The sequence below is a fragment of the Misgurnus anguillicaudatus genome, chromosome 19 (genome assembly GCF_027580225.2).
Source record: "Misgurnus anguillicaudatus chromosome 19, ASM2758022v2, whole genome shotgun sequence".
Classification (NCBI taxonomy): domain Eukaryota; kingdom Metazoa; phylum Chordata; class Actinopteri; order Cypriniformes; family Cobitidae; genus Misgurnus; species Misgurnus anguillicaudatus.
Window position 1 is genome coordinate 1,921,581 of NC_073355.2, and position 101,917 is coordinate 2,023,497.

The 101,917-nt window shown below is 38.6% G+C and overlaps 3 protein-coding genes across 5 annotated transcripts; all 3 read left to right on the forward strand.

Annotated features, from left to right (window-relative positions):
• Positions 1-714: 714 nt before the first annotated feature.
• On the forward strand, positions 715-44,683 carry tex2 (testis expressed 2). 3 transcript variants are annotated; one of them, XM_055183388.2, is made up of 12 exons: positions 715-952; positions 11,703-13,290; positions 18,839-19,039; positions 21,674-21,992; positions 23,587-23,792; positions 24,265-24,402; positions 24,498-24,597; positions 31,934-32,054; positions 32,537-32,647; positions 32,735-32,944; positions 40,343-40,463; positions 41,049-44,683. In XM_055183388.2, the coding sequence occupies exons 2-12, from the start codon at positions 11,728-11,730 to the stop codon at positions 41,175-41,177; spliced, it is 3,219 nt and encodes a 1,072-aa protein (XP_055039363.2). In that variant the 5' UTR covers positions 715-952; positions 11,703-11,727; the 3' UTR covers positions 41,178-44,683. The 3 variants fall into 3 exon arrangements, with proteins under 3 accessions (XP_055039363.2, XP_055039378.2, XP_055039371.2); XM_055183403.2 differs by having other exon boundaries at positions 716-952; positions 32,543-32,647; XM_055183396.2 differs by having other exon boundaries at positions 718-874.
• Positions 44,684-47,317: 2,634 nt separating this feature from the next.
• Positions 47,318-74,689, forward strand: LOC141350950 (serine/threonine-protein kinase/endoribonuclease IRE1-like). The gene is made up of 6 exons (XM_073856799.1): positions 47,318-47,560; positions 56,403-56,523; positions 69,089-69,122; positions 69,475-69,547; positions 69,772-69,844; positions 74,531-74,689. The coding sequence occupies exons 1-6, from the start codon at positions 47,480-47,482 to the stop codon at positions 74,656-74,658; spliced, it is 510 nt and encodes a 169-aa protein (XP_073712900.1). The 5' UTR covers positions 47,318-47,479; the 3' UTR covers positions 74,659-74,689.
• Positions 74,690-75,067: 378 nt separating this feature from the next.
• On the forward strand, positions 75,068-92,051 carry LOC129427141 (serine/threonine-protein kinase/endoribonuclease IRE1). The gene is made up of 16 exons (XM_055183419.2): positions 75,068-75,223; positions 75,558-75,819; positions 76,273-76,351; positions 76,736-76,901; positions 77,186-77,301; positions 78,061-78,249; positions 80,789-81,032; positions 81,766-81,856; positions 81,940-82,129; positions 83,758-83,857; positions 87,630-87,829; positions 87,994-88,141; positions 88,234-88,361; positions 88,612-88,735; positions 88,889-88,956; positions 90,397-92,051. Exons 1-16 carry the CDS (start codon positions 75,085-75,087, stop codon positions 90,742-90,744), a joined length of 2,592 nt encoding a protein of 863 aa, XP_055039394.2. The 5' UTR covers positions 75,068-75,084; the 3' UTR covers positions 90,745-92,051.
• Positions 92,052-101,917: the final 9,866 nt, after the last annotated feature.

Sequence of the window (101,917 nt, forward strand, 5' to 3'; positions counted from 1 at the left end):
ACTAATAGATTAACAAGAATTCGCAGCTGTCGTTTTACAGACTGCCAAAAAACACCGAAAGGAGAAGTAAATTGATCGTTCATGCCAACGTCCACAGACCACAGTTGGGTTGATAAGTTGCTAGGGTCACTATCAAGCAGAGGTTTTAAGTATTTTCTCAAGTATTTGTATTTTATCCGTGTTTTCTTTGGAAAAAATACATTCCAAAGCATATTATCATAATTTTTACTCTCTTATATTTCATAAATACAAGTTTTTGTTTAATTTAACATTTACTCAAGTAAAAATACACAATTTTATGTAATTAGGTATTAAATACATTTATTATGCAATATAAAGAATAGCCTACTATGATTCTATGCTTAAGAGTAAGTAATTAAGTAAAATTTTTCCCAAGACAAACATCATAAGCACAGATGCTTGGAAAATGTAACTAATGTAAGTATTGTCCACTTCTGCTATCAAGTCCAACTAAATTTAAGCTGATAAAAGTCAGTTTTACTGGCGTTTTTCGCAGCAGCCGCTATGATAACCAGCCATTTTGTTGAATCATTTGCCACTCAACAGGGCGAGTTCCTGTGTGGTCAGGTGGAAAAGTGACTTCAATGCATAACCTCTATATTAAAATACTTCTTTCATCCAGAGGAGGGCGCCACGCCTCTGCCAGCTGTGTCACCCGTTTCACCAAAACAAACACACGCCCTTCGCGCAAGACGCTTTAATCGATCTCAGCGCCTATGATTGGACTAGCGTGTGATTGCTCTGGTCTGTGGAATGTGTGTGTGTGTCATTTTTACAGTTTCTTCCCAGCTCTGTTTCCCTGTTGTTGTGCTATTGTCGCTGGATTATAAGCACGCGACGATCAGATTCGCAGGTTCGTGTGATATATATCCTACTAGAGAAAAGTACGTGTGGTTTTGTGAGGAGCAGAGGACAATGGAAATGTCTACTGGTAAGATAACGCTTAAGCCAATCTTCATCATCATCATCATCATCTTGTGTCGTTGCTATGAGCCGCATCCCTGTCTCGAGACAGACAAGTATCATAGCAACCGTATATCTTATGTGTCTGATGATGTTTTATATCATCTGAACGCCATTTTTACACTGATGACCGGAAATAATAGGTTGCGGACTGTGACGGGCAGATTACATTTAACGTACTGTGAATATCAGAAGCTAAATCAGTGATACTTTGCACAAACTCTAAATCATGATTCGATTCCGTTTTATACAAAATTTTTTTAAATGCCATGTCATTGCAATGGCACTAAACAGGAGATCACATGATTAAACGGCTTAACGCAAATATTTCTTTCTACTGGTCGGGCCAGTGCTTCAGGTTTTTAAAAAATGGCAAAAATTTATCTGGCCCCACCAAAAAAGAAAACAATTCTGTGTCACACATTTATAATAATAATTCAGAAGTCAAATATAACTGTATAAACATACATTTTATTCATCGGTTGTTACGACAAGTGGCAATTTTAAATGGAAACTCTTAATTATGAAATTTCACAATACTCTCATCAGGGACAATAGTTTCAGATATATCAGGAAATGGAGCACAGGAATGGAGATCTCATATTAAATTAATCGTGTTAGGAAGATAATAAACCAATATTAATAAAGCAGTGTTATTAAAAACTCTGTCAGGGATATGGTCTCAGATATATCAGCATTAAACTGCACAAAAACTGAGAATTCATATTAAAGGAATCTTGTTGCAAGAAAATTAACTAACCCTTACTAAAACTGTGTTATCAAATAGAACATTTTAAACAGTGTTGTTTGGATAGCCAATGGTCTAGATCAGTGCTTCCCAATTCCAGTCCTCAGCCCCCCCTCCCAGAATATTTTAGATGTCTCCTTATATGAAACACCTGATTTCACTCATCAGGCTCCTTAATTAACACACTAACGAGCTGATAAACTGAATCAGGTGTTTTTATATATGGAGACATCTAAGGCTATGTTTACACGTGGGCGGCTATTTTCATAAACGGACATTTCAACCTCTCCCGGTTTCAAAAATAATATCGTGCACACATGTCAGTTTTCAGAAAAGTGTTTATTTACACGTACCCGTGCATATATGCCATCCAGAGAAGCTCAAGCCCACGTAAGCCAATCACCGGCCACGCTGTTGGTGACGTGAACTGGTTCTTCATGTTGGAGTGAGGAGTTGTTGCAGTAGGTGATCGATGACGTCAAAGTACTGCGAGAGCGAGTTGAGGAATCACGCGTAGAGGTCTACTTTCGAATCGCTCTCGCGGTACTTTGACATCATCCGTCTGTCGGTTCTTGCAGCGCCGCATGAAGTCAAACACGTGTAAAATTGCTGACCTCCGAGCACTCGTCTCTGCTCCTCGACATAATGGAGCAGCTGTATTTGCAAATACAAACAAATGAAACGAGTTTGCACGAACATAAATGTGATATTGGAAGCATTCAGAGTAGCAGTCACATGTAAACATGGGTCACACTTTTGACGTAGGTGCGAGCTCTGGCGCATCCTCTGTGACGTTGCCTGCTTAAACATCCATTTGTCTCAGTTTACATGCAACCAAAGATTTTCAAGATCTCCACTCTGGCCGGAGTTTTTAGAAACAATCGGTTTCAGAGGCGAGTTCTCCGTTTGCGTGTAAACGAGGGGCACAAAGGTAAAAGGTAAATCTCTCATTTTTTAAAAATAAACAGAGCCTAAAATGTTTTAGATTTCTCCATAAGGGGGGCCATGGGGGGGATGACTGGAAATGAGAACCACTGGTCTAGATCAGTGTTTCACAATCCTGGTCCTCGAGGCCCCCCTCTCAGAAAGTTTTAGATGTCTCCTTATTTAACACACCTGATTTAACTCATGAGCTTGTTAGGGAGACATGTTTACCATTTTGGAAGGAGGCTGATAAGTTGAACCAGGTGTTTTAAATAAGGAGACATCTAAAACTTTTTGGGAGGGGGTGCTCAAGGAACAAGATTGGGGTAGCACTGGTCTAGATCAAAAGATCAGAAATATTGTCTCTATTCTAAAGCGATACCCTCTGAGAGGGCCACCTTTCAGCTATCTTTTTGCCATTAAAACCATCCAACTCAGGTCCTTTAGTACCAACAAAGAAAATTTTGAGTAGCGATGTTCATAATGACCGGTTAACCTTTAACCGAAGCTAAGTATTTATGATAGATTAATGCTATCAGTTTAAGAAATATAAGTTGTTTAACACACAGTGTGTGTTGACACATGCCTACAGACATTTCGCCACTTTGCTATCCTTAATTTGTTTATGTTCTGTAAATGAGGCTAATCACAAAAAGAAAGAAGAGACGCCAACAAAACTGTGTCCTGCTTAAGAATTGGCCACTGTGTTAGATGAATCAGAGATAGTAAACCTCTGGACTGATCGCATGCTCTTTGATAATGAAATGTTGCGTGAAAATTTGATAATGTATGAATCCTGGTTCTATTGTTGACCTTTTGCTGTTGTTTGCACGTTCAAATGAAATAAAATGTTTGTATTGTTTTTACCGAGTCACAGACCGTCAACTGTACTTTTACATTGGAACTACTAGATAATAGTTCTGAAGGCTGCAGCCGCTGGAGGTCGCATTTCTAAGCTGTGCATCATAATTCTTCTTGTTTTTATTTTATTTAATATGGACATAGCAATAACATTGGACGAACCAGATGCATTGTTTAAAGTGTTATAGCACATGTGCTAATTTTCAACACCTGTCCATAGGAGGCTTTTACAACAAAAAAAAAACTAAAACCAAATTGTATACTAAACAAGCACAATACACATGAGAACAACTTTGGCCCGATTTAAGCCACTGTTTGAGCTGTCTGATAAAGATGTTGATATTGTTCTGCAGTTTAAATCCAGTGGGGAGAGAGTTCCATAGTGTAGCCCCTCTGAAGGAGAAGCTAGACTGTCCAAAAGATGTTCTTAGCTTCGGGAGCACGCAATCGCCACTAGCTGAGTCTCTGGTGGAGGGTCTAAGAGAACCCTGACGCCTATCCATGAGGCTCGAAAACAGTGGTGACACACAATTGTTCAAACATTTAAAAGTCAATTTCAAAACACTATCATTTACAAACTTTTCTGAACCAATGTTGTTGCATCGTCACTTTCTCCGTCGCCACCAGGATTTTCCACAATGTCGTTTATCCTCTCTTTTTTTTGTGAAAATTGTCGCTCCAAATGACTGTGTTTAGGCCTGCCGCCTAGTTATACGTCATGCGAGTGACACCGGAACGCCGCAAATGAGATGAGAGAGGAGAGAAACGATCGGGTCTTATTGGTGAATGAATAGGGTTTGGTGGTTTTACACTGTATGAGTGTGTGCAAGTTTGACTGATATTACAGCATCTTGGATTGAAATTTAAATACGTGAACCCAGCAGCTGAATACAGGGAAATACTGTATATGCAAGTGAATCACCATTATTTTGAATGAAGATCGCATTTACAGTTAAGGTCAAAAGCCCCCCTTATGAAATTAGACAAAACTTTTGATTTCTCCATGGAAATGACCATTAACAAGTGTATTTGTGGATTTGTTTCCAAAATAACAAAGACAAAATATCCACCAAGTTTGATTAGGATATTTAATTGAAATAGTGAGTTGAAACAAGAAAGGGCAGAAAAGAAACATCCAAAATTATTAGCCCCCTGTTTAATAGTCAATAGTGTACCCTTTCTGAGCCACAACTGACAACCCTTTTAGAGTAGTTCTTTACTAGGTTGGAACAGGTCTCTTGAGGGATTTTAGCCCATTCTTCCATTGCAAATTGCTCTAGCTGGTCTAAATTACGTGGTTTCCGAGTATGGACATTCACATTGAGCACTCGCCACAGATTCTCAGTAGGATTGAGGTCTGGGCTCTGTGCGGGCCACTTCAGGACCTTGGTTTTGGTATCCTTCAGGAACTGTTGGACCAATTTTGATGTATGCTTTGGGTCATTGTCTTGTTGAAAGACCCAGCAAAGACCCAAGGCTAGACTACATATTATCCCTCAAAATGTCAACATAATTTTCTTTTTTCATGATGCTATGCACCCGAACAAGACTCCCTGTGCCTGAGGCAGCAAAACACCCCCACAGCATGATGCTCCCACCACCATGTTTAACTGTGGAAACTGTGTTCTTAGGGTTGAAGGCCTCCCCTTTTCTTCGCCAAACATAGGCAACATCCAAGTGCCCAAACCGTTCCAGTTTAGTCTCATCAGACCAAAGCACAGACTCCCAAAACTCATCTTTACCTTTCAAATGTTCACGGGCAAACCTTAGTATGGCTGTGATGTGCCGCTGTTTGAGTAAAGGGGTTCTTCTGGGACGATGGCCATGAAGCCCACCACGATGAAGAGCTCTCACAACTGTGTTCCTTGAAACATCAACTCCAGAAGAGGCCAGGTCAGCAACAATCATCTTGGCAGATGTCCGGGGCACCAGAGTTCTTGAAATCTTGCGCTTACGGCCACGCCCAGTTTTGTTTCTTACAAAATTTGTCTCCTTGTACCTGGCAATAATGTAACGTACAGCGGTTCTAGACACTGTGAAACGCTTGAAAATGGCAGTATGGCCTTCCCAAGATCTTCGGAATATTTAACATTGCAGAGGCCATTAGATGAGACTGACCAAATATGGTTATTATCTGATTAAGGGTGTACTTGCATTACAGTGTTTTCCATGTGGCGGGCCGCCACAGAATCAACACTGGCCGCCACAAATAGATTTTTCATGATTCCCATTTACATTTTAATTTTACTATTTGAAACGGCTTAATTCATTGCAGCGAGCGCTCTGCGCGCCTCCATTCTCCCTCTCTCGTTGTGTGCAGCACCTCAACAGCTCTCTCCCTACCTATGATGCGGCATGCCCGTGCACGTGTTCTGTAGTAACAGCAACCGTGTATTCTCTCATATTTCTGAATTTGCAACAAATTGTCTGCGCTATACGGGATATACAATAAAACTACCACTCGTATTTAAAATAAAAAAGTGCTCATAACACAACAACATTGATGAAAAGAGCAACATCAGTCCAGCCTCAATGTAAATGTATGATAATTTTTTCTGAAGATGTCCCGTTTTTAGCAGCAGTTAAAGAAAGAGCTGATTGGATTAAACAAAGAGTTACTGGGTCGTGGGTCGTTACTGGGTCCTGTTTAGTCACTATTTTATAGACAACAGAACAGAAACTATGTAAAAATAGCATTCAGTTGCGTAAAAACCTTTTAATGCACGTAGCAGGGTTGCGTGAATGTCCGAGCTGCACACATGACAGATCAACTAAGCAATATGATGACTTGTGAGAGGGCTGTCTGTAATCGCGCACCAAACGACTCTAAATCAAAACACAGACTTAACATTACGATGGGTTCCAGTGTTAAGAGAGAGCTTTACTTCCTGCTTTTTTAAAACAATCACATCTTAATGATGAAAGCGCGCCCGGGCTCGGATCGATAAAAGTACAGTGTGAGTGTGTGCGTCTGGGGGAGTGCGTCTGGGAGGGGTGACAATCGCGCTGGGGCATGGTTTGGTTTGGATAATGTGAGTGCACCCTAAATGTCTAGGAGGAGTTTGTTAAAGTACGAAGCCTTTAAAGGCACTCTAAGCGAATTGACGCATTTTAGACTATAAAACATTTTTTGTTACATACGGCAAACATCTCCTCACTATCTGCTTGCTGCCTGTCCGCTGATCAAACTGTAAAAAAACATGATCTCTGTAGACAGCTCAGGCTCGGCAATATCAACATAGTGGCCAAACCTAGCACAACAAAACATAACAAAGTGTTCCAGCCAATAAACGACAAGAAGGATTTGGGGGTGGGGGTTGTGCGCGTTCATGAAAGCACGGACGGGAGAGGGAGAGGGAGGGGGAGGCGTTAGCTACGCTCTGTTTGTTTGAAAACAGTTCAAACATCAACAGGAAGTGACGTCGCACATTATTCGCTTAGAGAGCCTTTAAGATAAAAAGATAAAATTTGCACAGAAATCTCAGCGAAAATTAAAAATGACTTCCTGTGGGGTTTAAAGCTTGGCTCCAAGAGACTTTATTGTAGGTCTTGTGGTGATTTATGATCCTACCGCAATTCGTATCTGTATGTTTAATGTAGCAGGGGGGCTGCTCTCTTGATATTTTATAGGTGGGGCTATCGAGCCATTTTTACAGGCCGACATCTGAAGCCTATGGCAGATTAAAATTTTCGTCACTTCTGACGCGTGTGCAGAGTTTCATGAGTTTTCGAGCATGTTTAGGCCCTCAAAAATGCTATTCATTTTGGAGAAGAAAAAAAGAAGAACTGAGCAAAAACAATAGGGCTTTGCACCCACGGTGCAGGCCATTCTGGCCTTCTCCTCGTTTTTTTAATAACCAAGTCAATATAAAAAAGCTCCAAGTAAACAAAAGTGATTGTCAGTTTATCCAGAAGTATGTGGCTTTAGTTAGAAGGTTAATGTGTGTTTTATAAGTGTAAGATGCTGCTATTGCTAATATTAGCTGTATCTGGTGCGTTGCAGGAGGACTTGTGCTGAGAGATTTTAACATGGCACATTCCTTCAGATTAATGCTGTGTTGAGGCAGATGTTTCATCATTTCCTCCCTTACACGAAATATCCTTACCACATGTATTGCATTTGGCAATACTACAGTCTTTTATTTTCACAAACTTTAACCAAACTTTTGAACATTTGCTGCAGTCAGTCATAGTGCAGAGTGTAATGAACTGCACATGTGCGTAATGGGATAAGGTTCTTGTGCAGGTCCTAGCAGATATGTTCAAGCCATTTTCCTTCATAAGAATTATGCTCTGGCACGGACTCAATTGTGTGTGGCTCATTACCTAATGCCATCTCCAGACCAGGGCTTGACATAGCCTGGGAGGTTGATGGTTCCGTGTCAGAGCATTGGTTATTTTTGGGTGGGTTAGGCCTTAATTTAAAGGCGGAGTCCACGATGTTTGAAAAACGCGTTGGAAAAGGAGACGGGCCGACTACCAAAACACACTTATAGCCAATCAAATCAAATCAAATGCCGGGTTGCGTATGTGTGGGGCGGGTCTATCAACAGAAGGTCCAGATTCTATTGGGGTAGGGGCGTGTTTGTTTAGGTGATTTCAAATATCAACATTGGCTTTCAAACATCATGGACTCCGCCTTTAACATTAACGAAAATGTTTTCAATTGTTCTTTTCATCTTCTCATCCGCTGCTACATCCACTCTGTTTATCTGCTGGGCCAAGATTTTTTTTCAGTCGTACCATGGAAAAATTAGGTTGCACTCTAAAGCCCTGATAAGCATTTACGACAATGTGTACACAAAATTCACTTCTTTCTCGTGTCTTTACCAGACACATACATACACACAAAGCAATCTCGGCATGTATTCTTGTAAAAAATGATGAATGTCCCTCCACACGGGATTCGCTCTTAAAGCGACAAGTAGCCCTTATTTTTTCAGCCTGTGACTGGAAAAACATTATGATCCAAACTCTGAGTCTTGTGTTGTGGAATGTTTACCTTGTTCAACACATGAAGTCATAAACCAATACAGTTCGAAATGATTTTAATATCTTGCAAAAGGCACTTTCGTCTGCACAATTCAGACTGCGCAGAGAAAAGGCAACCTTCAACTCTGGGCTCAAGCGTTTATACTCAGCTGCTAGACACGTACACATGTTTATTCACAGGCTGTACATGATGTACAGAAGATTAAGTCTAATCAGTAAGACAGTAATTTTCCATCGCTATATATCACATAGCCAAATAAACTTAAAGCTCACGTAACATAAGCCGTTTTTGCATGTCTGATGTTAATCTGGAGTACCTATAGAGTAGTATGACATACTTTATATCTCTGAAGAGTCTTTAGTTTAATCAGATTTATAAAAGAAAGATTAGCTTTACCGAATCTTTCCGATAACGTACAAAAAAATGAAGAAGGAGGAGTTATTACCACGGGAGGAGCGAGTACGAGTCATGCAACACTATGCAACACTGTTTAACTTATGATTCACTACATGTTCGTGTCATTTATATAATATGCATGCACATATTTCCAACATAAGACAGAAGTCTTACTTACCGCATGCAACTCATGACCCAGTTGGGAAAATCCACCGCATCAAACACACACACAAAACTCCGCTGCTACCCCGGATAATAAACTATATCCATTGTTTCCATAAGGCTGGATTTCTTCTCCTTACATCCAAAAACACTTCTTCATTCGTGCAATTGTTGAGTTTTGAAATTAAACAAAGTTGTCGCGTGATGTGAATGCTTGTAAGGTCTAGCGTCTCCCGCTGATTGACGGGTGGGCGGGGTTTTTGGTGCCCATATAAAGAAGTGATACGTATCGAAAACCCCTGAAACGTCAGTTGGACCTGTTATCGAAAAAAACGTTCAGAAACTTGTACCAACCCTGGTGAAGTGCATTCGGCACAGAAATATATGTAACACGCCCAACTGCTTTTTTGACATTTTGCCTACGTTTAGCATGAGGAAACAACTTACTTTGTTAACTTATGCAGCTTATACCATAAAACTCTTATGACACTTGTGATCTATTGAATCATTAAATGGTGACTAGATCCAGTGTGGAGATAGGCAGGAACAGTTGGCTTGCATGGAAATCCATATGATAAAAAATAATGTAGTTTTTTTCAACTATCAGTTGATCAGATATTAGTTGATCAGTGAGCGATGACTTGACAGTCAGGTAATGCCTTTTTTATTTTTCTTACCTAAACCTGGCTTTCTTATCAAAATAAAAAATAGATTTCTCCACTGACTACTTGTTTGTCCTAAAGCTGTAATTCACTACCCATATATGTACTGAGAGCTAATCTATGTGAACTATGTATCAGATAATGCTCTTTAACAGTATTCACTCCTCAGAACTATAAATAGACACTTATAATGAAGCCACTGTAATAATGACCAGTTTTCTGTCAGAAGATCTAGCATTTTATTTACAAACATTCTAATGTATCATTGTTTTAATTAATCAATATTTCAGGGGACTCATGACTCTTGAAAAAACAACATAGAGCATCTCCCCTGCTCTAAATATAACAATCTCTTTAGTTTATCTTTTCCCTGTTGTCTTCAAAATCCGACTGTACAGAGCAGCATTTCACGCATCTTTAAAATATGCCATTTTCTGCCAGCAATTGGCAGGCATAATTACTGGAATTATGGCGTAATTAATGGCCTTAATCTATAAATGTAAAAAAAAATTCTGTGTGGGCATGGCCATTAGGACGTGATTATGTAAGTGTGCGTATTAGACGTAGAGGTCGACCGATATGCTTTTTCTCTGGCCGATGCCGATTTTTTAGAAATCAGGGCGGCCGATATGTTTGGCCGATTTTCTATATGTACATAATAATCAAAATGTTCTCATCATTATTAGCAGATATTTTAAATGCAAAAATGTCACTATTTAAGTCAAAGTATTTAAAAATATATGACTGGTCTTTCTGAAGAGTTTTACAACCTCCTCTGCACCATGCATTTATCAGACACAGATATTACCTGACACTCTGCTGTCATAATCTTTGATCAGTTTTTTACCATGGCTTTTATTGCTTTGTAGGATAAAATCCTTATTTGGTAGACCTGATAAAATATTTATTCATCATAAAGTTAACATAGTAAATGTCTATGGTTTTTAGTTAAGACTGTTATTTAGGGCAAATCTTTCTAAACACATTTACATTCTCATTTCTGAGACGCTATAAGTGACTGATTGTGCTGACAGTGACGTCTTGTGAGTTTAGTGTTGGGACAGATCTGTTGTTTCAACCGTTCATTCAAACGAATCCGTTCAAAGGAGTCAGTTCGCAAATCGGACGCGCTGTGTTGTAATCCAGGCTGAGCAGCGCAAAACTGTAAACAAAGTCTTACTGTAACAACACGAAAAACATGTTCTTTGTGGATATGATTTGGTCTTCCGACCTTTCGCCATCGAGTCAGTTTTGTTTGAGTAATAAAAGCAGGGAGACAGAAAGCGTGCACACGCGGCTCTTCTCTCTCTGTCACGCAAACAAAACTCATCATCACTCATTAATCACATGAAATGAGCCTAATCTTTGCACGGACAGTGCACCGCGAGACATAAGCCCGTCGCGCTGTTGTACTGGCTGCTTAATTCGCGCGATCCGCCATCATTTAGTAAAGCTGTTTGTAAACAAGGCATGGCTGCACACACACAAGACGGGAGCGATCTGCTTGCAACAAGAGGCAGCGTCACGAGTTCTACAACAGCGCTTAGGTGCCCGCAGATGCGCCTGCCTATTAATCTGCCTAATTTTGCAGCAAAATCGGCCAAAGCCGATTTTTAAAAATATGCCAAAAATCGGCCAATTAATCGGCCGGCCGATAAATCGGTCGACCTCTAATTAGACGAATGTTGTTTTTTATACATAGCCATACTGATTTAAATAAATGTACAATTTCCCCTTATGTTATTTTATATCCATATGACTTTTTATTCACCGTTTTTATCCACTATAAATCGTAAAACAAAAAAGAATTATAGACCTTCTTTTACACAACACTACTGAATGTTTAGAATGCTTGTTCCATAATGGGAACTGGTTTTAGGAATCTGACTACTCTGGTTTATATTGGTTATCCTGGCTATTTTTGCAGATAAACTGGCTTGGCATCTAATCTGTCTTTTCTCTGTACCCACAGGTTGTGAGCTCTTTTGAGTGGTGCCATGAACAGTTCGAGTGCTAGCCATGCAGAGAAACTTAGGGCCCCATCTTCCTCCTCTTCGTCTCGTCCCTCAGTGGCCCCTAAGCTGCAGGTGCAACGCTCACTTTCTCGAGATACCATTACTATACACTTTTCTGCAAAGGGAAATGAGGAAGAGGAGGAGGAAGAGGAGCTGTACAGGTTGGCTCTTTCGCCTTCCATTCTTGAAACTGAAGATCAGAGTATAATAACTGCTCAGGAGGCTAGTGAGGAGCTCCTCTCTGAAGGATTAGAGGTAGACATTGTTAAAGAAGAACCATCTACCATAGTCCCCCAGATCCACAGCTCTGCCTTGGCTATACAGCATCCCTCCATTAGCCTCTGTTGCTCATCCAATTCTAGTCCTGTTAGCTTTTCATGGCCCTCAGAACAAAAGTTGACTTCCCCCTTGTCTTCTACTCATTCGGCCTCCTACAGCTCATCCCCAGCCAAGTCCTCTGCTCTACCATCAAAACCTTTCCTCAGCCTGGTGAAGTCTCTCTCCACTGAGGTGGAATCTCGTGAGGCACCCCCAGCTGCCCCCCCAGCAATGAGGCATCGTCATCTGATGAAGACCCTAGTTAAGTCTTTATCCACTGACACAACCCGACCTGAACCAGAGTCTTCATCTGCTACCCGGCCCCAAGATTCACGCCTAAATCTGCATCTTTTCAAACCATTCACTCAACCTCGTGTTCCCCCTGCCAGTGGAGATTCAAAAACTGCTCCTTCTTCCCCCCTTACCTCACCCGACAGCCGCTCCTTCTTTAAGGTTCAGGAGGTGGAGGCACGTATTGAAGACACAAAGCGGCGCCTATCAGAGGTCATGTGTGAGCCCCTTCAGCTGCTCAGCAAAATCATTGGTGAGGAATCTAGTAGTGTCAGCACAAACACTTCCACATCCACAACAGCAGGAGTCTCCTACCGGTCCAGAAACCTTTCCTCGAGTGCCTCTGACCTCTCCAATCTGTCTGCCCTCAATGGCCACTCGGAAAGTAACAACAACTACTGCATCAAGGAAGAGGAAGACCTGGAGGCTGACAGTCCTCAAGAGGGTGCAGCCATTAAATTGCCTTTGCACAGATCACCCTCACTAGGTTTGGATAGGTGTTTCATGTCAACTCTTGCCCGTCAGGAAGATGAAGAATTCTGCGAGCTCTACACTGACGACTTTGAGCTCTGCACTGACACAGAGCTGGATGGAAAGGGCCTTTATCCATCACAGGTTCGACGAGAGAGTACTGGGGGATGCAGTGAAGAACCAACTGAAGGAGGAGAAGAAGAGGAAGAAGAAGATGAGTCTCCAGAAGTACCTCACAATGGACTGATTCTTCTAATATCTTTAGTCTATGGTTGCTTTGTGTTGCCACTCCCTACCTACGTGGGTTGGTTGTTAATAGGAATAGTGTCAGGGTTCATGGTGGCAATACTTGTTGTGTGGTTATCTGCAAGGCACAGATCTTCAAGAAGTCGTCATGGCAGCTGGTTCAGAAAAGAGCAATGGAATCGAGTTCCTCTGGATATCAAAGAACCAGGCATCTACAAGGTGGGTCCCAGCCTGCTACTGCTGTCATTTCTAGAAATACTACATTTAAATTATAAATGCAAAATAATAGCAATGAAAGCAAAACAAATTGTCGACCAGAGACAGAAAGCAAGCTTATCATGGTACTCCTAGGTACTCAATAATATTGTATTTTTCAGAAAGGCATGTGTGACCTGTCCTGGCAAAATGAGTCGCAATAAGAAAATGTGCAAAAATTAGTGGTTTATATTTTCACGTTCTTTTCACAAAATAACTTTATAAATGATAATCATTTGTTGGAATCGTACAAAAACTGACAGAGCTACGCCTGTTTAAAGTCGACTGAGCCAGCAATGTTAATTTTGTGAAAATCAAGTTAACTTTTTTTTTAGGATTCAAAACAAAATCACCTAGCAATCACATGTTTAAATAGGGGAGAGCAGGGGTGAAAGTAAACAGGGTTCCCACGGGTCCTTGAAATCCTTGAAAGTTTGTGAATCTGGGTGGGGGGGATTCAAGGCCCTGGGAAGTTTTTGGAAATATACATACATACAGATACAGGTCATTGAAAGTGCTTGAATCTGTTTTATGCAAGAAGTTTTCTGGGAAAAAATCCATATTATTCCCTGTTTAGTGTAGGAAATATCATACAAATTCTAGACTTTTTAAGCACATGTGCTAAACTGTTTGCTTTAAATGCTTATATCTTCTGTATGCGTATGTTGATTCATACCAAAATGCTTTTTTGCATAGTGGTGTTTGACACATGAAAACGTCTCAGGTTACGTATGTAACCGTTGTTCCCTGAGAAGTGAACGAGACGCTGCATCTCCTTTGCCATACTTCCTGCCTCCCTGTAACGCTGTCTTTAATGATATTTCAGATAGCAATGTTGTTTAGCCTCACCATTCAGTGTTTCCCCTACGCGCCTCTCTTCCACATAACATCTGTTTATCATATAAATGTATTAACTAACATTGACGAACAATGAATGGGCAATATATTTGTGTATGCATATATATATATATCTCTATCTATATATATACACCCCCCCCCAAGCTGTCAACCTAGGGAAAACACTTACCCCTGGAAGCATCCCCAAAGTGTCACCGCAGTGACAATGTATCTTAAAAGGTAACACAATGTAACCTTGCTCTCACTTGAAATGTGTCCCCACATTTAGTCTTTGAATTTGAGGGTATTGGACCTGGAAAGTCCTCTCCTTAGAGGGAAAGTTAACTGTCTTTGTCTTCCAACATGCTGTTTTGCAAATGGAATTCAATTGGATGTTGGGGTGGAAATGTTAAAGAGTTTCCAAAACCTAATGCATATTAACATTCTGGACATCAAAATTGAAACACGTAGATACCAAACATGGTCTAGATATGATTTGGGTTAAGTAATACTAAACATTCATTTAAACCAGTTTTGGTTCATATATTGAAATAACATGAACACCAAGAACATAATCCATGATAAGATTAGATATATTTGATTAAGACATTCCCCTTAAACATTTATAAGTGAATACATGCATGACTAAATAGAAAGTTTCTCTGTCACAAAATCTCCCACATTCTTTTGTGGTTGTAAAACTTTAATCTTGAAGTGTTGCCACAGTCACGAGGCCTGTTTCTGCTTCTGTTAAAAGCAATTTGGGGGTAGTGTAATGGTGCTTCCCATTCATTTTTAATGGGTGACGTCATGCGTTGCCGAACTTAATTGTGGATCTGTCTGTGCCGCGTCAGTGCTGTTGCTCGTGGCAGAAGTTGAACATTTCTCAACTTTTAAAGCGTCAACGCGTGCGTCGGCCAATCAGATCGCCTTATACAAATAACCTAGGCAGAGCCAGCCATTTACGTTTATGGTAGACCGAAGCATGTGTTGCGGCCACTGTAATTGGCTGTTGGCTATGGTTTAGACAAGCCTTCCGTCAAAGCGTTAACGCTTTAGCTCCGTGTGAATGTACCGTAACAGACAGCAAAGGCTGGAACACGGGCGTAGCAGGGGGTCTCTGTAGCACACAAACATGTACGCACATGTACGAGAGTTGGTAAGTATATAAGTCGGCTATTTTCGATTGCTTCAAAAGTGCATGCGGTGAACTTTTAAATACTCCTCCTAGGGAATTAATGCGATTGACACCAAACGTGTTAAACATGATGTCGAGACATTGCACTTGCTAAATTGTGAATAAATTTTTGATATCTCGAACACATTTATGGCGAAATCAGAGAAACAGGAAGTGTCTAATATCTAAGGCAAAAAAAAATCTTATTGTGATGTAGTGTTGTTGAAATATTGGTATTTTCAATACATATCTGTACTGAACATTTAAAACGATTACAATACTTGTGTCCCGTGGAATCTATTTTTTTTGTTACTCTGTGAACACCAGCTGCGCGTTCTCACTCTCTTTTTCTTTCAAACAACGTGCGCACACACACAGTGTAAGTGAATGCAGTGCCCCGCCTCCTCTCCTGGTTTCCTTCGCTCTGGTTTAACAGTACAAGAAATCCAAGCAGTAGTGCTGTGTGGGGTTTTTTTCAGATGCGAGTGAAATAAACATTGGAAGCTGAAGGACACAAGTGAAGTAAGCCAAATATGTGTTGCTACAGAGCCGTGTGCTAACACCGCTAGCAAAACACTTGAATGACCGACGCAGACGAGAGATTGATAATCATCACTAATTATTAATTATAGACTTCCCAAATTGTTGTTGATATGCGTGTTTGCCTGTAATGATCCAAGTATTTATTAACCCTTATATGTCCTTCAGTGAGGTTTATTTTTACATTTGTTTATCATATAAATGTTAATATATTGACATTAACTAACAAAAAGCAACACATTTGTTAAGTAATTGTTTTTTACTGTTATACAACTGTTTATGCTAGATAATCTTAAGATACAACTTTTGATTTTAATTAGTAAATGTATTAGAGAATGTTGAAATTAACATTACATTAATAAATGTGAGTATATTTCATTGTTAATCAATTTAACACATGGAACATTACCAATAACTAGATGGTAAATTAGTTTATTTTAAAGGCCTGAAGAAAAACAAAAATATTTCCTAATGTGTGATAGGCCTATTTCTGTTATGGCATCCGACAGAAGCTGATGAGAATAAATCTGCAATGACCTTGTAGTCATGATAAAGTGACTTGTTATATTTGTCTTATAATAAAACAATAACTATAAAGTTTAAGGCCTTAATGCTGTGGCAGATTTTCCCTTCTGGTACCAGAAATGGCACAGTATTGAAAACCGGGAAATTTCCAGGTATAGTACAGAATTTAGAAATTCTAGTAGCGTGACAACACAATTGTGATTGTCGCACCCCACGCAGGGTGTATGTTTGGCCAAAGCATCGCATCGATGTGCCTATTGTGAGTCCCGGGCATAGCACCACCAACAGGCGCTAGGAAATGGTTAACAGGGTTCCCATGGGTCCTTGAAATCCTTGAAAGTGTGTGAGTCTGGGGGAAAAGAGTTGAAGGCCCTGGGAAGTTTTTGAAAATATACATACATAGATACAAGTCATTGAAAGTGCTTAAATCTATTTTAGGAAAGAAGTTTTCTGGAAAAAATTCATATTATTCCCTGTGTAATGTAGAATAATCATAAAAATTCTAGTTCACGTCCTAAACTGTTCACTTTAAATGCTTATATCTTCTGTATGCGAATGTTGATGTAACTGTTGTTCCATGAGAAGGGAACAAGACGCTGCATCTCCCTTGCCATACTTCCAGCGTCCCTGTAACGCCGTCTTTGGCAATATTTCAGATAGCGATATACTTCCTGGCTCCCGCGTCACCCTGTCTTTGTTGTTAAGCCTCATCATTGGTTGAATTTGATGTACACTTTCAGACGCACGTACCCCTGGAGGCGTCCCCAAAGTGTTACCGCAGTGATGCAGCGCAAGTTCTCTCAAAAGGGAACTGTAACAATGTATCTTAAAAGGTACCAAGCTGTAACCTTGCTCTGACCTGAAATGTGGCCCCACATTTAGTCATTGAATTTGAGGGTATTGGACCTGGAAAATCCTTGAAAGGTCCTTGAATATGAAGTTAACTAAAGTGTGGGAACCCTGTGTTAAGTGTGGACCAAAAGGTCAGACAAAGGTGTGTCTCTAAAGTGGCTCACTAGCACCCCCGTTTGTCTAAAATGTGAGGTTTCTTTTACCGTCCCCAAATGGGTCAGTAACAACATTAAATAGTCCACTGATATTTACCCACTTGATGCACTTGCCCACCGTGCATCGTTTTCTCGGAGGCACTGTATAGCGATTAAAAAAAATGTGCGAGGGCCGGCCATCACTGCTTGCAGCTATATTTGTTAAGTAACTAAGGGGCTGTTTCCAGGACCAGGATTAGCTTAATCCAGGACTAGGCCTTAGTTTAATTAGGAAATATAACTAGTTTTAACAAACATGCCTTACTAAATTACTAACTTACATTACTTTTGTGCATTTTGAGGTAAAACAAAGGGCACTGATGTATTTAAAGATATGTAAGTGCAAGTTGTTTTCAGAGCTCTTAAAAGTGGGACTAGTCTAATCCCTGTCCGGGAAACCGCCCCTAAATGTATAACCTATTGAAACTTTGCATACTTTTCTGTGACATTTAGGCAGTTAGAATGTATGGTATTAAATTAAGTATATTAATCATATTAAAATATTAAATTATAATGTACATTAACCCGGCAACATAAAACCGTAAAATGTAAAAAAAAAATGTAGCATTAATGATTGGGGAAAAAACATACAGACCATTATTTAAAAGATATATTATCAAAGTATCCCTAAACCTTATGTCAGCTGTCTCCCACTGAGCAGGCAAAAGGTGACAGGTGCCAAGAAATTAAAACTTTTGTACTCGCATTCGTCAACTGTAGTTGTTTTTAATTGTGCTTTATAAATAAATTGAGATTTGAGACTTGAATTAAAACTTTAATAATGTTAAAGTGCAGAAAAAAACTTGGGGGAAACCAGAACCAGGAGGGTCAGTTGTTCTTGATGAATAAGGCAAACTAGCAAGATAAGCAGGCAGATATTAAAAGGTCAGTTTCTGCTTCTGATTGACTCTGGCTATGACTGTTACCAGCATAAGGATGAGCATCGGGCTTAACCGGAACTCAGATGAACTTCAGGCCGGAGCTGGGTCTTTTGGTCTCGGGTGTTTTCGGGAACCCTAAGATGAGACATAAAGATAAACCAATCTAATAACAGTGTAGAAGCTTGCATATACTGGTAAAGTTATGCCATACCGTATGATGGATGGCTGTGTTCAGTTTCAGTCAAACTAACTATTGAATTAATTTAGACAATTAATTAAGTATATGCTTGATTAAAGAAATAAATCTTTAGTTTAGACTTGAACTAGTCTAACCTAGAAATTAAAGGTAGTGTGGCACAGTGGATAAAGATTCAAGCAAATAATCTAAAGGTTTGGCATATGGTATCTAAAACATTACATTTGTGGACTTGTGACTTATTGCATTGCATTGTTTTTTGCTTAAGTGAGGCATATGTTCTGTTGTTAAATGTGACTTTATCTACAAGGGCTGGATGAATGAGATCTACTGCTATGACCCAGAGACGTATCACGCCACACACACTCACTCTGTGTATGTGCGCCTGGAGGGTTCCGTTCTGCGACTGTCCAAACCGAACCGCAATATCCCCCGTCGAGCAACTTTCAACGAGCCCAAACCTGATGTCACCTATGTTAGCCAGAAAATCTATGACCTCACCAACAGTAAGGTAGGTCCCAGACAACATGTCTTTGTAGAATGTTTTTTACTTGGTTTTAATCTGTTTAAAGAGCACATATGTTGTTTATATTTTACCTGGTCTGTTTTCATAGTGTTTGTACTAGTGAAGCATCGAAATTAAGGCCAACAAAAAAGTCAGCCGGCATTATCGGTTTTCAACAGAAAGATAAATACATCAGGAAATATAAAACGGAAATAAAAGGCACTTGGACTCTCCCGTCAGTGCTAAGCCACTCTCACAGCACTACAAAGCAAAGTAGCAGCAGTGTGCAAATATTTAAAATGACACACAAGTTTTGCGTAATACACAACTGCTCATGATCACACTTTGGCTCGAATTCCAATCCGAAGTGATCATCCCTATGCCCTATTTCCTTTTGAAGATCAGAAGTCTTGGTGTGTAAACTCTAGAGCAGGGGTCTCCAACCTTTTCGTAAGCAAGGGCTACCACAATAGATAAAACAACTGAATATCTGCTTTTTTGATATAGTCTACTCAAAACCTTTTTGTTTTACTTGTTGATTTTATTTTATTTTACTTGTTGATATGTTAATCATTGTTTAAAATGTTAATATACACGAAAGAAGCAATTTTTCCTCTTTGTTTTCTTTAATTGCTTGTGTATTTTGTATTCTATAAATTTCAGCTGTTTATCTTGCTCATCAAGTCTTTTAGTAAGAGTCTAAGCATCATAAATTGCTTGGTTGGTACAGTAACTCCCTCTGTCTGTTTACTTTTATTTTTCTTCTTTGTCTTTTTTGCGGTTCAGACTTGGTAATGTTGTGTGCTCATGTTGAACTTTGGCAGATTTTTCCTTTATTGCTTCCACTTCTTCCTCATCACGTGTGGTTCCGTGAGCACGACCAGGTTGTAGTCATGGTCAGTTAATTTTTAACGCAACTTGCGTTGAAAGATCTTTCCACGCTACTAGTATGTTTATTCTGTCAGAGTTCTCAATTTTTAGGACGTTATCCCACTAATCTATCAGAGCTTGAACAAATTTCACTGTGCACTCCACCATCTTGACTCTTACCCCACCATTGAGCATAAACACTCATCTTCTTTCAGTTGTTTTAACAGTGCTAGGTAAAAATTAATGGGTCAAAAGTAATGGGTTTAAAAGCTTTAAGATTGCTGTGGGAGTGTTAAACACGTTAACAAGGCACACATTAGGCACATAATAGCAGTTGACCACACTAATCTTCCTATATTAGTGGATTTTTTTTAAATAGCATTTTTGCTGCTGAATGAAATTGGTAAAAACCAGACAGTTAATTATCGTTTAAAACTTTTTATTCAGAACATGACACATACTTTCCAAACAAGTGATCAGTTGAGGTAGAAGATCGTACTCGTATTGTTTTACTTTTCAGGCCTCTGGAATAAATATAAATATATTATTTATGAAACTATGATATAAGATTAGCAATAAATACAAATAAAACACAGCACACTGTATGAATTAAATGTACAGCTGCAAAAAGGCTGTTTGCACAGTGAAAGCCAAGATGAGAAGATAGAGATGTTTGCTCCATCCGCAGTGTTAGGGGCCAATCACACCAAAAGCGTTTATGGCAGTTGCAGGCGCCTTTTTTGAATGATATTCTATGGGCAGGGAGCATTTGCACGCGGTTTTTGCCGCCGGTCGCAGCACACGTTTTTGAAGGAGTGCTGAGAGCGGAAAAGCAGCCGACGTCATTCGCGTCTTTCCATTGTCCAATCGAATGAGGGGAGAGGCGGGCATTACGTTATGGCATGGGAAGTTTACAGTTGCATTGAAGAACCGGACTCCACTCGCTCATTCTCTCCTGCGTGTTTGTGCACCTCTCACCCTCAAACAAGGTCAGAGCAAGCGCCCTCTTTTTAAAGTTTCTGGTAATATGACAGTTAACAGCAAAAGAGTGCTCACGCTTCAATATTTGATTGACAAGACAGCTGACTCGGTGGTTGCCTAGCAATATAAAAAACGCTTTGCGTTTCCAAGCGTTTAAATCGCGTTCGGTGTGATTAGCCCCTTACTCTTGAAGTTTATGTTGGGTGCACACAAGCAATCTCACGACGAGACAATATCAGATCAATAAGGAATAGTAAACTTTACGCAGCAAACACAAATAAAGCTAAACTATATACACAGTATTTTAAAGAACATAACGAGTCCTAGTTTAAGATTTATGTAGAATAATCTTATTTTAAAAAACAGGTATGCACGTGTGTTTGTAAATATGTAACGTTAGGTTTGTAATTAGATCTATGGTGGTGTTAGCATACTTACACATTATAAGAGGTGTGATATCTTTATTCAGGAGAATGCAGTGTTGGCAACGTTACTTTAAAAAGTAATTAGTTATAGTTACTAGTTACTTCTTAAAATTAGTAACTTAGTTAGTAACTGTGTTACATCATTATAAAAGTAACTAATTACCAGGCAAAGTAACTATTGCATTACTTAAAAAAGTTCAAATATTTCAAATAACCAGGCGGAAGGGGGAGTTGTCGTTTTTCAGTTTTCAGTCCATCTTATAGCAGCTGATGGGCAGGACTATAAAGGATATATATATATAATGAAAAAAAAATGTGTTGTCAGGTTTTGGTGCTTTTTTTGAGGTATGGTTTTGTATTCTAGATATACCTGGTGCCTCAAGGACTTGCCAGGAAGCGTGTGTGGAATAAGAAGTATCCCATTTGCGTTGAACTGGCCCGACAGGATGACTTCATGTCTAAAGCCCATGGAGATAAGACTGAGGTGATGGAGGAGAAGACCTCTGCTGCAGGAGACAGGACTGAGGGACTCTGCACTAGTGAAGAACCAAAGAAAGCGTACACAGAGCCTGTACTCTACCTCTTCGGGAGGACAGGAAGAGACAAAGAGGAGTGGTTTAGAAGGATGCTGTTTGCATCTAAACTCAAGTCAGAAGTCATTAAGTCCTCAGGCCTGCCTATAAGTAAGTGTGAAGCTTTTCATTCAATTCAAAACGTGTGATAGTAATAGGCTTTATGCCCAGGTGCACTACTTCCTGAACTTCAGCCAGCTCCTTGTTTCCTGTCTGCCGTTATTGGACAAACTGATTAATCCAGGTGTGCCTGACCTCAGTAGTCACAACAATAATAATCAGACACCCCTGGATTAATCAGTTTGTCCAATAATGGCAGACAGGAAACAAGGAGCTGGCTGAAGTTCAGGAAGTAGTGCAGCTGGGCATAAAGCCTGTTGATTTTAGTCACATTTACATACTGGTGGCATTGTTGATTGCGTCAAATGAAATATGGCTTCTACACTGATTTGTAGATGAAGTCAAATGATTTTCTAACTAATGTAAAAAATGAGTAACACTTTACTTAAAGTGGTGTTCATGGGACTGTCATGACACTTTCAGGGTCATGGCGTGACACGTGTCATGAACATGAAGGAGATTTTATGCACAATTATGACAACTGTCAATAAGTGTCATTTGTACAATTATGTATTTTTTTATGCAAATGTAACATTCATTGTTACTCTTTGTTATTACAACTTGACATAAACCAGTACATCATAACTTGTCTTAAATCTGTCATAAACATGACATATCAGAATAATTATTCGCTTATAACTTAAGAAACTACCTAACTTTATGGGTAAACATAACATTAAACTGTCATTTAAAGGGGTCATAGCGTGAAAATCATTTTTCCATGTTTAAGTGCTATGATTGGGTCACCAGTGCTTCTATCAACCTAGAAAATGTAATAAAGATCAACCCAGTAACTTTGTTTGGGTAAGCCATTTTCTGCAAGGGTGTGAAAAATTTGATCGTTCAGATTTAGCCTGTTTTGTGAAGTAGGTAGCAAGGCGAATAACTATAATATCGCCCCTTAATCTGTACTATATTTAATTATCTGTGGGGTATTTTGAGCTAAAACTTCACTTACACACTCTGGGGACACCAAATATTTATTTTAGACCTTAAAAATCTCATAATATGACCCCTTTAAATGTCATTAAGTGTAATAATATGCCAAATAATTTTGCAACAGACAATTCAAAATATTAAACTTTAACTTTATGTATCTGCACAATACATAAAAAACTGTTCCTCCTCACACAGAGGGTCCTAAACTGACATAAAAGATAAAGATTAACATTATTAAATGATTGATTTTATTTGTTAAACACATAGAGGAAACTTAAAAAAAATTATAAACTGAAGAATATTCATGATGGTATAAAACTATGTACACTTAATGACATTTTAATGACAAATTCAATTAGTATCACTGGTAAAAAGTGGTCAGTAATGTTGTCTTGGTAATTTCAAGTAGTTATGACAAGTTATAATGTATTGGTTTATTGTCAATCTTTGCATTAACGTTGTCATAAACGTGCATAAAATCTCCTTCATGTTCATAGCACGTGTCATGTCATGACTATGAATGTGTCAGGTGAGTCTTATGGACACCCCTTCAAGTAAAGTGTAACCAAAAAATTTTCTAATGCGACAGTATGAATAAAAACATATATTTAACAAGTAAAGAGAACTTAACTTGTTTTGTCTGCAGGTTTGTCTTACAGCCGCAGATGTAGTCGAGGAAGTTTGGATGAAGGGATCCAGTCTCACCCCAGACAAAAGGATCTTGGTGCCAGTGTCAAACAAAAAGTTTTAGAATACAACATCTACATGGCCAAATATGTTAGTCAGTCTACAGTAAGCCCTGTCACAAGCCCTGTACAAAGCGCTGGAAGCAGTCCAGGAACAGTTAAGAAGGTCAAGAACACAACATCCACACTTCTCAAGATTTTTAAGAAAATGATGTTAAGAGGTTTATCACAAGTCAGAGCATCAGAGTAGTTTTAGTGTCTTTTCGACTACATACAGCTTGTACTACACGCTGAAAAAAATAGTAATGCCGTTCACACCGCAATAATTAAGGTTATGTAAACTTATGAATTGCTGTGCATTAAGGATTGGATGTAAACAATATGTGTAATAGATATAGCAATATTACTGCAACAATAGTTGCATTTACAACGCTTGACATTCACAGTGCACGCTTTAAAAAAAAAACTAGCTTGAGCATTGTAGCAAAACATTTTTTTTACGTGTAACAACATGAGGAAGATGATGACAGGAAGCAAAGGGTTAGATGACTCAAAAGGATTACTTTAGCTATTGCTCAAAGTGTGTTGCTTAATGTTTGTCAAGAATTATGCCTGAAGATCTTGAATTTGTCATATAGTTTCCAGCCAGTGGTGGGCAGGAGTCTGAGGCTTGGGTCAATGCTCTCTTGGGTCGCATCTTTTGGGACTTTCTTGGAGAGAAATACTGGGCAGACATGGTGTCCAAAAAGATTCAGAAGAAGCTGAGTAAGATTAGGGTGAGCACGGTTATGTACGATAACGCTAGTCATTCTAACCGAATATGTTTAATGTAAAATGGTAACCCGTGAACTTTGACATTTGATTTTTACAGCTCCCATACTTCATGAATGAGCTAACACTAACCGAGCTGGACATGGGCATGTCGATTCCCAAGATCCTCAGTTCCTCCAAACCATCGGTAGATTACAGAGGTGAGAACTAATGAAGGCTTTCCGAGTTTACTTTGGTCACATCCTAATTTTAGGTTTTCGTGCTCCTATACGTTTAGACTGGGCTTAATACATTTGCACAAAAGAAATTGTAGCATAACCGTTCCTATTATTTATTATGCATTTTATTGAATTCTGTTTTATGGCTTTATTGTACTTCTATATCTGCTGGGGCAGTTCAAAGTTCAAGTTCTGCAGTTACTGCTAGAGACCCATTATGACTGATATGTCTGAATGTAATGGTGCTTGCTAAACCAAAACTAATTTGTACTATTGCTGGATGTGAATAAACAGGAAAAGTCAGCCCAAAAATGAAAAACATTTCTCACCGTCATACCATCTGTGATGTATACGACTTTCTTTCATCAGCTAAACACAAAGGTTTTTATATATTAAGTCGATCTTTGTATATCCGGGGCAAAGCAGGGGAAAGGCACTTAAAATATTGATGAATCAAAAAGAACATACAGCCATCATAACGTAATGCAAATTCTGAAGAGAAATTAAATGTGTACATTTCTTTAGCTTTAAAATGAATTTAATTACATTCATATTTATTTGTATAGTGCCGTTTACAGCTTTACAAAAGGACACAATGTAGAATACACTTATTATCCACTAGGTGGTACTCTTACTCGCCTTATAAAACACTAAAACATTTACTGATACAAAAATTAAAATTTTATCATCCCTCTGAATCTGATTTTTAACAAAAGTTCTTTACAAAAATGCATAGGATGAAACAGTTTGTTTTTGTTTGTTCTTTCATTTGATATATTTAAAGAAGCAAATGTTCTGGAAGGCATTAAACTTTTGTGAAAATCATAAAAATATTTTTTATAAACTGCCAGGGAAAGAGTTAAGGGGCATGATGGATTAGATGTTCTGTTAAATATGTAGGTGCTAAACGGTTTATAAGTGAGTAGCGATATTTTGTAATCAATATGGAATTTAATTTGTAACCAGTTAATATTTACATTTTATAAATTTATATTTTTTATACACACACCAATTACTTTGCTTTGTGTTTAGCTGACGAAAGGAAGTAAAAAAAAAACTTGGGGTAAGTAATTAATGATTTGATAAACTCATTTAAGATTAGTCGTGTGGTTGATTAAAAAAATGTCTTTACAAACTATAAGTCATTGCAACTGATTGTGTACTGGATGACATGTGTACTGTAAGTCATTGGTGCGTGCCACTGGCTTTGCAGCAGCATACAGTACCTTTAATCTCATTTAGACCCTCCTTTCATTACTCTGTTAATGAGCAGTACCATCACACAATCACTCTCTCCTTTATTCAGCTTCACTATTCCTTACTGCTGGAACACTAGGGGAGAGCAGGGGCGAAAGTACTATTTTACAGAAAAACTTAATTTTAAAAGCTAATGTTATAGACAGAGATATATTTTTGCTGTGGTCAGTAACTCACAAGTGTGGTCTATCAATACCAGGTGGAATTTTGAACAAATATAAAACAACTTCAGTATAATTTCACTTCGAACATAGGGAGCACATTGTTACTTTTGACCCTGTCAGCTGGGACGAAAGTAACACACAGGTGGCGGGTCAAAAGTAACACAACAGTACAAGATAGGTTTTTGTGTTACACTTGTTTTTAGTAAATATACATGACTATGTCCTCGTTAATATGTAACTGCAAACATATTTTGTCTTTTTTTTAAATAAATAATGAAATTTAAAATAAAAATGTAGTTTTATCAAATGTTTTAAAAGCAACCTGACAGTACAAACTGGAATTGTTCAGAATAAAAAAAATCAACAGTTTAAACACTATAAAAATAAAATGAAATCAAATTAGAATATAAATTTTCAACATATACAGTTAGCAGCGATTTTCTAGATCATCTGCTGGTTTCCTGCTGTGCAAATGCAACAAGAACAGCATATTAACTTATTCAGTGACATGTAAACTATTGCAAAAGTTTTTATTAGAAGAAATATCCAATATTAGTTAATTCCATTAAAGGCAAATGAGTGCAAATAAGCATTAGGTTGTCGTCATCGTCCGGTGATGTGAACGTTAATAGAGTTATCGTTGTAGTTAACGTTAAAATGTGAACGGCCCTTTACAGTATAACCATATCATCTGTAATGATCTACGAGAACTCCTACAGTCTGTGCCTATCACACTTAGAGACAGCAAATGTCTGTGATTTGTTGAATGGTCAGACTTCTCATTGGTCATCTAGGAGGTGGCCTGCTGAGCTCAGTGGACCAGTTTGTCAGCATCAGCCGAGTAAATTCAAGAACTGACCTTTCACTCGCTCAGGAGAGTCTGCGTCATCACAGTATGGTTTTAAGTGTTCCAGGGGTTTATTATAGTGACTCAAATCAATGTAAAACAGTAAGTGTGGTGGCTGTCATAGTGCGGTAGTGATTACTGGGGTCCATGCAGATTCCGAAAAATAGGGAAATGTTTCTGATTTAGAACATTTGCTGTGAATAAACTGGATAGTTCTTATGGTGTTGAACTGCGAGTCAGAGGTTTTCTGTATAGTGCCTCCATTAACAGAAGTTGATGAAACTCATCATGCTTCCTCTGCCTGTCCTGTAGTCAGTATGTAAAGATTTCATACATTTTGGCATTACGCTCTCAAGATACAGACCAATTGCTTGCAAGTTTATTCAGATGTACATTCAGATCTAGTCGTAAACGCATTCGAGCAGCCACAAAAAACCTCCTACTCTCCGCCTATTGATTTAATGAAATGTAATGAGCACAATGTTTTTCTATTGGAAATGACTTCTAGCGTGAACCCACAGTGTTCAGCGTGATCTTTAGGCTTTTATTGATATAACTCTCCGCCTCTTTCATTTGTTTAATATTGAAAGCGCATGAAAGTTGCGTGATCTTATTTCATCAATCGCTCTAAAATATCAGAGACAGTTCTAGTTAGTGTTTACTAACAACACAAGCAGAGGACCTAATATTAGTGTGTGTGTCAATGTAAACCCCTCATTTCTTTTGCTTGCTTTAAAACTAAAGCAGGGACTCGCCTGTGGTGCTTAAAATGACTATTTCATAGAGTAACTGTTTATCTTTACAAACTTTGAGGTCACTTTAGAAATTATCGTGTGGATTATGTCTGTAAGTAGAAACATCTTTAAATCGTGCATCTGCCATAAATGTAGGGCTGTCTACAGGTGCTGGTCATATAATTAGAATATTATCAAAAAAATATATTTATTTCACTAATTCCTTTCTAAAAGTAAAATGTGTATATTATATTCATTCATTACACACAGACTGATACATTTCAAATGTATATTTCTTTTAATTTTGATGATTATAACTGACAACTAAGGAAAATCCCAAATTCAGAAAATTTGAATATTACCTAAGACCAATACGAAGACTTAGTTGGGGCTCCTTTTGCCTAAATTACTGCATCAATGTGGCGTGGCATGGATTCGATCAGTCTGTGGCACTGCTCAGGTGTTACGAGAGCTCTGATAGTGGCCTTCAGCTCTTCTGCATTGTTGGGTCTGGCAAATCGCATCTTCCTCTTTACAATACCCCATAGATTTTCTATAGGTAAAGTTGGTCAGCAGCAGAAAGCATGAAGTGCTCTAAAACTTTCTGGTATACAGCTGCGTTGACCTTGGACCTCAGAAAACACAGTGGACCAACACCAGCAGATGAAATGGTACCCCAAACCATCACTGAATGTGGAAACTTTACACTCAAGCAACGTGGATTGTGTGCCTCTCCTCTCTTCCTCCAGACTCTGGGACCCTGATTTTCAAAGGAAATGCAAATTTTACTATCATCGGAGAACATAACTTTGGACCACTTAGTAGCAGTCCAGTCCGATACGTTTCTGATGCTGTCTGTTGTTCAAGAGTGACTTGACACAAGGAATGCGACAGCTGAAACCCATGTCTTGCATACATCTGTGCGTAGTGGTTCTGGAAGCACTGACTCCAGCTGCAGTCCACTCTTTGTGAATCTCCCCCACATTTTTTAAAGGGTTTTGTTTCACAATCCTCTCCAGGGTGGGGTTATCCCTATTGCTTGTACACTTTTTTTCCACCACATCTTTTCCTTCCCTTCGTCTCTCTATTAATGTGCTTGGACACAGAGCTCTCTGAACAGCCAATAACATTTTGTGTCTTGCCCTCCTTGTGGAAGGTGTCAATGGTCGTCTTTTGGACAACTGTCAAGTCAGCAGTCTTCCCCATGATTGTGCAGCCTACAGAACTAGACTGAGAGACCATTTAAAGGCCTTTGCAGGTGTTTTGAGTTAATTAGCTGATTAGCTATGGTTTGATCAATCTCCTGCCACTGGTGCATGATTAATTTTAGAAAATAACTAGCACTGGGATATTTTGCCTTATCCCCTTGCTTAAAAAACTTCCCCTGATTTCACCTACTTTTCCAAATATACCATCTAGTTATATTTGATCCCTTTATTCCACCACAAAAGACCAATACCCATATTTTGAAAATCGTATTGATTTATTTTTCTTTGGTATTGGATTATTGAAATGTTGACGCAGATTTAACAGGTGGCCTTATACAAAACACAAACAGTGGAAATTTGCTGTTTCACAACATTCTTGATAATAATGTTGATAAAACCCTGATATGGAGACCATTTAAGACTCATTTCTACTTATGAAGACAATACATAAGATTTAAACAATATTAGAAAAGTAATCAGGAATAGAATATGCCATTCAATATTAATACCAACATTTGTGATCCACTATGTGTTCAGCATGTGGTAGATAATTTAAAGGGGACATTCCATAAAAATCTGACTTTTAATATATAATTGGGTATAATCGGGTCCCCAGTGCTTCTATCAACCCTAGAAAATATTAAAAATAGCAACCCTGTAACTTTGTTTTGGTAAGTCTGCAAGCATGTGAAAAAATAGGTCATTCAGCATGACATAGTAAGGGGATCTTATTATAATAATGCTGCACTATTCAACCACAACGTCACCATTTAGTCGAGAGACAGAGATAAAGAATGACTCAAAGCTCCAAGCGTCTGTATTCCCTCAAACACATACAGTATAATCTTATATAACTTTTAGTTTTAATTGTCTTTCTAAAGGTAAAAGATGAGGATTACCTTAGTGCAAGAGAGAGAGAGTGAAAGAGAGAGAGCAACGCGACTGTGTTCACTTTCAACCTTAAATATGTTGTTTAAATGAATATGTTTCTCTGAAGTTTAAAATTAATATGAGAATTAATGCACTGCACGAGACAGAGTAAGAGAACAACGCGTATTCGTTTATACAATAAGCATATGTCGTTTTATCTGTTTCTCTGAAGTTTCAAATGAATACGAGTAGTCACAAGAGAGACTGACAGAACAACGCGAATGTATTCACTTTAATCATACACAATAAACATGTTGTTTGTGGAAGTGTATTTTATTGTAACATGCTGACAATCATTGTTTCTGATTAAAACACAAGCACTTGAAGGCAGCATGAGACCTAGAAGTCTTTATTTTTATCCCACAATGTTCCCTATCTGCTGATAAACATGTATTTAGTATGTATAGAACAGATGATTGACGTTTTAAACTGGTTTAAATATATAAAGCTGAACAAACTGCTACTAACTTGCTCTGGAAAAATCTCCTGCTGTGTTGTGGCTGTCTGTGATACTGTCTGCAGCACTCCAGCTCTTGAGACTGCTGCGAGCACCAGCTCATTTGGATTTAAATTGGATTTATTTTTTATTTATTTTCTCACACCCATAAAGTGCCTATTTTGACATGCTACAATGCATTTTCTATATGGTATTTTGTGCTAAAACTTCACAAATGTACTCTGGGGACAACAAAGATTTAATTTACGTCTTAAAAAAGTCTTGTGGACTGTCCCCTTTAAAACCAAGATTCTTGCTGTCATTTAAACATAAAATGCACCATGTCATGGAAAACCAACAAGAGCACATATATTTAACTATATTTCTTTATAACTGGCCACTGTAAAGGTACATGTTTCATTTCTGGCTAATTCAATTTGGAAAAATGTTGTTGCATGTAATGAAAATCTGCCAGTTCAAACAAAAATTGGGGAAAATTGGCAAATATTTGCTTTTATGTTTCTGTAATAAGTCGTTTTCAGCTTTAAAGAGCACCTATCGCCTGATTCACGATTTTACATTTCCTTTGGTGTGTAAGTGCGTATTAGTCAGTGTTGTCAACGTTTCTTTAAAAAAGTAATTAGTTATAGTTACTAGTTACTTCTCAAAAATAGTAACAGTTAGTAACTGTGTTACATCATTATAAAAGTAACTAATTACCAGGGAAAGTAACTATTGCGTTACTTAAAAAAGTTCAAATATTTCAAATAACTTTGATTCGCCCAATGTTACATTTGTTAAATGAATGAGTTATACACTAAAGAGAAACCATACATTTTGTGGCAGGATGTAGTAATGTGCGGGGTCGGCATTTTTTCCAACCCGCGGGTCCACTTTTATGACATATTTGGCCCGCACCACTGTATCTATTTTTACAATCCGCAATTAAAATAGACACACTAGGCATTTGTAATGTAAATTAAAAAAGGCTTTATTTCAGCCTAAAAGTGCTTGGAAACAGCCATTAGATTACATCCCCTTTAAACTGGCAACAACATACGCGAATGAACCATAGAAACCAGCATGGTCATATTAATATAGAGATAGGATAATGATAAACATTTTCAACATTTACAAAGCAGCATTTGTATTATCTATTTACAAATCCCTACCTTCATTTCGCCCGCAGATTGTCTTTCATCTTTTATTTCTCTGTTTGTTTTGTTGATGTGGCTGGCAGCGGGAGCCATAGATATGTATAAAGGCTAGATGTCTCGCCCGCGCTGAGTGGAACATCCGCATTTGGCGGCCATCTTACCACAGACAGCTCGCTCACTCGTAGCATTGAGTTTTAATGGTGCATGTACATTTAAATGACCATAACTTGTTTAATTTTTTACCGATTTTCAAACGGTTTGGTTTGTTATAAACATCAAAGATGTACCTATGACACTGCATACTTATAAAAAAATTCATGAAATATGTTAAAGCATCCAGAATTATTATAGCCACATTAATGACGTTCGTAAGAAACCAAACCGTTTGAAAATGGGTAGAAAATTGAGCAAGTTATGGTCATTTAAAAGTACCTGCACCATTAAAACACAATGCTACAAGTGAGCGAGCTGCCTGTGGTAAAGATGGCCGCCAGGTGATGGTTTTCTAGAAAAGTGGTGCTGGTTCATACTTTGTCAGTTTTCTTGCTGTGTAAAACCAGTAGTTAACAGTTTAAACTTCTATAGGCCTTTGGATTGACCTGGAGATCTCCTACACTGGGTCCTTTCTCATGAGCCTTGAAACCAAGATGAACCTGACTAGACTTGGAAAAGAGGGAGAAGGTATTGGAGAACAGGGAAAAGAAGGGTAAGCATTTGGGAGGTCAAGTGGTTTTCAGAAGGAAAATGCATACAGTATGTGTCAGATGTTTAAACCCCAATCAAACTTTACCCTCCGAGATTCTGTGTTCTTTGAAATTGCTACTATTGGGCTACTATTCATTTCTGTTTTTATTGTTTTTCCTCTCTGGGTTGATTTCTTTGTGGATATGAACTCTTTATGGTGAGTTGAATCAGCAGTTCTTCTTAAATTTTTCTATTATATTGCTGAATGTGTTCAACAATACTTCACAACTGAAACACAATCACAGCCCTGTACTGTCATACACCGCATTATACTGTGTGCAAAATTGCCTATTTATTAAAGTTTAAACTATTCCAAATACTTTTCAACTATTTTAACATTTCCTTCTTTAATCATAAATTCATCCAAATTATTATCATTTTTTATTGTAACTGAGCAGGAATATGTTGTGTAAGCTTGTCTTTGTGTTTGTGTGCATGTGCCAGACTCAGACAACGCACTTACTTCCTGGCTGACAGTGATGAGGAGTCATCCAGTGCTGGATCATCTGATGAGGAAGATACTGCAGAAGTGCCTGAACCTTCAGGACTGGAGGGGTGAAATTGACAAACGTTTCAAATGCTGCTGAACACTAGAACAGACAATTTGGTAATGTATAATCTAAATCATCTTTTTCTTTATAGTTACTCCGTGGGACACCGACCCAGCAAAATCATGCGCTTTGTAGACAAGATCACAAAGTCTAAGTACTTCCAGAAAGCCACAGAGACTGAATTCATTAAGAAGAAGATGGAAGAAGTATCTAACACCCCACTGCTCTTGACTGTGGAGGTGCAGGAGTGTCACGGGACTCTCGCTGTCAATATTCCACCTCCTCCAACGGACAGGATATGGTATATATATTTTTATATATATACATTTCTTAATATCCTGTTGAAATTACAACTGTGAAAGGTTATTACTGTAATCAGATAATATCTGATAAGGTCCGTATGCTTGAAAACAGAGGCTTTATGTGAACAATATTAGATTGCGTCTTTATAAACGGAGGGGATATGGAACGTCTGTCGCAGTCACGTACTCTGCATTTTTACGAGCACAACTTTTTGCATAAAGCACACAGTTGATACTTTTACAAATTCAGCAAGCAATGCTGGTTAGACTGAATTGTTTTGTGATGAGTAGGGTTGGGTATCGAGAACCGGTGGCAACATAAGATTTAAACAATATTAGAAAAGTAATGTAGAATAGAATATGCCAATAATGTTAAGCAAGAATCTTGCGCAGTACATTACACTGGGCACTATGACTGACCGCAGCAAAAGTTTGGTTAAACTTTGTGAAAATAAAAGACTGTAGTATTGACAAATGCAATACATGTGACAAGGATACTTTCTGTAAGAGAGGCAATACCTCTAATATGATGAATTATTTGCTTCAACACAGCATAAATCTGAAGGAATATACCCTGTTTAAATCTCCCACGAGTCCTCCTACAGCGCATATTAGCAATAGCAGCATCTCACACTCGGGTACAAAACACAGTTTCACTTTCGAATTAAAGCAGCATACTTCTGGATAAACTGACATCTCTTTTGTACGACAAAGACGATAAAAATTAGCTAGCTATAGGCAGGCTTGGGAGGGTTATAATGTATTCTGTTACAGTTACAAATTACTTAATAAACTATTGGATACATCTATACTGTGACTGTAGCTTACAGCCAGGAGAAGATGTCATCAGGTGGAGTCCAACTGTCACAGGATGTTTTGGCCCCTTAACCACAACACCCTCCAGTTGGCGGGTCTGCAGTGGTGGCCAGTCACTGCCCATCTCCTCCTGGCCCCCAGCTCAACTCCTCCCTCCTACTCCACAGCCAGCACGATGCTCTTTCTGCTGCCTCACCCAACCTACGGACAGCTGCCTTCCTCTCCCTTCCTGCTATACCCAGAGCTGTGATCGTCTTCCACACAGACTGTGCCAGGAAACCCCTACACACGACCTCAACCGGGAATAGCCAGGTCTACCACCTTTTGGCCCTGCACTGCTCAACAAGGTCCTGATACTTGGTGGCTTTCCGCTCATAGGCCTCCTCGCACCCGTCTTCCCATGGGACCATCAGTTCAATCATAATTATTTTACTTGCCTCTTCAGACCATAAGACCATGTCCGGCCACAGCGGTGTTTGCACAACCTGGGGAAGACTTGTCTCCTTCCCAGGTCCACCCTAATCTCCCAGGATTGTGCTACTTGCAAGAGGCTCTTTTTAGTCTTTTTGGGGGCTGATGGTTTTTCCCCTTCCCTTATGAACTTAATGGATCTCGCCGGCCTTGTACTGGGCTGGCACTTTTTCTGCCTCTCCCGCTCCAAGATGTCAGCCAGTGCACTAAGAACCTTGTCATAGCGCCAACTGTATCTTCCTTGGCTAAGAGCTGTCTTGCATCCTGCCAGTATGTGCATCATTGTTCCCCTCCCTCTGCATAACCTACACAATGGGTCCTCCCTCATTTCCCTTCTGTGGAGGTTTGTTGGTGATGGAAGAGTGTCGTACACTGACAGAGCAGAAAAGAAATGCAGGGGGACTCCTTGCGCTCCAAGCTTGACGGCCCTAGACCTGCGCTTTTTTTCCTCCAGGTGTCGGACCTCGGCTTGGATCATGTCCCTCCTCTGCCTTGGGTCTGCTTTTCCCAATTGCTGGAAGTGGGTGGATCCGAGTCCTTGCCTCCCTACGCATGGGTTCCCAATGATGTCCTTCAGGTTCAATGCACTCTCAGCTTGCGCCACTGATGTGTCAGCTGCCCATTTGCATCCTGATCTCGTAGTGATGCCTGCTCTTCTAACTTTTTCATCAGTGGCGTCTTGGTACATTATCACAACCCGGCACTTTGCCACCTTGAACTCTTCAACCACTAATGATAGGGGTAGTTGTACCTGTCGAGACCTGGTGTATAGTCCTGCTGACGTGAAGCTTGGTGGGATTCCGAGCAACTTGTGAAGGTGTTTGTTCACTCGCCTCTCAACTCCTTCCACTGTTGTCATGGGTACTTCATAAATTGTCAGTAGCCACATGAGTCATGGTAGCAGACTGTGCTGGAAAAGCCAGGCCTTGAACTTTCCTGGTAGTCCTGACCCCTCAATCTTCCTCAACCATGCGTCTGCCTGTATCTCTGTCCTGGAAACATTGCATCTGTCAGTCAGGGATGCGTCGTACCATTTCCCTAGGCACTTAATTGGGTTTTCCTCAATTGATGGTATCGTCTCCCCCTGTACTCGCAACTGGAACTTGCTGGTCACTTTCCCACTTCTGATCACCATGCTTCTTGATTTCCTTGGCTTGAACTTCATCCAGGCCCATGTTGCCACGTCATCAAGAACCTTCAGGATCCATCTTGCTTGTACATGGGTTGAAGTTGTTATAGTAAGGTCATCCATAAAGCCTCTTATTGTAGGTTGGCAGGTGCCAGACAACCGTTAGGTTTCCTTTGCTCTCCTTGGCCTCCAGATCAGCTGGTTGAGGATACCTGTATGTTCGAAGCACACAGAGAAACCTGGAATACCGCCCTTCTGGACTGATGTGTCAACATATTTGTTCTTCACTATGTAAGTAGTCATCCTTTTTGCCAGTACAGAAAAGAATACCTTGCACTCGACACTTAGGAGAGAAATTGTTCGGAACTGGATGATGTCGTAGGAGTCCATTTACTTGGGTACAAAACATCCCTTGCTCTTTTCCAGGTTGCTGGAATGATATCTTTTGTCCATATCCTTTGCAACAGTTTCCATAACCTGCAGAGGAGCATAGGGCATCTCTTGTATACTTTATATGGTATACCACTCGGTCCCAGGGCAGATGCTGAACGGGCTTTCTGTACAATGTCCTGAACTTCTCTCCATGTTGGTTCACTGGTATCAATCTCTTCCTCAGGAGTTTCAGCAGTTCTGCTGATCTTGGGGTGTACACCGCAGGCTTGGTTCCTGAGGTCGTCACTGTGGCTCTCCTAAAGGAACTCCTCTACAACAAAAGCGCTTTAAACGCTTGCAAACGCAAGGCGCAAGGCGCAACGCACTGCCTTTAAAAAAAAAGAGCAGTGCGACGCGGCTTTTCATATTGCTAAGCAACCACCGAGTCAGCTGTCTTGTCAATCAAATATTGGAGCGTGAGCGCTCTTTTGCTGTTAACTGTCATATTAGCAGAAACTTTAAAAAGAGGGCGCTTGCTCTGACCTTGCAGGAGAGAGTGAGCGATTGGAGTCCAGTTCTTCAAAGCAACTGTAAACTTCCCTCACCACAACGTAAGGCCCGCCTCTCCCCTCATTCGATTGGACAATGGAAAGACGCAAATGACGTCAGCCGCTTCTCCGCTCTCAGCGCACCTTCAAAAACGCGTGCGCGGCAGGCGGCAAAAAACCGCAAGCCTGCCCATAGAATATCATTCAAAAAAGGCGCCTGCAACTGCCATAAACGCTTTTGGTGTGATTGGCCCCTTAGTCTGCAAAGTTGCCCTCGAAGTCCACTGGTTAGATCTTTTATTCCCTTCCTTCCTTTTATTCCTTGCTGTTCTGAACTGCTTGTTGAGGGTCTTGATCTTCTTCCTCAATTGCAATCTCTCTTGCCCTCCTGTTTGACTGAATTACCTGAGCTCCGGTGCTGCCTTTTCTCTCTTTTGTGCCAAAGCGCTCAAAGTATAAGCCGCGTCATTCAAAAATGTGTCATTAGGACGAAATAACATATATAAGTCACAGTGGACTATACGTCGCGGTTTTTTTAGAAAATGATTTCACAAAATCCAAGCCGAAGAACAGAAAATTAATCTGGAAATGCAAGTTATTTAACTAAACGATAGCAGACAGAACAGCAGGCTGAATAGATGTCTGTACGTTAAAGTAATATTATCAGTTATTTAAATGATAAATCATAGCATACAGAACTTACCTGGAAGGTTGAAGAGGCTAAATTAACCGAACAAGCCAACTAGCATGAAGTTCGCATACTCGTCATTCCACATCACTGAATCCATTGAATTACATAAATACAGGAGCAGCATATAGCGGAGTCTTGCGGCTGTAGACGGTAATGTTGTCTCTTGCCTCATAAATGTCAAAATTAATTCATACTGACTTACAAGGCACACCAGACTATAAGACGCAGCACCAGCCAAGATATGAAAAAAAACACGGCTTATAGACCGAATAATACAGTATATTGTGTATGATAAAGTGAATACATTCACTTTGTGTCAGTCTCTCACTCTCTGTCTTGTAACTTCACATATTTAATACTTGTATTGATGAAAGTGAATACATTCGCGTTGCTGACGCATTTTAGCCAGCTCAAACGTCACACCTCGTATTTCTGAGGAGTAAGGAATAACTTTTCCTCCTATATACAAATAACGGATGAGGCGCAGGCATACGCAGGAAGTTCTCTACTGGGAGTTCATAGTTGTCTCGAGTTTTAGATGTGCTCAACTTTACGCAGCGAGAACCGAAACACACATGACATCAAAGTACCACGAGAACTATTTGAGAAATCTTACGGAGGAGTCCGATTTCAAATCACCCTCACGCTACTCTGAAGTCACACACACGCCGAGTTTAGCTTGTCTGTGTACAGTATGTATATTGAGCAGCGCTGTTCAGTTGTCTGGTTTGAGGACAGATTTAATTTTAATTTTAAATACATCTGTATTTTTTAAATGGGCTATATAAAAATATTTTATTTGAATGAATTTGTTAGAATTATTAGAATTTCTATTTGTGCTTGTCAGTTATGAACAAAGTACAAAGGATTGGGTGGGCTGACTGCTGCAAATATACCTTATTGTCCCTGCCCTAATCTCACTCCAAACTTCTGATACAACTTGAGAGCCCTGCCATCTGTATCATTCATTCTGGCACTTTTAAAAAATTAATTTTTAGATGAATTGTCACAGTTACAGCCAACAGGTTATAAACTAAGGCTAGGTACACACCAGAAGATTTTTGACATCTTATAAGATTTTAAAAGTGTGATAGACCACAAACATGAGGATAAAAAATCCTAGATTTAACCGTTTTGCTCCTATAGTGTGTGGTGTGCCATGATGTGTCAAAGACAGCACACTACACACAAACAGATTTTTAACCAGAGTCTCGAGTGTGAACACAGGAAATCTTCACAATAAGCATGGCGGACGATATGCAGGAAGACATTTTAATGATAGTGCTTGGAATCATTTTTACAAGACACGTATAAACATTCGTGCTGTTGCCACAAATCAACAAGCTGATCCTCCATCTCGGCTGTCCACATCAACTTCACTTTGGCCGTTTCTCAATCCGAAGGCGGTAGCCTGCGGAGGTCGCATATGCATATGTCACAAGTATATTACAACAATATACGATAAACTAGGAATAATAGTCAATTTTATAACTGTTAATATTCTAAAATAAGACGGTCTTGATGATGTAAATGCAGCCTGGAAATGCGACCTACGGATTCAGAAGCGGCCTTTGTGCTGCGCCATGACTGCTTCCGTCTTTCATCATCTCGCTTTCTGATTGGATATGGTTTCATTTCACGTCTCAATAGCGTGCTTGCGTTTGTCCTTGGGATTCCCCACACACATCAGGATTTCTGATAGTAAATATTCAACATGTTGAATATTTACGATTAGCGATTGGTTCTTGCAAGCAGGTTCGGACACTCTTAACACACCTCACACCAAGGGAAAATCTGATAAGATATTCTGTAAAACCATCACAATACTCGGGACATAGCTAGGATTGTCAGAAGGGGGGAAATCGGCCCAAAATCAGCCCGATTATCTTTTGGTGTGTACCCAGCCTAAATGTGTCAAGAATAGAATAAAAGAAAATCTTTCACTAAAAATATTGTGATCGTAACCAGGAATCGATAAGAACCAGATTTCATAAGCAGAATTGGTAGCGAAATTGCTAAAATTAAAACGATATCCAACCCTAGCGATGAGCGACAAAAAGATAGACATACAGTAATCTTTCTATACTTGTAGACCTGGTTTTCTATAATAGCAAAACTTCTTGAATAACATACCCAAATGTTTTTATTTTAACTTGCATTTATCCCTTCTGGATAAAAGGCAGCAATCCGTCATACTGAGGTCTACTTATGATGTTTGCGCAGTTTTTTTAGATTCAAAAGCAACAAGTGATGGGCTATTTTGTAACCTTCGTCTTGATGGGCAGGCTAAGATCAATCTACTAAGAGCAGCGCAAATTAGTTCAGGGTCGCAAATAAGCAGAGCTGATCTTGAGTTCAGCACCACGGACATCACAGTGGAAAATTTGGGGTGTATAACCCCATCTGACGAACCTACACTGATTTACTTTTGCAAACATTTTTTTTTTTTTTTGAATAATATGTTTATCTGGCAATCCAAATAAATGTTACAAATGTTACATGTTAAAACAATCCTCAACATTGTATCATGCGTTCTCTGCTCTGTGATGCCACTTCTTTTTAGCAATAATTGCATCCATTTCAAGTAATTTGTGTTGGGTTAGACTAATGTGATTGCGCCCCCTGAGGATCTTTTGGTCTACTTCACTTTATCAGGAAGGTCCTAATTAAGTGATTTCTTTATTGCGAATACATTTTTTATAAATTTTTAAAGTTCTAAATTTGGTATTTGAGAGGTGATAAAAAGAGAACAATTGAAGATAGGATGAAACTATTTTGGTTTAAAAGCAGAGGATTTTTATTTTTATTTTATATATTGTATGTTTATAAATTTTTGTGGAAATCATAAAATTGTCTACGCTGGCTGGCAACTTAAAAAAAAAAATTGGGAGAGAATATATCTGTCCTAAATAGTATTGATCATGTATTTGATGCGATCAAAACAACCCAGACCATAATTAAAAGTATTAATTCCTGTGTTAATATAATATAAACTTTATTTTTTGGCTTGCATGGCCTCCTGGAAGAGTAAAGTGTCCTTTAAAAATGACACTTAAAAATTTAGCCAGAAGTAGGAGATCATTCAGGAATTTTTTGCTCACCGTTTATCGCATATCATGAATTCGAACATACTACTTGTGATTTCTATATAATATGGAAGTAGGCAATTACCAATTAACAAAGTATATCTGTAATTAAATTATACAGTTAACATAAGAAATAATGAATACCTCCGTACTTTTTTGCTGCACACTTAAATGTATATACTTTGCCATCACAAGAAGAGTACAATTGTCATTCAAATTCAAGCTGATTCAAATCTATAGATACGTGGATGGATGTACATTTATGTGAAAGTATTGTTTTGCAGGTATGGCTTTAGAAGACCTCCTCAACTGGAACTGAAGGCTCGGCCTAAACTGGGAGAGAGAGAGGTCACTTTTGCTCATGTTACCGACTGGATAGAGAAAAAACTTGATCAAGAGTTTCAGGTACATGAATATTATTTTAGCCTTGCATAGATTGCATCCCATTATAAATATCTCGGTCCTCTCCTCAGTGCAAAACACATGAGAGCCTGCTTGGAGTTGGCAAAAAAGCCTTTTTTATGCAGGGTTAACACTAGACGCGGTAGACGTTATTGGAGGCGATTTTCCACGATTATGAAACACAATTTTGTCTAGCTTTCTCTGTGAAATTCGGCTCTGTGTAGTAAATGCCGCTCCATCTGATGGCGATTTACTACCAATCACCGAACCTGCTTTACTGATGAGACATTCATGAGAATCGCAGGCGATTTTTTTTTCCCTGTTCTACAAGAAACTAGATTTATTTGTGTGTTGTCAGCTTATGCACATTGTGTTGGTTTATTGTTGTGACCTAGATGAGGATCGGATCACGTTTTATGGCAAATGACTATAGAAAACCTAGGGGTTTGCATACTTGCCACTGTATATTTCATTTTCAGTAATTAAAATAAATCACCCATGCATTATTCCTTATAGATTGTTGATAATTGTTTATAATCTGTTCTTACTGTTTGTTTGACTCTGTGACGCTTCCATTATCATACACAGAAAATCTTTGTAATGCCAAACATGGATGATGTCTGGCTGCCTATCATGCACTCTGCTATGGACACGCGGTCAAATACCACGAAGGATGAAGAACAACCGGACCCTGAAGAATCTCTTGAAGACATGTGAAGTGTGTGACACGTTTTTATCAATTAAAAGATAGAAGAAAATACCTGGGCTTACAATTACAGGTGCCCTAGAGCTGTGAAAAATCTCAATACAAATTAAAAACAAAATTAGAAACAAAAGGAATAAAGCATTTGCCAGTTTGCTTCTAATTTGACTAGGAGATACTTTTTCTCTCGGGAGGGTTTTATGACGTTGGTGACAGCAGAACAGTAGCTGGGTTTCCATCAAAACGTGTAACAAATCTTTTAAAAATTCAGAAAAAGGAAATGCAGGGCACTAGCAGCAAGGACATTGCGACAACCTCGAGCCCCATATATGGGAAAGACAACGTCAGCTGATACAGCTAGACCATCAGTCACGTGGCTTTAACGTTCGCTACATCGGAATTTATTCAGCAAATACGTTTCCGTCTCCCATTATTCGCATGTACTCTTTTTCGCATAACTCAAAAACCACCTCATGCGGGCGTAAAAAAAGGTATTTTTATCCAAAATTTGAGATTTTTAATGCAAAACTTTAAAATGCGCATAAAATCAGTGCAATGGAAATCCAGCTAGTGCGTCTGGATGCACATGCTGCTGGCTATCATGGTCACATGGCTTGGATAGGGTGATCTTCTCATCAAATAGGAAAATACGGTTTCAGTAAAGTATAAAATATCCCTTAAAACTGTAAGCCTGCAGTAGATGTAAGTTACAAGAGCAGCATAGGAGCAGGAAAGGCTGAGTGTGAAGTCTGTGCCACCTCTCTTTGACGCATACTGCCTTACCGAAAGTCCAGAGACTTTGGCAGTCCGAGCATCTTAGCTCATACATTAGAACGCATGAAGTGATGCATTTATGTCTCCAGTAGACTGGGCTGGACAGACTGATCTATCTGAAGACTCTGTGGACTTTTGGTATGGCAGAGTGCTACCTTATCTTATGATGTGCATCCTCATGATGTACTGTATAGTATAACTACAAACAGCAGTTATAATTCTAACATAAACTAACATAAGCCAAAGGGCACATTTCTGAGACTTGCATTAGTGATTTAATGATTGTAATATGCTTCTAGACACTAGGCGGCCTACTAGATCCATCATTAACCTTCCACCATTCACTGCTGCCTGAGCCCTCTGTGCGGCCTCCGATTATGCAATGAGATCAATTTCACTGTGCTGAAGAGGGACACCAGCCAATAAGCCCTTATCCCCAAGTGATCCCTATAGAAGCAGCCTACTCCAAAGGATATAGGGTTCAAGAGCTTTTCATGTAAGACATCTCTAGTCAGTCATTGCCCCTTAGCGACTTTCAAAGGGTTTTCAACTGGTGGGTCTTGGCCCCAATTTTTGAAACGCTAAATGCAATTAAAAGGCACAATATCTGAGATTTTTGCGTTAAAATGTCTGAAAATCACTAGCACTTTGTTATATATTGTGTTTACTCGTGTACTTACATTGTTTTCATTCGAAATGTTTTTAACAATGTTTTGAGTCCAGAGAAATTCACAATTTCACTTATGTGGTACTTTGATGTCATACGCGTGTTGAACACACCTTTGCTGCCGCGTTTAGGTCCACTTAATATGCCTTTTCCCCTGCTAAATTTCTTCCATCTCATTTACACTGATGTACATCTTTGCTTACATCAGTGGTTCTTTACCTTTTGCGGACCTGGTATAATAACTCATTTGTATTACACTGTTTAACGTGTAACATGAAAGAGTCTGCCCTGCGTTCCAATTCACATACAGTAATATTTCAGCAGTTATATATATAAAAATTCCCTTATGATCCAGGGTCACACATATTCTCTTCTATATACTATACATTTATTATTTTTATTCAAATTTTATTTTCCTGTAAAGCTGCATTGAAACAGTGCAACATCATAATACAGTGCTATATAAATAAATTTGACTTGATTTGACTTCATTTGGTGTTGCACTACGCAAACCAATCTGTGGATGTACAAATCATGTTCATGAATGACATAAAAAAGCTTTAAAACAGTATTTTTTTTAAGGTAAGCCAACAGATTGGCTTGATAGAAATAACAACAAAGTACCGTGCATGACGTAAAAACCCTACGCTCGGCGGCAATACTCATGCAGTACTGCACAGATCAATTGGTGAATGACATCAAAGTATTACAACAAAGAAATCTCCCATCATTCCATGCTTCTTTAAAGCATCATAAAGCTACATCAGTGTTGTTGTTTTTGCTACCTCTAATGGCGAATATTGCATATTGTGCCTTTAAATGCATCGAACTATATAATTACACCGTTGGAAAAGATGCATAGAATGATCAGTTTTGAAAAAGGAAAAGCATTTTATGCTTTTTTAGTTTGATTCTGTCCTCACCAGTCTGCATGATATGCCCTTGTCCTTGACAATCGTGAAGAAAACAACGCAAGGGACCAGACTACAATGAATATAGACTTACTGGAAACAACGTTTGTAAAATTCAATATTAAACATGCCAATTTTCCCATTCAACCAGTAATCATTTTGCACATTCCTGTTTATGAAGTTTGTGATTATGTAAATTAGTTTTTAATTGATATATTTATGTTTGTATGATCATTTTGGTACTTTAGTCACTACTTGATTATCCAATGGAAAATCTGGGTCTTGAACCAACTGCACTATATGCTAAATTGCTCTTGAGATCATTAACATCAAGTGCTATTCTATTTTCAGTCATACTTTATATTAGGTGGCCTTATTACTATATGCTTGCCATTTAATACAGTTTGCTTATTATGTAAGTGCATTGTTATTACATTTAAAGTACTCGCACTTACTGTAATTAATATGTGTAGGTTCACTTTTAATGTTACACTTAACCATAACCCAACCCTTACCCCACAATCTAACCCTAACCATGCCTTCACTCCTAAACTTGAGACCACATCTCAAGCTCATTAGCCGTAAATTCCCATAACAACATGTCGTTTTACAGCAAATCCACAGCCTTGCAGGTACGTTAGTACATAATAGTTAAGGCCGCCTAATATAAAGTGTGACCCTATTTCCAACTACAATGAACCCGTATGTTGTAGCCATGTGACGTTTGTTGAATGTACAAATACTTGCATCAGCCATTTTGTCCATGTTTTGTTAATATTTGTGTTATTTCCTGTACGGTTAATTTTTATTTCCTGTGCTTGCTTTCATGTGCATTAAGTCACATTAAATAATTTTTATTTGACTATTAGTGGCCATTTAAGATACAAGTCTCGGTTATATCTAATGTACCTGTAAATGTTTTGAGAGTCTCTATCTTAGCTGGTGCTAAGGTGTCTACGAACATGAATTATGATTTTTCAAATATCTACATTACATGTGCTTATATTTCAATTTGTTTTGTTATGCTACATTATTGCCATTCATAACTGATCTTGTGCAATCCCCAGTTGCCATATCTTTTACACTTTGTAAAAATATTGCTTGAATTGTGTTCATATGTGACAACATGATTGTGTGTAAAAATTGATAAACAGCTTTTGCAAAATAACTGGTCTAGAAAATCATGCTTTCACATAAAAAATAAAAAGAGCAATTAAAGGAGCAATTCCAAAAACCTCAGTGTATAAGAAGACTTTTGCACTGTTGCTTGACCCAATGAGCCATAAGAAAGCTCTAAATACTGCTAACATACACAGATGTAATACTAATAGACAAAGACATCCAAGAGTTTCATATATTACACAAAAACAGAAATATTTAGATCATGTAGTATTGTTTAAATGTTAACATTTGTTTCGTTTTATTAAAAATGAGAATGCAAATATGTTAATCTTGTTAATACTAATTATTTTTATTACACCAGTAAAGACAGCATCAGTACCTTAACTATCCATACATCAGCGTGACCAAGTTTTCTTAAACTTCACCTTAAATTATAAAGTTAAATGTGATTTCACAGTGAATCTGAGGCCTTGTTGTAAACACAACGCTTTAAACAAAACGCCATGTTGTGTTTTTAGGAACCAAACTCTTCATATATATATATATAATATTTTGCTATACATTGCATCAATACATTGCTAATATTTTGTAATCATTATTTAGAAAGCTTACAGGTCGCTAGTGGTCCATTTCCTATTGGTTAGAACGTCAGGCTTGTAACCGGTGCATTTCAACTGTGTTTCACTTACCTTAGCTGCCTACTGCTCCGGGTGTCTGTTTGTGTTTACAACTTGCAGTTCATGTGTTCGCTTACTCACTAGCATGGGTTAAATGCAGAGGTCACATTTCAAGTATGCGTTGCATAGTGTGTCGGAATCAAAAGAGCTCTTTATAAAATTCTTCACAATAATTGGAAATGTATTGATAGTTATTTTAAACTCTAGCAATTGCAGTAAGATTGTTATAGAATAGAATTTAAGTAATTATATTGCTTTTCTAATTTTCTTAATTTTTTCTTGATTGGTTTAACCTACTAAGACTCGACCTTTGGTTTTTCTTTTTTTTCTGATCAAATTCATATTTTATGTTCAACCTTATACATTCATTTAACCCTAATAAGTCCCTTGGGGTCAATCTTACCCCCAAGCCACTTTTAATTAGATAAAAAACACGGTTCCCTTCATCTCAGTAGAAGAAGATTTTGTGACTTTTCCAAATTATCTGTCAAGATTCATAAAAAAACTGGGCTTGATTTGGTGTAAAAAAAAATTCACCAAAAGAGGCCCTTTGGGGGTAAAACTGACCCCAATTGAATTGAATGGTGAATGCAAAAAAAAAACATTTTTTTTCTTGTTATTCATCAAATAAAATCAATGCATCCAGAATAAATCTGAAAATTTTGACACAGAAAGGTAGGCCTGGTACTAGAGCACAAATGCAATATAGAAAAGAGATGCTCAATCACACACACACAAACCAACACGCAAAGGTATGACTGCCACAGAGAGCATTTTTTAAAGAATTGAGCAAAAAAACAGCCACAGATGCAAAACAAATATGTAAAATACTCACACATGTGTGTGCGTGCCCACACACACACACACGCACAAAAACACAGTAAAACTTACACACATATAAAGAGACAGACACACACAAAAAGACAAAGTCACAAACACGCACACACACTTACATTTAGTCAAATTTCTGTGTCATTTTGTAAAAACAGACATTTCAAAATGCATCAAAAACTACAAAACATTCTACTATTTGAAATAATATTTATTTTTTATGTCCTTTCTAATGTTTATATATACATAAATACAGAAAATGCATCACTAAAGTATTGATGTTGCGCAGTTGGCCACATACAGTTAAATGAATGGTTTCTATGGGCATCTGTTGGTCAAAATAATTTTTTCCTAAACTGTAATTCTTTTATGTTTTTTTTCTAACCAGCAGAAATGGCTGAATTCAACACATAACATTTAGATCAATATCTGAAAACAATTTATATCAAATTTAGATCACAACTTATGTGAATTTTTCATAAAAAAATTTAATTTTACAGGCAAGCTAATGGTGTAGTTGAGGTATTGAGTGGTAAACAGGTATAAAAGTACTTCATATCTCCCAAAACACAGCATTAATGTATAGATGGGAAGTAAACAAAAAAAGATATATTATTTGCATCATTAAAATGTATATATTTTTGTAATCACACTTTTAATTTCTGGGGTCATTTTTACCTCCAGGGAACTCTATCGTATTCAGGAAAATAGGGGCTTATGAGGGTTAAATAAAAGTGAAAAGAATAGAATTCAATTTATTGGTATTTGACCAAATGTAAGCAGCACATACAGTAACATATTCAGTGTTACTGGTTGCTAAAACGTTTGCATATTATATTATTACATCTGATCCACTGTATCTGGGATAGAAAAGCAAACACAGCGGCAGCGCAAGCATTACAAACGCAAGTGTCCGACAGTTGCCCAAGTATGACTCGTTGCCAGCCTGCAACCGACAGATCTCGCCAGTCGGTGGCAGGCTAGTTCAACTCGAACAAGCCGATCATTCGTTTTTTTTTTTTTTTTTAAATAAAAGCATAGTTTCCCAAACGCGTTAAAATGTCAACATTCTCCGAATTAGCATGCCAAAAACGACAGTGGCAAAGACCGTTTTGCGTCTCCCTTCTATTCAAACGTTAAGTTTACAGTTCACGTTTTACAGCCCCGCCTCCAGCGTGTTATGCGCATGTGCGCAGCAGGACGAGGAAGTGTAGTGAAAAGTGTCCGTCTGTTCAGCAGCACAATGAGGCACTGAATCGCAAAAAGAAACTTCCGTTAAATCACACATCTCTTCCGAGTTTCTTTCTCCTGGATCTGATTGTGTATTTGTGTGTATGATGGCTTCAGGAGTATCTAGCAGGTCTCTCGCGTGGATTATAACTGCGATCATGTTCTGGAGTCACAGCAGGTTTATGGTGAGTGCAAACATCACAGTGATCTCTGATCAGTCATACTAATCGATTTCACGTTTCGAATCAGTTTGACGTGTGGCCTTTATCTAACATGTTTATGTTATTATTGTAGTGCGGTGACCATTAAGTGTGTGTCTGTTTGTGTTGGCCTGCACGTTCAGGATTGTCACATGTTTCTTCGTATTGTAATTGCGGTGTTACATTTGATAATTGACAGATGTTTTAAAATGTTATAACTTTCTGTGTAGCGGCTGCCTGTCACATTCTTTATATAATAAACATGGAAAACAAAACAGAAAACTGTTTTCCTGATATACATGATTATTGTAATAGTAAGCTTCAAGAGGTAAACTACACGTTAATTTACAAAAACTGAACTGGAACTCCGTCCTAGTCCCAGTTCCATAATCAATGTGCTTCTGAAATTAGTAAACAAATGTATAGACATGGCTTCTGCTCTTCATCCATCTGAAAATAGTGTCACCTAACCAGACATGGTATTATCCACTGGGAAATGGAGGGTTACTTTTAAAATGTGTTCCATTACAAATTACTTAATACAAAGTATTAACTAACTTAATCCAAGAAACAAAATATAATGTAATCTGATTACTTTTGAATTCCTTAAAGTTTATACAAGGGGCAGGTTTTTTTACTCGAGGGCCACATCAGGTTTTGAAATAAAGGCGGCCGCCTAATTCGTTACATTCGTTACTATGAATGACAAATGTAGCTTTTTTTATTCCAAATCAACACTCCATTACTACTGCACTATATACTTTTATCTGCACCCTACTTTAAAAAACACTTTTCACTACTTTAATATTTTCAAGAAATAAAAATCTACACCTGTGTATATCACGACACATGTATATACAAGAAAACATCATTGTATTACAGTCTGAGTAATATATTTAACATGGTAAAATTGTGAGCCATTTTTACAGTTATCACCATAAGGAAGAGTAAACATTTGTTTTATAAGTGTAGTAACCATGTTTTTAGCAGATTAATTCTTATTTGTATTACCACAGATAATAAATAAAATACCATGGTGAGTGAGACCATAGTACATTTGTGGTTACAAAAAATAAAACATATGTTTAATGTAGTAAAAGCATGCTTATTTTTCTTAAGGGCAATAAATATATAATAATTGATAATTATTACATATCACCATGATGTTAAAAACAGAGATAAGCCGTTTTTGGTCATTAAAATGGCAATACTTCTTTGTCAATAACACATACCTGCTTCTGTCTGATGTTGGGGAAAGTGTTTTGCTGTCCATTCTGTTTTAAATACACAAAATTCAGTGTTATTTATCTATTTTGTTGTTCCTCCGGCACTCTTATTTCCAGTCGAGTTTTTCAGTGCTAGCAACATCTTTTGGACGTTGATGGCATTGTATCAAATGAGTCATTTTGGACCAAATCCTACACTGTTTATTATAACTATAAACTTCTTTGCGGCCCCTTGTTTGGCCACCTCTGGTTTATACAGACATTTAAAAAGTCTACATAATCTACAGGTACTTATTAGTTTATTTTGAAAGGCTGACTGACTGAAGCCATGATCCTTCTTAATTTGGCCTGGGACATTGGCAGTGGAAGTTCCCCCACCTAATACAGCTACTAGGGTTGTTGCGGTAACTACAATTCTGTAATACTGCACTACTGACAATCCAACTGTATGGATGACAACAAGCAACCGCAACAACTGCGATTTTCACATAATATTCATGAAAGCTTTGACCTTCTTGTTTTACACATCATACACATATAATAAAGGTTAAATATAAATTAGTGATGCTCCGATCAATGCCGATCTCCACTAATAATACGTGGCCAATCACTATTCTGAATCGGACAGCCGATCTTATTACAGCTATTTTATGTACTACGGTTTTTGATCAGTAAGTCCTTCTCGATCTAAAATCACTGTTAGTTTGAGTTGTTTATAACATGAATTTGAAAAAGCAACACTTGTCAAACATAATTATTAAACATATTCTTTATTATCATGAAAATACCTGAAAAGGTTTGAAGAACAGCAATATAAATATATCCTTCAGCCATTGCATAGAGCTCATGTCATCACAGCTGCGTGTGTATTGTTCTTCGTCTACAGCGCATTTTGAGTTTCTGCACGAGAGCGCCCCCTGGCTTTTGGATGTAGCAGCATTTCACCGTAATTCATTGAGAAACATAGCAAGCATTATCGGCCGATCGATTGGAGCATCCCTAATATAAATGCTAGGCTTAGTAGGCTATACATATTTAGTTGAATCATACACAAAGTAAAACTGAGTTGTAAGAATTAGCATTGGCCGCCTTTAAATGCAGTTTTAAAGCTTAAAGGACAAATTCTGTATTTTACACTTAAAGCCCTGTTTTCAGATTGTTTATGATGAAATAGAACGGTTTTGACTGAAATTTCGACACATGTGGCTGCCCCGAGAATTTTTCGGGTGTTTGTTGTTTCACCTCCCACCTCTATAATGGGTGTATAGGTGCACTGGAACAATCCTTCCTAAAATGCATTAAACTTTCGTTTACAAAGATGTGAAACTCAGCGAGTGGTCAGGGGTGTTCACTGATATGCTCACACAAAAATTGCTGCAAAAGATGCTTTCCAACAGCTGTTTTAACATTCGTTGTAAACTTGTGGACCTATTTTTCCAAACGCCTCATACCCGTACATTCTTCCGCTGAGCTTGAATAATAAACACTCCAGCCCAGTTGGTGGCGATAATCCGCCTTTGCCAATTGCAAGAACGCGTTCCCGTCACGGAGTAATACCGTACGTCACAGCACATCTGATACATCTCATATAAAGTCAATGGAGTTGGACAAAACTACGATAAAACCTGTTGGAAAGCATCTTTTGCAGCGATTTTTGTGTGAGCATATCAGTGAACACCCCTGACCACTCGGTGAGTTTCACGTCTTTGTAAACGAAAGTTCAATGCATCCCAGGAAGGATTGTTCCCGTGCACCCATAGAGCCATTATAGCGGTGGGAGGATACAAGAAACACCCGAAAATTCTCGGGCCAGCATCACACGTCCAAATTTCAGTCAAAACCGTTCTATTTCACCATAAACAATCTGAAAACAGGGCTTTAAGTGTAAAATACCCTACTTGTCCTTTAAAATGAATTCAATCTAACTGATCAACACAAATACAAAGCACCATAATACAACTGATTACTTAACAACATTAAAGCAGCTTTAAATAAAAACCTTTTAAAGGTTTTGTCTTTGTGAATTTACAGCATCCGTACCGGGGATGAGTGAGTGGTCGCTAATGTATAGCTCTAACATATACATGTACAAAACACTGTGCAGCATGTTTACTAACAACACAAGCAGCAGACTCCGACATAATATTAACTCAATATATTACTCTCGCTCGTGTTTAAATGACAGCAGAGAGACTCGCCCACAATCTCCACAGTAGGGCTGTGCAAAAATATCGATACAGTTAACTATCGTTTAATTTCTACTATCGATATTTTAAACCCATCAAATCCCTCTGTTTTACCTCCTCTGCAGCTGCTGTAGTTGTCACTGTCCAGTTGTCTGCCATATACAACCATTCGGCCAATGTCTCCGAAGTTAGAGGGAGTGAGAAAAAGGCAGAAAATGTAAAAACACCTGCAGCTTTCAAAGAGCTGCAGGTGTTCAGCTCTATTTTTTTTACATTTTTGCTAAAAAAAAGAAAAAGTATTGCAATGTATTGCAACACGCAACGCATTTTATTGTATCGTGATACGTATCATATTATGACCCATGTATCGTGTTACGTATCGTATCGGAAGGCCCTTGCCAATACCCAGCCCTACTCCACAGACCACCACCTCAAAGTATTCAGGACAGAAGCCGTCAAAAGTGGACAAAAGAGACAGATTTAAATACCAGGTGTAAACGTGATGTGTCTCTCTGCAAAAACACAAACGAACGCTGGTTAATAAAGGTTTACTTTCTTTTAATATAAGTGAGTTTGTATTTGTTGTTGGGTTTCATAAAAACAGTAATGAATCACAAGCATCTGTTTTAAAGTAAGGGGGAAATCCATGTTTTTATTACTGTAACAACGCATGTATATCACCACTTTCATATCATAATGGCTTATTTATTTTGTTGATAACAAATAATCTTAATATTCAATAAGGTCTAAAGCTGAAGATTAAAATAAGTTTATTAATCTGTGGCTAAATTCTCAGCACATCCCTGAAGACTTAATTCATTTTGTTAATTGATATTTTGACATTTGAAGGTGTTTTACTATTTAAAAGATGCACAAACTTTTTTATTTAAGGCTTAAAATATCTAAATCAAAAATATGATATTAGTAAAACTCTGTAGTAGTGTGTGGCTTTTGCACTTTTAAAAGTTCACTTCTACACGTGAATACCCTAATTTAGTGCCTTATTGAGCTATAATACGTGAAAACATCTAATTAAGTAAATATTTATATTTTATCCACTTAGTCGATTAAAGGCGGAGTCCACGATGTTTGAAAAAACGGTATGGAAAAGGAGACGGGCCGACTACCAAAACACACTTATAGCCAATCAAATCACATCACATGCCGGGTTGCGTATGTGTGGGGCGGGTCTATCAACAGAAGGTCCAGATTCTATTGGGGTAGGGGCGTGTTTGTTTAGGTGATTTCAAATATCAACATTGGCTTTCAAACATCATGGACTCCGCCTTTAATGGAAAATTAACCGCCCGATTCATCGATTATGAAAATAATCGTTAGTTGCAACCCTAATATATTTCTACATTTTCGACCAAGGAACACACAGGATATATGTAAGTTGTTATGGATAGCAGTTAAGCTTTTTTGAAATGATGACAAAATCTAAATTACTAAAAATAATTTCTTCAACTTAATTTAGCCTAAATAATGATTCATTCGTTTTCATACTTCATATATTAGTTAATTTATCTACTATTATATTCTTTTAAATGTCCTTTGCATTGCCGCCTTTATCGCATTTATTTTGTTCATTTGCTGTTGCACAAATACTGCCTTATTTTAATTTCATTAAGAGACTGCTGTGTTCTGTATTAACCGAGGCTCTGAGCACCAATTATCAGATTTTACATTTCCTTTGGTATGTAAGTTTGTGTTAGTTCATGTTAATGATATGAAAAGGTACAAACCCCAAAGTAAACGATGACACGAGTTATCGTCTCCAACTGAAATCTCATTTCTTGGACTACAATGAACACACGGATTGTAAGCAACAGTTTACTTCCTTAGCCTGTTGAAGTGGACACACTTTTCAAACATGGGGACACATTTGAGTCTAACAATTACAGGGGCATGTGTGTCAACAGCAACCTGGGGAAAATCTTCTGTTCAATTATTAATTCAAGACATTTTCTCAAAACGAATGAAATGAAAAGTCAAATTCTGGAGAAAAGTCAAATTGGGTTTTAGCCTCAGTCAGCACAGAACATCAGACCACATTTACACCCTCTACACCAGGGTTCCCCAAATCTTACCCTGGAGGGCCGGAGCACTACAGAGTTTAGGTCCAACCCTTATTAAACTTACCCACCTGTGATTTTCTAGTGATCATGAAGACCTTGATTAGCTTGCTCAGGTGTGTTTGATCAGGGTTGGAGCTAAACTCTGCAGTGCTCTGGCCCTCCAGGGTAAGATTTGGGGAACCCTGCTCTACACCATAGATATGTATAAAGGCTAGATGTGTTACGGCAGAGTCTCTAACGGCATCACCTGGCGGCCATCTTACCACAGGCAGCTCGCTCACTCGTAGCATTGAGTTAAATGGTGCAGGTACTTTTAAATTAGCATAACTTGCTCAATTTTCTACCGATTTTCAAATGGTTTGGTTTCTTACAAACGTTATTAATGTGGCTATAATGGATGCTTTAACATGTTTCATGAATTTTTCAGTTTTTTTAGTTTAAATATGCAGTGTCATAGGTACATCTTTGACGTTTATAACTAGAGATCGACCGATATATCTGTTTCCGATATTTTCCCCGATATTTGAGCATTTTCCGATGATCGGATATCGGGTTTGTGATATCGGATTGACCGATAAACGAGAGAATTGAGAATTGCGCGCTGGACGCATCTGAGAAGAAGAGCTCACAGCAGCAGCAGCGTGCACAGCAGATATGACGGCGGAGTGAAGCGACTTCATTAAAAGGACTTTGAGTATACTTACTTTGCATCTGAGGCATTTATAACACATCTTCTTTGTGCATTAATGTATGTTATGTTAAATAAGTTGATATATTAAAAGCAATGTATGCAGTTTGCAGTGCTGGGCAGTAGCTTCACTACAAGTAGCGAAGCTAGTAGTTTAACTACATTTTTCTGTAGCTTGGCGGTAGCTTAGCTGCTTTCTAAATCAAATAGCTTTTCAGTAGCTAAGCTCTTTTTTTGACCAAGTAGTGACGTAGCTTCCACACAAGCTACAATTTCCCAAACATTTCTGAAGTCGTCCTGAATATGAGAATAAGTGCGTCATTTGAATCGACACAGGACGTCGTTTGTTCCGTATTTTCGAGTTGTGCAGCCTTCATTCATACAAAACATTACCACTCGCATTCTGTGAAGACTCGTGCTCTACCTCTAACTGGGTTATGTCGCCAAACCAAAATAAAAACATGTAATAAATATTACAATTGAAACTATTAATAGAATGTGCTTTGGCGGGCACCTCACAGACTCTGTGCAGGCTACCTGCTGCCTGCGGGCCCACGTTGGAGACCCTTGTGTTAAGATATGTCAGGGCCAGGTGTTTTTGAATAAAGATAGCTCAAACATGCATTTTATTCTGGGAGTAGGATAAGTCCAGCAAACTGCACCAAAATGTGAAGTACCTAGGCCTACAGTATGCTTGTATTGCCTATAATTACCAAAATGATAAATTGAAACTGAATAAATAATTACATAATAAAACTGGTTAAAAATAAAAAAGTAGCTTGGATGTAGCAAGCTACTATTGATGTAGCTTAGCTTGCTACATTTCCCAGGGGGGTAGCTTCAGTGTAGTGAAGCTTCATTTAATGTGAAGTAACTGGTAGCTTAGCTTACTACATTTTCCAAGTAGCTTGCCCAGCACTGGCAGTTTGTCCAAGAATAGAGACGAACCCAAAAAATCACGTGCTGTTCACTTACCAGGGTTGAAGGCTGAAGCTTTTAACAAGATTTACCCTAAGTTATATTAAAATTTACCAGATAAACATTATTTTGCTAAAATATCTATATAAATGTCTGTGGATATTAATTAATTATTTATTACCTCCGCAAGCGGTCACAGTTTGATACAGTTAATGCGTGAGTAAATGCATAGATAACAGCGCTGTCAACAGCCATTTCATAAGCTATAACAACAAAATATTAATTATTCTGACATCAAATAACATTACCAGTTAAGAAATTCAGTGATATATAAGCCGTTTTGTTTGTTACTTTCCTGAATGAAGTATTCCAGTCAGTGATATTATTTGTAAAACCTCTTTGGTAACTACTTGTTTTCCTGCTGAAGGCTATATGTTGCTGGTCAAAACAACCATATTATTCCAAAAAAGGCACTTAATCCACCTGTTTTACTCTATAAACTATGTATAACAAGCAGCCAACTCCGCTATAGTTTTCTCTCTCTCCCGCTGCCAACCGCAGCGCGACCTTTGGATCAGTCCATTTCTGACGAAATGATAAGGGTGTTTGGAATGGTCCATGTATTAGGAATATAGTTTCTACATTATTCATTAAATTAATATTATTCTTCACTCTTTCAGACCCCTCTATTTATTACTTTGTATGCAAAGAGGGAGTGATTGTGATGATGATTATTATTATAAGGGTTTGTTCAGTTCAGTGGTGTAGTAATTATTATGTCAAAAACAGAAGTATAACAGTAAATAAAAATCGGTTCAGCATATCGGTTATCGGGCACATAAGCATCCAAATATTTGTTATTGGCATCGGTTTAAAAAAATGAGTATTGGTCGATCTCTATTTATAACAAACCAGACCGTTTGAAAATCGGTAAAAAACTTTGTAATTTAAAAGTACATGCATAATTAAAACTTATAAAAATAAGCTCAACAGGAAATCTTAATTTGGCTGTTAATGGTTTGAAGCAAAAGCAATGAGAGTTTACAACATGTTTAAAAACACAATTCATATAAAATTCTAATACAAACATGGTTAAAAATCCTAAAATCAGTCATTGAACCCATTGTGTTATATGGCAGTGAGGTATGGGGGGCATTAAAATCTCAAGACTTTTCTAAGTGGGGGAAAAAGAAAAAATTGAAACTCTGCATATTAAAATCTGTAAGAACATCCTAAAGGTGAACAGATCCACCCCAAACCACTCATGCTGAGCCAAATTAGGACAATACCCTTTAATAATCAGCATCCAGAAAAGAGCCCTGAAATTCTATAAGCACCTGAAAAGCAGTGATCCAAGCTCAAGGCCTTCAATACAACCAGCAGGACCCCAACACAAGTGCACTTTTTCAACTCAAAATACAGACAATGGATATGAAATCATAACCCGCCATTGTTTACAAATACAACACTGACCTCGCCGCACGGCAGTAACTTGCTGTGATTTTGGTACTGATGTGTGGATGATATTTTACTGGTAAAAAAAAATGTAGCGTCACTGCAGGTGTGAACAGCACATTTTTGCATTTACTGGTAAATTCATTCTTGTAAATTAATGCTAATTTACCAATATTACTGTGTGAAAGAGCTGCATCTGTAATCATGTACTAACAAGAACTCATCATGCCTTTGCTGTTTGTATTTTTGTAAAGCTGTCTTGTCTTTTTTTTTTAGGGCTTTTGTAGCAGCAGCACCGTGTCAGTTCCAGAGAGTCTGCTGTTTGTGTCCACGCTGGACGGGAACCTCCACGCAGTCAGCAAGAGATCTGGAACCATTAAATGGACCCTGAAAGAAGGTACAGAGCTAAAGGATGTTTTTTATAGGTTTGGAGCTCACAGTAGCATGCTTAGTTCAGATTAAGTTTGCATAATGCTTTAACAGCTGTAGATTGTAAAAGTGTAGAAAAGAACACCACCCATATTGTGCCATGGACTGCAGTGCCAATATATCTGTGACACTAAAGAAGAGCTCGTGATTGGCTGTTACGAGGTTTCAGCACCAGGTTGTTATTAGGGATGCAACAATACAGTTAGTCAAAACCTCAGTGTTTAATCAATGCTTTTTGTTTGGTTCGGTTATAGCCCATTAAAGTGTTTTTACATAATTCTATGCTTTAGCGTCAGGAACAGTAAGATGTTAAGAATTTTTTTATTATTGATGAAAAAATAATCTTTAGATCTCTTCTTATCACCTCTCAAATATGGGTAGGTTTCTTCAAAAACACCAAATTTTGAGCAAAAAGCTGAGATAATTCAATTATTTGTGAGGGACTTTTGATAAAGATCCCATTCCTATTCAGAGGAATCCTCACAACATACACGGAGTTCTTTCTCTTTCACGTGAGCCGTTACTTCCAGGTTGTATAAGTTGCAGAAGTGTGTCACCTGGTGGATAATAGTGGTATTGCTGAAAGCCGGAAGTACTCATCATTGGCAGGCAAGCGTTTTCCCTTAATTGACGAGTTACTGTGGGTTTACACTAGATGCAAATTTAACGATTTGCGCGAGTAGATTACATACAAAGTCAATGCAAAAACGCGATCAGACACGTCCTCACGTGGGGCAATGCGAATGACGCAATATGGGCGGCTTGTTTGTCGTGAAAACACTTGCTATTCTCCTCAAACGCGTCTTCGCCCAAGTTGAAAATATTCAACTTGAGCGAAAAATTTGCATGACATCAAATTAAATCCTGTGAGTAATCGATTGCACGCTTCACGTTTGGTGTGAACCCACAGTTAACTCATCAATGGCGGGTAAAGAGTTAATAGGCACGGGCGGACTGCGGGTCTAAAACCCAATTCCATTTTGACCCCTTCCGTACACGCTGATGGGCACCTGTTTTTTAAACAATGTTGTGCTTATTTGTGTTCACATTCTGTATGAAGACTGCTAAATGTTTGTACTTGCAGCGCGATTAGCGGGTGCGGTTTGGTTCGTGGTCTTTGTCAAACGGGTCTGGTAGGGTACGGATTTAAATTAACGCTGCTGTTGGATTATGGGTTGGGTGTTTTTACTGTGGGGCGTGGCTTATTAAAGGGCCATTTCACCGATAGGAACATTAATCTTTATGGAAAGTGAGTCATATTTGTAGTCAAAATGTAACATAAATGTAGAATTTTGTGCCTATTTGACAGAGAAAAGACAAAATGTGACTTTAGAGCACATTTGTATGAAAAACTACAACTGCCACTATGCACCACAATGCACAGCTCTGCAAGCCACTCCCATTACTCGGAACACGGCTCAGACATGCTATTATGTACATAAATGCCACGTTAGTAAAACAAAGAAAATAGCCACCACCACTGTGTCTGACAGACACCAATCATGACTTACTTTTAAACGTGATGTTACATTGTGGTACACACAATAACACTCTGGCCTGGTGTGTAGCAAAGTCTTATTTAAACAGTAACGTGCGGTTTCAGATCCGCAGTACAAATGTCTTTTCAAGTACTTAAAAAAGGGTATGCATTTTAAATGTTTATTTAGTTTTACCAATTTTCTTTTTCTCTCTTGTTTACTGTAATTACATTTGTGTTATTATCGGCCTCACTGCTCTCACAATATAGACATATAAAACACCGCTCAGATATGCTATTGTGTACATAACTGCCACGTTAGTATAACAAAGAAAATATAAACACTCACTTTAGTCAGACGTCCGTTTATCCCTGCATCCTCCACACAAACACGTCCCCTGCATAATATCTCCACAGACGCGCTGCCTCAGCATTTGGAGCTTTTGCTCGTAAACCGAAACACGTCTTTGAAATAAGCACGCGACCAGAAACATTCACAAAACAAACATTCATATCCTTATCTGATCCAGAAATGTTAAACCGAAAGCAAACGGCGCGAGTCCGTCCAAGCTTATATACTCCGCAGCGCGTCTGCTCGTAAACCGAAACATGTCCGTGAAATAAACATTCCAAACGCGTGCAAAGTTCCTCTCTTGTCTAGAAACCTTCACCAAACGAACGTCCATATCCTTATCTGATGCAGAAATGTTATAAAGAAGCCACACAGCGAGAGAACAGGCAAGCTTCTCTACGCAGCAGAGGCCGATGGTTGCTGCGTCTTCACCGGGCTCCTCTACCCAGCCGAAGCCCAGGATCCGGCTTCTCCTCGGGCTTCTGTTCCTACATCTGCCTCAGCTCTTTGCAGTATTGTGGCTCATAAAGGTGCAATGAACAGCGGATTAGAGCATCACGCTTGTGAAATCACCCTCTTCCATGTTATATTGATTAACTTCCACTGTTATTGTAACATGAATTCTGGCTCGCTCCATAACTTCTGTTTAGCTTAGCTTAGCATAAAGATGGCGGCTGATCGTTTTTTCCCGTCTGTGTTCGTATATTTTCGTAAGTCCCACCCACTGATCTGTAATTGGTCTGAAGCGTGAGTGCGTCCCACCCATAGCCCCCACCTTGGAAAAATGAGGAATGAGTGTCTGTAGTCTTTCACACTCAATAGAGATACAGGATTTCCTTCTTTCAATGACGCAAAATTACGATTTTTACATCATTGAAAGAAGGAAGTGCCTCACTGAAATCAGTATTTCTCCCCTCTCAGGAGAAACTGAGGGAATGGTGCACGACCATTCAAAAACATGACTGGGGTTCTAACGGTACAAAGCTTAATGCAAATGGGTGAAGTTTCCCTTTAAGCAGGAACCTTGCTGGACTGTGAGTGACTGTTAACAGTGGGATGCAACAGGCCAGAGACAGGGATTTCTCAAGTCGTTTGGAAAATAAATCCTACAAATGTCTACTTTGTATCATAAGAGAATATTAGAACATTTTATATGTAATTATGGTTTGTAGTTTTTTGCAAGTAACTTAAAATGTGTGACAAAGAAACTACAGACTCTCCAGAAAAAAGGGCAATATTCACATAATAACATGGAAACTCAAACATTATAACAATCAATTAAATTCTGCCATTTTAAATAAATCACTCCAGATAAAAAGTTAGGACATGTTAAACATTTCCCTGAATGTTAAAATGCCTAAATGCACATATGATGGCTGGATTGCTTTTACATTACAATGAAATCCGATCACAAAGCTTCCTCGACTACTTCTATATCAGGACACACAGATTGGATCAGAGCATTCTGATCACATAATTTCCCTTCAGGCAGCTAGCTTGGCCATATATGCATTGTCAGCTCTAGACAAAGGGTGAGCCTGCACCTACACCAGATTGGTCCACCAGAACCCCTCTCGTCAGGTAAAAAAACTGCGTCATAGGTATTTCCATTTGCGACAGTCAATGGGTTTCTGTAAAAAATGTTTAATTAATTAATAACAGGGCTCAACGCGAATTATTTTTTATATGTTCCCAGTCAGGCCAGTGGTTCAGGTTTTCACTTGCCCTGGCAAAATTTTCACTGGCCCCAATAAAAAACGTCAGTGTCACATACTTAAAAGAAATAATTCAAAAGTCAAATATAATTGTATACATATACAACAGACATGTTCCAACAAAAAAAGTCTCCCAACTTTTTTGCTTTACCTGTAAACTGACAGCAAACTGTGCAAAATATTGCATTGTTTCTTTCGTCGTGTTTTACCCAAGTAAATGTCTGCTTCAAAGATGTTAAATAATAAACATTGATGAAAATATATTTTAGTGACTGAGGGTGAAGCACTGGCCCTATCGGGCAAGTGACAATACTTTTTACTGGCCCGAATGTCTCTCATGCTTGCCCCGGGCCACCGGGCAGTCCTTTATGTTGAGTCCTGAATAATCTAGTGTGTGTTCATTTTTCTGTCATAGTTTCTTCAAAATTAAGTTTAATTTGAGTGTTTTTAATAAAAATATTTACATTTTTACCATGACGTATACGCCCGCTCCCAGTTAATCGAGTACTCATTTTTCAGACCTATGGATTAATCGAAATGAAAAAATTACATATATGCACATCCCTACTATATACAACTTAATATAGAACTCAAACTATAACCAGAGGTTCAAATTGGCGCCGTCCAACCTGAAATAGCAAATCATGTGACTATATTACAACTTAGTTATAATAGAGATAATGATCAGGGGTCTTGACTTATCACCTGATAGCCCACATATAGTAATGTAATTGCTGGACATCTTAGTTAGTGGTATAGACGATTAGCATGAATTTATACCCTGGTCGTAGATTTATGGTGACAACGGATATTTCGTAATACTTTATAGTAATTTAGAAGAGTTAATAAAACAGAGCAGATTAGAATGAATACAAACGCAACAATTTATTTGCCAGGTAGGAAAAACATAATTCAGAAGCCAATTCACATAACATAACATAACAAAATCCAAAAACTCATAGGAATTTGGAACTGATTGGTGGTTGTAAACTCAGGGCATCAACACTGAAGCATTCTTCAAAGCATCTTTGATATTGAGGAGTGCATTTCCACTGTACATTCTTCTTTTTAAGCTTATGCAACGGGGGCCGTATATTCTGAAAAAACAAGGAATGAACTGGTGATACCACCCAGCAAGACCCAAAACCCTTTGTACCTCGTTTACATTTTGTAGGTGTTGCAAACTTGCTAACAGCACCCACTTCTGTGGTCTCCATTCTAATTCCTCCCTCTGCAGTGTCATGTCCCAGAAAGGAGAGTGATTTCTTGAGAAAAGTGCATTTCTGTAAGTTGAGGGTCAAACCTGCAAATTCAAGCTTGCTGAACACATTTTTAAGGTCTTGTGAACAAATGATAAACAAAGGAATTCAAATCACCCTCTGTTAGTGATGAAAGCTGTCTTCTGGATGCTGCAGTAATCCACTCCGACTTGCCAATATCCACTATGCAAATCCAAAGTGCTGAAGAGGGCCGTTCCATACATAGACTCAAGATTATCTTTGATCTGTGGCATGAGGAATCCATCCAGGGGAGTTTTAGCATTCAAAGCTCTAAAATCCACACAGAAACTCATGCTACCATCCTTCTTAAGAACTTATACCACAGGAGCAGCCAATGGCGAGGTAGGGCTGCAGGATTCATGCTAAAATGGGAATTGAGATCCCGATTCTCTCACCCGATTCTCTTTTGTTTACAAAAACATTTATTATGCACTTAAAATGTGCTACAGGACTTTCAGTTATAATAACGTCTCTTTTAAACGTCTCTTTTCCTTATTTTAGACCCCTTTAAATTTAGAGTAATTTAAAATATATTAGCTGTTAAATATCTCCTGTGCTTTTAGTACTATCGATCTGGCCAACCTAAAAACTTAAAAAAAAAAAAACTATACCTTTAAAAGACTAAAAATTTTGAGGCGTCAGAGAGAAACGCAGACATGTTACAATGTTCCCCTCATGCTAAAAACCCTTTCTAATGGGGAACTTGTGGCGGTGACACAGAGTCCGTTTCTCAATCTGAAGGCTGCAGCCTCTGGAGGTCGCATTTCTAAGCTACACACGTCATCAAGATTGTCTAATTACAGAAAATTAACCATTAACGTTATAAAGTTGACTAATATTTTTAGTTAATCATAAATTGTTGTAGTATGTTTATGACGAATGTAATGCTCCGTTAACTCGAATGAACCAGGCTTGATGACGTATGCAGCCTGCATATGCGACCTCCAGAGGCTGCAGCCTTCCGATTTAGAAACGTCCGGAGGTAAATAATTTCCTTGCCTTCTTTCGGAACCAATGTTGTTGCATCGTCACTTTCTCCATCGCCACCAGGATTTTCCACTCGTTTATCCTCTCTTTTTTTGTGAAAATTGCCGCTCCAATTCCACCAAGTAAACGACTTTGTTTAGGTCTGCCGCCTTGTTATACGTCACACCGCAAATGAGATGAGAGAGGAGAGAAACGATGGGGTCTGATTGGTGAATGAATAGGGTTTGGTTTTACCCTGTATGAGTGTGTTAGCAAGTTTGACTGATATTATAGCATCTTGGATTGTAATGTAAATGCTGAACACGTGAACGCAGCATCTGAATACAGGGAAATACTGTATATGCAAGTGAATCACCGTCATTTAAAATGAAGATCGCATTTATGTATGAATCGAGATCGTGATTCTTTTTTGATTAATCCTGCAGCCCTATGGCGAGGTAGATGATCGTATTAACCCTCTTTTAAGCATAGATGCTACTTCATCATCAATGAATTGTTGTTTACTTTGTACTGGGTAAACCTGTTTTTCTAACAAGAACTGGATCGCTGGTAAGAATCTGATGGTTGATAACTCCTGTGTGGCCTAGTTTATCAGTCAGGTTTTGATCTTTCATGATAAACATGGTTAAAGAATAATCATGCCCATGTTATGTGCAATGCCAAGTAACTGAACCTCACCATCAGCAAATACAAGAGTCTGCCCATGGCTCGACTGCCAGGTTTCATCTGAAGATTTTAACTACTTCCACAATGATTCCTGCATCAAGGCACAAGCACTGCTGACTATTTATTGTTACCATCGAGGTTAGTGGGCCAAGTTGTTTCTCCCCTCTTACTTTTGGAAAAGGATGGAATTCTGTTTCACCCATGTTTGGGTCTATTTCTTGCCATATCACGTTCCACCAATGTGCCCATTTTCACTAATTCATTCAGATATGTCACAGTTCCTCTGTAGATACTAGCAATCCTGGGATAACAATTTTGTAAGGTAGCTTGCAGTTTCAACCTTTAACATAATGCTTTGTACTGGAAGGCAAAAGTCTGTATGCTTTCATCTACTCTCTGTTTCTGTTCACAAATTCATCTCTCTGCTTTAACTTCATTATCTTCAGAGAGAAAGGGATGCAAAAAAGCCCTAAGAGCTATCCACCAGTCCTTTGCAGTGTGAGTTAAAACTGATGGAAGGAATGATAAAATCTCATTGTCACTCATGGACCACACAGCTAGATATTCCTTACACTTCTCCAAACAATCGATAGGGTTGAGATATTTTTAACCTGGGAATTTCCAGTTTTCTGGAACAGAAATGTGGGCCAGTTCCAATGAAGTCTTCAAGCCTTTAGCTGATACTCGTGGGTTCCTCTTAACTTCATTGAGTATTTGTGAGTTGTGCCTTAGGAGTCATCTTGGCTGTGTGTTCACTTTCAGGAAGGGTAGCTAATAGGGCTGTGACGGTCAAGGATTTTTTCTTACCGCGGTAAAGAAGCAACAAATCACATGGTTATGCGGTTAACCGCCCAACCACACCTCCCCAGAAAGCATCGGAAAGCAGTCTTTATTATTAAAACAACAAATTATATTAGCAATAACAACATGAAATAATATGTATTTATGTATTCTAACTTTTGTTTTTATACCTTTTGGATATAATAAGAATTACAGCCCTGCTGAAAAAAACAGCATACCAGCAAGTCCAGCATATGTTGTGTTTTGGTGCTGGTTTGCTAGTGAACACCAGCTAAACCAGCATCAAACCAGCATCAGCACCAGCATTAGCACCAGCTAAACCAGCACCAAACCAGCATTAGCACCAGCTAAACCAGCATTAGCACCAGCATCCTATGCTGGTCATACCAGCATATGTTGTGTTTTGGTGCTGGTATGCTGGTGACCACCAGCTAAACCAGCATAGACCAGCATAATTCCTATGCTGGTCCATGCTGGTTTGATGCTGTTTTTTTCAGCAGGGAGGACATTGTTTTCATAGTTTATAAGCCATTTTTGTACAATATATTTCATAGAATAACAACCTGGAAAAGCTGTAAAAAGAACATGCCAAGCTTAATATTGTGAATTGTGCATTGTCTTCTCTTTCGCTTCTGTTGTGAAGAGCATGCGTGAGACTAAAGTCGCGTGACTGCAGTGACGCGGATGACGTACGACGCGGCTGACGTGTTATCTGGTGCGCCCCACCGTTTTTTTTTGTTGTTGTTGTTTTTTTGCTATTCGTTTAAAGTCTGAAGGAGATGCACGCTGTAAGTTTGAAAAAATTTTTTGCAAAACATGTCTGAGGATAACACGTCATCCGCGTCACTGCAGTCTCTAACTCCAACCCTAATCAAACACACCTGAAACACATTAATTAGCTGCTTTAGATGTGTTTGATTAGGATTGAAGCTAAACTCTGCAGAGACACCGGCCCTCCAGGACCAGGATTGGTGAACCCTGCATTAAAGCAATTAGTCTATGGGTTAGGGTTGTGCCGATAGACGATAGTATCGTGTATCGACGATCTTCAGACATATCGCCAATGGCAGGCTTTCATGGCGATAGTCATGACGATAGTTGGCGAATGGTTATTATTATTATTATCATCATAGTTTTATATTAACACCCACAATGCATGCTTTTCCTCACATGAGGGTTTGTGGGCTTCACTTTACGTGGAGAGCTTGTAAAGAGAGAATTCCTTCTTGCACGTACCTGCACTTAATGCCCGCGTCTTGGTCTCCTTCTACCACTAATCCAGCGCGCCGCGTCATGAGCAGCTGCGCTTCTCTCTGTCTCACATGCACTCGCTCTCGCGTCTGTCCGAAGTCTAAACATAAACTAAAGTAGTAATCCTTATGTCTTTGTTCAGTTTAATGCGTTTCATGCGAGCTGAGGCAAACTTTACTTTTTGTTTAAAATATGACCCGCTGCATGGCGCCTCTCTCACTCTCGCGTACGTGCAGAGAGCTGCGCTCTGTCCGAAGTCTGATCACTAATCCTGTTTATGATATGCATTTCAATGAGTTGTAGCAACACGTCCCTCGTGTTTAATATATGATTGTGTTTAAAATATGATCGCATTCTGCTGGACCGATGTGTTTAAAAAGGCACCTCATGAGAGCACCACTGCTTGACACGTGTAGTCTTCTGCAACAGCACTAAACCAATGCATTGAATTGTTTGTATGTGCGCGCACGTGTGTGTGCATGCGCAGATGCATATTTTTACAGTTATTAAGTAATCATGATAGGGTTTTAATGACGCGCTCGCATTAATGGCATCAGGTTTAAGAAGGTTGCGGTCATGACGGTGTTGCTCTTGGTTTTATTGTCCACCCATCAAGTGACTTGTTATAATGAGTAAAAAATTTAGTGTATCGCCGATCTCACAGGCTGACCATAGGACGATCTGAAAATAGGGCATATCGCCCAACACTACTGGTTCACTTACCTTTTTCTCCCGCACTGTGAATGTTTAATGGGTGTTTTCAAAAAAGACACAAGAAACTAGAATTATTTGTGTGTTGTCAGCTTATACTCATTGTGTTTGTCTATTGTTGTGACCTAAATGAGGATCAAATCACATTTTATGGCAAGTCACTGTAGAAAACCAGTTTATTCCTTAGGGTTCACATACTTGCCACTGTATATTACACTTAGTAAAAATTAGCATAATATGTGCCCTTTAAAGATTGAAGACTAGGCATTTGCACATTGTTTGATAAACCATTAGTCATATCTGTTTACCTGGAAAAAAATGCATTCTTGGCTAGATGTGACACTGTTGTTTTTCCCAACCTGCTGCTGGATTTGACAGCAGATTGTAAGTGTAGTCTTCTCTGTAATTATTAACCCAGCAACTTATAAAAAGCACGCTGCCAAGGTCAGGCATGTCAGGTTACCTCATATCCAGTTAAGCTGTTTCTCCAAACAGAAATGCATGATGGAAGATTCCGTTTAATGCATGTTAAAGTGCCAGTCAGGTCCAATTTCTAAGCTTCCTTATATTGTTAAGGAGTCCCCAACAACAGGTTTAAGGACAAAAACACTGTCATCATTACCCCATTTCTCAGAGATCCCCAAACGATTCATGTGAAGCAGTTCAACGACTCAATCTGCCTAAACCCCACCTTTCAGTAGCGTACTCTGCTCTGATTGGTTAACTGACACACAATTCAACAATAGTGCAACATGTATTGACCTAGTTCTACCATGATTTACTCAGAAGACATTAGTGACATCAATACACATCATTTATCATTAAGCCAAGCCATAAAAACAACAGAAGCTAAACTTAATAGTTTTCTTTTCTCCCGGGCAAGACAGTAGGCGAAGATAATTATGAAAAGTGTTCGTATCTACGTAGATAGAGACAGGCAGGAGATTCAAACTATATGACGAATAATTTCAGTGATTCAGAGTCGACTCTCTACTTTAGAAGCCAATAACTTTATTAAATGTGCACTTTTTGGTTTAACTACTTTGCACATTGTTTACATTGATGGACAGCTACATGACACACTGCAATACAGGTCATTTTTGATTTTGGCACTTTAAAATGAATGCATGTTTAAAAAAAATCCTGCAGTTCTGTTGTGTTTAAAATGCATTGATTTTTGGCAGATGGCACAGTGGCCACCCACCTACCTTATTTCTCAATATTCACATGGGCACAGCGGGATGCGTTTCATCCACCTGCTGTATTTTTCAGAAACCTGATGCACAGGTTAAGCAGGTCATGCATTCTGGAGCTAAAGGACTGCCGTGTACGTTACAGCCGTTGCACTACACACCCACAGCAGCCTGTGCAGTACAGTCTGACCTGGCATGCTACTGTCTCTTGTGTTATCAGTGTAGTCAAGTGCTATAGAAACAATTCTTTCATTCTGATTTACTGAAGGTTGTCACTGTAGTGCAGACTTAAAAAAAATTGAATTAAAATAGTATTTTTTAAACTAGAAACTCCTTGAATATACAAGCCTGGAATTCTTCTTTTAAATTACTTCCTGTAAAGTATCTATGATATACCACAATTTTTATGACTTTAAAGGGTCATGGAACACCGCTGTTTCAGCTCCAGTCTACCTCATTATCATCTTGATGAATGCAACTTAAATGGGCTTGCTTTGTGCCCTGGCACACTGTCATGATGAAATAAAAAAGGGCCTTGCCCAAATTGTTTCAATTTACACATCAGTGTTGTTTCTAAAGATTATATTCCAATACTGTATAAAAAAATACCCCAGGATGTGTGAAATAATGTATGTGGTGAAACTGCATAATGTTTAATACAATTTGAACTTCCTGTACTGTTTTGGCACTAGGGGGCAGAGTAAATAATCTACGTGTTTAGACCAAGGCTTTGAACCGGAACGAAAACCAGAAACTTTTGATGTTTTGCAAGGAACAGAAACGAAAACAGAAACTTAAAAAATATATATATGTTCCGGAACAGAATCGTTTATTTAAAATAATGGTAACCAGTTAATACCGATATTTCTGTGCAATACTTGATGAAGTTCACTTCCGGTTGTCGTTGAAATGAGAAGCTTGCCACCAGCAAGTAGCCTACTCAAGCCCAAGTCTCTAATGCTCAGTCATAAGAGTTAAATATGGTAGGCTAACAAGTATCTCAAGATCTTTGTTTTTTTAATACTAATTAGTAGTACATACATACATTTGGCAAATAAAGCACTGAAAAACAATGTAATTTTCATGTTATGTGGAGCGACTCTTTATGCTGCATGTTCATTCCCGAAGCACCGTTTGGAATTCGTCCTCCTCGTGTGTGTGTGCACGTGTTTAAGTGCACTCAAAAGTGCATACACGGAGAGACGCGTTTCAAAAATCAAGAGAATAATCTTTCTGTTCTTGACAGAACACACATACAAACAAAATGATCTCGAAATACCACAGTATTCTTTTTCTAATAAAAACATGATTTGTTTAAATTGTTTGCCAATAAACGACTTCGCAGAATTTGTCCTTGTCTTATTTCATGCATAATGCTGAAACAAATGTAGGCATGTCAGAATTACAGCTATGCTGCTTACATAATGTAGCCTTTTTGATAACAATATAGAGACTTAAGGAAAATTATGTAGACTAATAATTTAAGTTTAATGTCCTAATGATCAGCCTACTCATTTGTATGTCCCACAGCTGACATGGAACGTTATTAACCGGTTCGGGAACTTTCTTTTTTGTTCCAACCGGTTCAGGAACGTCAATTTTAGGGTTGAACCAAAAACTGGAAACATAAAATACTGTTTCTGTTCGGAATGAACCAAATGGGAAAAAATCTGGTTCAAAGCCCTGATTTAGACTCTGAGAGCTGGTGTGTATGTGTGCACTAAATCATGCTAAAATGTAGATAACACGACAGGATGCACCTCATGAATGGCTAAAGTTTGGAAAACTGTAAGCAAAGGGTACAAGGGTGTGTTTGTTCTGTAAGGATGGCTAAAAGCTTTTGATTGCTAATCTATGTAAATAACACGTTTGAAAGGGCCTATATGTTGGGATAAAGAAAATCATTGTAGTTAAGCCTTTTTCATACTTTTCTTGTGTAAAATTGCTTATACTAAAACTATTCTTATTCAATTATTTTAGTTACCTTTGCTAGTTAATAGGCTCAGTTATCATGTGCTGCGTCTTTGTTTAGTTAACCCTTCTTTTAACCTGTGATTAGTGTTTCTTACACATAATTAAAACATCTTCTCTTCCATCCAGATCCTGTTCTACAAGTCCCAACGCATGTTTCAGAGTAAGTCTGTCTGTTTATATTTCAGCATTTGGGAGGAAAGTTAAAACGGGAACTTTGCAAGAAGTTGGGCATGCCCGGTTCTTCCTGTTCTCACTATCAATTCTCTTAACCTGCTGATTAAATGTGAGATGCAGATGCACTGAAACATTAAGGGATAATTAAATCTGTTATCATGTTAATAACTGTACAAGCTGATTTTGTACTTTTCAAAGGAAAAAGTAAATAATACTCATTCATTTGTTTTACATTATATGATGATAAATATATAACAAAAGCTTTATTTTTATTTAGTCCTTTAACATTTCAAACAGCCGAAACACAGTGTTTAAGTGTTTTGTGTATGTTTTGACAGGCCTGCTTTCCTCCCAGACCCCAATGATGGCAGTCTCTACTCTCTCGGAGGGAAAAATAATGAAGGACTGACGGTAAGGGAAACTGTGGTCATTTTTACTTCTCTTTTTTCTCCAGAAGCTGAACAGAGCTGTGATTTATTTAGTTATGATGAATTTTAATAGAAGTGATAGCTGACCTCACTTAACTTAGAACTATAAGGATGATCCATAGAAGTACCCAGACTAAATGACTAAACTGCTTTCTCACAGCATATAAATATGATAAGAGAATAAACATATTTTTGTTGTTGTTACAGAAACTGCCGTTTACCATACCGGAGCTGGTGCAGGCATCTCCGTGTCGCAGTTCTGATGGTATCTTATACATGGGTAGGAAACGCAATTACTTGACTGGAAATCGTCTAGAAATGACTAAAGACAGGTGTGTTTTAACTTTATTCAGACATTTAATAATCTGGAAATCCAACCAGAACACCCTGTAGGTCATAACACACCAAACCGACGGTCGCCCAATGTCAGGATGTTTTCGATATCTGTCTGCCTAGTTTTGGTAGTGTGTTTCACATTGTTGGCACTAGTTTAAATCTGTTGATTGGCTTTTTGTCCATTTGAGAATGCTAACTAGAGATTGACCGATATTTCTGTTTCCCAATAACCCCCCTTTACTTTAAGTTATATTAACATTTACTAGATTAACATTATTTTGCGACGTAATATGATGACCAAACTTACGTTGTGGCGACGAACCGAGTTACGTAACTTCGCAACGTAATCTGCCTGTCGTGGGTGCGTCGTGACAACGTAGTGGATAAAAAGTTTTATTTTGATAACCAGTTAGTAATTTAAGTATTTTATTTAAAATTCTTTGGGCGGACATCTGCAGTACAACTAATACAACTTGTCCTTATTTGCCTATAACTAAAAGACTTACCATAACATATGAAAGACTCAGAGTGAGTCTCAACATGAACTCTTAAGCAACTGAAATAAGTTGTTGTGAAATTGAAATGGGTCTCAGTTCAGAGAAACAACACCGGTCCTGTCAGACGGCCTTCTGCTAAAAAAGCTGAAGTCGCGCGCTCTGATTGAGTTCAGCTGAGGCGGGAGGCATGCCCTGTTTTTTGTTTCCCATGTACTGTAAAGAGCAGCTCACGTGGTGTATTTAATCTATTTTGACTTATTTAAGGGAAACTTTGAGACTGAAAAGTTTTAGCAAGCTAACCGAAAAAGAAAAGGAAATTTAATGTTTATATAATTGTAATGGTAATGAAATTACGTTGCCAGCTGGTAAGTCATGAAATTATCAAAATTGACCAAAAAAATACGTAACTAGTACGTCGTGTGTTAGCTGGGCTCTGTGAATATTAATTAAATATTTATCACCTTCACAAGCTATTGCAGTTTGATACAGTTCATGCATGATTAAATGCATAGATAAACAGCACTTTGTCAAAAGCCGTTTGATAAACTATCCGCCTGTTTCTTGACGTAAATGTGGACGCCGGCATCTTTGAGCTTTTCGGTTTATGACTTCCGGTGAGCCACTAAAGCTAATGGTAGTCTATTGCGAAGGACACAAGTGTGCCATTTTGACTGACTGTTTAATGTTTATTATGAAATCCAGGAAGACCGACATAATTTGTGCAGTTAGGGGTTGACATAATAGCTAATACAAACGCAGTAAATCTCTACAAAACATTTGTTTAACCATAATCCATGAACAAGAGCTTTTGTATACGGCGCACATGCACTCATGATCTGTATCCACACATCCATCCAGTAAAACCTTTCATATAAACTGCCAGTAAAGAATAAATACAATAATTGTTTAAAACCAAGTAATATTATGCTGATAAAAATATGCTGATTGATTTATTCTGCTACTATATATTTTTACAAAATTGCGATTACAGTACAGAACATATACAACGTAATCTGCTTAGTTAATGTTTATAATAGCTCATAATGTGTTGTGTATGTTTTAAATGAAAAAGCAAATACTTTAAAAAGTAAGCAAATAATTTCATAAGCTCATGTCTCCACCTAGTGCGTAAGAAGCGATGTAATAATATTTTTTTATAAAACGAAAACAATACTTAATACATGTGGTAGTTTAATATGTTTATTATAGTTTGTTCAAATAACTTACAATGTGTTGAATGATACTGCTGACTGTCGGACTGCGTAAAGCTTGACATGTCTCCGTAAACAAGTCCATTAAAAATAAAAAAAACTGTTTTTCATGAGAATTTCATGAAAAGAGCACCTGTCCAACTGTTAAGCGTGGGGGGGGATCATCATGCTTTGGGGTTTTATTGCAGCCGATGGCACGGGGAACATTTCACAGGTAGAGAGAAGAATGGATTCAATTGAATTCTAACATCTTTAAAAAAGCTGAAGTTAAAAAAATGATGGCTTCTAGAAATGGATAATGATCCTAAACACAACTCAAAATCCATCCACGATGATCTCCCTCAAGATGCACAAGTTTTTGCAGGTTTTGCCATGTCCCTTACAGTCTTCTGACCTAAACATCTTTAAAAAATGTCAAAAGACTTCAAAAGAGCAGTGCATGCAAGACGGCCGAGGAATCTCACAGAACTGGAAGACTTTTTAAGGAAAATTGGTGAAAATCCCTCAAACAAGAATTAAAACATTATTGGTTGGCTACGAAAAGCATTTACAAGCTGTGATACTTGCCAAAGGGGGTGCTAATAGATGCTTACTATGCAGGGTGCCCAAACTTTTGCTGTTGGCTCTTTTCTTATCAAATGTAAAGGATAAAAATAATAATTTGGTTTAAAATATGAAGGGAACATGTCATCTGTAACTCTATGCCTTTTGGAGATCATTTCATCTTCCACTTGCTAAACTGTTTACATTAACATACATTTTGACCAGGGATGCCCACACTTTAGCATGCCACTGTATAATTAAAATCAATTATTCAAGTTTCAATTATATTTTTTCTATTTGACACTTCTGTTCACTTGTTTAATTCTATTCTTTAGTTTAATTATAGAGCGTAATGGAGCAGGATTGTGTTCCTCTGTATAACAACTATGATTTTTTTCTCATCTCTGTGGGTTTCTGTCAACAGGGTGGCACATGTTTGAGGAAGTGGCGGGTTACTCATGCCCCCTGTGGGTGGGCATTGTGGGTTTGATTCCTAATCTCAGCACTGAACCACTCCCAGTTCATATTATTGGTGTCATCATGAAACACAGTTACTGTAATGACACACAGCCCACTCAAAGAAGGTTAACAGAAGAAGGTTCAGGGTTTGAATGTTCCTGAAAAACATTATGGAGTTTTAAAATTTAAAAACTTTCCAGACTAAAAAAGTGCAGGAAAACAAAAAAACTGAACGTTTTGGAAAAGTCATGAAATGTGTCCAAAGAATACATGTAAAATATAATATAATGTTAATTTTAATTAGGCAATCTCGTGATTAGACTCGAGGGAATGCTCACTCAGGGCTTGAAAAATTGTGCCTTCCAGTTGGGCTAGCAAAATGCATCTCCGCCCTGTCCATTGGGTTATCTTGACCTATAGGAAGAACTAGATATATTTAAATGCTTTCCATTCTTTCACAGATTTGGCTGGGTAATTATGGTGTATGTAATCCATGCATTATCTTTCGCAAGTCGTGTTTACTTTGTCATTTCTATCCTCTCAGTAAAAAATGTTATCTCCCGCATCAAGCTTAAAAGTGATACAAGTTAAATTGCATGTGCAGTGAAGATAATTGCAAAAAAGGCAACATTATGTGACTCCTTGCAAAACTCTGATCAGAAAAATTATCCAATCTGTAGCTGAAAAACATTGTATGATCCAAACTGTAAGTTTTGTGACCCATTGAACCCCTATTGAAATTGGTGAGTGTATCCAGTGTGGAGATGAGCAGGAACAGTTGCCTTGCATGGAAAATCCAGTTTTTTTGTTTGTTTAAAAACAACAACTTCAAGAATAGCAGAGATTTCCATGCAAGGCTAGGCTAATTGTTATTCCAAATCCAGATGGACTGCATGTTATATATGGTACTTTATGCAATATAAAAAGTATTAAAGAATGTGGGGAACCAAACTTATGAAAAGTATTTTCAAATTTAAGCATTTTCTTTATAAAATATTAGGGATGTGCACGAATAATCGATTGCTCGAGTACTCGAATCTGGCATTGATGATCGATCACGAAAAATGTGATTGTGTGGGTTAATTTATTTTTGTGGTTATGGCGGCATTTTGGATATCTGGTTAGCGGTACAGCGCCTGTGGCAGTAAAGAATGGGTGCGTGTTTGACGTTGGTGTAAGCTGCGCAGACCAGCGTATGACCTCAGTACCATGCATGATTCAATAGCAAACAGTTAAGTCCATTTTCTATGTGCACTCGCGCCACCGCAACCCTGCCGGTCCATCAAACGCTGTGAAGCCGAACACACCTCACCTCACTGAGGCACTGTGCTTTTAAAAGGATGCAGTCTTTTACGGATTCACCTCGGTAAGACAAAAATGTAGTCAGTCAGATGCAAAATGTACAGCGCCGTCACAAGTTCCCTCATATCATCTCATATTTAAACATCAAATGTCAAGAGCGACCAGAATGCCATACATAACATGTCCTCTTTTACCTGTTCTTAGTCAAGATGTTAACACGACACAGCTAATTGCTAAAATGATAGCAAAGACTTAAAGCTGCTTAATGTTATGAAGTTTGTGCTTTGACTGGACGTGTTTTAAAGCGCACTGCTGTGGTGCACATCCACAATGGAAGGTAAACTTTCTCTCCAGTACATAACTTAGTTTAAGTCTTGCATTTTGTGCAGATATATGCATAATGACTTAATCCCATTATGTTAATCCTGCTAGATAAGATTTAGCAACTTTGAAGACACGAACGTAATAGTTTTTCAGCACACCATGTTGTCCCACGGAAAATGTATAATGAGATGAGAACACTGTTTTCCAAATATTATGTTGCATGCAATTCCTTGTATTCTGTGATGTCTATCACTGTATTTAGGTATGAAGCTGTCATGTCGTGTGTGTTTATAGGTAGGAAACAAGATGTCTGGTATGTGGTGGATCTGCTGACTGGAGAAAAGCAGCAAACTCTGACCTCCTCCTATGCTGAGATGCTTTGCCCATCATCCACTTTGCTCTACCTGGGCCGTACAGAGTAAGACTAAGACTTCGTTCTGATCCTTTATCTGTTAACCAAAAATCTAATATCTTGGTATGGTTACTGTTGTTATTATTATTTAAACTAGACCTTAGTAACCACACAGCAGTGCCATAACCACAATAGACATTAAGGGGGACATGTCAATGCCGAGGTCATCCATGGCTACAATGGAAATGTACAATATACACATTATGATTTTAATATTTGCATTTTAATATGTGCTTTCTGAATGCAGCAGAAGCGCATCACATAATTTGTGTTAGTGGAATAAAATGTGAAGCAGAACATGAAGTTTCACAGAGTCAAGGCCTCGGCATACCTGGATAGAAGTGCAACCTTAACAACAAATTTTGGCGGTTTTGTCATCATCAGCTCATACAACTTGCCGCTTTTTAATCATGTTATTCTTGCATGTTAATTGGTGATGTTTGTATTACTCACATGGTTGTGTTTTTCCTCAGAGTACACAATCACCATGTATGACACCAAGAGCAGAGAGCTGCGCTGGAACGCCACCTATGCGGATTACGCCTTCACCCTGATCGACGACGACACCAAATATAGTATGTTCACCAATAATCTTCTTGTTCCATTATCTTGTATTGGACCGATTCGATGGCTTTGCCCAGCGGTCACTCGGATTGTATAAAAAGAGTCCATATTTGTACCTCAAAGGTACAAACTGATAGCAAAATTAAACATATCTTTACCTAAATGGTATGTATTAGGATCTTTTAAAGGCTACTGCCACAGTGACAGCTTTTGTATCTTTATTTCTGAGAGTGTATGTGCCATTTGGGTACAAATCTCACATGAGGCACAGACACAATGTGAAGACGTCTGACTGCATTTAAGTAAAAATTCACCTCTTCTTCGTAACCGCTTTGTGTTTGACAGATATGGCTCACTTCGTGTCCAATGGTGATGGTCTAGTGGTGACCGTGGACAGCGAGTCTGGTGATGTGCAGTGGGTACAGAACTACAACTCCCCAGTGGTGGCTATCTACATCTGGCAGCGCGAGGGACTACGCAAGGTCATGCACACCAATGTTGCTGTGGAAACATTGCGTTACCTGACCTTTATGTCAGGAGATATGGGACGCATAACACAGTGGAAATATCCGTTTCTTCGCGAGAAAAGGACTAAAGATAAATTAATGTAAGCAGCCCTGTTATGTCATTCCTGAAATCATGAAACCCGTCGTATTTCACCCCAAGAGTTAACTTGTACTATATTATGTCATCTGGGCAACTCTGAGCATGTTTATTGCAACATCTCCAGGTTGTTAGCCACATCCTGTCTGGTTTTCTGTTTGCAATGTACTGAAGATGCCTGAGCCTGCAGATTCACCACATCTTACTCCTTTTTTTTCTAGCAGATCACTTTATAATTGAAATAGCTGGAGTGAGGTTAAATTTCACACATAACCACGTGTCTTTCGACACTCATGTAGTAATATTCCTCAAAAAGACTCTCAGTACACAGATCTCTTTGATTATTGTCTGCATAAAGTTTAGACTTATTCTGTTTAGGTGCTTCATATAACTTATTTTTTGAAGTAAATTATAGAGCTTAAAATTGTAACTTAAAACATTTCTGGTTTTATTACAGGTCTACCTTGTATGTAGGAAAACACTCCTCTGGCCTCTATGCGTCACCATCTCTTGTACACGATGGAGTTACTGTTGTGGTGAGTTATTAATGGTGTTTGTCCTAAAATTAAAGTAATTAAAATTGTGTTGATATCACACTACACTAAATTGATGCGTTAATTACGTTCATGCATTTGGCAGACGGTTTTATCCAAAGTGACTTGTAGTAGATTCAAGTTTACATTTGATCAGTATTTGAATCCACTAACTGGGATTGACCTCAGGACCTTTTGCGTTGCTAATTCGATCCGCTACCAATTGATCTGCAGGATCATTGCATGAGTTAATGGTAAGAAGAGTGCTGTATTTGAGAGGGTTTACTGTATGTCTAAAATCAACTAGTTGTGTACATGTAGGAATTCTGGTATGGTGTTGATCTTCACGCTGTGTTGATGATGAAATGTTTTTTGTGTGTTTGCCAGCCACGTGGTAGGACGTTTCCTATGCTTGAGGGCCCCAGTAACCAGGAGTCAAGTATAGAAGAGGACCAGGAGTGTGTGATCACGCCCAGCACGACAGTTCAATTTAATACTGCACTAAAGGAGAGAAACCGCATCAACTTCATGAAGAATTCTCTGCTGCTCATAGGTACAACCTACAGTGCAGTGTCATATCTTTAGTACATTAATATGAAAGTCATGCAAAAATGAGCCACTGCTGCCACCTAGTGCACATAATTTTTAATAATGTTTAATTGTTTGCTTAGGATAAATGCTTACAAAATTTCACATAATACATATTTACATGACACTATTATTTGCCCTATTTATTTACAGAAATCATGATGGTCTTAACTTTTAGTGGAAAAGTAATTGTTGCTTCTAGTAATAAGGCATGAAGATTATTATCAACATCCCTCTTTTTCTCTTTAGGTCACCATGAAACACCCCCTGATGCTCACAACAAAATCCTGGCAACGTTTCCAGAGAGCATCCCGCGTCAACCTGGCAACATCATTCCCCCAGCCACAGACAAGACCATGGAAGAGGTATGAGCAGTGATCCGCACTAAACGTGTCTCATTAGAGCAGACTGCAGTCCTACAGAGCATCTTTGTGATTCTACTCAGTCTTTGTGTTGTCTCGCGGACTAGAGGTGGTGGTATTACAAAACCACCCTATTCGCATGTAGTTGGATGCTTGAACATTTTGATTTTACTCACTTCATACGCGTGTAAAATTCTAGTCATTGAGACATTCACGCTGAATTCTGCATCATGGGAGGGACTTCTGCGACTCCGCTTGCTTCCTGTAGTCACGTCACTACTAGAGCAAGCTCCTGATTGGTTAACGTGGCGCAATTTTCCACCAAAGTTCAGATTTGTCAACTTTTGCTATTCCCGTGGCAACCCTCAATATGCGTCAGTTCACACGAATGAGGCGGATTTGCATCTGCCGCGCCAAACGCTTTATTCGCACATTGAAAATCATTCGCACTTGACGCCTCTAGCGCGGCTGTTGTGAACGCAGCATCAGAGTGGACTTCTAGTTGTTCTTAAGACACAGCTTCGCTCTTCGCTTCTTCCTCTGATCCTAAGCTTTAAAACTCCCTTCCAGCTGACATCAAGGAAGCAAATACTGTAGCGACTTTTAAACCTTTTATCAAAACATTCTATTTAAGGATTGATTTTACTTTTTTAATTTCTTTGATGTATTTTTTTTAAATGTGTTGTAAAACACTTTTGTGAGAGAGCCACTTTTAAAGGCGCTATATAAAATAAAGACATTATTTTTATTGTTGTCTTCCAGAAGGTGAATGAAAGTGGAATGGAGGACAACAGTCCATTGCCTCCCTCCATCTCTTCCCTGCAGGAAAAACCCAGCCACCAATCCCGTGTGGAGACTCCAGTGGACTCTATGTTAAAAGATATGGCCACCATCATCTTCTGTACCTTCCTGCTAGCTGGCTGGGTGGCCTTCATCATCATCTACCCAAAGGTACATATGCTCTAAAGACAATTTAAAGGAACAGTATGTAAGAAATATACATCAATTAATCATAAAATGGCCCTGATATGTCACTAGACATTAAGAAATCATGTTCATTTGAAATACTTATATCACTGACAACAGTGGTGTGGCCAAGATATTGTCATTTAAAAAGTGGAGTTGCAGCCCTCAACTGATGTTTATGTTGTCATTTTGTCTATTGGCCACCAGTTGTGTGATTGCAGTACCAGTTTTTGCCTCAAGTTTTGTGATTGCAATACCAGTTTTGGCCACAATCCTACATACTGTTCCTTTAAATATGATCAGTGTGTTTGCTGCTACGACCTGCACGCTGGTATTTGTTTACCACAAGCGCATGCTGGTGACGTTGCACTGACGTGTGACGCAGCCTCAGAAGCTTCCGTGTCATCATCGTACAGTCTACATGCTGTACCCGAGTTGAAAGGATCAATGTCGCAGTGTGATAAGGTAATGATCTTATAGGAGGGCAAAAATCCTGCAGTGTATTCCGGGGCTTTACTGCTCTTAGAGATTTAACCATATCAACATCATATTTCATCAGTCTAACATCAAGACCTTGTGTGATGATGAATAGCGACAACCTTGACTTTTCCTTAAAGGGTGTTTTCGTGGCGGTCTGGCAAAGTATGGCTAAATGAATTGCATTTGGCTCAATACCCACACATACAAAAATTGAAGAGAGCAGCCCCCCTGCTATGTTAAATGTACAGGTACGAATTGCGGTAGGATCATAAATCACCTCAAGACCTACAAAAAATGATCTTGGAGCCAAGCTCTAAACGTCACAGAAAGTTGGCCATTTTTTATTTTCTCTGTAATTTTGGTGCAAATTTAGTCATTTCCAGGCTTCGTACTTTAACAAGCTTCATCAACATATTTGGTAAGTCTCATCTAATGGCTTTTGTGATTCTAAATTGCGAAGATCTTGATTTTTCGGCATGTAAGATTTCTGCGTTTCGCCATGAAACAGGAAGTTGTGATGGACATACAAAAAACAAAATGTGATGGACATACAAAAAACGAGTGTGAGTAAATCTGTGAATGATGAGAGTGTGTATGCCGTTTCTCAATTAGAAGGCAGCCTACTTAGGTTGCATATGCAGGCTGCATCCGTCATTACACGCCTGGTGTATTTAAGTTAACTGAGTATTACATTCGCAAGTCATAAGCGTGTTACAACAATATACGATTAAATGAGAATAATAGTCAACTTGAAAAATGTTAATATTCTAAAAATAAGACGTATGCAGCCTACAAATGCGACCTATGGAGGCTGCAGACTTCCGATTGGGAAACGCACCCCTGTATTGAGTGAGTGAGCTCTAGGTCCAGCTACAATAAGTAAGCTGCTATTTTCATTTTTACTTGGTTGTTTCTGTTTTCAGGAATTGACCCATCTTAAAACCCATCATCTTTTCTTGATTCTGAACTGTTGCTTTCATAGGAGTAAGCATTAGCATTAATAATAATTAAAAAAAAAAACTAAAACCTGACTGATTGGGAGTTGTTTAAAGTTGACAAACTAAACTGAAACTTTTTTTTATTACATGGTCTAATTATTTTTGTCCTTTTTATGAAAATTTTAAACACTACACACTTTGTACATTGTAATGTTCAGTCTTGTTTAATAAACACTTATGGCAGTTTTCCCAAGTCTTTATTTGTTTTTCCTTCATATAAATGATTCAATAAATAACGTACCGCGGGCATCATAACGAAATATTACCGTACCGTGAAATTTTGATACCGTTACAGCCCTAATATATACCCACTAAAATGTATATCCCCACTGTTCACTGTTTTTCCTACTGCTGATGTTGTCTCTCAGTTGGACAACCTTTGTTCTTTCAATCTTTGTTGACCATTCAAAAACCCTGATTGAAAGAAATCTTTAACAATCTCTGGTTTCAGTACATATACAAATACAGTTTTCAGAAGCATACCAGTGTTCTTGTCAAAATACTCACTGTAATTCAAACCAGCAGGTTCCAGCAAAGTTTATTTAAGGCTAAATCTGTTTTGAGCGTTGTTTGTCATTTCTACAATCACAAATGCAGACCAAGTTGATCGATCAGCTTGCTCATCTGCATTTTCTGGATCAGATTCGGGCTCTTATTGATAAGGTAGTAAAGATGATATTATCTCCTGCTGGGAACCGATCTTCCAAATATTGTAGTGAGAGCCACATTTATGTCATTTACTTGATGTATTCAGCCAATCACAACACACTGTATAGCTGGCCATTCTCAGAACGATGAGCTTTGTGGAAATCAACACTTTTTAAGAAAGGCAGGTCATAGAGGAGCAACAATACTATGGAATGTGGATAATAATGTGGGTTATTTAACAATAAATCATGTGAACAAATTACAGTATACCAAATACACAAAACAACATTCTTTTTAACAATGTAATATGGGATTTTTAATATAACTCAAAAATTCTATTATATAATTTTTTTTTTTGAGATTTTTTTGATCTTATAGTGTGCTGCTGCTTTTTTCAGAGTGTACACAAGCAGCAGCAGCTCCAGCACCAGCAGTTTCAGCAACAGATGGAAGAGAAGCTTCACCTCCTGCAGCGTCAGCAGCTCGTCTTTCAACCGCCTGACTCGGACTTCCTTGAGGTCACCCACATGCGCTCGGAGAGCTCCACCCACAGCAGCCCTAATGTCACCCCACGGACCTCCAACCACTCCAACATGTCCCAGTCTGAGATGGCCAATTCTGCCAATGAGCATGAGGATCCTGGTTAGACCATCTCTGAAGTTTTAGTCTCACCACCTAATAGCATTGCTTTTTTCTTGGACACAGTTGCCTTTAGTTTGATCACAGAATTTTTATAGATAAAAAATGTTTTGCACAGTCTTCTGTGGTATAAAGTCTTCTGTAAAGCTGCTATAAAACAATGCAATGTGGAAAACCACTATAGGAAAAGATTAATATGGTTATTATAAGGGTTATAGATCAACAAAATCTCTTAAATTGGTCAAAATGTAAATAAATGCATCTAGTAAAGATTCCTTTATAAAGAAAAATAAAAGTTTTTAAAGTGACCATTTATTGTGGCCAGCCTAATGCACACCTGTTCAATAATCATGCTGTCTAATCAGCATCTTGTTATGCCACAACGGTGAAGTGGATTTTCTCGGCAAAGGAGAAGTTAGTGCTCACTAACACAGATTAAGACAGATTTGTGAACAATATTTGAAAGAAATAGGCCTTTTGTGTACATAGAAAAAGTCTTAGATATTTAAGTTCACCTCATTATAAATGTGGGCAAAAACTAAAGTGTTGCATTTATATTTTTGTTCAGTGTAAATACAAGGTCTTTTTTCTAACATTAACGTAGTCCTGAACATTTTAATACCACAAATTACTACTAAACCTTGGCAACCCTAGTTAGTGTTTATATTAAAGTATCTAGTATTTTGATGTGCCACTGTTTTATAGTTCATTTTTTATTGTTTCTTTGTTTTTCTAGAGGAAGAGTGCAACACTGTCAGAATTGTAAACATCACATTTAATCCCAAAGATGTTCTTGGACATGGTGCTGAGGGAACTATTGTGTACAGGCAAGTGATAAAGAGCGGCTTTTGTCATTTCAGAAATTGTTTTATTAAGTTGTCTCTAAATGATCCCCTTTATATATGTTCAGGGGTCAGTTTGACAACCGTCCAGTGGCTGTAAAGAGAATTCTACCAGAATGCTTCAGTTTTGCAGATCGGGAGGTTCAGCTGCTCAGGGAGTCGGATGAACATCCAAACGTGATTCGTTACTTCTGCACTGAAAGAGATCGACAGTTTCAGTATATTGCCATAGAGCTCTGCAGGGCCACACTTCAAGAGGTTTGACCTACACTACACAAACAGCACAATAATGTATTCAAATGGCAATAAAATAGGTTCTGGTATGGTTTGTAGATTCTGCATGTTTTTTAGTTTAGTTTAGTTTAGTTGTATTTAAGTTTTGAAATTGCAAGATATCGCAAATTCAAAAAAATGATAAGGCGAAACATCGTCATAAACTCCTGATGATGCACACATCAATACAGTGTCTTCCGTATTTATTCTGATGCACTTTTGAAGGTAACATGACGGATTGAAGTTGATGTGACACGTGAAGTAAGTTTAATGCCTCATTTAGGCAACTAGCAGTAGCAGAGCGACATCTCATTCATTTCAATAGAAGCTTTTCGTCTTCCAGTGACACAAGCGGTGGTGACCGGATGGGGCATGTCCAGCGACGTATAGAGGGCACAAAAATGTGATAGGGAAATTACTATTAGGGTAATGACAAATGATGGCCGAGGTAATTGTAGATGACCTCTTTATTTAACTCTATAATAACATTTAAGTTATTTTATGTTTTCTCGAAATGATGTTGTCTTGAGTATTTAAGTGAAGTGTCACATGACAAGCTTGATGATGCATTATAAAATAATAGTTAAAAACTAATACTGGGTGTCATTTCTAAAGGACAAGTTGGGTATTTTACACTTAAAGCCCTGTTTCAGATTGTTTATGATGAAATAGAATGGTTTTGACTGAAATTTCAACATATGATGCTGGCCCGAGATTTTTCGGGTGTTTGTTGTATCACCTCCCACCTCTATAATGGCTGTATAGGTGCACTGGAACAGTCCTTCCTAAAATGCATTAAACTTTTGTTTACAAAGACGTGAAACTCAGCGAGTGGTCAGGGGTGTTCACTGATATGCTCACACAAAAATCGCTGCAAAATACGCTTTCCAACAGGTGTTTTAGCATTCGTTGTAAACTTGTGGACCTATTTTTCCAAACTCCTCACACCCGTATATTCTTCCGCTTAGAGCTTGAATAATAGACACTCCAGCCCAGTTGGTGGCGATAATCCACCTTTGCCGATTGCTTAAATTTTATTTTATTTTTTGGAGCAAAGCATTCATACTAAATTCCAAATAACTTTAGCTTTGATTTTATGAGGACTTCACATTTTACAGCATTATATCATTATATCTACGTACAAAATGTACACTAAAACAGGGAGCGTTTATGTTATGTTAACACATCTTTATTCACATCTGTAAATTAGATTTTTGACATAATTATGGTTTACCGCAGTTAAGTTTTCTGAAGCGACTTCCCCTCTTTTGTTCAGTGGCAGGCGAACTGAAATTGGCTGCAGCTTACAGGTATCATGACCAACCAGACAGTCGACACCCAACAACAATAATGTTGTTATTGTTTATTTTTGTGATTATTGTGAATATGAATGTTTATGTGCCGGTCGCTTACTTATTAAATTCAATATTAAGTGAATAAAATTTTTCAATTCCACCCAAAAAACCAAACCAGTTTGAGGTGGATCGTCATTCGCTTCAAAATTCACTACTGTGGTTTATAGAAGTTCATGCTTTTTATTTTTTTACACATTTAATTCTAATACATTATATGATATGTAATATTTTTTACAATGTAAATTTTTTACTTTTTAGTATGTTGAACGAAAGGATTTTAATCGCTATGGTTTGGAGCCTGTGGAACTGCTGAAGCAGACAATGTCTGGATTGGCCCATTTACATTCTCTTAATATAGGTAACTATTATAAATATCAGTTATAAAGCCTTATTTAAAGGCGGAGTGTTAGATTTCTGAAAAATGCTTTGGAAAAGAGAGTTGGGCAAAAACAAACTCGTAGCCATTCAGCAGTAAGGGGCGTGTCTTCTAAACGACATCGTTGCCTGAATTGCGTATGTGTGGGGCGAGTCTATGAAAAGAAGATGGTAAGTAAGTAAGTAAATAAGTAAGTAAAGTTTATTTATATAGCACATTTATCACAGCTGCGCTGACCAAAGTGCTGAACAAAGCAAAGAATAAAAAGCAGAAATAAAACAGAGAGCACAGACAAAAACAACATTAAAACAACATATTAAAAGACAGTAAGTTAAGATGACAGTGAATTAAAATTCCTGGGAATACAAGTATGTTTTCAGCAGTGTTTTAAAAGTTACATCAGAAGATGCAAGGCGGATGTCCAGTGGCAATTGATTCCAGAGAAGGGGAGCAGCAATTGAAAAAGCTCTATCACCCTTTGTTTTCAGTCGAGACAGAGGAAGTGCTAAAAGAGCCTTATCCGTGGACCTTAGTGATCTGGAGGATGAACAGGGAGTTATTAAATCCTTAATATAGGATGGGGCTTGACCATTACGAGCCTTAAAAACAAATAAAAGAATTTTAAATTGAACTCTAAAATGAACAGGTAGCCAATGAAGAGAAGCTAAAATTGGTGTAACGTGATCTGACTTCTTTGCCCCGGTCAGCAGCCTTGCAGCAGCATTCTGTACCATCTGTAAACGTTTGATGGATGACTGAGGTAAAACAAAATATAAAGAATTGCAATAATCAAGACGAGAAGTAATGAATGCGTGAATAACCCTTTCGAGGTCTTGAAACTCCAGAAATGTTTTTTTTAGTCTTGAAATAATCCGTAGCTGATAAAAACAGCTTTTAACTACATTATTAATTTGCTTCGTAAAACAAAGTTCAGAATCCAAAATAAAACCAAGGTTCCTAACCTGGGGGGAAACTGAGGGAAAATGTGTATGAAGCTCATTTAAAAAAGCAGTTCTTAACTTAAGGGGACCAAAAGCAATTACTTCAGTTTCACACTCATTGAGTCTAAGAAAACTACCAGACAGCCATTTCTTAATGTCCGCTAGGCAGGCCAACAGAGGTTCAATGGTATCACCAGCTTTCAGGGGTATGTATAACTGGGTGTCATCACCATATAAGTGAAAAGAAACATTATACTTCCTGATAATATCCCCCATAGGTCTCATATATAAATTAAAAAGAATTGGCCCCAAAATGGATCTCTGAGGCACTCCACAGGTAATCGGAGCAACAGATGAAGACAACTTACCTAATTCAACGGAAAAAGACCCTTCACTAAGATAAGAGTTGAACCATTTCAAGGCGGTTCCCCCGATACCAAATAAATGCTCTAACCGCCAAAGATAGAAGAGTAGCGTGATCGACTGTATCGAAGGCAGCTGTAAGATCAAGTAGGAGCAGAACTACATTCTTATCTTTATCAACTGCTAGTAAAATATCATCAAGTACTTTAATCAAAGCAGACTCAGGGCTATGATGGGCAGAAAAAAACGATTGAAGAGGTTCTGTAAGGTTCATTGCATTCAGATAAGAGATCAGCTGAGAATAAACAACCTACTCTAAAACTTTGGATAAAAAAGATAATTTAGAGACAGGGCGGTAATTCTCAAGACAATCTTCCACCAAACCCTGTTTTTTAAGCAAAGGTTGGACAACAGCATGCTTAAAACATTTCGGAACTATCCCAACAGATAATGCTAAATTAATAAGTGACTGAATAGTGGAGCCGATCTCCGAAAAAAAGGCCTTAATAATTTGTGAGGGTATAATATCAAGGAGGAGGTAGTTTTCTTCATCTTATTGACCAACTCTGAAAGTTCCCTCAGAGAAACATCATGCAAACAAAAAATAGAAGCCGGGCTAGCCAGCGTACCACTTAAAGGATCCATTAACTGTACAGTGAAAGAGGAATGGATAGCTGAAACTTTATCAGAGAAAAATTTTAAAAAGCTTTCACAAAGTTCAATTGATGGTTCCACATGAAACTGACATGCCGGGTTAATTATTGAGCTAATTGTGGAAAACAGAATCCTAGGTCTATGAGAGTGCTCAGTAATCAGGTTTGAAAAGTACGTAGACCTGGCTGATTTTGCAGCATTTTGAAAATTAATCAGAAACTCTTTAAAAAAACTCATGAGACACAGTTAAATGATCCTGTTTCCATTTCCTCTCAGCTTTACGACTAGCCTGACGTAAAGAACGAGCATTGTCATCCAGCCAATAATAAGATTTCTTCCTGGGTAATTTTAACTTAAAAGGTGCAATGGTATCTAAAATATCAGAACAAGTTGTATATACAATCAAAGTCAATTCATCAGGGCCCATCGAGGAGTCAGCAGCATTCTGAGTTAAACCTTCACTCGCCTTAGCAAGATAGATCTCACTAAACTGAGCAGGAGTAGATGAAGTCAGACAGCGTGAATAATATCCCAGATTCTTTCCCAACACTACTGAATTCACATGAACATTAAAAACAATAGGACTGTGGTCAGAAAAAGAGACATCTTCTATATTTACAGTGTCCACAGCAACATCAATTGAGAGAATAAGATCCAAAGTGTGCCCGTGTACATGTGTTGCTCCATTAACATGTTGTACAAGACCAAAAGAATCCAGAATGTTACAAAATTCTGAGACCAAAGGTCGATCTGGGCAGCACACATGCACATTAAAATCCCCTAATAATAACAGCCCATCATAAGATAGCTTTATATGAGTTAAAAACTCCTGTATAAAAGCACTGTCATATTTGGGTGGTCGATAAATAAGTGCACAAAGCACCGGAGTGGAGTCCGAGTCCAGTACAGCACACTGTAACTCAAATGACGAATAATTCCCTAAAGAAACGGGTCGCATGCTGAGGGATTCTTTAAAAACCACAGCAACCCCACCACCCTTTCCAGTATGACGTGGTGCATTAATAAAACAGTAACCCGGCGGACAAAGTTCATCAAAGACTGACGATTGACCTGCACAGGTCCAAGTCTCTGTCAGAAATAACATGTCCAGATTACGGCCGGTACAAAAGTCATTTAAAATAAAAGTCTTGTTACGCACGGACCTAGAATTAACTAGAGCCATGTTGAGATAAGATTGTGATGATGAAAAGTTCAGATCCAACCGAACGAACTCTAGTTGGCGCAGATTTGAGTATTCCACTTTTCTCCGACGTAGTCGTAAACGCGGCAACGCAGGGATAGATGGCTCACCAAGAAACTGAGAGATGAAAACCATACCTGTAGTCCCAAGAAGCCAAGCAGCAGGGTAGCCGATGAGCCCACTCTAGCGCACGATGTCTAAAATGGGATTGAGTGCGGGGGTAAACAACGGGACAATTTTGCCGGTAACCTACTTCCATGCAGGATTTCATGTAGAGTAAAGCCTGGCGATCATAAGTCAGCACTGAATCTATCAGATACCAGTACAAACAGAACAGACACCAAACGAACAGGAACTGCAGACCAAGACACAGAGGAGAGACGGCATGCCGAGTACACTGGCGCCATCTTGTCATTCTGACATTACCTCATAAGATCCAGATTCTTGGGGGTAGGGGTAGGGTCGTGTTTGTTCAGTTGATTTCAAATATCAACACTGGCTTTCAGAGATCATGCAACCTGCCTTTAAACCTTATTATTACTAAAAGATGAGATCTATTCAATATTATTGTGTAATTGAAATCATGGGCTTATAGTTCACAGAGATCTGAAACCACATAACATCCTGGTATCTATGCCAAACACACATGGACGGGTTAAGGCTATGATCTCAGACTTTGGTCTGTGTAAAAAACTGGCAGTGGGTCGACACAGCTTCAGTCGGCGGTCAGGAGTCCCGGGCACTGAGGGCTGGATTGCCCCTGAAGTGCTCATTGAGGATGCAAAGCAAAACCCTGTAAGAGACAAAATGCATATTACGTTTTTGTTTTTAATTGTTGTGTCATTACATATTATATTTTAGAACTTTATTTCGATAAATGATTACATATTGATATTTCTGTATTTTAAGAATTTTTCTGTGTTTGCGTGAGTATTGATGTCTTCTCTTTATTATTGCAGACCTGCATGGTAGACATTTTCTCTGCAGGCTGTGTGTTTTATTATGTGGTGTCTGAAGGACAGCACCCCTTTGGAAAGTCATTGCAGCGTCAAGCAAACATTCTTCTAGGAGCATACTCGCTGGACCAATTACAACCCAACACTCATGGTAGGACCATCACATCACCTTCCTGATTGAAAACCCCAGAATTTACCTTGGGACAAGACATTTCATTTTAAGAGTTATGTTGTCTTGTGCAGAGAGCATTGTGGCCCGAAACTTGATTGAACAAATGTTAAGTATGGAACCGGAGAAGAGGCCTTCAGCGGAGAGAGTCCTGAAACATCCCTTCTTCTGGAGTCTGGAAAAGCAGCTGCAGTTCTTCCAGGTTGGTAAAAAATATAGCAAACAAACATGCAAACCAGTTAACGACAACTACATGGAGAACAGTACTGAAAGGACCCTGTCAAATACTATTTTGTATTTAAAAAACATGTATCAAAAATACTCCCCATCCCTGTTAATAGGCACTATAAAGCAAAACAACTTGTTTTTTCTATTAATTGTTCTTGGTTGCAGAGACTCTTTTCTTAGTTCTGTCCGAATATCTTTAAGTTCAAATTTGTGTTGTCTAATAGGATGTGAGTGATAGAATTGAGAAGGAGCCGTTAGACGGACCAATCGTGAGGCAGCTGGAAAGAGGAGGGCGGGTGGTGGTAAAAGGTGATTGGAGGGATCACATTACAGTGCCTCTTCAAACCGGTGAGAATTATGGAAATAATATTCTTCATTTTATCTAGTGGTGTATTCCTCAGTTTAAGAGTTCTGAAGTCTCTCTAAATCTGTCCAGTCTCAGTCTTTATTAAGTTTTTGTCTGAAAATGTTGCTCTACCAACCTAAATTATGTCATTACAGATCTACGCAAGTTTCGGTCATATAAAGGTGGATCAGTCAGAGATCTTCTACGTGCCATGAGAAATAAGGTACATTTACTAGATGGCATGAGTTTATTGACACTATCTACATTCATAAGCAGTGTATGCTGCTGTTTTGTTCAATGCTCATATATGAGCCCCAATCAAAAGGTCACAATCGAATGATTAGGAATCTTGTCAAACTTCAGCTGATCCAATCCTGCGCCTTTAAAGCCGAAGTAAGGGCTTTTTTACACATTCGCGAGGGTCCACATACAGTACGAGTGATGCAATTTTTATCATCAGAAGAGTTGTGCACGTAATATACGTGTACCATCGGATTTTTAAAACCCTCCATACATTGTACGCATAGGTTGATCCTTAAAGATGTAGTATGTAGCCCGCTGAACGTCTGTGTACATGCGGATGGCGCGTTGCGCTTTAATTAAGCGTTGCCGCGGGAAACGTGCGACTTGAAAAATCTGAACTTCGGCAGATTTCCGTGCAGCGTTAATCAATTAGGACCATGCTGTAGTAGTATCGTGATTACAGGAAGCGAGCGGAGTCTCAGCAGAGCGCAGAAGCCCCTCCCATGATGCGAATTTCCCCGTGAATGCCTCGAATGACTAGAATTTCACGTGCGCATGAAGCGAGTGAACTCCAATGTTCAAGCGTCCAACTACCGCAGCTGGTGGAAATGCACCATAATGCTGCGCTTACAGAGGCAGCAAGCGCGGGTGATTTACATGTTAAGTCAATGCAAAGACGCGATTAGGCATCCTTACTGCGCCACAAATGTTGCGGATGGCGTGTTCCGTGCGAATTGAGGATTGCCGCGGGAAACCTGGCAGTTGAAAAATCTGAACGTCGGCAGATTTCCGCGCAGCGTTAATCATTTAGGACCATGCTGTAGTAGTGACATGATTACAGGAAGCGAGCGGAGTCTCAGCGGAGTCGCAAAAGCCCCTCCCATGACGCAAATGTCTTGAATGACTAGAATTTCACGCATGGCTTTCACACGCGAATGAAGAGAGTAATTTAAAATGTTCAAACGTCCAACTACGCGCAAATAGCACGTTTTTGCCGCCTCTACCGCGGCTGGTGGGAATGCACCATAAGACTCACATAGTTGACCTCATTCTCACGCTCTCACAACACACATCTATTTTTTTCACGCAGGGCTGTGATCACCCTTAGGGTTGCTAAATAGGGATGATAAAAGCTGTGAAGCAACAGCCTGATATGCCTACTGTAAATATTTTACATCTAGATAACTGATCTCATTTGGTCTGCCTTACTTAATTCAAGTTAATTTTTCACATTGATCTGACAAATGCCAACTTTCTAAGATTTAAAATGAGTTTGTTGTCAGATCAGTGTGCCGTACCTTAATTGTGTATTGCATTTAAAAGCATTTTTAAAAGGTTTTGCAAGATAAACTACATTTATGGAATCAACTTGTACTCCTAACTGATTTCTTCATATTTATTTCATCTTTGTCTCCTGCAGAAGCATCATTACCGGGAATTACCAGAGGAGATCCAGCAGACGCTGGGATCTATTCCAGATGACTTTGTTTTCTATTTCACATCCCGCTTCCCTCTTCTTCTGCAGCACACACATCTGGCCATGCGCTCCTGTGCTGTGGAACGACTTTTTCTACCCTACTACCACATTTCTGAACTGCTTACACACATCACACCAACACAAAGTGTTACACAGACTCCGCCCACCCAGTCAGAGCCCTCTGGTCTGTTATCATCCAGTCAGACAACAGCGACGCCTAACACATTGTCTGAAACGGACCTCTCACCTGAGCTCACAGCAGAGGACATACAGCCCAGCACAGGCCAGTGACGCACCTGAATAAACGGACACGTTCCTGGGATGTTTTTGTTTCTGTGTGGGTGTGATTTGGGCCTGCAGTGCCCAGACTATATCACCACAGATGCCACCAGCCCATCTTAAGTGCCTTTAGATAACAGCTGCTCTGGGGGTGACCTGGAGATTCCTGGTGCAGATCAAGTGGAGGATACTGGGATGAATCTGGGATGAGTTGTGTTTGTAAACAAATGCTGATCGTAGTCTTTTTTTTAAAGGACTTTTGTAAAGTATGTTTACTGTGAAGCACACATCTGGAAGATGGTGAATGTTTTTGTTAAACATTTGAGTGAACATTTCTACTGTGCAGTGTTGGTTAATGCTGCGTTTACATTCCATCAGAATTGCTGTATTTACAAGTTTGCGACTTACAAAATCCATGTATGTTTTTTCATACTACTAATTAACAAGTTGGAATTTTTGGAAAGCTCTGACTTCTTTAAAAAACAAACGACAGATACAATGACATTGTGTTCAAAAGATAAACGTTAATAGTTACACTTTTAATATTTTAGCAGCTTTCACCTGGTTTGCTTTTCCGGTTTTTAGCATGTTGATAGAGCTTATAAGATGAATAAACTTTGTAACAAATGGTTTGAAGTCATTTCTGAGTATGTGAAGAGCTCAGATATGATGTAAATACAGTAATTCTGACATCATGTGAAGGGCTCAGTGCTCATACCATTGAATTGATTTTTGTATTGTGCATTTTAAGTTGAAGTGGCAATTGTGCCTTTTTAAAAGACACTGTTGTGTGTCTTGCAACTGAGTTTAGGCTGTGGTTTTGCCCTTGCTATTGCTGCTGAAAACATGTCTTAATCAACTGTATAGTATGCTTTTAAAAGTTAAGCATATACTTTCGTAACTACAATTATCCGGTATTACGCTTCAGTCATGCACTTTATTTGTTGGCATACTTTTTCAACAATACATGCAGGACAATATATATTTATTCTTATTGATAGTGGTATTGTTTGGTTATTGTTTAGTACTTTTTCAGATGAATTGATATTTAAGGAATACTTGAACTGTTTTCTCTGTTCAAATAGATGCCTGTCTCATAAACTGAGCTGTTTCTGAGACCAGAGATGATATTTTCGTTGAGCAAATACATACCATATTATATAAAACAGGTCATTTTGAACACATTCCAGGCAGAGCTTTTATAATGTTACATGCGTTCATCATGTTTTAGATATTTTTAAACATTTCTTTGGAGGAACATGGCCTATGATGCATTTTTACATGTAGTGTTAATAAAAGCTGCTATTGTACACTGCCAACTGTTTTTACCAACCTCTTGAGTTTGTAATGTTTACCAAGGAAGCCAGATCTACTGTACATCAGTCCTATAGCTCATCTATACATAAACATACAATAGTACTTGTAAAACATCCAATAGTATTTGTAAACAAATGCGGAGTGCCTTTAAAGCTGGAAATGCTTTAAAGCTACTCTTTTCACAATTTCCATGCTCCAGTCAGTAAATCCGATAGAAATGACACATTTACCAGCAAACGCATACATCCGCTAGAAATGACAACTTTACCAGCAAAACACTTCCACACTAGAAATGTGTTTTTCTCACTGTGCAATGATTATTAAAGCTGAAAAACCTTTAAAGACACTCTTTTCAACGATTTATCTCCTCCTTAGAGTCCTTCCACTAGAAATGACAACTTTATCAGCAAAACACACTTTTTCAATAGAAATGTGTTTTTCTCACTGTTGGTAGGTCCATGAGAACATATAGAGGATTTTGTGGGTATTTTTGGTATTTTTTTGTTTATTTTACAGTTTCTTTTCCCATCTTTGTTACCCCGGATTTCCACCGACTGCGGAACGGCTGCGGATCCGTTGCGGAACGGCGGCGGACCCCGGATTTCCACCGACTGCGGAGCGGCTGCAGATCGGCTCTGCTGCGTTACGGCTCCGCACTCCGCCGTCCGCCAAAACCCACCGGATCCGTATTTGTTGCAGAGCGGCTGCGTGCTGAAGTGACGAGGACCCGTGAGTTCTCGCAAATTCACATGAAGATCGCGCGATATCTAGTTCTGTCTCCGCCCATTATGACGTTATTACAAACCAGCCCAGATCACAACACGAGATCTCGCGAATTCAGGTATGATCACGTGATAAAGTCATGGCTCCGCCCTGCGGAGCTCTCTGGCATCCGTCAAAAATAGAAGCTCTGCGTATTTGTGCCGGAGGGCTGCGGATGGCCGGAGCTGTGACGGATTCGGAACGCAGTCAGTGGAAATACACACATTGACTATCACTTAAAAACTTAAGTCCAAAACAACTTAAGTCCAAAACAACATCCCGTTCATAACTTTTTTACAATGGTCAAAATAAGCTGTTACTGGTCAAGTAATTTTTAGCCTATTAATGCATAATATTTGCATGTAAAGTACCTCATTAAATCAGACTGTGTTTCTTGTGCACTGTACTGCATGTTTATGCATTTGAACTATTGTGTTAATTATTTATGATGAAATAATTACTTTCCAGCAACAGCCTATTTGGCCCTGTCAAATAAGTTACCATCAGCATGTACGACAACAACAACTTATTTTTTGTAACGTCAAATACATTACAGTCAGGATGTACAATGACAACCTAGCCAACCATGTCAAATAAGTTACACTTTGGATACAAATTCAAAAAATCATGAGTGTCACTTATTTGACGTGGTTGGTTGATTAGGTTGTCATTGTACATCTCGACTTTACCATATTTAAGGTGACCAAACTAGGCTGTTGTTGTACAGCCTGACTGTAGCCTATTTTGGCCCGTGGAATAAGTTACGACTGGACAAGATTGGCTGAAAAACTCCTAGTCCAAAACGTTCATAATGTTTTTACATGGTCAAAATAAGCTGTCGCTGGACAAGTCTCATGCGGTCAGGGGGATGAACGGTCATCGTTTAGGCTGCCTGCAGAAATTAAGCAGTCAGGGGGATAATTTGGTCTTCCATGGGAGATCGTATGCGGTCAGGGGGATGACCGGCTGTCGTTTAGGCTGCTGCTGGAAGATAAGTGGTCAGGGGGATGAATAAGCCTTCTGTGGGAGATCGTATGTGGTCAGGGGGGCGTTTAGGCCTTCTCCTGGAGGTCGTATCCGTTCAGGGGGATGAAGGGGAGTCATTTAGGCATTCAGCGGCAGGTAAGCGGTCAGGGGGATGAATAGGCTTTCCACAGGAGGTTGTGCACGATCAGGGGGATGACAGATTGTCATTTAGGCTGCTTTTGGCATGTAGTCAGTCATTGGGATGAATAGGCCTTCCGCCTGAGGTTTAGGCCTTTGGCAGGAGAGGTAGGCGGTCAGCGGGAGGCTAGGTTGTCGTTTAAGCGCCTAGTGGGAGCCGGGCGACCCTCTTGCAAAAGTGCGCTAAAGGCGACGTGCCGTACCTCCTGGCCGCAGCTTAGGAGACTACCCCGTTTAGGTGCCTGCCAACTCGTCCACCGAGTGTATATCTTCCCCTTTAGGCCTATACACTACTGTTGGCCCTCTTTGCCAAAAGCGCAAAAGCGTCCATTGAACGCCTGTTCTGGACTTTTCCAGAACGCACAGATTGCCAATTTGTCCCTGATGATAGGCGTTCTCTGTGATGATGGCCACCACCTAAACTACGTCGTCGTCTAAGCTGAGGCCAGGACGCGGTGTGCTGCCCTGTAGCAAAGGTCCAAATTGCCCCTGACCTGTGGTTCCGTAAGCGTTTTCAGGATTTTGTTCACAGGTAAAGAGGGCCCTGAAAACGCTTCCTCATGGTTCCCCAGGGCGTGGGTCCCCGGGGATCGTCCCTTGATGCGTTTTTAGAGTCGTAAAAATTATCTAGGGGGCGGCGCGCAACGTCCAAGACAAGCTTACCATTCGCTGTCATTTAAGCGATCCAGATACCCCTTTGCGATTTCGCTTCCGTTAGGTGGGGTACAGTAGTTTTACGTGACCTATGCTGCAAAAGAGAAGACCTTTCTGGAACTCCATGCTGACTTCTTCGAGCAATGCTCCTTCAATCAGAGGATACAACATAGTTAGATTACTTCAAATGGGAGCGTTGATTGGTCAAATATTCATAAGTGCTTTTCACAAAAGTTTAATGCATACAGTAAGGACAATAAGTATTTGAACACTCTGCTATTTTGCAAGTTCTCCCACTTAGAAATCATGGAAGGGTCTGAAATTGTCATCGTAGGTGCATATCCACTGTGAGAGACATAATCTAAAATAATCCAGAAATCGCAATGTATGATTTTTTTAACTATTTATTTGTATGATACAACTGCAAATAAGTATTTGAACACCTGTCTATCAGCTAGAATTCTGACCCTCAAAGACCTGTTAGTCTGCCTTTAAAATTTCCATCTCCACTCCATTTATTATCCTAAATTAGATGCATAAAGACACCTGTCCACCTCATACAATCAGTAAGAATCCAACTACTAACATGGCCAAGACCAAAGAGCTGTCCAAAGACCCTAGAGACAAAATTGTACAACTCCACAAGGCTGGAAAGGGCTACGGGGAAATTGCCAAGCAGCTTGGTGAAAAAAGGTCCACTGTTGGAGCAATCATTAGAAAATGGAAGAAGCTAAACATGACTGTCAATCTCCCTTGGACTGGGGCTCCATGTAAGATCTCACCTCGTGGGGTATTAATGATTCTAAGAAAGGTGATAAATCAGCCCAGAACTACATGGAAGGAGCTGGTCAATGACTTGAAATGAGCTGGGACCACCCAAGGTTACTGTAATACACTAAGACGTCATGGTTTGAAATCATGCATGGAACAGAAGATTCCCCTGCTTAAACCAGCACATGTCCAGGCCTGTCTTAAGTTTGCCAATGACCATTTGGATGATCCAGAGGAGTCATGTGAGAAAGTCATGTGGTCAGATGAGACCATAATAAAACTTTTTGGTCATAATTCCACTAAACGTGTTTGGAGGAAGAAGAATGATGAGTACCATCCCAAGAACACCATCCCTACTGTGAAGCATGGGTTTGGTAGCATCATGCTTTGGGGGTGAATTTCTGCACATGGGACAGGGCGACTGCACTGTATTAAGGAAAGGATGACCGGGGCCATGTATTGCGAGATTTTGGGCAACAACCGAAGCACACAGCCAGGATAACCAAGGAGTGGCTCTGTAAGAAGCATAAGGTTCTGGCATGGCCTAGCCAGTCTCCAGACCTAAACCCAATAGAGAATCTTTGGAGGCAGCTCAAACTTCGTGTTTCTCAGTGACAGGCCAGAAACCTGACTGATATAGAGAAGATCTGTGTGGAGGGGTGGGCCAAAATCCCTCCTGCAGTCTGTGCAAACCTGGTGAAAAACTACAGGAAACATTTGATCTCTGTAATTGCAAACAAAGGCTACTTTACCAATTATTAACATTGACTTTCTCAGGTGTTCAAATACGTATTTGCAGCTGTATCATACAAATAAATAGTTAAACAATCTGTGATTTCTGTATTTTTTTTAGATTATGTCTCTCACAGTGGATATGCACCTACGATGACAATTTCAGACCCCTCCATGATTTCTAAGTGGGAGAACTTGCAAAATAGCAGGGTGTTCAAATACTTTTTTTCCTCACTGTATTTCATCACAGCTAGCAGTGCAGAAACATCTGGAGTATCAGATAATGTATAAGACCAGCCAGCAGCAGTGACAGCTTCTGAGAATGACAGAGGTGTTCTGTCTCAGCAGACCTTATATCGTGGCCAAAATCCCACCACTACAAGTATGTTGCTTTAAAACTTTGTTGTTGTTTTCAAGCAAGCCTTCATAAGTAATGATTAAATCAGAAATATTGAATCTACATTAGGGATGCATAACGTTTAATTGCGATTAAACTAATAAAAGTTTTTGTTTACATCATTTATGTGTGTGAACTGTGTATAATAATTATGTGTATATAAATATGCACACATGCATGTATAATTTTAAGAAAAATTTATATATTTATATATTAAGTATTTATATAAAATATAAATTATAAATAAATATACAAATGTATATACACATGTAAACATTTCTTAAATGTATAGATGCGTGTATGTGTATTTATCTATACAAAGTTATTATACACAGTACACACACATATATGATGTAAACAAAAACTTTTATTCTGCTATAGTTTAATCGCAATTAAACGTTATGCATCCTAATTATCTACATATGTAATTCTCTGTGACTGCCAACACATATGTAATGTAATTGTGTAATTATGATCTTTCTCATCAAGCCGCTAACACAAAGGCAAAAAACTCAAATCATGGAGGCCATGGAGAGAGGGATAAACATGATTATACAGCATGATAAAAATGCCACTGAAGATCGTCTGGACAAGGATCAGATGGCCTAGGAGAGACAATTCCAGCAGGCCAGACTAGATCTGGAGAGAGCACGTTTTGAGTTTGAGGTGAAGCACCAGGGAGCTGAAGATAGGCGTGCACAAGATACCCAGCAATTCATGCTTCAGCTTATGCAGATGATCAGACCTACAGTGCCACAGTATCAGCCCTCCACTTTATTCACACAATATCTGGGTCAGCAGTATTATCCATCTCTGACAGTTTCTGTGTTCAACCGGGGGAAGCTGTACACCCAAACCCATCACTAACACAGTTCCATGAACAACATTCCTTATCTTACCAAAGCCATGACAAGTAGAGCTACAGTTCATTAAAAGTACTTTGTGTTCCTTTAGTTCATTTCCAAGCATTTTTGTGCTGTTGCATTTGTTTGCACAAGTTTAAAGTTATTGCAATAGCCTTTTATAAGATGTAACAATGTCATAATCTTGGAGGTTATGTTTTTGCACTTTGCAATGTTTACATATTGTTTATATTTTGATGTGTAATGGTACAACTTGAAGATGAAGAATGCAATTTATTTAAAACAAGTGAACAGACAAGAAGTTCAGATGTGTGTGTGCTGTTGCTTCACACGTAAACAGTCACTGGTTTTCTGAAATATGTAGTACTAATGCCTTACAGATATGATCAGCAGTGTAGATGACCTGGTCATGCTGCGGTGTAACAAGGGTGCCTTCACCTGAACCGGTATCTTCATGCTTTTGCTCTGTGTTTTCATCCTCAGGCTGCTCTGTTGTGTTTTCTTCATGTGTGTGTAGTGGTTAATCAAAGAAATTCAGCTTCTAAGATTCACAAAAGTTGTGCGAAACAATGCACGCTGCAATATCAAACTTAACATTTGTAGTTTCACTGTCATTTGGCTTCATTAGACAACGCCATCTGCCCTTAAGACGGCCAAAGGAATGTTCCTGCTGAATCCTTGCCCTGCTCATTCATTAAATTGTAGTTGGGGCCCTGTTGCAACTCCTCCTGGGTATGGTTTCATGACGTTATGAGACAGGCAGTACGCAGAGTCAGCCACAATCAAAACGGCTATGTCAACCCCTCGTATGTTTCTGGACAGTGGTGGAAAGCAGGTGTCATTGTCCAGCTTTGCATGCAGCTTTGAGTTTTGAAACACAAAAGAGTCATGGCACTTACCAGACCGGCCAACGTCAAAATCCATAAACATGATGATCCACCAGGCCCTGTAACAGCACACTGTACCATCCTTTTCGATTATAGTAATCAGAGTGAAAGCTGGAGGGGGCCATAATTGGAATATGTGTACCATCTAGGGCCCCAGCACACATGGGAAACCCTGACTTCTCTTCGAAGCCTCTAATAATGGAGTTGACCTGTTCTTCTGATGTTGGCATCCTTTTTAGTTTGCAGAGACCCTGACACACTTCCCAAAACACAGTGCTCACCCCAGTGCCAAATAGGGTGGACGAAGAAGGTCACAAAGATTCAGGAAGGTGTCCTGTGGCCTGTGTTAAGTACCACTCAGTCTCCCCAAAATTGTGGAGGATCTATGTGTCCCAAAAGCCATTTATACGCTCCTACTTTGCACTTGGTTTTGTAGTCATGCTGTACACAATAAATACAGTATCCATGTCTGGATGAATGGAAAAGCAGGAAGTACAATATACGCGTGTTAGTAAGACCTTACGGCAGATCACGTTGGCCAAAGCACCCAAAGAACCGCAGAACCACAGACATTGCCGATTCGGACGGAATTAAAAACACAAAGGACCTTTGAGAAGCACAATTTTCTCAGTAGTCCCCCTGTAAAACTAATCCCGTCTGAACAGACCCTTTTACAACCCACGTGATCAAATAGCCTGCTCGCGCATTTATGCTACGGAAGTGTTGTTGTTCCCCAGTGCTTCTAACGTGTTAGCAACTCAGAAAGTTTATTAAAACGGTTTTCCAGCATCAAAATGTCTGGTTGTTGCGTTTGGTTGCACTAATATAATATTTTATATATATGTATCTGGCTACTTTATATTTGGTCATCTGCTAACATCTCTATCCACTCCACTATAGTACACAGGTGAAAAAGTAGTACACTTCCATCGTGTAGTTAAAGTGCTCTATTTTCTCACACTAATTTTGTACTTAATATACTAAAAGTTAATCTTTAGTACTTCTTAAGATGTTCTAAGTGTAGCTACTTCTTTGTGCTTTTTTGAGACACCATGAATATGAACTAAAATGCACTTTTAACATAATATCTCTGTATTAAAAAATGTATTTAGTTAACACTTATCAGTGCTCCCTGTTTTTGTGTTGCATTATGGGACTGTTTGGCGCTACGGAGCCCCCCTGGTCACCCCATGAAAAAAGAAAACAAGACCCGCCAATCCATGATCACGGATTTGTAATTCGTCCCCTCAGTTTATAAACCGTACTTATGGATTTTTAAACTGTTCACTCAGTTTTACAAACCGTGCTTACGAGTTAACAATCCTTGCTCTCAGATTTGTAAACCGTACCCTCAGTTTTTGCAATCCCTACCCATGAATTTATAAACTTTTGCAATCCCTTCTCACAGTTTTGCAAACTGGATTTGTAGCCCCTCCCTCATTTTAAAAAATCAATTTGTTGCTTTTATTCATGCTTTCCAAGCTTCCTATTAAAGGGATAGTTTGGCCAAAAATTATATTAAACCCATGATTTACTCACCCCCAAGCTGTCCGAGTTGCATGTGTCCATCGTTTTTCAGGCAGGCACATTTTCGGATATTTTAGAAAATGTATTAGATCTTTCAGTTAATTAAATGTGAAGTTACAGGGTCCACGACCTTCAAGTCCAAAAAAAGTATAGCGCCGGTAGTACCGCCATTTTAGACTCCTCTGTATTCAGGAGAGAGTATTAGCGTAGTGTACGCACTTGTCTTAGTGACGTATGACAAATTCGGAGGGCGGAGCCAAAGAGCAGCAGCAGAGTGACCTCCGTAGGCTGCGTAAAGCTCTGATCTGGAATGCGTACGCGACTAAGATGGCGGCGCTACCGGAAGGTAATTATTTTTGTTAATAAAGTTTTAAATATGGATATTTCTACAACAGCACCGCGCGGATTACCCTCATAGGGACTTTGTTTGTCATCGTGGAGCCGTTTGGATTTGTTTTGTGAAGGATGGATGCACTTTTTTTGGACTTGAAGGTCGTGGACCCCGTAACTTCACATTTAATTAACTGAAAGATCAAAAACATTTTCTAAAATATCTGAAAATGTGTTTGTCTGAAAAACGATGGACATATGCAACGCGGACAGCTTGGGGGTGAGTAAATCATGGGTTTTATATCATTTTTTGCCGAACTATCCCTTTAATGTTTGATATTTTCAGAGATTAATAAAGTTTTAACTGTGTTAAGCTGTTTTATACGTTCCAAACTGGAAACGTGCTTTACATTGTACGTAATATTTACAAAATATTTTAATCGGATGCTACAGTAAACAGATATCTTTGTGTAAAATGTACAGTTGTTATTTAGATTTATTCATCAAATAAAATAACTATTTAACCAACAAATGATTTCTACATATCCTTAAAATTTCTTATATATTTTAATCAATATATTTGAGAATTATTTTATTTTATAATTGAGTAAATTTTAAAGCCTTAAATCTGGTATTTAAATAATTAAATTTATTTCCTATCACAAATAAAATTGAGTAGATGTAATCAAAGATCTTAAATCAATGCAATTGAAATCCTAAGTGAAATCTATTAAGATAATTTAGTAAATATAATTACAAATGTTAAGTAGATGTAGCTGTTTTTTGTGAATTTTATTTAAATAAACATTAGTTGAATTTACTTAATGTAAAGTGAATTTAATTCATACCATCATTTATGAACGATAAACAAAGAAATTGTACACAATAATTTAATTGAACATTTATTAACATAAACAGTAAATGTTACAAATACAATGAGCTGAAAAAACTCTTAAGAGGTTGCAGAATCACTTTTTAATTCCAGACAGATGGATCAGCAGGATCCTGCACCTATATTTCATTAACAAAGTACAGTAATTACTCGTTCTCCAATATTACGTACAACGTAAAGTTTCCAGTTAGTAACGTATAAAACAGCTTAACACAGTTAAAACTTTATTCATCTCCGAAAATGTCAAACATTAATAGGAAGCTCGGAAAGAATGAATAAAAGCAACAAAGCGATTTCTAAAATGAGGGAGGGGCTACAAATCCAGTTTGCAAAACTGTGAGAAGGGATTGCAAAAGTGTGCGCACCGCAGGGCTATGCACAGACCTTTTGAGGGGCATGTGCTGAACCTGAAAAAGAGCACCCCCTCCAAATAAATACACATAATAATCATCCTAAAAGCTTTATATTTATTCATGATTAATGATTGAAAAATTCCCTATTAATGAATGAAAAATTACATTTTGTGATAGCTTGGCATTATACAGTGCAAAGGATATCTGGCCTTCTAAGTTGGCTTAGTTCGCTACACTCACGGGGCGGAGTTAAAAGGTTTGACTGACAGTTTGAGCTGATTCAAAAAGATTTTGTTTTATAATACCTTTTATTTGATACATGTATTTGTAAAACAGACAACTAGACATAAAGGGTTACCAATAGCATTGATTTATTTTTAAAAAAGGGCACTTCGCAGTGCATGGGTTCTACACAGGTGAGCCCTATCTGTGCACGTGCCTGGCGCAAGGTTTATAAATTTGTGGGTACAGATTGCAAAAACTGAGGGTACGGTTTACAAATCTGAGAGCATGGATTGTAAAACTGAGGGAACAGT

Bases quoted from the DNA above. Each gene is read 5' to 3' on its own strand.
- LOC141350950 (XM_073856799.1), top strand. From the start codon at position 47,480: ATGATGGCTTCAGGAGTATCTAGCAGGTCTCTCGCGTGGATTATAACT. The intron at 69,123-69,474 runs GTAAGTCTGTCT...ATGTTTTGACAG, and splicing joins GTCCCAACGCATGTTTCAGA to GCCTGCTTTCCTCCCAGACC. The intron at 69,548-69,771 runs GTAAGGGAAACT...TTGTTGTTACAG, and splicing joins AAAATAATGAAGGACTGACG to AAACTGCCGTTTACCATACC.
- tex2 (XM_055183388.2), top strand. From the start codon at position 11,728: ATGAACAGTTCGAGTGCTAGCCATGCAGAGAAACTTAGGGCCCCATCT. The intron at 13,291-18,838 runs GTGGGTCCCAGC...TTTATCTACAAG, and splicing joins AAGAACCAGGCATCTACAAG to GGCTGGATGAATGAGATCTA. The intron at 23,793-24,264 runs GTCAAGAACACA...TTTGTCATATAG, and splicing joins GTCCAGGAACAGTTAAGAAG to TTTCCAGCCAGTGGTGGGCA.
- LOC129427141 (XM_055183419.2), top strand. From the start codon at position 75,085: ATGTTTGTATTACTCACATGGTTGTGTTTTTCCTCAGAGTACACAATC. The intron at 88,142-88,233 runs GTAGGACCATCA...TGTCTTGTGCAG, and splicing joins ATTACAACCCAACACTCATG to AGAGCATTGTGGCCCGAAAC. The intron at 88,736-88,888 runs GTGAGAATTATG...ATGTCATTACAG, and splicing joins TACAGTGCCTCTTCAAACCG to ATCTACGCAAGTTTCGGTCA.